The 144,179-nt window shown below is 39.8% G+C and overlaps 1 protein-coding gene across 5 annotated transcripts; it reads left to right on the forward strand.

The window, feature by feature from the left end:
• The first annotated feature begins 12,889 nt into the window (after nucleotides 1-12,889).
• Nucleotides 12,890-74,525, forward strand: TENT4A (terminal nucleotidyltransferase 4A). Of its 5 annotated transcripts, none has more exons than XM_082043920.1 (12): nucleotides 12,938-15,258; nucleotides 26,478-26,601; nucleotides 28,063-28,109; nucleotides 28,986-29,106; nucleotides 30,720-30,827; nucleotides 31,558-31,686; nucleotides 32,742-32,955; nucleotides 40,326-40,452; nucleotides 48,287-48,387; nucleotides 48,649-48,821; nucleotides 60,517-60,675; nucleotides 72,288-74,525. In XM_082043920.1, exons 1-12 carry the CDS (start codon nucleotides 14,441-14,443, stop codon nucleotides 72,462-72,464), a joined length of 2,298 nt encoding a protein of 765 aa, XP_081900046.1. In that variant the 5' UTR covers nucleotides 12,938-14,440; the 3' UTR covers nucleotides 72,465-74,525. The 5 variants fall into 5 exon arrangements, with proteins under 5 accessions (XP_081900047.1, XP_081900046.1, XP_081900045.1 ...); XM_082043919.1 differs by having other exon boundaries at nucleotides 12,939-15,258; nucleotides 72,285-74,525; XM_082043921.1 differs by lacking the exon at nucleotides 31,558-31,686 and having other exon boundaries at nucleotides 12,890-15,258; nucleotides 72,285-74,525.
• The last annotated feature ends 69,654 nt before the right edge of the window (nucleotides 74,526-144,179 follow it).

Consider the following 144,179-nt stretch of genomic DNA (forward strand, 5'->3'; position numbering starts at 1 on the left):
TAATTATGTAAAACAAAGTACGTAACTGAGGTGTTCTACACTTATAGCTAGAACAAAGATTAACAGAAGCAAAGGCTACTCATTTGGGTTTGTCTTCTTGGTGAACTTTTTATTTGGAATAACTGTAGCACCTGCTGTTTCAACTATTTTAATTGTGGTTCAGCAGCATATTTGAGGAATGAGTGCAAATGACTTCTCATATGAACTTGTATTCTTTCAGCAGGCAAGAAATCCTGAGTGCCTACCACAGTGTTTTTACAGCCTATTTAGGAAAAACACCTCTAACAAAAACCTGTTTGTTAATTTAAGTAATAATTTTAGTATGAGAATGTCCAAGCCTGTTCTATGCTGCCAAGTTTTACCAATAACTGCACTTGTCAGGGCAGCCTTTCATGCATACATCAGTCAGGTTTGTGAGGAAAACAGACCTCTGGGTAAAATTGCACCACTTTTTGCAGTGATGCAATGTATCTGTCAGCATGTATGTGCCCATATAACCACACAAAACACATGTGAACAAACATCTATGGAAATTCCTGCTGTGAAACAGCTGAAGGGATAAATCTAAAACACGGTTTGCATCCGAGAGGGTTGCACAACTACAACTTGCTGTTGAGCTTCTTAAAATTGTCTTGTAGATCTCCTGCTTGATTCCCACATTTGTTTTGAAAGCAAAACCAATACCTTATGTTTTGCTGTTTACCTGTGGATGGCAGATGCATGAAGTTATTTCTTCACAGAGGTGGAAGAATACCTATATTATGATTGGTACAGTATTTGATGTAATGCTTTTCCAGAGATGATGTGTTACCAGTGTGCTACCAAGAGCCTTGCAGTAATGTTGTTCGTCCCTGCTCCCTCATATTTGCAGGTTTGTTTCTTCTTGTTTGGTTTTGGTTTGTTTGTTTTTTTAGGAAATGCCTATTTACTTGTCCAGTTTCTGAGAGAGCACAGGTTACTGGGTCTGAAGAGGGAGAAATAGGGAAGCCATGTGTTCCTGCTGCTCTAGGAGGGCATGCTCCATTTCTCTTGGGCTATTGAAAGGGAAAAACAGTACAAACCTGGATATATGCGTCTACCAGAAAAGAAAGAGCTATGTGATCATATCCATGAACTGGAATATGTTGAGTAGCACTGTCAAGACTAAATAAAGGCTTATCTAACCTGAGCTAGCAGAAACTAGCCCAGGTACCCACTATTATTGTGTTGGGATCCAACCTTTTAAATTTGTATTAGTGTACAGTTTGAGAGGCTTCTAGCTACGCCCCCGCCCCTGTGTTGTGTTTGCTGCAGGAGCCCAAGAACCAGGTGCTATGCAGGGCCAGGATTTTGCTAATATGCAGGCGGCCCTGGGAGGAAACCTGTGAGAAAGAAGCTCAGTGCACTAATGTAGACTTGCAGGATTTTAATGTTTTGCGAGGGTAAATATGATTCCTCTTTTATTCTCAGCCTGCCTCTTTGGAAAATGGTGACGGTATTGAAGCAGGAGAAGTGACTTGAAAGTCCCCAGTAGTGTTTTAGAAGTGGTCAAGTGTAAAAACAGTCATTAACATATACTAACATCAGTAATCAAAAATAAAAATAGTCTTCAGGGTGCTTTAAATAAGCTTTGCAAATTTTTAGGCCTCAGAAACAAACCCTAATAGATTAAGCACAATATTTAGCATAAAAATACACTATGTGATCATTATTGATAGAATTAATACAAGGAAAAGTAGTTTAGGGATGGTGTTAAAGTTTTTAACTATTGTTGTCTGGGAGCCAATGACTTTTCTGAGTGCTCTGCCCACAGGTGTGAGGCAGCTGGGAAGAGGGCATGGATGGGGCAGGGCTTGACTGCCATCCAGACCTATCAATAAGAATACTCCATGCCATTAGTGTAATGCTTCATATTTAGGGAGAGTTGGGATCTTATGGCTAACGATGGAGTTGGGACGGACAGGAACAGTAGATCTGTTCCAGCTCTGCTTTGTTTTGGGGGAGTTCTGTTTGAGAGTTTCTTAAGTTCAGCCTTTTTACCATCCTCCCATTTTGCAGAGGCCTCTAGGCCTTTCTGCCTTTTTTTCCTCTTTTCTCTCTCCAGGATCAGCTGTTTGGGACCGGGTGCTGCTGTCTGGGACCGGCTACTCGGTGTGGACGGAGTTTGTGAGGAATAATCTTTCATTTTATATTTTATTTCCATTTTATAGTAGTAGTATATTAGTGTTATTTTATTAAACTGTGTTTATCTTAATCCATAAGTTTCTCCTTTCCCTTTCAATTCTCTCCTCTATACAGGGGTTGGGAGGGGAGTGAGTGAGCAGCTATCACGGTTTTGTTGCTAGCTCAGGTTAAACCACGACAGACACCCAGTATGCCCAACAATTGCCCCTGTATCCCGGTCTCCCTAGTCACTGGCACCTGGACATATGATCCCCTGAGTCTGCAGCCCTGTTGCAGTTGCTGGTACAGACCCTCTTTGCTCACAGCCATGCACACACACACACAGAGGCATAGTATGGATCCACTATTAACTGTGCTTAGACATGGTAGGCGTGCTTAGACATGGTGGGCATCCAGCAAGCAGCCCTGCATCCTCACTCTCTACATCTGTCAGCACTTGAGCATGCAAAAAACTCTGAGGTCCACAGCTCCACTCGAACTGCTGGCGTATTTAGTCTATCTCTGCTCAGATTCTCTCTAAAAACCTTAAATAAAAAACAAACAAAAAAACCCACAAACAAACAACAAAAAAAAAAACAAACAAAAAACCAAAACAAAACAAAACCAAAAAAAAAAAAAACCCACCACAACCAACCAACCAAAAACAACCCCCCCACAAAACCCCAATTATTCAATGGTTTATTCATTTAACATTGTTCTGCACATAATGAATTCATAGACTATCTCATGAACTGATCATAAGAGGGGTTACTGGATACCAGATACCTGAAAATCATTCACTGTGCTTGGTCATCTCTAACACTTCTTCTGTTTCTTGACTAATGAGATCTAACTTCTAGAACATATTTTTTGCCCTGAATTAATTTCCTTTTAGCAAAATATATTTCCCTTAGCAATCTGAAATGGTGGCATAAATGCAAAATCTACAACCATTTGCACAAACAGAATTACTGCTAGATGTTCACACAAGGAATTTAACTTTTCTGTCCGCTTCCCAAAAGTGAAGTACTCACATATAAAAATAACTGTGATGCAAACTGGCCCATGTATGTGCAGGTTGAGCATCCATAGAAAGCAAAGCAAGACTGGCCAGCTAGAAAAAGCAAGCTTCTGTAAGTCACATGATTCTGTATTAGTGTGCCATTACTATTCTCATTAGTACGGCAATATTAGTCCCTATCTGGAAAATAACTATGAAGAAAAGATTGCTTGCTGAAGCAAAATTTTACCTTTTTTAAAAACGTTGTTGTTGTTTTGTTTGTTTTTAAATAACATCAAGATTCTTTAGCATAGAAACAATTATGTTCGTGCTAGTGAATTTTAGGCAAAGCACTGTATACAGGAGAAGCAGAAAGGGAAATGCTGGTCCTGATCAGAAGCAGAGTTTGGCCCCACATTTATTATCAATTTGCAATTAAATATGTTCTAAAGTACGTGAGTGTAGCATAATATGTAGGAGAAAAATACAAAATTCAAGGCACAGCTCTATTATTTATAGAGATTGTTTTCCATAACACCATATTTTTCAGCCTAGGGAAGTATGCCTCCATGGGCATTTTGAATGGCAGTCTTTGAATGGGCTTTCATTTTAAGGAAATCAGTTTTCTTAAAGGCTCTCCAGTAAGCATTTGGAATGGATATTAGTGAAGCCTCCAGGTAATTTTGGTCTGCGCGAATGAGGTCTCTTACCTCTGTTAACCTCCTCATAGATGCCTTAAGAAAAATGTACTTCCTTCTCCAGCAGAAAGGCCAGCTGTTTGGCAGCAAGGCTGGGTACTCTGCCAGAGCTCTACTTGATCTAGAAGACATCTTATCTTTCCTAATGTATACCATAAATATTTTGTTCTAGCAGATTTGATTTGAAACTTCATTGGGTGATTGGTGAGATCTGCTCTGAGACATCACAGACCATTTCTTCTTCCTTTTGGGTAACTGCAGAGGTAATTTATCTGAGAATATGACCCTAAAAGTCAGGCTAAGTAGCACATTATGCACCCTAACCTGTCCCAAACAAGGGGGACAAACTGAAGAAGTCCTGGAGAAGTCCCAGCTGATGTCCATGCACTGCAAAGAACTGATGGTGAGGCTCTTTCTCACATCTCAAGGGAGACAGAGGAAGTTGTCAAGTGCTATATGGTTCTAGTGTTGAGCTCAGGAGGATTTGGTGCAAGGAAGCTGGAGTGCTGATAGAAGCCTGGGGGAGAGGCATCTCAATACTGTGCTGCTGGTCCCTGGGCCTGACTTTAGCTCCTTCACAGCCCAAATATGTGTGCTGACAGATGAGTCAGTGCTCTGCCAGTTTTCCTGCTCCCCTGGACAACACCCACATCTGTGCACTCCACCTCCTTTGTTCTCCTTATTCGCAGTCCAGGTCTTTCTCTATATCAGATTAAATGTTCAGTCATACCCTACTGAATCACACTTTCCTCATCCTTGTTCCTATTCTCATTCTAAAGGACTTGCTACACCATATTATTCTTGCCTGTCAGTCACTATCTAATCTATCCTACGGCTGCTGCACATTAATGTTACCTAAAAACCCTGCCAAAATATCTTGCTCTCCTTTGATCTTCTGTATTCCTCTGCTCACTTATCTATGGGCCAATGTGAATATGGCTTGGGTCAGCACTTCTATACTGGCATCAAGCTGCTTCTCTTCTGGAAATCTCCTTCCTGAGATGTCCAAGTGATTTAGTTGTGGCTCAAGAACAGTTAAAAATAATAGCTTTGAAGGTGGGTTGCAGGACATGGACATACTTAAGGAGAGGGAGGTGCATTGCAACAGAGTGCAGTTTCTATTTAAAGAGTGAATGTGTATAGGTATGTGCATGTGCTGCCTATAGATGAGAGGCAGTGGGCAGAATGAACCAATGAAAGATACTTAGGCAGCTGACCACGCAAGAGAAATTAGGTTCTAGAATATTGTACAAGACCAAATATGGCTTTGGTCTAGCTAGGAAGCTAATAAAACTGAGCTATATCTTTCACTGTGATAGTCTTTGCTCACACTTGATGTAACTTTTCCTTAATTCTATCCGCAGTTGTTCTGCTATGCATAAATGATTCTCCCAGGTTTAGTATAGAAGCAACTGGCACCCTATCTGGTGCCATGTTAACGTGGCAGATGAGGGCTCCAGGGCACATCCTCACTAAGCAAATTTTACATCAGCCCTCTTACAGCTTGTCCCATATGTCTTAGCACTTTTTTATCCTGTTCTTTTTTTTTTTTTTTTTTTTTTGTAGTACCTTGCTCTCCTCAGCAGAGAGCTTACATTCAACACATCTGAAGGAAAGCATTTTTATTGTAATATTGTTCCTAGGAGGAACAATTCATTATGTATAGATTCTTTTCCTTTAAGCAGAAAAGGTCTAGCCCAATATACTTTTTCCTTCAATTTTAGAGCACGTTGCAACCACGCTGTGAGCTGGGATCCCTTCCCCTTCCCAGGATTCACACAGCAGGCTCTGTATGCCCTCAGCTGTCCTCTACACAATAGCCTGGAGAATGACAATGTAAAGATGATCCTGGGACCTCCTAGATTGCAAACATGAGCAAGGGAAGAATCCTGACTGGTTCATTCCCCAAAACTTTCATGACATTCTTTTTAATGTGTTCTCTCAACCTGTCATTCAAAAGCAAATGATCCTCCTTACAAAAGCGACTCTCTGCAGGGTTCTGCATTAACCAGGACAGGTAGGCAGACCTTCTGATTTCACACAACTCTTCAGATCCCACTTAGGAAAATACTTTCAAGAGCTTTATAGATATTTAACATAAACTTCACTTGTTTATGATCTCTCTCACATATTATTTTCTACACCTAAAATTATTCTTAAACCCCTCTCTGTGCTTGTTATCACAATTTAATTTCCATGTCTAAATAAGCCTTTGAAGAAAGAAAGTATGTAAGATTTAATTCTCTTCAATTAGGTGTTAGTGCTGGAAATATGTTATCTCTTAAGAAATATATAAAATATATTTCTTAAAATATAAAAAAGTCTTCAAGACAGAAATTTCTAACCTCTGAGTTAAAAAACAAACTTTCCAAAATCTATATCCTTCCAAATTTTGTCTAGATGAGGAAGGCAAACAAAATAGAACACAAGAACAATCTGAAAATTTGCATACACCATTCTTGAAATGGAACAATTAAATAATTATTTGTTTCGTCACGGAAAACTGTAAATAATGCTATGTTAAGTATTTAATTGCTTTGTCATAGTCCAAGACAACTATTCATCATAAAGTAGCATTTTGAAAGTAATTCCTATCAGAGCCCTAAATATATCAATGGAAATAGAATGCAGGTGTATCAAGGTGACACATTTGTATTGCTCCTGTTGTGGTACTGCACATCTATACAACATACACAGTGAGGAAGGGTCTCCAAGACAGAGTTCCTCAAGAAGGGTTGACACACACCCAGTGTTGTGAGGCAAGAGTGATGCCTGGCTGTCCATGCAACCTCTGCCCCACAAGCTGCCACCCTGACCACAAGTGCGACTGAATGGCTTGTGAACCACCTCGCATGCTTTATCCATTTACCACCCGGCTGTCTTATGGAGGCAGCTAGAAAAGGATTTTTATGTGTATGAACATGCCTGGCTGGAAGCTGCAGCTGTTCAGCTCTTGATTTATGGTCTGTTCAGCTTCTCTGATGTAGGCCTGGCAACCCTCGTGAGAGTGGGGGAGGATGGAGTGGGAAGAGGAGGCAGCTGTTTGTTGACAGCTGTTCCAGCCTCTGCACTTTAATTGGCTCTGAATATGCCTCAACACCCTACATTTGGCTGACAATCAGTGCTTATCAGAAGAGGATGATGAACCACGAAGGAGCCAAGTAAAAGATTTGAGGAGGAAAAGATTACATGATTTTGGCCTGTTCAGGGTTACTTGCGCCAGGCCTTCCTGGATGTGAGATAGAAGCCATTGCGGAGAAGGGAAAAGCCCATGTTTCCAGAGGAGGGATTACTAGTATGCCTTAAATCATACCTTGTAAGAATCAGAAACTCCTGTTCTGCTTTTCCACTTGTCTCCCCATTGTGATCAGCTCCGCTTGTGAGAGGAAAACTCCACCTCTGCTTTTCTGTCCAGGAATGTATTTGCTGAGGGGGCGGGGGGGGGAAAGTGATGAGAGTGCATCTAAGGAAATTTTCTCCCTTTTACTCCCCAACACTGTGTCCTGGTGACCAGCACACTCTGAAGGTCACTTGTTAGAGATGTATCTCCTTGGCTAGACAGCCTTTCTCTCATGACCCCACGGAATGACAGAATCACAGAATGTTAGGGATTGGAAGGGACCTCGAAAGATCATCTAGTCTAATCCCCCTGCTGGAGTGGGAACACTTAGATGAGGCTACACAGGAAGGCATCCAGGTGGTAAGTGTTGAGGGCTGCCGTGTCTGCAGTGACCATGACATGGTGGAGTTCAGGATGTCATGTGGCAGGAACAGAATACTGAGCAGAATTGCAACCCTGGACTTCAGTAGGGCCCCCTTTGGCCTTTTCAAGCAATTGCTAGGGGAAATCCCATGGGTAAGGTTGCTTGAAGGTAAAGGGACTCAAGATTGCTTAGCATTCAAGGACTGCTTCTTCCAAGCTGAAGATCAGAGCATCCCAACACGTAGGAAGTCAAGAAAGGGAGCCAGGAACCTGCGTGGCTAAACAGGGAACTGCTGTGTAAGCCCAAGTGAAAGTGGAGAGTTTATAGATCATGGAAGGAGGGGCTGGCCACTTGGGAAGAATATAAGGCTGTTGTCAGAGGATGTAGGGGGGCAACTAGGAGAGCTAAGGCCTCTTTAGAATTAAACCTGGTGAGAGGGGTCAAGGGCAACAGAAAGAGCTTCTTCAAATACATGGCAGATAAAACTAACACCAGAGGCAATGTAGGCCCACTGATGCATGAGGTGGGTGCCCTGGTGACAGAAGATACAGAGAAGGCAGAGTTACTGAATGACTTCTTTGCCTCTGTCTACTCTGCTGGAAGCTGTCCTGAGGAGCCCCTACTGCTGAGGCCCCAGAGGAAGGCAGGACAATGGAGGAGTTTGCCTTAGTTGATGAAGACTGGGTTAGGGAGCAATTAGGCAATCTGGACATCCATAAATCCATGGGTCCAGATGGGATGCACCCGTGGGTGCTGAGGGAGCTGGCTGAGGTCATTGATAGATCACTCTCCATCATCTTTGCTAAGTTGTGGGAAATGGAAGAGGTGCTTGAGGACTGGAGGAAAGCAAATGTCACTCCAGTCTTCAAAAAGGGCAAGAAGGAGGACCCGGGTAGCTATAGACCGGTCAGCCTCACCTCTGTCCCTGAAAAGGTGAATGGAACAACTTATCCTTGACATCCTCTCAAGGCATATCAAGGATAAGAGGGTCATTAGGGGCAATCAACATGGCTTCACCAAGGGAAAGTCGTGCTTGACCAACCTCATAGCCTTTTATGAGGACATAACCAGGTGGATAGATGATGATAAAGCAGTGGATTTGGTCTATCTTGACTTCAGTAAAGCATTTGACACAGTCTTCCACAGCATCTTCACAGCTAAACTGAGGAAGTGTGGTTTGGATGATCGGGTAGTGAGGCGAACTGGGAACTGGCTGAAGGGAAGAAGCCAAAGAGTTGTGGTCAATGGGGCAGAGTCTAGTTGGAGACCTGTATCTAGTGGAGTCCCTCAAGGGTCAGTACTGGGACCAGTACTATTCAATATATTCATCTACGACTTGGATGAGGGAATAGGGTGCACTATCAGCAAGTTTGCTGATGACACCAAGCTGAGAGGAGTGGCTGGCACACGAGAAGGCTGTGCTGCCATCCAGAGAGACATGGACAGGCTGGAGAGTTGGGCGGGGAAAAAAATAATGAAATATAACAAGGGCAAGTGTAGAGTCTTGCATCTGGGCAATAACAACCCGAGGTTCCAGTATAAGTTGGGGAAGGACCTGTTAGAGAGCAGTGTAGGGGGAAGGGACCTGGGGGTCCTGGTGGACAGCAGGATGACCATGAGCCAGCACTGTGACCTTGTGGCCAGGAAGGCCAATGGCACCCAGCTCAAGGCCAGATTTTTCTTTTTTCAGTTCTTTCCTCTTCCTGTCTTCAGCAGATACATAACTGATCAAAAATACTACTGAACCCTGCTCTCTGTGTCTTCTCCATCCATCCATCCATCCATCCATCCATCCATCCATCCATCCGGACACAAAGGCTATGAAGGAGATCAGAGCTGGGGACTGTGAAGGAGGTGATGTATCAGATGCTTGCAGCGAGACTGTGGATGACCAGAATGAAGGTCATATGGGACAAAATCCTGGAGATGTCCTGGAGAGTGTGAACTGCTGGAGAACCTCTTGGTTGCCTCTCAGCCACAGCATTGACCTGGTGGAATAACACCCATAGCAACTCCCAGCTTCAGAGAGCAGAGCTAAGATTGCATCACACGGGTATGCTCTATTTGCATGTCATCATTTCCAGGGCTTTAAACTGAGCCATATTAAAGGCACGAGACACTATCTGCTTTTACCTGCATTGATGAGTATAGAGGGTTCATTAAAAAAAAAAAAAAAATTAATAGCAAACATTGGGCAACACTGCCCTGAGCACTTAGGTACTCAATTCAATTGCCATTATTTACCAAAACATATGAACTATTCACGGATTTGGAATTGCAGTCATCAGGACATCAAAGTCATCAACTACAAGGTTACCAAAGACTTAAGCACTGCCACTCTTGCAAAATGGAAAATGTATTTAGCTGAAGCTGAAATTGAAATATAATCTTAATCCAAGAGAGAGCTGCTGTTGTATTTTTCTGTTGCATTAAGAAGATTAATTTGGCAGAAGTTAAGCCCCCTTGCGATCCAGCTAATCACTGGGGCAGCTTAGGTGCAGCTGGGCTGAACCCCTGAGTGGTGCCCAATTACACCAAATAACCTCAAGTCGGCACTATAAGTCTGATCGTGCTTAACAGCTGGTGTAACGTTCAATTCATACTGATTTATGGATTCACTGATAGTTCTGAGACAGTTGTGACCACTGAATTTATGTGCTTGCACAGATTCACAAATAGTATAACATATACTGTAAGTCTGAGTGCATCCAATAAGAAAATCTCACAGCTAGATCCACAAATAATGAGATTTATTAAAGCAACAGGTACAACTTCTTTTAGATGTTGTTGATAAATACAATGTCTGCAAAAAAACACTTTAGTTGCAAAATACACTTTAGTTGAAAACAAATATTAGTTTCAAGAAATAAGTATTGGTATCAAATATATATAAATTCTAAGATGACTGTATAGCGCTGTTAATGTGATTACAAATGCAAGCTTGAAGTCTAAGTGTCCCAGGCAAAACCCGGCATAACTAAGTGCACAAATCTTACCCAAGAGTGTCCTCCTGAGGGCAGGGAAGATAAGACTCAGCCCATCAACTGGTCCCAGAACTCTTATTATGCTGCTCCCTTGACTCCTCAGTGATGGGGTCTTTCTCCCATCCTTCCTCTATTATTTTTTACTACTTCCTACATTCAGGTGGAGCTTGAGTGACTCTTGTCATACATACCTTTATTGCTGATTGGTTTAAAACTCTCACTTTGATTTTTAAGGTAAAAACTCAACTGAGCTTGCTCAGAGGGGCTTCGTGGGTGTGATGGGGGTGGGTATCCTTTGAGACGGAGGTGTGTTTTGTTATTGTAATGAGATTATAATGAGCAAAGTTCATCCATCAAACAAATTTCTGGCTCAGTAACTAGCACTTTGGACAGAAATGAACACTCATCCTTTTTAATTGACAGCAGCTACACCTTACCTTTAAAATTGGCAGCGGTTATACCATCTGGTTCCTGTACTTGCCTTGTTATACAGGGCCTGGCCACGCTATCTTCATACCACTCCACTTCCCTATTCATCTTAATTGCCAGTACACTGAGCTCCCCCATGCACAACCATCCAAGAGAACAGGCCAGGTAGGGGTGGGGGTGAAACCATATAGAGCAGATTTCTTCCCCACCACACTGCCTTATATGCTAAAGATATGGATATAGCTTTATGCTGAGCAAGTGTATCCTTGATAATTAGTTTCAGTAATTTGCCCCCTCACTAATTATTCCACAGTTTTCTGTGACAAGCAGCTAGATTAAAACACTTTATAAAAGATTAATTAAATGACCTCAGAAGTAATGAGGCTACATTTCTAGTCATTAGTTCTATAACTTCAAAGTTAAATACTATCTTAAAGAAACTGAAGTCACGAAAAAGAGCAGATATAAGGACATCATGTTACTGGCATAAGACAGGCAATGCTAGCATGAGGCATTTTAATATGACATTAATTATCTGAATCAAGCATTTGAACTTCACCACAGCAAACAAGGCATTGTGTCTCCTGAGGTTATGATCTTCTCAGTGTTTGAGTTCTCACAAGTTCACCAGTGTGAAAGAAGCTCTTCTGAAAATAATAATAATAAAAAAAAAATTCTGATCATCAAAACTGCATTTGACCTTCAAACCTTCTGAATCTTACCTTCATTGAATAGTTTCATTCAGTAAACGACAAAAGAATTAAAATCAACCAGTCTTTTTAAAAAAATAATCCTTGCAAAGGAAATTCTTTCTTTAAGAAGACAGGATTAGAAACATGCTTTATTTAGTGGAGATACTAGAAACAGAGAGTAAGAGCTGATGTTAAAGATGACAATCTTTCTTGTCCCTGTGCCGCATCAGGCCACTGGCTGTTATTATTCTGTCTACAGGAACAGAGTTTAAGTCAGTGAGAGGCAACCCCTTCTGAGAAGATTGTAGCTACTTCAGGAGACAGCCTGGCCCCTTCCAAGACAGTGCTGGGATTGACAAGAGCCTCAGAAACACTGTCTCTCTCCTCAATCAAAAGCTGCTTTTGAGTTATTGCTTCTTATAGAGCAGTGGTCTCTACCAGCTAGACCTCAATATGAAGCTGGAGATAATTTTAGCACAGTGGAAAATCAGGCCCTCCCAAAAGCACTGACTTTAAAAGATGGAAGCAGGACAGAGTGGGAAATAATGAAAACAACTAATGAAACTGCAGAGCTTGGAATTGCCTCTGTGAGATTGGTCCTTGTGTCTTCTTTTTTTTTTTTTTTTTTCCGCTTCTCAAAACACTGATGTGTACTTATATATTAAAATTGTTAAGTCAGTGGCTTGAATATGTGAACTTCACCCATTGTGTGCAAAGTCAGAACACAGAACTAAAAAAGATTGAAATCTGGGCTCTATGGCTTCCTCAGCATTCTCAGTACTTCAAACTGAATCTACAAAGTAACCACTCTAACCACAAGCATACCACGCTGGCTAGGCTTGCGGAAATACTCTGTTTGCTGAACCTGAGCCACTGCAGAGACAAGAATGCAAAGTATTCAGGGCTAGAAGAAGAAAGAGACAGTATAATTCTGTGGTTTACTTCTTGTAGCATTTATATTAGAAGAACAGAGTTGAGGGACCCATTTATTTGTCTCCATTCAAATTCAATTAAAACCAAACCAAACCAAAAATATCCAAAATCCTTCGGGAAGATGAACTATAAAACCAAGAACTGCTATCCGTAACTCAAGTGGCTGAAATCTGTGCTGAAGAGGCATATACCTGGTTGACCACACCAGTTAGGAGGGCATTTTGGTTTCATCAGATGGAAATTCTGGTGAATATGGTTTTATATGAGACAAGATTAACAGCTCTTTCATGTGGTCTGGTTTTAGTTTATTGTGTACTTTTATGTGTAGTTTGGCTGTTATTCCTGGAAACAGATCTGTTTCTTAACAAAAGCAAATGGATTACTTGCTCTTTCTAAATCACTTCCAACAATAAACATTAGAAATCAGTTTATCTTGTTCTGAAGCCTAAAAGTATAGTAAGAAAATACAGCTGTATCAAATACAACTGTCCTCTGCTAACAAATGAGTATTGTTCTCTCATCCTCTCTTCACCCCTTTCTTAGTACCAGTTCTGATGACGAAGCTCCTTCAAAATGAACTGCTGAAAACGATCATTTTTCTTCCTAGTGCAGTTTTCTGATGAATTAATAAAGTAAATTGGCTCACTGATCCATATCAGGTCTGGTGCAAAGGAGCAGAGAGAAAGGGAATAACAGGATTACAGAGAGCGGGACCACTCCTTTCCTCCTCACTTGTGGCAGTAAATTGTTAGATCACCCAGGGCATACCAGACAACTGCACTGGCGGGCTGTTGTAACTGGGATTCCCTGATAGAATTTGTCATCGTGCATCTACACCGTTCTCCTTGCTGTGCTGCAGCCAGGTAAGGGCTGTGTCCGACTGACTGGTGATTCGAGGACCACTGGAGACTCTGGGAGTACCCGAGGGAGAGGACACTTGATCCCTAGGCAGGCTGAAGCTGCTCAAGGAGAAGGCCAAATCACGGGATTAGAAAGAGAACAGCTATGAGCATCACTCCGGAAGGCTGGCTGTTAAAGCAGATCTTTACATGACGGCAGAAACACAGTTTATCTGCATTCGATCCCAGCCCACCGTGATGACGGCACATGAAACCCAGCAGATTCAAACTCAGTAAAAACCTGAGTATCCAGCAAAAACACACTACTTCACGGTACTTTCTTGGCGCTAGAAACAGAGGTAGCAGAGCCTTCCCTTGCTCATCAACCGCATCCTTCTGCCTGTGCACCCCGGGCACCCTCCTTCCTGCGGGGGACCAGCACAGCCCTGCTCAACCCCCGCACGAGTTTGAGGGCTTCCGAACCTTTCCGAGGGTTTCCGAACGCTTCCGAACCCTCCCGACGCCCGCCAGGCGCGCATGCGCCGAAGCGAGAGAAAGCCTTTCCGACGTCCTTCTCCCTCCCGCTTCCCACCGGCCTCGGCGGGCCCGGCCCCGCCCCCCGGGGCGGCTAGCGCGCATGTGCGGTTGCCAGGGCGGCCGTCTCCAGTGGAGGTTTAAAATCTGCGGGGCATGCGCAGTGCCGGTTCTGGCCCTGGCGAGGGGGACGCCACATTGGAACGGCGAGGGGAGCTCTTCGGGCAGCGCCGGGCCGGGTACAGTTTGCGCCGCCTCCGCTCCTCCCGAGCCGCGCTCGCCTGGCCTCGCCCGGCTCTGCCCCCCGCCTGCGGCCGCCCTCCCTCCTTCCCTCCTCCCCGCGACACATGCTGCTGCTCCCGGCCCGCGTCTAGCGCCGCTGCCGGGCCCGGCGCGCTGAGGCGAGGGAGTGCGCGGCTGGCGGTGAGCGGGCGGCGGCGCGGCGCTCTGGCCGGGCCGTGAGGGTTGGAAGCGGGCGGGCGTGGATGGATCCCCGCGTGGCCTGGATCCAGCCCGAGCAGAAAGGCCCCGCGAATGCGCTGTGGATGCAGATCTGGGAGACCTCGCAGGGTGTGGGGGGCCGGGGCGGCGCCAGCTTCCCGCACTACCTCTGCCTTAACTCCCCGGCGCTGGACTCCGCCGCCTCCCCGCCCCGCGGCCACAGCTGCGTGCGGCTCGGGGCGCCCGGCGGCAGCGCCTGCTGCTCCTCTTCCTCGCCGCCCTCGCCTTCGCCGTCCCCTCCGGCCCTGCTGACCGGACTGGTTCCCGCTGCCAGCGCCGGCCCCGCGGCGCTAAACGGCGGCGAGGGAGGGCGGCGGCTGCAGAAATCGCCTTCCGTGTCGTCCTCGTCCTCCTGCTCGTCGGTGGAGTCCGGCACCGAGAGCCCCGGCTTCTCCTCCTCGGGATCGTGCGGAGGCGGCGGCTCCTCCTCTTCCTCCTGCGGCCCCCGGGCGGCGGCGGTGGCTCCTCCCGGGCTGCTGGGCAGCGGGGCCGGACCCGGGGAGTTTTTTAACTTCCACGAGAACAAAGTGAACAGCGGTGTGAACGGGCACCACCAGCCCGCGCACCTGGCGCGCAGCCCCCACCCGCCGCCGCCGGCGTCTCCCCAGCAGCACCAGTACCACCCGGGCCGGAGGAAACGAGAGAATAAAGCCAGCACCTATGGGATGAATTACCTGCTCTCCGGCAGCCGGGGCGTCGCCGTCAACAACTCCCCCCACCAGCAGCGGCAGCAGCCTCAGCCAGCACTGCAGAGCCCCGGCACACCCTGGAAGACCAGGAAATACAGCCCGGGCGTGCAGGGGTGAGCAGCCGGGGCCTCTGGGGCTGCTGCAGCCCGAGAGGAAAGGGGGACCTCGGCAGCCTCTCCTGTGGCCACCCTCCGGGCATGGAGGCGGGTGGGTTGGGGTCACACTGACTCCTTTGGAGCCCGCTGTGGCAGCAAGGTTGATGATACGGGATGGCGGAGCACAAAACCGTGTTCTTTTGTAAATCACCTTGGTCTGTTCCAGCTGGGTGGCTCCTGGCCAAAGCAGTGATGCAGGCCGGGCTTGGGAACCCATAGATACAGGGAGGTAGGCATTGCTTTGTGGTAGGTTGAGACTCAAAGATGTCAGGCCACCTACAGTAGTTAAAGCAGAGATGGATGGGGGATGCCTCTCAGCTTTCTAAGGGTCAATTCAAATTGTAAGGGGAAAGTGGAAGGCTTCAGAAGAGCTCAAAGACAACTGTTGCACTGATTTTTAAATGCCTCTGTTTAGGCTGTAGCAGACTGTTTACTTTGGAGAGTGTTAAGAACATCAGTTGAAAGGGAAGTGCCCAGTTCTCTCTGAAATAAGCGCGAAAGTCGATGTGGTCTCAGAACATTTTTGAGGGAAATGTTCTCTCTCTAGAGTAGAGAGAGCCAGCCAATATCTTAACTGAAATCTTGGCTTTCTAAAGAGAGCACTAATATGAAGCTTATCGTATTCTGTGCTCATAACCTTCTCATATAAATGTATAGTTAGTAATGCTGAGTATTCAGTTTAGTCTGACAAGCATGTAGAAGGGACCAAACTTGAACAAAGCACCTCTGGAGTGCTCCATGAGATTTCTATATTTCAGCTGTTATATTATACTTGATCAAGGGGAAACATTGCTTTCTAATGGTAAAGTTACTTTATTAATGGAAAAAGTGCTAGCTGCATTGACTGATCATAGCAGATTTCTGATGTCATTTCAAAAATAGTTTCTTGGAACTCCTAAAATCCAAGACCTTTGGATGCCCATGGAGTAAAGGCACTGCATATTTGTAGAAGGAAATAGATAAAGATAACAGGGTACGCTTTCACAGCTGGAGAAATTTGAGAGATTTAACTTAAGGACTTGTCTTTTCTTTCTGTTTTGGGTGGTACTGTCAGGCGCTGAGTGCATTAAAGTTATGCAGAAGTATTAAAATATGTTTTTAAAGTTCTGTTTTTGCAAACTGTAGCCTCTCCTGGGGAAGACAAGACTTGTGACTACTGCTTTTTAATTCCAAACTGACACTGAAAATGAAAATTGCTTACAGGAAGCTAAGATTTGGATGTTTAAGAGGTGTCATAAGCTTTCAGTCCTGTATTAATAAGATGTGTGTCTCAAATTCCAATGTTACTTTAAAAATAGCCTGAATTTGGTTTATTTCTATAGAGAAGCAGCAGAACACTGAATTAATATTTTAATTTATGTATGTAAGACAAGTCAGTGTCACTGAGGTAGATCTCCAGGCAGGTGGGTGAGGGAGTTGCCTGAGGTCACCCAGCAGGTCTTTGGCAAACCTGGAATCGAATCCAGGCAATGCAGCTTCTGTCCTCTGGTTGTTAGGTAGCACCACCTATACCAGTCACATACCCTTATCTTGCATCTTCTGCCCATTTGTTTTCTGTTGGCTTTCATTTGATAAAGATTAGGCCACTTTTCAGGTATGTGTTTATAGAGACTCTGTTTAGCCAAGCTTCAGTTGTGCTATTCAGTTCCATAATACAAGTTATTTTGGTGATGAGTTAATGACAAGTGATTTGAAAGCAGAAGCTGTGTTTCCTGATCTTCTGTTAAGAATTTCTATTACTACAGTGAGACTTGATGCTAGGGGTGAGACACCGGTAACTACAGCATGTGTGATTTCATAATTCCAGACTCTCTTATGATTAATTTATCATATCATTGTGTCACATAACTGTAGAAATGTCATAGCTTTCCTTAGAGTGGCAGGGAGCTAGTGCTGAAAGAGAGCATGGAAGTTGAGACCATAGATGTAAATATGAGAAGCAGTTTCTGCCTTAAACTTTGAATTCTGTTACCCAAGGTGAATATTGGGTGAGCGTGTATTCTAAAACAATTTTCTTTTTGGTGTTAGAATCTTTTATTAAGTGCTTACATGATTGGAATAACAAAAATATTGTTATTAGTGGAGCCACTTTAGGTATCTACTGCAGTAATTTCTGACTACTGGTGAGTTTCACTTCATTTTCCTGTAGCCAGGCTGGTGTATTATTTGCCTCCTCAAATAAAAATACACTGAAAAGACTTGGATGGGAACAGATCCCTACAGAAGTTTCTTCTGGATCCTTTACATTCCTGATTTGTTGCCTGGTATTACTTGGCACTGTCAGCCCAGTCCTGAAGCATCACTTCCATAACTGTGATGTTTGAGTGGCAGAGCGTCCTCAGTGGTGTCAAACTGGTGTGTGCAACTGTCAAAGAAAGTGATCCTTACAACTGACAATTGCAGTCTGCTTTGGACATAGATTATGGGAAGAAGGATTTGATCATTGTGATGCTCTTGTGCTCATTTTATGCATGAATGTTAGAGCTTACTCTGTCATGAAAACTGTTCTCTGCGGAATGTTTTTCTGTAACGCGCTGAAATTTCTAAGTGATATGCAGTAGCTCACAGTGTTACTGTAGTGTCTTTTGGTAGCTGACTAAAGGGTAACCTCTGACTTTTCCCAGGCTGCAGTAGTACTTTTGATGAAGTGCCTGCATGCTTTGAAATAGTACTGTACTGTCCTCGCTTTCTTGTTCAGAGCTGGAGATGGTCTGTAGCAGTGCAAGTTGTCACCATTTTTTGAAATGGATCATAGTCAGTGGCTTTGTGATGGTAGATACGGTGACGTTTGGAGTGCTTTATGTTGTAAAGGTAGTGATTTGCTCTGTTTTATGTACAGCATTCCTTTGTTTCCAGTGGATTCACACGTATTGCTTTTACCACCTTCTGACAGTAGCGTGCCCATCTTTGTGTTGTAAAGGAAATTCTCCCTCTCATAAAATGCAAGTGTGAATAGCCATTTTTGATTAGATTTCATCCTAAATCTATGCTTTTGGATGCTCTAGATTGACCTGTGTTATCTTTTCCCAGATTTTTGGAAAGTAAGGAGTGAGGAGAATGAAGCCATATTTATTCCAGTGCCTCAACAAAGTAATTAATATAGCAGCAGTGTAAATTCTTAAATGTTTTAGGTATAGGTTAGGAGTATAGCACAGTGGAGATGACAGAATGATTGATTACAGATATGATGCAGGTAAGTGTCCTTTAATATCATAAGGTTAGCTCAAACTGTTGTGACTCTGCAGAACTACATGTAGTTTCTTGCTACTGTAAAGGATTCTCTTACATGGTTTTAAACGACATCTAGAATCTTAGGATCTGTCTTATTTGTACATCAAAGTAGTAACTTCTGTTTCTGTAAAGTCAGTATTTTAAATATGTCTGACTAATTTAAGCATCCAGAGAGTTTAAAAGTGCTGGAGTTTTATTTCAAAATATGGCATCCAGTTATTCTAAACTTTTCATAAAAACTCTACTGCTAGGTTTGCATTGTCTGAGTATGTAGCTAACAGGGCACTTTCTCTTAAGACGTAGTGAATAGCTTATGAGGAGTAAGCATCTCTTGATAATTACACGAAACTTCTGTTGTAGAGCAGAAGAGTGCAAACACCTCCACATGTGATTAGGCTGATGGAGGATTCAGGCCAGCATTGTTTGGTGACCATAGCAGATTCATCTGGGGAGAGTTCACATAAGCAAGATAAGCTCATGACGATGCTTCCCCAGAAGACTTACCTCAGTGTTTGCCAGTTTGCAGCTGAAGGATACTGTGTACCAAAAGTGATGTCCAGAGATTCATTTCTGTAGCTACTCAGATGTGGTGGTGTTACAGTATATTAAGTCTATATTAGGTTTTGCTTGTTTCTTCAGCTGTATACTGAAGTGTTTCTAATTCCAGTGCTATTGTAATTTTTTTTTTTTTTTTGCATTCGTGCTATATTGCTGAACTTGGACCAAGATAAATTCCATTATTAAGTTTTATTCAATGCACAATTAAAAGTGCCTTGCATTCAAGAACTTCCATAGCACTGGTTCCATGTTTGTCAACTGTTGCTGCTTCTTATGCTGCTGTCAGAGCTGGACAATGCAAATCACTGTGAAGGGATGCCACACTGTCAGCCCGTTTTGCAAATTTGATTTTCATGTACTTCGGCTGAGTTGAAAAAACGCAGACTTTGGAAACTCTCTGAAACCTTTACTGTCTGCACTGAGGTGTCCAACACTTGAAAAGGCTTTAAGGGATTCCCAAGGGTGGTATTCTAACTCCTTCCTGTACTTAATGATGCTGTCTCGCTCTAATACCTTGTGATAAAGAATCAACACATTGGGCTATCCTTCATCTGTTAGATCATTACTGTCTGTTACCTGCAATGTTATGTGGATACCTGTAGTGAAGTTCTTAATGCAAGAGGCAGGCAATGCTGGCAATGTACACTCCATTCTTGTTTCATCTGGCTTTAGAATCAGGGCAGAATGAGGCAGTTATATACTGTAGTACACAAGGAAGAGGGCAGGAGTAGTTGCCTGTTAGTGATAGTAAATATCCAGAGAGAGACTTGAGACAGCATCAGGATGTGGTTGAACAGTTTGTTTTCATGCCTAAAGGTTGGTACGCAGCAGAGTTCAAGGGAAGCTGCTGGAGGGATTATCAAAAGAACAGAGCATCTCTTTTTTGTGGTTGACTAAGTTGACTAAAGTAGGTAAAGCTCAAAAGCTCTTTGTGAAGTGGATGTCTAGCATGGATTTAGAGACTGATGCTTTCACTAATGGAATGAAAGAAATATTTTGGCAGCAGTAGACCTGGAAGAGAGCATAGTACTAGAGGTCAGAAAGGCTGAGCTACAGTACTAAAACACGAGAAAGCTTTGCATGACAGCTGCTCACATCTGTGTGTGAAGGAGAATGGGACATGTTTGGAGCAGTTTAATCTTGGCATCAGCTTCATGATGCTTTTCACACTTGTTAGGCTTTGGCAGTAGAAATAATTAACACTAAGAACATAAACAGCTGTACCGGGTGAGACCATTAGAGGTCAATGCCAAATGTTGGGAGAAGAATATATCAACATGAGCCTGTGGTGATATTTCCTGCAGTGATCTTTCAGATTTCAATGATTGATGGTTCTTGGACTGCCCGGGGCTACAGGCAGTGTATTGCTAAGCTTATTGTGGACTTGATATATGAATTTGTCTCATCTTGAGCTGGTATGAACTTCTGGGATCAGCAGTGTCCTGTGGCAAGGCGTTCCTCAGTTAAGCTATGCATTATGTAAAGATCCTTTTTTTTTTTCCTGTCCTGAGGCTGTCACTAAGGTTGTAGTTACTGCCAGCCACAGGTCTATGCATTAATGACAAAGTCCGTGTGTACTCTCTGCAGCTGACCTGAAAGAGAGAAGAGTTGAATCAGCTGTCAGCTGTCTGTTTTCTAGTCTATTCCTTCCATTGAAGCCGTTTTCTGCCTCTAGATCTTTATCACCTCTGTATACTTTAACGTTCTGTTGTATCTTCAGGACTCAGATAAACCAGACCCGTGTGTCATAGTGTCACAGTATTCCTACATTTTGGGCTGTCTTGTTCTATCTTGTACTTTCTTTCCTGATTACTAATGGGGGACAGACCTTTTAGCAGAATTCTTATAGCACCTCCTTGAATCTTTGTAAAGATAAAATCTTCTTTTGTGCCTCTTGTGCTTACATTTATCTTATTTCAAATTCTGCGTGCTACTCCATTGTGCAGTCTGTATTTTAATGTCCATCTGCAGTTCTTGAGCTGGCTTATACTGGGTAGCCTCACAGTCTCAGACTTTTCTGCTTTCTTATTTGTCACCTTGCCACATCACTTGAAAGGATGCTGACTAGCATAGGGCACTTTGGGGCTTCAGTGGTGACTTCCCTTTAATGTGGAATCTAAGAGTTCCAGCTGCTTGTTTTCTGTTGAAAACTTCTTTATCTACATGAAGGTCTTTTTTTCTTATCCCATGTCAGCTTAGTTTCTTTTTAAGTCTTCATAAGGACATGTGGGACCATTATCAAATGCTGCTTGGAAATCCAAGTAGATAACAGGATTTCCTTTGTGGTTCACTGATTCTTGCGAATAATTCCTAATAGTTTTCTTTAAGACATTACTTCTGTTTACAAAAGCTATGTTGACATCTTGATATAGCGATAACTGTTCATGTGTTGCATTGATTCTACTTTTGACTAGTTTGACTATTATGAATGTCAAAACTAATGCTGCTTAATGTTCTTCTGATACAAATGCAGTATCAAGTGAGTGCTGTTTTTGGCAGATACCAAATTACCAGGAATAGATTTTGCTGTGAAGTATTTTCTACTAAAAAGCTGGTGTGGGACAACTTCTCCCTGCAGGGATCAGGGCAACCTCTGGGGGATTAAAAAAAACAAACCCCAAAAAAACCCCACACAAAAACCCCACAAAAAAACAACAAACCCCAACACTAGCTTCTGTACTTGTCATGCATTGTAATCACTTAACTTCCTCTGTTCTGATCACTTAATTCGCTTAACAGAAGCAGGTTTTGGGGCTCCTGAGCTAGTTTATCCGTTTTCAGGCATAGGTTTGCATCTCGTTAAGTTGTTCCTCTTAATCCTTTTTGATATCCTTAATCTTCCAATCCTCTTTTCCTGCTTCGTATGTGACTTCAGGGTTTCTGAAGATGACATCTGATGGAATCCTGTGACAAAGTAGTAGCAGCTCTTTTTTCCCTAATATCTGGTTAGATGCAGTACTTAAATCCAGAAAAGGCTTTTTTACCTTTTGTTGCCTTGCAGAGATATTGACTTTGAATGGGTAGGGTTTGCTGCTAGTAGTACTTTGATGGATGCATTTTGAATTAGACTCTGCTGCTTGAGATTGTCAGGAGTTGTTTCTCTTAAATGTTTCAGTGGCTAACCTGGTGTAATGCATACCTGATCTACATGGGCATAATTAGTCTCTCATCACTATGTGTTTCTGCTGTTGCAACCTTTCTGACTTGTCTGGGATGTTAATCGCTTTCTATCTTTGGGCATTTGGAGAAGAATAGTATTAAGACAGGAATTTCAGTGTTTAGCGGTTCTATTTGTTGTCATAGCGAGCTTGCTGATTCAGTTCCAAGGTTTAACATATGGTATGCTCCTTCACTGATGCAACAAAATAGTTGTGTGATGTTTTCTTGGTGTTGCGGTGAAGTCCAGTAGCCTAAGTCGGGAGTAATGTACAGCTGTTCAGAAGCTTATGTAGTGGATCTATTTTGCCTTCTATTAACTTGGAGATATAGATCGATTTATTTTCTAGATTTTTATAATGTAGCTTTTTCAAAGAACATCCAGCCATTAAGAAAGGAATTGTTTGAGTTTTATTGGATTGACAGACTTTGCAAAAATGGATTGATTTTGGCTTCTTTTTCTCTTCCAAAGTGCAACAGATTCTGTTAGTTAAACCTGGAACTTTGTAGTGTAAATTAATCCAATTAGTTTCTCGAGTGTGTGAACCATCAAGTGCTCCTAAGAGATACAGAATTTAATCTAGAAGAAGCTAAATCTAAAATTAGGACTGACTCTGACTTGCAAGAGTGTGGGACAAAGAGAAAGCTTAGAGAGGAAATAGGAACAATACAATCTCTTTTGGAAAAGGTACAATATATTTTATTAACTACTCTCTTTGTTCCGTGAATGAGAAAAAATAGTACTTTTTTTCCTTCATTTTCTCCTTAGTAGTTAGCTTGCAAAGTCATCTTGATTCCTATATGAGTTTAGTATTTAGTATTCCTATATGAGTACCTACCTGTTAAACATTTCGCAGCTCTGATTCATAAGTTCTATATAGTTGAGATATTTTTTTTTTTATTCTGCCAGTCTTTGAATTTGCTGCCTTCCGTACAGTTACAGTGACAAAGATACTTGTCTGAATTATGTAGTAATATGGGACCGATTTGCTGCAGCAGTACAGTCTGTGAATGTAGCGCTATGTTTTGTAGTTTCTCTCATCTCTAAGCCTAGAACATTGTATTGGGGCATAGAGCACTCTTACCTCTGTGTTACTGGGAGTGAGAAGAGTTGGCATACAAAAGCGAAGGCACCTGAAGGGTGTTGTGGCTGAGGTGGAAAGGAAAGAATTCTAAGTTAATCTGCTCTTCTTGGTCATATTAATAGTTCTGTTTTTGCTACTTTTGCAGATGTCTTAATCTTAGATCATATTGGAAAAAGTCTATCTCAGAATATACTATTACTTTCAAACATATATATATATGTTCTGCTTTCCTTTATTTCACTAAACTGTGTTGCTGAGTTTTAAACTGTTACACTGATTTCAGCTGCTGAATGTGTGTGTTTGTTGTTGTGTGAGATTTCACCTGCATTTCCCTGGTAATGCAGTTGTGCTTGGCAGTGGCTGGAGGTGAAGGGTGAAGTTCAACAGATCTCAGAAATACGCACAGTGGCTCCTGAGCCTTTCACCATTTAACCTTGAGACCGCAAAGTCCTCAGGCATGTTTCAGACTTCACATTTCATTGAAATAACGTATGCTATTATTTGTAACCTTTATTTCAACAAAGCATCTGTTGAAATGCAGCGTATGCCTTCCCAATCCTTTAGCTCCTTTTCTTACTTGCCATTAGTGTTACACCCGCGTGCTTTAACTGGGGCATCTATTCTTTCCTTTTATAAACATTCTTGGCTGATGTGTTAGACTTTTCAGTTAGAAAAATATTCTTTACTTACTAGAACGAGTATGTTTTAAAAAAGAATCAGTTGTTTTGCATAAATCATGCCATCATGTTTCAGTCTGTTCCTTTAGAATAAATGAATGTGTTTAGCAGTGTAGACATGATGTTGAAAAGAAACAGGATGTTTACTTGAAGGAACAAAGTCTCTGTGGCTTTTCATTCACTTTCTAGTTTGTTGATGCTGTTTGAGAGTTTAATTTCACTGCATTGGAGTTAACCCTTGAGGCAACAAGTCGATGTTATGTATAATGATAGTTGTAGATACAGTAAATGATGAGTAAAGTAAATGTTCTCTTTTCTTAGAAACCTGCCTTTAAGGAAAAATATTAGAAAAGTCTGAGGATGTCTCCTGAATATTATATTAACCTGAAGACTAGAAGTGTGTCTGCCTTTCCTAAAACAGTAAAAGGGATACATTTTGGTAAACAAAAGGTGTCAGTTCTGTTGCATAGTTCAGCCTGTGAGCAGCAGATGTTTACTCTGCTTAGCAGTAATAGCATTAGTGAATGCTAGGTTTGTCCAGGCTGTGAAAATTAGCAAGCTCAATAGCATAGCAAGTACAAGTAGCCTCTCTTTTGCATCCTTGTGTTCTAATCTTTTCCACCTTGTGTTAAGAATACAGTGATCTGAATCTCACCAACAAGTTTTGTTCTGAGTGTTTCTGTAAATGTTGTGAAACTGCCTTGTGAAAAAAGTCAATTAAAATATTTATCTTTGATAGGAAGGTAGTACAATAGGCACCTTAAAATATGATAGAACATTTATGCTACGTGCATAGATGCTGCTCGAGGCCAAATTCTTCAAGAAGACAGAAGGAGATTGAGAAAATTGACTCATGCTGTATGTTGAAGGAAGTTACATTAAAAAAAAAAAAGTTAAGATGTTACTTATATGTGCTGCAAATTGAAATTCTGTTCCTAATGACTAGGATACTGTCACAGTCCTGACTCAAGAGGTAACAAGTGCTTACGAAGATCATAGAGTTGGTGGATAGAGACAAGTGGATATGAATTGAGAACCTGTGAAGTGTTATGTTTGGAGATGAACTTCCAGTAATAACTCTGTGCACCCCCCCCCCCCACCCCCCCCCCCAAGAAAACATCAGATGAAATCATTAACAGGCAGCACTTTAAGGCACTTATTTATTCTGATGTGTACTTAAGTTCTCATAGAATGCTGTGAATGACAAAAGCATAAATGGACTAAAAAGACCTGGAAAAATGAGTGGAAGAAAAGTCCTTTGAGTTAATAGAGTTAATACACATTATGGTTGGAATCTGCCTATTGCCAGTTTTTATAAACAAGACAATGGGAAGTCTTCAGTGTGGCCCCACTGCTGTTACGTATATTCACATGTCATCTTTGAGAAGGAAAAAACAAAGCATACTTTGTAGAAACAAAATAAAGTAGCAGCATGTTAGTTTGTACCTTCTTTCTTGCTCTGAAGTTTTGAAATCAAGTAGATTCATCAACAAATTGAAAAGTTTGGTGATAAGCATACTGCATAGTTAAATGTTCAGTTGTGGATCCAGGCCCACTTTAAGATAAGAAAAAGGGCAAACAGTAATTGTAAATACGTATGCTTTTTGGAAGTATCTTAGTACTTTTCTGATAAAATTTCTTTGTGAATAGAAAGGAATCCTGACACTTTAAAACTGCGCATATGGTCTGTTGGAAGCTATCTGTTAGAGTGGGAATTCTCTAACGTCTCAGGGAAGAGGTAAGAGGTAAGAGTTTTACTAGAGATGTATAAAATTTTCCTTTCGGAAGGCTAAGTGTGTTAACAAAGGATTGAACCCTTTCTATTATTTTTTTTTTTTTTTCGGATTTCACTACACTGCTGAGTTGATGTGTTTCTTGAAGTAGAGAGAAATCTTAGAAATGTGTCAGCATCAAAAAAAAGTTTTTGTAAAACATCACAGCAGTAGTTGTTATTGTCCTGTTTAAGAAATTGAGTGTTTTTGTTTGGCATGGCTTGATGCTTTTCCATTGAAAGCAAACACAACATGAACTTGAAAACTCAAATTTGGATCATTGTGTAGTTTTTAAGACTATGCTTTTTTTTTTAAAGAAAATAATCTTTAGGAATCAGGAATTGAATTTGACCTTCATTAGTGAGCCAGTAAGAAGGTTAGTAAATGTCTACTAGTGTTTGCATCCTGTGTCTCTTGACACCTTGGCATTTAGGTAATGTGTTGAGGTGTAGGTGTTGTTGAGATTACTGTGAGGTGCTGCCATGAAAGTCAAGGATGAATATATATGCCCTGAACACCAGATCCCAAACCCTCCAGTTTCCCATCTGAAAGCCTAATTCTTCTTGCATTCACCTTTTTTGAAAATATTGCTGTTTTTGGTTAGATGATGATATTGAATAAAGCCTATCGCCCATTTTTGTTGAAATTTATTGTAATAGTTACATCGTCATTATAACTGATGCTACTTTCTCATTTAGACTACATGAAGAAATAATTGACTTCTATGACTTCATGTCCCCTCGTCCTGAAGAAGCAGCTATGAGAAGAGAAGTGGTGAAAAGAATAGAAACGGTCATCAAAGATCTTTGGCCTACAGCTGATGTGAGTGTTAACTCAGGTGTTGATTTGCTTCTCTAGTAGATTGTAGAGCTAGATTCACTTAACCTTGCTACTATCTTTCTGTGTTTTTAGAAGTGAACAGATAAGACTTCAGTTTTAAGGATCTTAATATTACAGTTCTAGCAGTACTTGGCAGTTTATTTTAAAAAGAGGAAGATATTTGAAACCTAGATTCCAAGTTATTGAAGGCTACTGGTAATTTTTATGTTGAGAACCAGGGATGTGAAGAACTGTAACTTCATTTTGAATATTGAAGTGAGACTGACTACCTATGTATCCATTTCTGCAAGGCATCCTGAGTGTGTGGGTATTTGTAAAAACAAGTATTTTCCAAAAGAACAGTTAAAAACCCCAGATTTTTTTTTTTTTGACTCTTCAGAAATTTGAGATTTAGAGAATTACTTTAGCCCTGCTTTAGTGGGAAGATTGGACTTGACTTCCTGAGATATCTTGCAACCAAAGTTCTTGTATTTTCAAACCCTTTATTTTGCAAAAAGTAAGTTTCCTCCAAACAAAAAAACATCCAAAAGGAATTTTCTGTAAGCTGCATCTGTAGCATCACCTTTTCTTATTACCAGATAGTAGTGTTGTTGTGAACAAGCAGAAAAACATTTCAGAACAATGTGTTTTCATAGCTTTCCGTGACAGAGTGAGGGCTGTAGCCACAGTACTGAGCTGTAGACACTGTGAAGCTCATCAGCTTTGCCCTCACTTGCAATTTTCCTTAGTAATAACATTTTTCTAGTTTGTGGGAACAAGTAGAAGCACTGAAATGGCCCAGTGTTGCCCAGCCTTTTCTTTTCATAAGTCACTTCAGAGAAGTGAACATTAATATTTTGCTCTGCTGTATCAGAGGGGAAAGAATGTCTAAATTCTCTAAATTGGAAGCATACTTAAAATATTTGATGTGGAGTATGAATGTCTCTTCAGCATACTTTCTTTTCCATGCATGAACACCTACCACAATTTCATAGTCATTCTTACAGTAAAATTTGGAATATTCATGTTTATCTGAATTACATATTTAGATGCACTTGCTGTTTTTTAAACCTAACCATTTGGAAAAATGTTTTCCTTAAACTCTTTAAATTTCAGTAAAGCTGTCCTATGAGGAAAGAAGGGAGAAGGAAGGAAATTTATAACAGCTTATACTCCTGTCAAACTGGAAATAAATAGTGAAAAGGATTTGTTTCAAAAGTTTACACTCTGCTGCTAGCAGGATTGGTAGTCACTTCATGTTAAAATTATTTCCTCAAAAGTTACATCTGTAAGAGAAAGTGTATTTGTACAAGCTTAACAGAGTATGTAGTAAAGTACGTTCAATAACTCTTTTACTGGGCTGTATCCTTAATGAGTCCAGAAAAACTCTTAAGTCTCTTGGAAGTGAAATGAAGTGAGCATTCATAATTACAAGATAATTCACTGGTGTGGGTTTTTTTTCAGGTCCAGATATTTGGCAGCTTTAGTACAGGGCTTTATCTTCCAACTAGGTAAGTGGTAATTTACTTTTATGTTAAAGCTTGTCTTATTTTAGAGTAATGGTAAATTTTAAAGGGGAATTTAGACTGAAACGTGTAAACCCATCAAACTTAGAGTAAAATTTTTGCCTAATGTCCCATGTGACAAAGTGAAGAGCCTTTGAACTTAGAGATTTGAGATAAGTATTTGATATATCATTGTACTGTGCTAGGTACTTACTGGTCCTTTGGTGAATTACCTTTTCTTCCTTATGTCTGGGATTAGTCTTTGGCTCTTCGTTTTCAAGCTATAGTGAAACTGAATGTTTAGTATTTCCTGTGTGTAAAGGTAGTGTTTTGTTAAATAAAGTGGATTACTGAGACTGTGTCATTGATCACTGAGTTACTGTGCAAAGTCAGTGGAGTCATCACAGCTGTATGTTCCCATTTTTTGGAGAGCAAATTGTCTTATTTAATTCAGTGATTTATGTTGCTTAATGGTTCAATAGATGAATGTGGAAAATCTGTGTAGCTGTGTCTTACAGCAATTAAATTTTCAGTAGGAAAACATTGCAGTTTTCATTTCTATGAATAACAATCACTGATTAAAATAGTTTGGAATACTAACATGCCTGTCAACATGGGTAGAGGAGGGATAGGATTAGGCTGTGGAAGTTAGAGGAGAGGGAGCAAGGAAGGTAAAATGGAGAGGAGCTCAAATCATCAGAAAACTGGAACCAAGAAACTAGAATACTACTTTTGGTTCCTGAAGTGCACTAGACCATCTCTTAACATTGCTAAAGGAAGCTTATTGGGAACCTAGATAAAGGTTGCACAGTAGTCACCCTGGAGGGATGGTAGAGTATGTTTTAGACATAATGAATCTCATTCTGTGTTCTTTTTGTCCAGTGATATTGATCTAGTTGTTTTTGGGAAATGGGAACGGCCCCCTTTACAGCTGCTAGAGCAAGCACTAAGAAAACACAATGTGGCTGAGCCATATTCCATTAAAGTACTTGATAAAGCTACGGTAAGTAGTAGTCTTTACAATACGGAACTGAAAAGCTTTCAGACCCCTTAAGATGTGATGTTAGTGATAAATGTAATTCTTAACTCATAAAGCAAATGATGTTGTCTTAAGCACGTTTTGCTCCATCTGTGTAAGATTTGTAGAATGTGTGTGTACTTAGCAATAGGACACAGTTCTTTAAATGGACAATGGTATGTCTGTGTACTGTATTTGCGGGAAGGCCGTATTTTATGCGTATGTTGTCAATAAAGAACTGAAAGTCAGTATTTGTATAATATCTAGAAAAATAAGTTAACAATTTGTATAGCGTTTTTCTCCTGATCTTTGGGAAGATTTTGTTCAGGCAGGGGCCAGTTGCTAGACTGGTCTTGCTTGAAACCCCGATTTTTCAGGTTGTCTTGTTTCTGATGGCATAGGAAAGCGTTCCAAACTGAACATTTTTTTTTTCCTTCTAAAATACACTACTGAAAAGCTTTATTTCATTTGTGAAACTGATGTGTAGTATCTCTTGCATCTGTCTTGTAAGCCTAACAGATCAATTTGAATATGCAAAAAACTGAAAGTATGAGAATTTTATATTACTGAGCAAGTGGTGTTTTCTCCAGGAGACTAAGCAGAGTATTTCAAACTTCTGTTAGTAAGCTGTTATGTTTTAAGGTCTCTGAAATAAGGTCACTCTTTTAGGTCAGAAGATCCCTCTTGCTTCTGTTGGAGTAGTAGTACATAACAGTAGGTCTGGTAATCATAGGTTTACCTGAGAATGAGTGGAATTTTTAGAATCAGTGATACCACTTACGTATGTTAAATGGCCCTAGGCTAGACTTACCAATTTTACTAGCTATTATTATTTTATTCCCTCTGCAGTAGGTATAGAATGATGCTATACTTCTGCTCTTTTTTTTGTTTTCAATCTCAGATTAAAAATGCAAGAAGTTCAATTTAATCTAAACTTCCCCTGGTTACATTTATTTATGATTGTAAGACCATTTTGTAGGATGCTACCTTCAAGTTGGTGGTATGAGGCTGAACTACATATTCAGTAGTTTTATAATAATTTATTGCTGCCCGAGGAGGAAGTACTGCTACTCCTGCTTTGCTTTTACCCCTTCTGGCTTTTGTTTGACTCTGCAGGGAATCAGTTCAGCTTGATAAACCAACAGACCGTGCTTTATTTTCTTCTGCTAGGCTAGTCTTCTGTCAGTTTAGCAAGTGGCTGGTGCAGTGCTGGGTCAGAGGAATGCAGTTCCCACAGGTTATGAGGGCAGAATGTCTCCTACTAACAGCAGTGAGTCAGTAAATGAAGTAAATTTAGTTTTCTTACAAAACAATGATATTGCAGCTATAAAGGTAGTTATCTAATATCTATGGGAGAGTACTTAAGTGATCATAAGTTAATGTGAACATAACTGCCTGGGTTTTTAATTACTTCACTAAAAAGCATTTGCTTGTCAGTAAAGTTAGCATTATTATCTTTTCTCAAAATCATGTTTTCTTGTCTTGATAGTTGCATTCATTTGGACTGATAATATTCATGTGTTTTAAGTGAGTAAGCTGAAGAATAGCACCAGTATTGCATTTCTGTTATTCATAAAATGTTGTGTTAATCTTTTCAGGTACCAATAATAAAACTTACTGACCAGGAGACAGAAGTGAAAGTTGACATCAGTTTTAATGTAGAAACTGGTGTGAAGGCAGCTCGATTTATCAAGGAATATATGAAGGTATCAGCTGTATTATGTGTGTTATGCCATCTACTAAGGATGTGCTAGATGCTTAGCTAACTTCTTTTGGTATAGGCTAAGACTTCTGAAGATTTATTGCTGAAGACTATTTTCATTAATACTAACTAAATGTGGATATTTTAATTGATTTTCTACTGCTATTTATTCAGTGTTGCCTTTGAGTGTTAGGTGTTTGTGTGGATAAACCTGTGCAGTGGAAGGACTTCTACAGTAATTTCTAGAACTGCAGATAGGTACTACACTTCTAAAGCAAGTCTGTTCAAGTTTTGCTTACCTTGAATTTAAGTGATGTTTGATTATGAACAGTATCTTGCTAAACAGTGTCTAAAACCAATTCTTCTGTGGCTGTATACTTAAAATCAAGTTTACTGTTTATGCTCTGTGGTAAAAATACTGTTTAGATGGAAAGCTTTGACCATAATGAGTGACACTGGCATTCAAAGAAAGATATAAAAATCTTCCTGTTTAGGGGAAAGAAATAAATTTGATATGTAACCTGTTTGATCAAGGGAGAGCTAAGTCTTCTCATCTGTTTCTAGAATTACAAAAAAAAAATGCATGTTTCAGTTCTTCTTGTGGAAACACTGTATAGCACACTACTGGATAACATTTTTGTATTGGAAGGTGAATCTTGTGTTGAGATTGTGTAGTTCTTTCTTTGTTTTGGAATGTCTGTGTGGTCATTGATAAGACTTATTTTGCTTTGCAGAAATATTCTTTGCTGCCTTACTTGATTTTAGTATTAAAACAGTTCCTCCTTCAGAGGGACTTGAATGAAGTTTTTACTGGTGGAATTAGTTCTTACAGCCTAATTTTAATGGCAATTAGTTTCCTGCAGGTAAGTGTGTTCTTATTTATTTCTGCGTTCATTAAAATATTTTGGTTTCTGTACTTATTCCCTGTTATGTGCTGTTTCTTTAGACTTCCCTGGCAATGTCCAGCTTTATTGTTATGGCTCTATGTGTTCGGTCATCGGCAGCTTCTGTAGACCTCTCAGACCTCTAACAACTGTTCACTGTATGAACTGAAACAGCAGCAAGAGCCTTATAAGCGTTGTAGAGGCTGGGCATTGCTTTCTATACCAGGGCTTGTGATATGGATTATGCTGCCTTCCTGGGCAGCGTGTTCCAGTACCTGTGTCATTTTACTGGTGTTTTGTAAATCTGTCAGGATGCTGTTTAAGTCTGTTGCTTCCTAGACTTACTGATACTGAATGTGCAAAGTTGTTGATTTCAGTGTTCGTTAAAATTATGAAAAATAGTCAACTTGTTTTTTAATTATGTGTAGGTTTTCACATACTTAAAACTGGTGGATATTGTAGGTAACTGATGAAATATCTAATGAGTTACAACTTCTTCCAATATATTTTCGTGACAGTAAGCTTTTTATGAGTATGATGAGGTACAATGTGTGTCTCAGCAGCTCTGATGATGGAAGAACCTACATATCCTGTTGCTGCTAAAGAATGATTTATATAATATAGGGAGATTGAGGAAAAAAAACACTATTTCATTTGGGGTAAATAGATTCCCCCTCTGCTTCTGAAAACATTAAGACTGATGGATTTTCTGTGAAAAAAACAGGTATTGCTCTGTTACTAAGCTGTAATGTAGTATACAGTACTTTTTTATTGCTTTTGGCTTAGGGAAAGGAATTTACTAATCCTCAAAAAGCTGGAAGAGGAGGGAAGAAAGAATTCTTTGGCTTCCAGATACTGCTGAAGTGCTGCCCCCCTTGGTTGTGTGAAAGTAGTTTAAGTACATGAATAATTAATGACTCAGTTCGGACTTGAGTTAAGAGATTATACTCAGCTGTTTAAATGAGAGCTTTTTGTTGCACTTTGTTATGGTCTGCAATTAATTTTTAATAATTAACAACTGTTCTGTGTCACAGCTGCATCCAAGAATTGATGCCAGAAGAGCTGATGAAAACCTTGGAATGCTTCTGATAGAATTTTTTGAACTCTATGGAAGGAATTTTAACTACTTGAAAACTGGTATTAGAATAAAGAATGGAGGTGCCTATATTGCCAAAGAAGAAATCATGAAAGTCATGACTAATGGATACAGACCATCCATGTTGTGTATTGAAGATCCTCTCCTGCCTGGTAAGATTGTACACTTCCTGCAATATTCCAGAGCTCTGGCTCAACTTGTGCTCTCAGAGCTTACATTAGTGTCCCTAAAGCTTGTTAAATGAGTTAAGAAGCTGCACTGAAAGGAGACTTTGCTGGTGTTGAGGTACAGTTACAGAGATGGGCTAAGGGATAAGGACCTGAAGTCTCACGAGATTCATAGCCTTAGTAAATTGGCTTGCATGTTAACAGTGCAGATACATAATGCATTGGAAAGTCAGAACTGTGTGGAGTGTCCAAGAGGATTCTCTAGTAGTGAAAGAAAGAGGTCCAGGAAATCCTGGAAGGGGGTTTGTTAGTAAGAACAGTTCTCCATTGTTCATTGTGAGAGACTGACAATGGAGGGTGCAGCTTTTCCTGCCACAGTCTGTGGTGCTGTACTCCAGATAAATGACACCATATGGAAAAGAAATGCCCCAGATGAGGAACCTGTCCTGCAGTGCGATGCAGTAGGCCTGCACAGAAGGAGGGGTTTATATCCATGAACATGTAGCAAGGGAGTAGTATGGTGTTGCTGTGAAGAGTCTGATGTGCATAATGGGCTTCTGTGCTGCACAGGGACCTGTGGAGAAGGCCAGTTTTAGTTGTATGTACTTTTGAAAGTAAGTCTTTTTTTTTCCTTTAAGATTTATTTTTGATTCAGTAACCTTCAAAGTAGTCAAGATTAAGTTTGGCTGAGCTCCTGAAAAAAATGTTCAACTGCTAGTACTCAGTTTGGATTCTACTTAGACTGTCACAAATAGCTGAAATTCAAAAACAGCTTATTAACCAAATCAATTTTCAGTTAATTTAGACTTCAGCATTATTATTACTGGAATGTAATTGGCATTCAAACTCCATACTGTCATGTCTCGTGGGTAGACTGCTTATGTAGAGCACTTCTAAAGCAAATACCATGGATCAGGAGCTGAAGTCTGGCACCTTTCTAAATACTGAATATGCTGAATGTTGATAGTTCTCTAAAACAGGTTGCAAGCCAAGATACTGGTGATCTGTTTGTAGCTCTGAGTTTGTGTCCATCATGACTCTTGCACTTGGCCAGGCATAGGTGTGATTTTGCAGAACTTTCATTGTTTGATTGAGATTTTCTTCAGGAGCTGTGTACTCACTTGCTTGAAGACCTATTTGTGTAGCAGCATGAGCCACGTTTCTTTAGAGTCAAAAACTTCTACTGTCCTTCAGTTCTGTTCCTGTCTGCTGAGGACTGAAAGAGAAGAAATTATGTATGCTGCACAATGTTTTAGTCATGGCTAATAGTTCAGCTTGGGAATTTTTTCTTCTCTTTGACTCTTCAGAGAAGAAAGAAAAATAAATTGCAAGTGTGGTAGAGGCTCTGAACCATTCCTTGTAGCAGAAGACTTGCAGAAGCAAAGAATTGTAATTTAGAAGAAAGATATCTAGTTATATGGTATCCAAGAGTTGGTAAGAACTAAATTTTAGATGAGTTCCTATGGGCTGAGGTAATTCTTACAGGAGAGAAAGTGTTTTGGCAAGGGAAATAAAAGCTGACAATAACTTGAATTTATCTGACCATTGTGTCCCTTAGGGATGTTTTCTGGCAGCTACCACAGAGCTTTAGAACTTGCCTGATGGAACTAGGAGGAAAATTATATAGAACATATAGGATGGCTCTTTGAATTAGATCTCGTGTATACAGCCTCCTTAGATCTAGACTTAATCACATATTCCTACAGTATCTAAAAGTACCTGTTAGGTGCATGTGGATGATATCTAGAATTGTGTTAATGAGTTTAGTTCTGTTACTGCTTGTGTCCCACTACAAAAAACTTTTCCAAGGGTTCAGGTCCTTGCCCAGTTGACAAGTCATCTCTGCTTGATAATTTTGGGGTCGTATCCATTCAGTGTCTCACTCCATGTGAGGGTCAGTGCTGGTACTGTGGAGATGATGGGAACAAGTATTTAGGAAAAGAGTGGACACGGACGTTTTTTTCATTTAAGTGAGCATAAGCTGCTGTAGAGTTTTTCCCTCAAATCTGTTGATGCACTACACACACAGGTTTTTAATCTTTTTTAGTGATGCTTTTAAAGCTTGATCACAGCTTTCTCTAAAGTTCTGGTTAAGCCCTGGAAGAAGACTTCAGATGATGACTTCTTAATCCAGAAATCAGAAAAAAAAATGCAGGGGTGAAAAAAAGTCTTTCAGCTTCTCTGGATTATACAAGTATTGTGAATGTCCCTCCTGTGAGCATAAGCACTAGTTCAGCAGTAGGACGTTGAAAGGTGTATTTGTAAGAATAGCTTTAGACAGCCTTATAAGGGTGAGAATTAAGTTCCATGGGATTAGTTCCTTTAAGTTTCTTCAGTGGGAAGTGGTGATGTCTGGTTAACAGAGAAATGATGTCAATTCTACCTGCTCAGTACATTCTGTTAGTTCCTAGGTTTGAAAGGAACAGGCATCAACCTGTTGTGTTGCTGTTTTGGTTGGGTGGGTTTTGGTCAGATTCTCCTGGGTGCTGTAGGGTTTCCTCTGAGATTCTTGAAGACCTATTACTGGGCACGAAAAGATTATAATTTCTGTGGTTTGGGAACCAAGATTCCAACAAAGCTGTTGAGAGTCTTACACTTAAAGTGGGAAATGTGTTGAAATCAGGATTTGAGATGTCAGAGTAATCTAGCTGGTGATGCATTTTAAAGTGGTAGTTTTTACTTGATCTTCATATGTAGCCTAAGATTCTTCATCTTGAGTTTGTGTCCTAGAACAGGGTAATGAGGTGAAAATCTTTCCCTTAGCATTGTCCAAAGAAGGAAGTTTCTATAAACATGTTGTGACTGCCACCATTTCAGTCTCTCTAAGCAGTTGTAATTTCTTTGTGTAAAAACTGAAAATATTCTTTTATGAGAACTGCAAAGCCAGGCACTCATAAGTCTGTTCACAGGAACGTGTTGGAGTAGGGTAGATGATTTCACCCTAAAAGAGGATTGTGCAGAGTTGGTCTATCAGTATCCTGTCTTGGAAGACATGACTGTGGTTGCAAGTGATGAATCTTTAATCTGAGGCTGTAAAAAAAGAAAAAACAAACAACAACAACAAAGAAAAAAACTAACAAAAAAAAAAAACCAACAACTTGGCATTTATTTGGCAGTTTTCTAGGGAAATCTTATTTTACGCCTTTGTGAATCAGGTGATTATTAAAGGTCCTTCAGTCATCTCTGATGCTCAGAACAGGAATGATTTTGGTCTTGTTTCAGGTTGGCAGTGGCAAGAGTAGATAAATTGCAGTTTAAGACCTAGAGTTCCACCTGTGCTACTCCCTTTATGAAAAAGGTTGTTCTTCATTCTGAATTGCTATGGGCATTAACAAAAGTTCTAAACTTTAAAGTCAACGTGTTTTCTCTGAAGAGAGACTCTAACTTACAGGACTAATTACGCTTCATGTCTCTTGCTTCTGCATCTTGATAGGTCACAAATACAGGAAGCCATAAGATTTGAGATTGACAACAGCTGTTGGGTTCATTTATTCTAGTCTTAGTGGCTACCCAAAGTTACTTACTGAAGCTTTTCAATATTTGCTGTTTGTCATTAGAACCTGCACATATATATATATATATATATATGTGTGTGTGTGTGTATGAAATATATGTATATACACAAATATATTGAAGTTAGCATCTGAAATAACTCCTTTAATGCTGAATGTTGTGAAAAGGTACTTACTACGTAATAGCTTAACATAAATGGATCTGTTTCAGTCCTAGCTCATAGTATTATCTTTTCTATGCCATGTTCTTAAAACTGCTTCAGGTAATAGAAGGCCACCTGATGGAGTGGTAATACTTAACAAGGGATGGAAATCTTAGACATACTCCTTTAGGCACAAAGGGTTTGTAAGAAGGAATGAGGATTGAATTGTACATGAAATAACACATCATTATCCACTAGTGTAGATTTGAGGTTGAAATCTCTATGATTTTTTTAAAGAGTGAGAGCATTTTCATGTGCTTTAACTGATCAGTCTGTGGATTGTGACAAAAAAGGGATGCTCAGGTATGTAAGGTGTGATCTGCTAGTGAGGACAATCTCTCAGAAGAAAATATTCAGTGCAAATGTGTTATCTTCTGGCTTCTTTAATATGTTGATTTCTGGATTGGGTAGGGCCACCTCTATACAGCCTTGACTGGTACAGTTCACAGTAGTTCACATAATAGCTTTGGCTTCCATACCTGCTTTTCAGCTTCAGCACAAGCCAGAAACTCTGCAGCCTGTATAATTGAACAAGACTGTTTATTCAGATGTTTTTATGAACTAATTGCAGGTGCAGAATGAGGCAATCCAGGAACCTAGGCATGCAGTGGCATGAGGTATCCTGCCTCTGTTCTCAAATCTGCTTCAATCAAGACTCAAAACACAACTTCGTTGGTGGTTTAAACTAAACTGCCTGAGTTTCCCGTAAGTGGATTAGGGAAGGCTTATGATTTCTTTTGCTGGCACAAAGGTGCAGGTTGCAACAACTGACAAGAAGAGTAACTAACAGTTTGTAGCAGCAGTGTCTTCATTTTAGAATCATAAAATCATTTTGGTTGGAAGAGACCCTAAGGATCATCAAGTCCGATCATAACCTAACTCTAGCACTAAACCCACGTCCCTAAGAACCTCATCTAAACACCTTTTAAACACCTCCAGGGGTGGTGACTCCACCACTTCCCTGGGCACTTCCCTTTTTCCTGATACCCAATCTAAGCCTCCCCCGGTGCACTTAAGGCCATTTCCTCTTGTCCTATCACTTGCTAATTGGGAGAAGAGACCAACACCCTCCATGCTACAACCTCCTTTCAGGTAGTTGTAGACAGCAATAAGGTCTCCCCTCAGCCTCCTTTTTTCCAGGCTAAACAGCCCCAGTTCCCTCAGTTGCTCCTCATCAGACTTCTGCTCCAGGCCCCTCACCAACTTCTTTGCCTCTTCTACATTCTCTCTAGTACCTCAATGTCCTTCTTATGATGAGGTGCCCAAAACTGAACACAGGACTCAAGGTGTGGCCTCACCAGCACCGAGTATAGTGGCACAATGACTTCTCTAGTCCTGCTGGCCACACTATTCCTGATACAAGCCAGGATGCTGTTGGCCTTTTTGGCCACCTGGGCACACTGCTGGCTCGTATTCAGCCACTGTCAATCGATACTCCCAGATCCCTCTCTGTCAGGCAGCTTTCCAGCTGCTCTTCCTGTAGTGCTGCCTGGGGTTGTTTGGTGTAACTCCGTGCAGGATGCATGTCAAATGTTAATTGTCTTAGCACCAGGTTAAACTGAATTATTGCAGTTTGATTGTGTATTCTTAATTCCTGCTATGTGAATTTACAGAATCATAGAATCATTTAGGTTGCAAAAGACCCTTAAGATCATCAAGTCAGACTGTAGGTGGACTCAAATTTAGTGTTAGGAGCAATTGTGTCTATTTAGCTACTTGTATATTCCATTTCTGTGTTGCTTCTCAATTTCTTTTGTGCATATGTTTAGCATGTCATTATGTGGGAGGTGGCATTGTTGCAGGAACAATGTGTCCTGCCCCTGGAAAAACCTGTAGTGAAGTAGTCTTTGCTTTTCTAGTAGAATTAACATTTTAATGTTTTGATTTCTTGACCACTGAAATAAACTTGGTCTCTATTCAGCTGCCTTTGGACTAAGTCCTTTGTGAAGTCCTCTGCTGTGTAGTGTAGTGTAGCTCTGAGCTTGGCTGCAATGTGTTTCTTCATGGATTCTCTGTCCTAGGCCCACACTGGTCTCTGCTTCAGGATAGAGTTCAGTTGCAAATATGACATTTAGAGAGGCTTCTGGAGTTTTGAGCCTAGTAGCTGTTGGGTACTGCAGCAGTCAGAACAAGACAGTCAGTTACTTCAGTCAACAGGAAGTATTTCTGGATCAGCTTTTGTTTGACCATATAAATGACTGAAGAAATTATGTCTTTCCAAAATGCTTTTATGTCCCCAATCTGTTTTCATTGATTATGCTTTCCTGTTAGAGTAACATTATGATTGGAGAATCCTGAAGGACTAAAATGTGGTGTTAAGTAGTAAAGTCAAGGCTGTTTTTTCCCCCTGCATGGCAAACCTCAGCATGTTTCACAGAAACACAGAATGTTAGGGATTGGAAGGGACCTCAAAAGATCATCTAGTCCAATCCCCCTGCTGGAGCAGGAACATCTAGATCATGTTTGTCTGTAATTACTTGCTGGACAAAATAGTTCAGCAAGTGAACGGTTCCTCTGAAGTCAAATTCAGCCTCATTAGATTCAGTCCTCCAAAAGAGAGATTCTGTCCTTTACTCATTGATTTTCAAAGCAGGTTTTTCATTAAAACCTGTTCATGGGCCCTGATCTGATTTTCAAGCTTAAAATAAACATGTTCAGTGCTTTATTCCATTGCAGTGTTCTCACAGCATTTCAAACATCATTCTGAAGGAGGAAACATTTTACTGTAAGCAGCTTTCTACCCACTCAAGATATAGTCTGTATTTCAGACAGTCAGTTTCAAGGAAGTTTTCTTTGTGTTTCTTAAATTGTGTGGAGACAGTGAACCTTTGGTGTCTGGTGCCAAATATATCTATATAAAAAAAAAACAAATGCCAAGTGTTTCTTCTTGCCTAGTACTAGCAAGATCTCTCTAGATGTCAAATGAGAGACCAATACTTGTACATTGTCACCAATATACAGAAGCTTTAGTGTGTTCTTAACATCCACAGTTCCTCACACATGGCACTGGATTTTAAGGAGTTCTGCTGTAAGTGTCACTCAGAGTGACATTTAGAGAGGGGCAGTCAAGAAGTGCAAGCAGCTTGATCAAAAAGTAATGCTGTACCAACTCCTGGAATCCTCTGTAATAGATTCTGACCAACCGGTTTATCCCATGGAAATAAATAGTCTGTATGAGCTGGTTTATTAATCTATAGTTTTGATATGGTTAAGTGGGAGTTGATGTAAGTATACCTGGCCCTATGAAGATAATGTGGTTGCACAAGTGGAGTTTTAAGCTGAATTTGGCCTGCAGAAACACTACTGGTAAGTGAGACATGCTTTAAGCTTGGTAGGTTCCCTCTTAAAAGACAGCTGTGTAAGAGCTTTAAGCTCATCTTTGTTCTTTGTTTCTTTCAGGCACTGGAACATTGGTATTTTAAAAGTGGTAATCTGAATGCATAATGTGAAGTGTCATTCTTAAGGTTAGCTTCTTTTACTGAGATAGGCACACTTAGTTGTTCCTGATATGAGTAGGATGGGCTAACCAGTTTAAACAGAGTTAAGCTGTATTGTTAAGGCTTCTGAGCTTTTAGTATTAATAATTTTCTGGTAACTGATATGAAAATAAGATGATCTGATGACTGTCACATTATTTCAGGAAACGACGTTGGCAGAAGTTCTTACGGTGCCATGCAAGTGAAACAAGTTTTTGATTATGCCTACATTGTTCTTAGCCATGCAGTATCACCACTTGCAAGATCATACCCAAATAGAGATTCTGAGAGGTAATTAGTCTACTTTTTGAATATCCATTTGTCTGTGTAATCAATTAGGAATGTCTGAGTCTAAATCAATAACAGGAATGTTGTTATTTATTGTTTAACTGTGGCTGTATTGAAATCTGCCCAGAAATTTAGGCTGCCCACTGGTATGAGTGTAATGCCTCAATGTGCAGTGTTGAAATGAAGACAGCATGACAGAACACAGGATGAGTCCAATGTGAGGTTCACTTAGTGCAGAAGGGAGCCAGAAGATAATTGGTCTTTCCTCAAACATTCTGCTTAAAGTGTTTCAAAGGAAGGTCTGCTGGTTTATTGCTTGGTATGATGTATGTCTGCACTATGGCAGAAAGAAATGTGTGTGATGAAATTGCTTGTGTAGACACAAAATCAGGCAACAAGGCTAGAAATTTCCCTAGTTCTTCAATACGTGCTCTCCACGTGAGCTGTTTGAGAAGGTTTGATATGTAATTAAGCTATTAAAAGAATCACTTAGGTATGACCACAATGTCAGAACTGCCTTTAAAAGTAGCATACTTCTAGACATGCCATTTTTAATACAGTTCTTAATGTCTTTCATAGAAAAACTGTACAATGAGTACTTTCTCAGCTCTCACCTTTGCAAGTTGTCTGTTTTTTTGGAAGGGAGAGGAGAAAGAAAATGAAGACATATCAGCCATGTTGCATCTTCATTCATATATCTGCTCTGGCATCTGTTATTCTAACCCTCAGTACAAATTTGGGCTAGATCAGTGACATTTCTTCCCTGAGACTTCCCTAGAATCTCAGAGGCTTTGACCTCCCTGGGGGATGACTGTATATAACAACTGACATAAACTATGTAGATAAAATCCCAAACTCTAGTTAAGCTGCTAACTTCCAGCATTGATGTCATTGGAAGGTGAAATAGTTTTCCTATAGTAAGTTTATCACAAAGTGGATGCAGTCTTTCATTTGTGGATTTAAAACTGACTGTATTTTAATAGTGCCTGTGGATCTCTAGGTTTTCTGTGGTATTTAATGCACAAAGGTTGAGACTGCACTTGTGCTTGTAATGGAGATATAGGAAGAATGGTAGTGTTTCAAACTGACATTGAGACTGCTGTTTTAAGATGGATTAAAGATGTATCTGTTAAATGCATACTGGCTGACAATTCTTGTTGCTGAGAAAAACTTCATTCTTATATAAGAATAGACAGAACAACTTATGGATTCCTGAAGTGTTCCTTCTGTCTTGGGTCCTGGCCTTCATTAACTTCTCTATAGTTCTCCAAAGGATATAGTGATTCTCTTATGAGGTACCTGTATTCATTACAGACATCAAAAAGTATATTTGTAAATGCATTTAATGGAAGCCTCAGGTGTCATCAGTATGTGCACTTCACATGTACAGTTCTTACTGTATTTGGGAAAGTGTTTTAATTTTGTTGTGACTTCAAACTTGGGGAGAAGGCCCAGCAGCAGTGTTCAGGTGTCTCACATCTGACCTGTCTGTCTGCTGGTTTTGGGCTGTCTGTGCCAGTGATGTTTAAATCTCAGAATTCATCATGCCAGTGGCTTGCCATTCTGTCAAAGGTGTCATGAGAGGAACAGCATTCAGTAAAATCTTGTATGCAGGTAGTTCCCCCAGCACCAGGCTTGTCAATGCCAAAACACCTGTAGGTATATGATGAACTGTTTGGTAACACGTTTGTTGCAGAACCTCAAAAGCAGTCCATGCTCAGTCTCATTTTTAGTTAAACCTGATGTACTTGAGCAATCCAAGTGTATTTTAGATCCTTTTTCCACCCATTAGGCAGAGCGGTCTGGGCTGTGTATACAGACTTTTCAAGTGGTCTGACTTCTAAAGCCTTGTTCATCCAGGAGCCCTTTGTCCTGATCATTTTTTGTTTCTTTTTGCTAGGCTTGTTAGTGGTAGGTTAAACTAATCAACGAGCTCCCTCTAAGAATGGTGAGTAACTATATGACATTCTCCTAGAAGGATCAACAGAGACTAAATGAAGAGTATTTGAAAGGGAAGTAACTTGCAGGAGGCCCAACTCGCCAGGCTGACTTGAATTAATTCAGTTTTGTCATAATCGGGGCTAGCTTTCCCAGAAGTGGAACTGTTTGTTCTTGAACTACATGATGGGTTTGAATTCGTAGCAGTTCTTTCCAGGGAAAATTTCTGTTTACAGAGTCCCATTTTGTATGTGGCAATCTCAGTAGATTTCAAATCTTTCTGGGTGATCATCGTTACTGCTCTTTTTCAGGGTCAGTCCAATTCAGAGGAACACAAGTCTAAGTTAATTTAAGGCTTTCTACCCAAGCTGCTGCTTCTCATGTTCTCACTCTGGGGGGAAAAGAAAAGTCAGATTTTGGTCCTTCAGTATAGGTCTTGTTCTTGTTCTGTAGTAACAAGTCCTACAGAATGATGAGTAGATTCAAATCACTCTTACCAGCATCTTCATTCAAGCTTCCAAATACAATGTCTGGAGTGCAGTGGGAGCTGAAAGCTATCTTCTGCCTGAGTGGGAGCAGTAATCAGTCCTCAAGGTAGTTCTTACAGCTGCAGAAATTACCTTAACACAGTTTTGTCCCTAGTCTTTCTCATCCAGACTTTTTGAAGAACTCAAACCTCAGGAGAGGTTGAAAGACAATACAGTAGATTTTGTTAGGAAAACCCTTCCTCCAAAGAATGTTTGCTCTAATAGAAGAATGAGACTGATACGTTTTGAATCTGTGCAAGTTGTATGCAAGGTCAGGTTTGGTGTTGTGAGTTCAGCCAAGGTGACTGAAAATCACAATTGATTTCTTAATATTTGGGCCCGTAGGGACATGAGTCTAGCTGTAAAATATAGTTATGGACAGGATAGCTTCTACTTAAGGGTCAGTGTCAGTATGTGCTTTGAACAGCTTTAGTATGGTCTTAGTCCATAGCCTGCCTCTAGGAAAATGCATGTCAGTTTAAGTGAGCTAACTAAAGAAGTCTGTAAGGAGTGATATTTTCATAGAATCATTTTGGTTAGAAAAGACATTTAAGATTGAGCCCAACCATTAATCTAACACTGCCAAGTCCACCTCTAAGCCATGTCCCTAAACAACACATCTGCATGTCTTTTAAACACCTCCTGAGATAGAGCATGAGTGAAGTATGGCAAATAAATAGGATATTGTTTAATAAAAGGCAGTTCTAGCATTTGACCAAGTTGATCATACTTTTCACTGATGTACCCTGGTCTTGAAATACAAGAATCATAGAATCATTTCATTTGGAAAATACCTTTAAGATTGAGTCCCACTGTTATAACCCTTTCCGTGAATAAAGTTTTCCAAATATCCAATCTAAACCTCCCCTGGTGCAACTTGAGGCCATTTCCTCTCATCCTGTCACTTGCTACTTGGGAGACGAGACCAACACCTTCCATGCTACAACCTCTTTTCAGGTAGTTGTAGACAGCAATAAGGTCTCCCCTCAGCCTCCTTTTCTCCAGGCTAAACAGCCCCAGTTCCTTCAGTGGCTCCTTGTAGAACTTGTTCTCTAGACCTTTCACCAGCTTTGTTGCTCTTCATTGAACACAAAGTTTCAAGCTGGAACCTTAGCAGATGTCTGACAGCAAGCTCTTGCTTGTTGATTCATGTTCTTTGAAATAGTGGATTATCTGTTATTACCCTGTCCATGATCTCTATGTTAAGGTGCAGTTTCACATTATACCTTGTCTAGCCTAACTATCTGGGGGCTATTGCCTATCAGCTGCCCCCTTTTTTTTTTTTTTTACCTTCTCAGTCTATATGTTCCTGACTCTTGCCTTGGATTAGACCTAGCAATCCTGAGGTCAGAAGGTGAGTCAGATTAACTCTCTGGTCTGACTGAAAACAAATACATCAACACTTCTGTCATGTCAAGAAGTTGATCCAGCTTGTGGCTGTGTGAGAGTTCATGTTTTGGGGAAGATGGTGAGAGTGGTATTGTACCATTTGACAGCAGTAAGTTATGCTGATCTGGATGTGACAAAGATGCAACCTTAGGTTGATACATTTGTCTGTAGATCAGGATGTTGGCTTACATGTTGGCCTGTCGCATGGTTCAGATACCAATATGTGTTCAGATGGCATCTCCAAACAGTAATGTAGCCACATTTGAGTGGCAGACAAGGTCATATGAGATGAGGAATAGAAGACTAGTTCTGCTGTGATGTACCTATCTGGTATAACTAAACTTTTGAAACCTTTCTTTGGTTCTTAGAGTTGCAGGTTGGTAACAGATTCCTCCTGATTGGCGCCAGACACGTGGTGCAGGTGGATGAGGAAAAGAGAGTGTCATGCCAACAGGCCAGAGTTAAGAGTTTGAGGAAACCTTGGCAGGGCTGGAGTTGTTGCTTACAGGTGTTAATTGTCAAAACAACAATAGTTCAGGCCATATGTAAAGTGATTTTTCCATCTCTGTGCTGGAAGGATGTTTGGTGTCTTCCTAGTGTATGGTTCAGCTGATCTAACTGCTGGCAGGTCTGTATGTTAGATTTGGGTTGCCCCTGGTTGGCCAAGGTAGTCCTGGGAGTTCTGGGATCTGTCAAAGGGAATGTTAAATTTACCTGCTAGATCTGCTGGCACAGAAAAAAGATGTGCTGTCTGAACCAGTCTTTACTTCATATCTCAAATGGTGGATGGCTGTCACTAGAATGCATGAGGTATCAGCAATATCAGCTTTTCCTACACAGCATATTTGTCTGGATAAAGGGTTTTGATTTTTTTTTTTTTTCTTTTATCCTCGTGCTCAGGCAGATCCTTCTCAGGTGTTCCTTAGTCTGCTTTTAGATTATATTGCCCTTTTAATACCAGGGGCATATTTTGTAAGTTCACTTAAGGCCTACTGAACAGTTATTGACTGTTCTTTCACAGACTTGATGTTTATTTCCTGTTCTCGTACTCACTTGTTCATGTGAATCTTGGCTGGAGCTTTAGATATTTGGTTTTACTGCATCTTCTGTCAGCAATCTGAGCCTTTTAAGAGTGATCTTAAGATTTATTTACACCATAGTTGTGCTATAATAACAGCTAAAAAGTGTTTCTGAACTTGAAGGTTTGCAGGGTGTAAAAAGAGGAGTTTCTAAGTTCTTACCATAAAATAAACTAGGTATGTAAATAGCTTATTCCTGGTTTTACTGGTTGATAAGAGAAAAACCTTAAAGGGACATCTTCCATAGGAAAGCTGTCTAATTTTATTAACCAGTTAACTGTGTTATTTCCATGTCTTCCAAACAAGTATCTTTGTGAAACTGTGGGAGTGTCTCATATCTGTAGAAGTTCTGGCTTCAGCCAAAAAAAAAAAAGAAAATCAGAAGTGTGGAATTTCCTCATACTAAGGGTGGGGCAGATTAATAAATTTCAGTGTTCCTGAGCCTTTTCAGTGTTGAAAGCAGATACAAGCACAATTTTTAAAATGTTTATTTTTGAAAAATTGATCTTTGACCCTGTGGATGTGCTTTAGTCCCATACATATGAAAAGGTTTTTTTTGAGAGAAGTTTCTAGTTTGATCACACTTGCTTCCTTTTTCTTTGATGCTTCATTAAGTATATGGCAGCATAAGCTTAATCACCTTTCAGTTTCTGATGTCTTGAATGTTTTTAATTTTGGTGTATGAGCAGTGTAGCATGGATCTGCTTTTTCACTTCTGACCAGATAACTTAGTGAATTTCTTGGTTTTTTTCCTGCATTTCTACCAAAAATGGAAGTTTGGGCTTTTGATCTGTGTTCTCTGTGGAAGGAGATGGTAAGAAGTTGCCAGGTTCTGTATGTGCAGCTCTGCAATAATTGTCGGTGTAGCAGTAGTTTCACCCTTTACATCTATTTGCTAGCAAGCATTTTTGGTATATCAGTGACCCAGGCTAATAAAAATACCATCCTATAGAATTCATTTTCCTTCTGGTATATGAATGCATGACTTGATTTGCTTTTGGGAAAGTACTCCAAGAAGCTTCAGACTGTCTTGCCACCTCTTCTGTAAGAGCTTGTGTTACTCAGTCCATGTTCACTTGCTGGTTCTAAGACCACAGGTATAGTTGTGAAATGTGTAGGTTATCTTGGAGTAAAAGCTCAAACTGTTCTGAGGGCATCTCAGATGGAACTTTTTAGCAGCAAGATGTCTTTCTCTGTCCCAGTGATGAGGAGACTCAGCATGAGTGTGTGTGAGTCCCGCACTGGCGCCGCTGTCTTGGAAATTGCAGCTTCACGGCCACAGCTGCTGCTCTGCAGTATCGGCCATCCCTGTCTTCATTCTGTCTCCTCTGGCTTAACTTCCTTTTTGAGATTGAGACACTAGAACTGCATTGGATATCTAAAATGCCTTTATGTCATGAGAGTGTATGTTGATGAAATACTATCCTCTGCTTTATTTTTTCCTTTCTTAGTGTGCTCTACTGAACTATTGAACTGTGGTTTCCAAAGAATTACCTATTATAACCCAGATCTTTAATTGCTGAGTGTATCAGTCATGCCTTTAATTCTGCACATAAAATTCAAGATTTTGTTTTCCAACATGCATAATTTTATCTACATTACATAAATAGAATGGTGTATGACATTCATTCTGTCCATGAGGCCCTTTTGCAGCTATTTGACTTATTACTTAGATTATATTATTTGGTTCAATGTTTGCTTAAAATGCTGGACTGCCTTTTTCAGTACTAACACACATCTTTACAGCACTAACTGACATGTCTTTAAAGCTGGAAGACATGGTATTTGGTCTTGCATGAAATAGTAATCCCTAAGCCAGTAGGAGAATTATTGCTCCTTTTGAAAGTGTTACTATGAAATGACCTAATAAAGGTATTCTAAATACATTTCAACTATGTATGTCCTACCTTCTCATTATACATCTAAACCAAAAGAACATTCTGGTTCAGGTACAATGTACCTTTATGATGTGAAATACAAAGTAAGCTTTGTTGTAACTGTTAAAGATTTTCAAAACTAAAATAACATTATCTTCTCCAAGATGGTAACTTTTCACAGCTTGCTTTTTTACAGTAGTCAGTCCTTTATCTTGAGCATGGAGTTTATACTTAGTGTTTCAGCCACTAGTCCCTGATGAAAGGAAAGCTTGAAAGTTTAGCTCTCAAACAAAAACAAAACTCCTGCTCAAAAAAGCACAACTCAAATAGCTGAATATTGGGAAGGCATGTTGGAAAAATATTGCTTTGTGCTTGTTGATAACTGGGCACTGTTCAGCAGGACCAGGTAGGCTTTTTCTCTGAACCAGTTACTGTTACGAATTTTCTTAAAGTCTAAGTTATTCTGGTTTTGGAGCCAGGCTTTATTTTTTTCTACTACCTCACGATCCATGGTACTTCCTTTATAGTTGTGGGGATCTTATACCTTTTAAGTTGTATTATAAATTTGTAAGCAAGGATTAGTGAAGGTCTCTGTCTTCAGCATGAAAGTCAGCTGGGAGGTTGGGATATTAATGTCTTCAGTGCATTCTAATCCAGATTCTTTGGAAAAAAATATTTTCTGTGTAGAGAAATGCAAGAACCTGTGAATTGCTTTTATCAAGTACACTGATAACTGCATGTACAGTCTTGATACATAAGATGCACTCCATTTAGAAATATAGAGTAAAAATCTTACTGTTTGTCAGTGTTTGCATGTTAGTGTGGCAGAAGATAAGTAATACACTAATTTTAAAATTGTGATGCTTCAGTGGATTAAATGATGTGCTAAGGAAATGAAAGTTCAAAAGGATTCTTTGGGTAGGGATATCTTGAACTGACTTTTAGCATAATTTGATTGCTTGTTGAAATGCTTGCAAATATGTAACCAACAATCTTTGTTTAATACTTAATTGAAAAATTTTTTTAGCACATTAGGTAGAATCATCAAAGTGACCCAAGAAGTGATTGACTACAGGGCCTGGATTAAAAAGAAGTGGGGGAGCAAAATTAATTTATCACCTGAGCTTGGTAGGTATAGCAGGAATCTTTGAAAACAGCTTAAATTTTTTTTTTCTTGAATTTGATGTCATTCAAAATACTCATACCTTGAAATTACTCATTGTCAGATATGTAGGAAAAAAAGTGGAATTTGTAACTTTCTAACCCAAGATGAGTTTTCTCTGAGCCTGTTTTTCAATTAGCTTGTTAAACTGCAGCTCTTCTTAGACTTCAAGACCCATGGGTTTGTATTCTGTGCTCTCAAATGATACTTATGTTTTCTGTTAACAGATAATAGGTTGAAAATAAGAGACCAGATAGCTCCGTGCAATGGGGAACAGCAGCAGAACAGAGACTCTGAAACATCATACAACCAGCACTTGGCTTTGTCATTGGCTAGTACACAACAGCTATCCTCTGGCTCATCCGCCTCTTCGGTATCATCACTCTCCGGCAGTGACATTGTAAGCTTTTTCTTTTAATGGGTTAAGCTAATAAGAAGCAGAGTTTATCATACACTTCAGAGCCTCAACTGATGCAACAGTTAATGTGATAGTATTCCTAAGCTGCTACAGCAAATTAATAACCTCCCTGCTCAGTAAAGTTACTGAAATCAAATATTTTTTGTGAAATTAAATCGGTCTTAATTCCATCCTAAATCTTTGATACTCTTTGTGGTAGTAGTTAAATGTAAGAAAACATAAAAACCCAAGTTATTAGTAGCTAATTAAGTAGAAGAGTAGAAATGTATCTTCATAAATCTTTTCATCAAGCAAGATCTCCCATTGTCAAATTCTGGTCCATTTTCCCCACACCTCAGATTGAACATGAGCATCATATAGTGCTGTGAAGGTAAATAATATTCCTTACTGTTTTCAACCAGGCAGTCACTTAATTTTTTAATGGTAACAGGGCCCTCATATGTAAACTCTTGCTGTGTTAGCTTTTGTTTTTGAAAGTTCAGTTCAAAAGTAAATGCTGGGCTTTATTGTAACTTTCTGGAAGAGACAGCTGTAGTCTCTTTAGATATGTTTCAAGACTCTTAAGATTGTATAAGGTGTTTTTGTTTCAATATGGAGTTAGATCAACATAGAATTGGGCAGGGCAGATTATGAAGCACAAAATTGTATTGCATGGCATGAGTTGCTCTTTGTAAATCTATTGAAGCATTCTATGCTAGATAGAGGTATCGACTGGAACAAGATGTAATATCCAGTTAACTATGATAGTGAGTAATTGGATGATGCCAAGAGACACACGAGTACCTGTTTCTTGACTGCTTTGAAAAGCTAGTCAAATGTGGAATTAAAGGTTGGGAATTGTGTTGAATAAAAAAATTAATAACTTTTGAGGGAAAAAGGCATTATTTATATGTTCTGGTTACTTTCTGTAATTCCTTTACACTACTGAATTTTCTGTGTTGAATTGTCTTGACTCCACCTCCAGTAAACTGGGTAAATGCTTTAGTTGCACCATCTGGCTAATGGAAAAAGAACATCATGATGCTTGCCAGTGATACTACTAGCCATGCTCCTGGTTTGAGTATGTCAGTGAGCAAGATGGTTGTAATAAGTTTAATGAGAAAATGTGGTGTTTGCTTAATATTATTCACTCTCAATGTAATGGGTGGTAAGTGGTTATGATCTCACCTTAGTCCCTTTTTGCCTGACATTGATGATGAAACCTCATTTCTGATGCCAGAAAAATAAATGGAAAGTGAAAAGGAATCTCTCAAAAAGACAGAACTGCAATCAGTTTGGGCATCCACAAAGTATATGTAAATGCTACCCTTTTTAACAAAATAAAAAGCCTTATGCCCATGTGCTTATGACAAACCCTAGTTTAAGGCCTGGTCATTTATTGGTGTTATGTCCTTAGTAGGCTGCCATCATGTTATCTTAATTTGGAATGGAATGGTGGGTTTCTGACAAATAATGGCTGTGTTCATCCTATTCATGCTTGGCTATATGAGGATGAGCAGGTTCTGGTTGAGCAGTCCTGAGCTGCACGTGGTTCAGGAAGAGAAGCCTATTCTGCCAGAGTCAGAGGCTGTCCATGGCGTGACTTGGCATAATACTGTGTCCAGGTTCCAGCAAAGGAACATCTAGCACTTGTGACAACTGGTAATTTGTGCCAAAACTTCTGGTGCAGTAGACTTTAGTATCAGCTTCAGAGCAAGGGAATACGAATACGGTGTGTCTCGTCGCTGTAGAGTTCTATGTAGTATTAGCTCTGATCTTGTGGAGGGGTTGTTCTTCAGGAATGCTGTGTTTGTTTAGCATTAAATCTTTTGAACTTATTTGATACTGAAGATTGGAAGCATGATATAGATTATAAAGAAAATGCAGATGGAGAGATCCTATATTGACAGTTTGCTGGTCTTTTCCCAGTAATTAAGGTTTTATTTTAATAGCAAAATAGTCATCCGTACAATGTCACTGTTAAGCACAAGGTCTGTGTCAAGACTGTTTCTGGACATGTATTTTGTATGACTGCAGGATATCTTTTGCTGTATATCAATCACAAGATCTTAGTTATGATATATTGATAGTGTATTTGCTTTTCAATTTACTGCTAATGTTTCACTGGTAATAGTGATCAGCTACACCTTGACCTTTCTGAGATTTGCCTACTAATATAGTAGAAGTCAACTTACATATGTGGAGGAAGAGGAGTTAGGTTTGGCAACTTGTCACTTTACTTGGTCATATCGCCCCTTGCTGAACTTCAGCTTCTGTTGGAGGTTAAATATTCGAGCTGTCCACTCTAGCACAGAAGTAGCTATATTCTTAAGTCATCACATCACTGTACACCGACCATAGTTCTCAGGGCCTACTTTATAGTTGTCAGTATGTCCTAGAAGCAATATTGACAGTATATATAAAGTATGCAAGCATTATCAAAGCAGTGCAGTGTTGCTCATGCAGCTCCTTGGATTTTTATTAAATCCTATAGTTTAATAGCTGGTTGTAACAGTAGTTAGTTTAGTTGGTTGTAATACAGCACGCTGTACGTTTTTTGAAGATTTATGTCCTTGAAGTTCTGGCAGCATTACAGATTTTAGCTTATATTGTGTAAATATGACTCAGCATCTGCATATGCAAGGCTTCTGGTGTCTTGGAGTTATGGGCACTTCAGAGACAACAATGGATATAGATTTGTTGCAGCAGCAGGAGGACAGGTGTCAGAATAGAACACCAAGAAGGAGCAGGTTTTTCTGGAGACCAGAGTGGCATAAACCAGAGCTAACGTTTAGAAATCAGCCTTTCAGCTTTTGTACGTACTCAGAAAAATGGAAGTGTAGGGATATAAAAGCTTAAAGTTACTACTCTGAGTTCTTTCTATTCCTGCTACTGCTTTCCTTTGGGGACCATACCGATGATAACCTTTTGAAGATGAGCACTTGTGTACTGCTGAGGAACAGAGAACTGCTTCCATCAAGAAGGGCCTTCTCTTTTCCCATGTATTTTAGATTTATATGCTTTTCCTCAGTATACCACATCAAATTCGAGGGTGATTGCTTTCATCTCTGCAAGTCCAGGACTAGCTTTCAGGGGAGCACACTTCTGGACCACTGTCAGTACAACCCAAAGCTAAGAACCGAATCTAATGATATTAAAGCATAATTAGTACAAAAATATCCTTTTATGGATTTTTCCAAGGCAAGAAAGCTATTTACAAAATGCCTTAATGTTAGCACTACCTGGCTGATGACATTCTGGTTGTACTGTCTTTCATAAGAGTTGTAAGAAACTGCGAAATCTTAGTTGCAAAAGAAAGCTTTTGGGACCAGTAAATTTTGGATCAAAGACTGCTGTCTTCTGGTATCACTGTTACTATTAGTGAGGCAGCTGTTCAGTTTATAGGTTTATCTTACCGAACATGTCAGTACAAAGCTCTGATTCTCTCACCGGCGCTTCAAATGTAGTTCCTTGCAAAATACTGAGTGCTAAAATTGCTGCCCTGCTACCTCAGCTCTGTGAAGATACATAATTATTAGTGATCAGGTGCAAACTGAGGCACACATGGAAATAAACCTGTGGATGCAAGAAATCCGATCATCAGAACGTATTTGACTGTGCATATGTTTTTCTGGATTCTCTTAATTATCAAACTGATCTATGTATTAAGTCTTTTCTCAGTTAAATATTCTTCTATGCGGGCATTTAAAATACCATATGCTGCCCTGACAGAGAGGCAGGTAAGTTGCAAAATATCTTTGCTATCAAGGACAGTGCAAAGTGAGTTTTTACTCTATGGGAGCAAGAGTCAAACTGTTCCACAATAGAAAAATAAGCATTAGGAAATCTCATTTCAACCTTCACACTGACTTAAGTGGTTGTTATGAGAATCTGAAACCAGATGAAATGAGCTATGTTTGCCCCTAGCTCTCTGCTTGTTCTAGCTAGTTGCAGATATCAGTCTGAGAACCTAAGCAGTGACCAATTCCTCTTGAAAATGCCTTTTTTCCTGGGTGCTTTTATGTTCTGGACCTCTACTCTGTAACTGACCTGGTTTCCTTGTTGCTTAAGCATTGTGGAGAGCTGCTTTTTATTAGCTCAGGAAGTCCTAGAGTAGCACTGGAGAATATCTACTGTCTGATCAACAGTCTCTGCCAAGTAAAAAAATAATCCTAGGTATGATTTTGCAGTCTCATTTTGGTCTGGTATAATTCCTGGTGCTAAGTGTGTTCCACAGTTTTGATGCTGTTATGCCAAATAAAGCGTAGCATTTTTGGTGGCACTGATACCTGCATATCAGTAACAGATATAATGGCTTACAGGAGAGTTTTAAAGGTCTTTCTTGTGACCTAATGGATATGTAATCTCATATCTACTCCAGCACAGAATCTCAAAGTTGTCTGTTAGATGTTTGGATCTAAGAAATTTTGTTTACCTTATCTCAGTGTTTCTGGTGATAATGTTCTTTGGGCTTCTACAGCAAGATTTTGTGAAGAGTTCTGACTTCTCAAGACCATGCAGTCCTGTCAGGGTGGCTGAAGTTTCAGTAAAGGTGCCTGTATAGCCTGGTTTGAGGGAGAATGCAATCCTTGCCTCTATTTAATTTTTTAGCATTTACAGTATGTCCTTTCAGACTGTTATTGAAATTTTAGTTGTAGCCATTGCCATTCAGGCTTTGTAACAACCTTTCATCAGAATTGCCAGTGCTTGATCTGCCCACCATTCTGCCCCCATCAGAAAAGGGGAGATGCTGAGCAAGACCTTCGGTGTTGGATGAAACGTGTCTTTTCACTGACTTCAAATATTACATACTCAGTATTTTGATCGGATGCTTACATTGTGAGAGCAGTATATAAATATGACTGATAAGACTTATTATTCCTGTTATTCTGCTGAATGCGTACAAGATCCACAGTCACTTTGAAACAGTTACTTGCTCTGCAGTTAATTGTGGCTTAGTACTTGAACTCGAAATCTTAATGAAGTTGTCACCATCTCCCCTTCCTTCCTATTAGTCAAAGACTGTGATTTCAGCATATTAGCAGGAACTGTTGTACTTCCCTATTCACAGAGAGAGGTGATAAAGTATATGATATGTCTTGTCCTGATAAATGTTGCTTTTTAAAAAGCAATTAAATTTGCAGGTGTAAGACATGTGCTTATCTGCAGTAGGAGGGACAGACACTTCAGAATAGTTACTGTAACAGCTCTTGTAGTCTTGTTAAATCTGTCTTAACGACTCTGATTAATTTCTAGATTTCCCATTGAAATTGTGTGTGTAGGGAGACGGGGCATTAAGGAGGTGGCCCAACAACATTCTCAGTCTGAGAGCTACACAGATTTTTCTCCCTTCTTTCTACATGCCTGAATATTCTCATGTCCTCATCAGAGTAGCAATTCAAATACGTGTAGTATCTTTTTGTAGAGGAATGCAGATTATTTCTTAGTCTTTTCCCCTTCCTGAACAAATAGAGGCAAGTGGTCTAAAAAGTAGCCCTCTTAATCTATAGTGTTTAAAGAAAGCTATAAATGCTGACTTGCAGCCAGCTTGTCTCCAAATAAAGCAGTGTGCAACCCTGAGCACGCAGACACAGACAACCTGATGCTGCAAGAGAAAAGCGTCTGATTGACGTTTGATTTGGGGCATTTGCGTTTAAGCCCCAAATCCTTTAAAACCTCTAGTCTTTTCTCCTGTTCTTGCTGTGCAGATTACTGATAGTTTCTGTGATCTAGAGGGGGACAAATTTTTCTGGTACTACTTTTGCCTGTTTTCCTCTTTCACCATGGAGTCCCATTTTTGCTTTTTTAACCCATATTTGACCATGTGCTGTTTTATACTGTTTCATGCTGTCCTTCAGTTCTTCTGTCTCAGTTGTTTGAGTTGTTTTGTCTATATCCACTTGAAGTAAGAACAAATTTCTGCAAAGCTGTAGGAGGCACATTTTTGAACATAAAAATAAAAACTAATTTTATTTATCAACAATTTATTCTAAGCAGCAAAGCATACAGAAGGAGAGGTGTAAATCAGCAAGTAAAACTGGCTGTTAATGCTGAGATGTCAGTGAAGTAAGGAGACAAACTCAGACTACTTTCTGATGCTAAATGCTAGTAGTATTCTTGTAATATGTTAATATGCTCTTCCCTGAAAAAAATAACCAGAGGTAGTTAAGCCATTTTAGGATTGAAGAAAACATACTAGGATATAAATATTTAATTTAGGTTTTATGTTCAGCTTGAATAATGAGTCCTACAGTGTAGTGCTTAACTTGAAAAACACTAACTTGAAATATTAATATACTGTTAACAATACAGACCAGCTGAAAGCCTGTGAAATGAAAGTATTAGGGGTAACAAAGGAGATTTGAAATGACACACCTCTGGGACCTGTTTTTATTTAAGATGATTTATCTGAAATACAGTGAGTATTGAATAAACATTGAATAAGCCCACAGTCAGGTCTGGCAGGGTATAATGAGGTGAGGTTAAGGGGGGTACTGTGCTTGCATTTAATCTTGATGGATACTGATTAGATTACATTTTTAGTTGTCTTTCTGTAAAATGAACACTAATGTTTTGAAGGACTCATATTTTTCAGTCTGCTTGTGTATACTGTATCTTTTCTTTCACTTTTCCTCTCCTGTAAGCACCATGACCAAGACGTTTTCCTTTTGTCTTGCAGTTGACCCAAAGGCAGAAAAATCAACTATCTTACTTGAGACTGTTTAGTAATGTTTATAGGCTGCCAAGTGGAAATGTTGCAACTGTATTGATCCAACTTCTCTTACCCTGTGACCTCCCATAGAAATAGAAATTTTGCTCATCTCAATTCTACTTTCTTTACACTATAGTAAAAGTTATGGCTCCACCTACCAAAAAGGGAAATGGCACAAGCTGATGTGGAAGAAATGAGGCGGGGGCGTATAGTCCATGAAATCACATTGAGAGCATGTTACTTTATCAAGCAAAGTTAGACTGGGGCTAAAACCACTGAAGTGCGAGCATGCATTGAGGTTCTGCTTCTGCACATGGTCCTAAACTATGAAATATCCGAAGTTTTCTGGTGCTGCTTTATGTTCCAAGGGATGTGGTTTTATGCTTAGTATTACTAAGATAATGCACTAGTTAGATGTTCTTGCTACAGATGTTTCTGTTCACTGTCCACTGCTGCTTTTCTGCATTGGTGTTCACCTAATCCTGTGGTGAACTGATTCAGAAGGTGAAGCTAGGATAAAGAGGGTTACTGCTTCTGTGGTACACCTCCATGAATTGGCTCCTAATAATGTCAAATGCTAATGCAGGTATAATGGGGAAGGACAGAATGGGAAAAGAGCCAAAAAGAGTAAGACTGGCAGCATTTATCTGTGAATTCACTGCAATTGTAAGAAACAAGACTAGAACATGAAAGAAAATCTGTAAAGTGTTAACTCTAAACACCATTTTTCTCACCATTTTCAGTTCTTTGCTATCAAACATGGAACACAATTTTTACTGAAGTGGTCATTGTTCTCTCACAGCTTCCAGCTCCTGAATGTTGTGGGAAAGAGAAAAAATAAATGTTTCATTAGTGGGAGAAGTTGGCAGAATGGAAACAATAAGAACCTTTTTGCAAAGACCTCTGTTCATTCTTGAGGGGTTGGGTAGTGGGGTGTAAGAACCCAGATCTGTCACATTAGCAAGAAATTTGCATTCTGTTGTTTAAGTTTTGATTTCTGAATACTGACTTCTAGGATATTTGGAGTCTTTTAGCACTGGTCCAACACTTTAACAGACTGGGATTGAGAATTAATCTTCTTAGGCCATTGCAGCTTTTTTCTAAAAAAAATATTGTCTTGGAAATTGAAAGCTCTAAAGTGGTAGCTATTGTCAGTCATTTAAAACTTTTCAACTGACTAAATGAAACAAAGCAGAAGGCACCACTTTTTCAGGCATTTAAAATGGTGGAAAGGAAGTTTGAGTATAATTGAGTGCCTGTGAAATTCATGGAAAGTGAGCTACCGTCTTGGTCAGTGAATGTACCAGTACAATTCACCTTGTATCTTAAGCCTTGAGTTATTAATGGAATGAAAATAAGCTCTTATGGCCAGACCTAGTTACAAAGGAGCTTCTGGTGAGTAAGTATTCTGTTGCTGATGAAGTCCTGGGACTTTTTATAACAGGAGATGCACTTTGCAGAAGCATGAAGGATTTTTTTTTTTTTGTTCTCTTCCGATGTCAGGAAGAGAAGTTTGCTTCAGGTCTTCATCTTTCATATGGCTGCAGTGTTTTCACTGTTTTTTTCTAGACAGAAGGCCAGGGGATCCCATTTCTCAAGTAAAATTTATAGTTAGATGGCAGTGTATCAATAACACTTGAGTTTCTAGGTCTCTTCCATACCTTGTCATCTTTCCAACATTAAGGTAAATTAGAGAGTCCTCAGTAATCAAGGCTATGAATAGTAGAAATCTTCCTTCCAGGAACTAAGTTCTTACTCATGAGTTTGAAACTTGTTTAAAGAGTGTGTTTTAAAATGGAAACTTCCCTTATCCTAAACCTGTATCTGGCAGTGTCTCTTTGTTTCCAAAAGCATCTCTTTGGGGGATATTTTCCTTGTAGGACGAGTGACTGTGGCATTCATAGTAATAGTAGTAGTCCAGAGATCAGGAACTTATCTTGGCTCTTAGTGCAATCATTGTAGCTTTATCCCTAGATTATTTGGTAAACTCAATTGAGGGATCTTACCCCTTTATTTCACATTAATCTTTTTACAATGTGACCTCTGTAGCCCATTCTCTAGTAGAGGTCACAGCTTTTGTCTTCCAGACGTGGGTCTAAAGTGTCAAAATGTTACCTGTATGCTTTTACTTACTCGTAGGTCTTCTGAGCTTCCATAATGCTTCCAGTTTGCACATTACACTTGAGAATCCTGTCCAGAAGACCAAATAAGATGTAATCTCTCAGTGTAGACAGTGCTCGTGGAAAATCAGTTTTGTTCACATTAAGCTCAATTTTTTTGGTTAACCTTTCAGTTTGAATAAGAAATGTAATGTTCTTCACAAAAGGATTTTGATGCTGATGAGAAGTCAGCATATCAACTCCATATCAGCATATCAACTCCAACCTGTTAACAATCCAGGATCACCTCGGAACAGAAATACAATCTACGTGTATGAGACGTGTATCAGTAAATAAGAAGAACATACCTATTACAAAATTAAAGCAACATAAGCTCCCTTGTGTTGAAATGTATCTAATCTCAGTTAAACCATATGACTCCCTTTTCCATCTGCTGCTGCTTCCATACTGGAGTTAACTTCTTGTTGCACAAAACCCCTTAAAAAATGTTATAAATGGGAAGTGTCCCATCTGGGTTAGGTATGTGGATCTTCAAGGGGTCTGATTCTATCTAAGCAGAAGAGAAAGGGGAGATTCCTTGAGTGTCGGGCCTAAAACTATTCTTTGGTCAGGTTTATGACGGTTGCTTTGCAGAAGATAACGCATTGATTTGGATGGACAGTAAGATCCTCTTTTCCCTCTCATCTCCCTGCTCGTGGTTATTCATGAGCATGCTTAGAAGTTGTCTGTTTCAAACATGACTGCCATCTCTTTATTTTCCCCTCTTTTTTTATAAGCTTTTTAATAATTCCATGACCAAGAGTGTCTAAAGGAACTTCAGCTTAGAAATCCAAGTTCTTGTGCCTGTACCTGACTACCACCTATTTAGTTAAGAATGTATCAGCTTCATCTTTGTAGAGACCTTACCCTGTTCCTGTGGCTAATACTGTAGGATTGGGCAAAGGAGAAAAATGCCATCTTATCTAGGCAGTCAGCTTTGCGTGTGCATACAGCTAAGCTTATTTTTTTATGTGTTACAGCATGTAGTCACCCATTGTGAAAATATTTATTAAATGGTAAACATCTGATCTCATAAATAAGACTTAAGTTTTTGCAGATTCATGTTACCAATCTGATCTGTCTCTAGTGAATTCATGATGCAAATATCTGAAACTGCTTCAGAAAAGCATGCTGTAACTGTTACCCCTAGTTCACTTAGTAGGAGAGCAGCTCCTTTCTTTCTAGAACTTATTTTTTAGTAAGTGCAACTTTATATGGACCAGTAAAAGAGTGATTGTTCTAACAGCTGACAGTTTTATTGAGGACTCTTTCTCCTGTGGGTATTCACTTCAGCTGGGATCCAAGTTGCGCTTTCTAGTAGTTCATTGCTTAGGCTGGTCAGTATTCATAACTGTCAGTCTCTCTTAAATGGCCTTCTCCTTTCTCCAAAAAAAGCTTTAAACTATTTTCTTGTTTCTGTTCTTGAAAATGTTTTCCTAGATAGTCTATTCTCTAACTGAAGAATTTAATTTGGAAAGCAAGGCCATGTGAGGACAAGTATTAGTGCTGGAAGTCTATTTAAAGTTTGCTTAGTTTAAGTGGAGAGTCTTTGCTTCCAGGTAATTAATCTTCAGAGAAAGAGCAGCAGAATATTTCAGTAATTACTTTAACAGTAAAGATCCCTGATGATCTGAGCTAGTAATGTCTTTTAATATGGTAACTCTGAACTACTAATTAGCCAAGCCCCATCTCTTGCTATACTTTGCACCAGATAGATGGGAATGGAAAAAAACATCAGTGGTTTGGGATAAAGAATAGATTTTTCCATTTTTTCAAGTTTGTAACTCTTTAAAGTTAAGAGTGAGGTAAAAAGCAGCAGTAAAATGTAGGGACAGCTACTTATCTGTTGCCATTGTGTTATGACCGAAAAATAAGTTTTACAAGATCTGTGTTCAAAGTTGTTTCAAAAAGCTGTAGCTTGTTTTTCGACTTTCTCAACTTATAAAATAACCTGTTTAAGAATTGAGGAAGGCAATTGGGTGTTTTCAGACTTCAGTCATTCCTATAAACCACTGCATCTGTGCTTGCTGCCCTGCTTGGGGTCTGCTAGGTGCTGCAGGGCCTCAGTGTTTTAACATCACCAGTATGACTGCTTACAGTGCATCTGTAATTGCTGGTGGTCAGACTGGAAGGAGGAGGAATAGTAATCAGTAATATCAGTTCCATTACTGTATATTTTTCTGTAAATGTACATCCGTCTTGCTTTCCCTGAGGAATTATCGCTCAGATTTCTGGTGGGAAGTGAGAACAGCAGAGCTCCCAGCTAGCAGTGAAGTGGGTGACTGGCAGACCGTCTCCTTGTTTCTTGGTACGTGGAGCCCTAACTTTGCTGTTTCTGGTTAGAATGGGAGAAGACTATAACAATTACAGTGAGTGACTTTGCTATACAGATAAGTACAATCCAGAACACTGTCCAGATTCTGTCATGATACCTAAAATTCTAACCCTTGTATCACTAACAGTGCTGCTGTTCTTGTTCTTTCTTTTTTTTTTTTTTTTTTTTTTTCTCCCCAACCATAGTTCCCATCTTTTAATTCAAATTTGATAGAGATATAACTTTGACTTTAGATTGTGCTGTCTGGAATGATCTGTGATTTCCATAGACCTGTTGACGTTGTCTCCTTGATGCGAGTTCAATTAAACTTTTGCTAGATGTGTAAAATAAATATGGTGCTGGCTTGTATTTTATTTTTTACCACTGAAAAAAACATTAAATTTTAGAGTATTCACATGAGTTGATATTTGGGTGCTTTTTCACATGCATAGCCTGTATATACTGTACTTTCTGTAAAGTTGCTTTTCTTTTCCCCTTTTTCTCTGCCAAAAGGATTCTGATACACCACCTTGCACAGCTCCTAATGTTTACCAGTTCAGTCTGCAAGCACCGACTCAGCTTATGGCCAGTTTACCACCCGCATTGCCTATGCCAAGTGGTAAACCCCAATCTGCGCCTACGAGAACCTTGATAATGGCCGCCAGTAATCAGGTATGAGCCAACTAAATGGAGCGACTTCTTCACGAGACAGTGATCTAAACGGAAGTGTAGATCATTTGCGCTGTGCTATCACTCTAAAAACCTCTGAAGATAGCATGGGCTAAGTACTTATCTGCCATGTCAGAAGTGTGGGGAGAAGAATGGGTGGGAAAGGGTTCAGTGTTTGAGATGCATCTCTGAATATAAGAGCCCTTCCACAACACAGTGCCAAGGGAGGGTGTCAGATGTCTGACTCCTTAAGGTGTTGCTTGAGACTCCTGGTGCCTAACCACTGGGATATTTGCAGATCTTTAGGCTATTTAACTTTATGTTCTTAAAATAGAAACCTCATGTAGGTGGTGTATCTGTAAGCTAGGTTTTGAATCTGAAGAAATAGTACTGACCTGTCTAGGCTTGTTTAGTTGTCTTGGTTTTGAATTATTAGAGCAGATGAATAATACGTTTTAAAGATAGAGAACAGAAAATTAATTATGAGCATGTGTACAAGAACTTTAACCAGAATATTAAATGCATTCTTAAATGTGCTGGGAGGTGAACGTGCAGGGAGAATGTATGTTACTCAACTAGCCTGAAGTATTTTAGCTCAGTTATCCATTACATACTACAAGGGGAAGAAAAATCATCAGTTTTTCTTACAGCCTCAGTGCCTCTGTGTGTACAAAAATATTACCTAAGTCTTGATCATTGAAACTATTAATCGAAACAGCTACCTCACATGAGCTTTAATGCAAGTTGTGAGTTGTAGGTTGCCTATGATAAGAAAATAACGAGCTGGTTCATTTGAATCCTAGTTTTGGTCAGGTTCTTGTAGTGTTTTCCTTCTTCTCTCAGTGCTTCTATCACAATTCTTGGGAATCTAGGGCCAGGATATTTTCAACTTAATGACCTTGTCTTTTTTATTTGATTCAGCACTTCCTTGACTCCTTGGTCATCACACGGTATATCTGTTTCAGTTTCTACTTTGAGACTGCTCAAGCATTTTGCAGAATCATGGAATAGCTGAGGTTGGAAGGGGCCTCTTGAAGTCACCTCGTCCAACCCTCCTGCCCAAAACAGGGTCAGCTACAGCAGGTTGCTCAAAGCCTTGTCCAGTTAGGGCTTTGAGTATCTCCAAGGATGGAGACTCCCCGGTTGCTCTGGGCAACTTGTTCCAGTAAAAAAAAGTTTCTTCTTAAATTTCAGTTGTGTTTTCTGCATTTCAGCTCGTGCCTGTTGCTTCTTGTCCTTTTACTGGGCACCAGTGAGGAGAGCCTGGCTCCATCTTCTTTACACCCCCGCATTAGTTAGACCCATCTATAAGGTCCTTCCCGAGCACTCTCTTCTTGAGATGAAATAGTTCTAGCTCCATCATCATTTCCTTGTAAGACAAAAGTTTTAGTCTCTTACTTCATGGACCTTCACTGGACTCACTCCCGTATGTCTGTGTCTCTCTATTAATGGGGTTCACAGGCCTGGGCCCAGTGCTCCATGTGTGGCCTCACCAGTGCTGAGTAAAGGGGAAATCACCTCCCTTGATGTACTAGAGCAGGGGTGTCAAACTCATTTTCACTGGGGGCCACATCAGTGTCATGGTTGCCTTCAAAAGGGCCGAATGTAGTTTTAGGAGTGTATAAATATAGGAGTAGTTACCCCTGTACTAGAGATACTCTCCCTAACGTAGCCCAGTATGCTGTTTGCCTTCCTTGATGCAAGAGCATGTTGCTGGCTCATGTTCAACTTGTCTCCTGGGCACTCCTGGTCATTTTATGCCAAGCTGCCTTCCAGAGTGCCCAGTGTATAGTGGTAGATGGGATTATTCCTTCCCAAGGGCAGAGTTTAGCATTTAACTTTTTCAAACTTCATGAGATTCCTGTCAAGCCATTTGCCCAACCTGGTGAGGTCCCTCGTTATGACAGCACAACCATCTTATCATCAGCCACTCCTTCCAATTTAGTATCATCTGCAGCCATGCTGAGGGTCACTCTCTCCCATCATCCAGGTCATTAACAAAGATGTTAACTAGTGTTGGCCCTAGTATCAGCTCTTGGGATATACTGCTAGTTGCTGACCTCCAGCTGGACTTTGGACTGCTTATCAAAATACTTTGAGCCTGGCATGTAAGGGGAATACTTTTCAGCTTGTGAGTTTGACTTACATGTCTAGAGATGGTAACTGCCACTTACTACAGAATAAAAAAAAAAAAATAGTGCTTTAAATGTTGAAACTTTTGGATGAATAATAAAATTTCATCTGGACAGCATTTTTGGTGTTCAGTAGTATCAGTACTGAGTTAGAGGGTGTTTATAGCTTGATGCCCAAATTCTTCATCTTTACTACACGAGTGCTCATTTTAGGCACTTCACTGAAATGTTTCTCACCCTCTTTTTCGTTTAGATCAGGCTACTTTCTTTTTGCATACTGCAGGTGTTCCAATAGTTCTTCACAGGTGGGTTAAGATAGAAGGGGCACCATCTTTTAAAGTTGTTATTACATGCTCTTCGCAGCTACCTCTGCAATCCTCAGTCCTCTACCAAGCCCCACTTGCATTTCAGGGGATGACTTGTTTAAATCTTCTAAGTGATTACACAGATTCCTCCCTGCCTTTTCCCCTTTTACCTGTACTCCCCTACTGCTGAATCTTGCCTAGGCAAAACCAGCTTATCAGCACAGGAGATGTTTTCTGTTAGTGAGAAGGTAATAGAATATCATATAGCTATTGTAGTATTTGCAGTTGAGTATTCACATGTTAGTGTATGATCTGAAACCTTTGAAGTTTGTTCAAAATAAAACTGGAGAAGTATTTTAAGTTAAACATCAGTGAAAGTACAAACTTATTATTTCACTTAATAACTCTGCTTGTCTGAAGACGTACCCTGAAGCTTAACTTAATCAGAATTACAAAAAAAAAGAACCAGTTCTGAGGCATGCATTTTTTGGTACATAAAAACCAAGTTGGCATCCAGAGTTTTTGCCTCAGTTGTGAAGAGGCAGTGTGTTGCATGAATTTTGGATCCTTGTTGGAATTTTGAATCTTGGAAAACAACTGCTTTGTAGCACTTTTTCTGGCTTTGTTACTTGGCTGTCCTTTCCAATCCTTGTTAAGTGTTCTTTTAGTAGTTTTGTGCAATACTTATATGTTTAAAATTGAGAATTCTTCTGTGGCTTTTGCTTTACAAAGATGGGCCATTGAGAGTCACGTTAAATCAGAGGAATTTCTTGCTACCTACAGTTCAGAAATAGGATGATGGTTTTTCTGTGTTGAATTTACCAAAAGCTTATGTATTGTGAAGTAGAAATGTTCTTTATGGGTAAGGATTATGACCAAGTCAGAAGTGGGAAATGAAATAATTCTACCCAGAATACTGTAAATGCCTCCTTTTCATTTCCAGCTTTCTGGAGTGTGACAGAGCTAGATTAGGTTGATGGTTTTCTTTCTGCAGTTGGTGTAACTTAAGACTGTGCCAGTTTATATCTTTTAATGACACATTTTGCTAGCTCAGAGGGCTCCTATTCCGATAGACCTGAACATTTGCAAGCCTTTTACTTAGCAGCAAGAGTTTTTCATATTCAAAGCGTCTTTGATTTGTCTGCAGGGTGTCTTCAGCCTTTTCCCTGGCAACTTTCTCTGCCTCAGTTTGGCTTGGAAGCTGTACCTGGGTGTCCAGCACTACCCTCAAAAGCAGGAGGTGCCAGTGTGAAGAGCACTTAACTGTATTTTGAACAACTTGAAGCCTTCTAGGCAAATTTTTTGCCATTAGAGCTTCCTAATACTGTCTGTCTTTGAAACAGCTTTGGTTTGATTACGGATTCTATTTACATACTGCATAAATAATTGGAGAATTTCCAGATAGTTCAGGGTCTAATTAAGCTCCTGATACAGGTCTGCATGCTTTTCAGGATCATCATCATGTTTCCAAGGTAATCAATCTTCTACTTTGCTGACAGGCAGCTTGAAATTTCACTTGGGAGAGCAGAACAGTTTATAAAGCAGTGTTGCCTACTGGTATAAGCAGAAAAACAGATATTGGCATGTGTGTCCAGATGAATGGAGCAGGCAGAAATTGCTTAGTGACTTCCCATGGAGAAAAAAAGGACTGCTTTTCATGTTGTTATTTTGGGATGAAATAAGTTTGGTTTGTTCTTGGATTGGTGGTCACTTAGTCACCACCGAATACAGAAGAAAATTCATGTTGCTTAGGTCAGAAGAACTCTTTTATTTTTTAAGTTGCATTTTTTTTTTTTCCTAAAAGAGTGATCTTTTGATTCAAAAGTATCTAAAGCCAGTAAGCACCAGTCCATCTGCCATGCTGTCTTCCAGTGTGTCTAAGAAAACCTCTTTAGATGAGTGGTATCTGATCGTGAATACGTTCATTGAAAATTTCATAGCAGCATTCACTGGCTCAGTTGTGAAACACAGGGAACAACTAGGAAATGAAACCTTAATGCCAGTGCAGAAACACCACAGTATAAATAACTCTTAGAAGAACTTGTTCAAGTAGTTTGGTTTTCAGATTCTTTTGTGTTCAGCTATACAAGACCATACACTTAAACTTTATAAACTGCTTGTTTATATTGCTTTACAGGCACTTCACTGGCTAAAATACATTTCTTCAGAATTCGCAAGAGCTGATGGTATTGCTTTGTCTCACTAGTATTGCTGGTACTGCTGGTATCTCTGGAATGATTCCTAAAAAGTTAGCAACATCGAAAACAAAACCAATGTTGCTCAGGTGCTTGAGTGAAAAATGTACAGGGTGTTTCAAAAAGATGGACTAAATTTCAAAGCAGTTGTGGGGTCACCATCCTGCAAGTGACTGAGGCCGGGGCTGTTTGTGTGAGGCATCTGGCTGTGATCGGTTGGAGCTCTGTGGTAAGAGTTTCATTCATGAGCAGTTTGTGGCTGCGGAGATGTAGTGATTTAAAATTGGATCGATGGTTTTGAAACACCCCGTGCTTCTTTTACATGAGTGCAATCAGTTAAGTGTTGTTCACTTTGATGAAAGATATATATTTGTAAATATACATCATCATTCATGTCAAGGCTGAACTCTAGTCCACTTTACTAAATATTTCTGAAGAATGCAGGTGTCATCAGCTGGTCAGATGTACAGATATGCTAAATTCTCTTAGTATAGTGTGGTGCTTCAAAATTTTTAGTATGTTAACTACAATTTAGAAGTGGACTGAGTTTCTTCAATCACATTATTAAGCTGTTTAGGTACCAAAGATTTCTTCAGTCAACCAAATGTCATTTATGTTTCATTTAGAGCTCTCTCAGCGTGGAATACTTGTTCAATGTTTATGTATTTTTCTTAGGTAAAGGAAGGAGAATGCAACTGGAAGCAGTTTTGTTTCTAAATGTCAGACTCCTATCTTCTGTGTGTGACAGAACATTGGGGTTTTATTTTTATTTAAAACATGCAAAATTAGGAAAAGATGATGATGTTATATTGCCATTCCTAAAGAATGGAGAGAAGGAAAAACTGCTGCTGAGTTTCAGAGGCTTTTCAGCTGAAAACAGTACTCAAGATGCTTTTCATCTTAGACTGTCCTATACTTATATGGACAGTCCTTATGTGGTGATATCCCTTTATGTAGGGAAACTCACTGTTTGACTAGACCTGGATAACCTAATCTGACTGTTTACAACAGAAGGCTGGATTAAATGATATCTAGAGGCCTCCATATAAACATCCAGCCTCCATGTAGACATCCAGGTCTCTGTATAAACATCCAGCGCAGGTGTTCATATGATTCTATGAAAGTCTCTGGCCACCTTGGTGGTTGCTTCCTGAGTACTTTTTGAGTTGCAGGAGAGACACAAAGTCTAAATAGTATTTTCTAGGAACATAACTAAACCCACCATATATAAAATATAGACTTATGGAGATGTAGAGGTTATACCTGATATTTGTTTGCGTAGTACACCTTTATCTTCCGATGCCACTGTAATCAGATTGTTGCTCCCAAACTGAGATGGATTTGACTACTCACATATCCATTTCCTCTACTGACTTTTTCTCATGTACTATATTGCTATCAGCTCATCATTTGGAAAGTAGTTTGGGTCTGCTCACTGTAATAATACCTTTTGTTCCAAATAAAAAGGTGATAAATCTCATTGATGTAAGATTTCTCTTTAAGGTGTATAATTGTCAGCTTTATACCAGAAAAGTGTTCTCCTTAATGACAAGTATGCAGATAACGCTTCATGGCCTGTGTCACAACAGTAGCAAAGTTGCAGTGTGAGTTCTGTCTTCTGGCAGTGTTGTTTTGACTCTCATTTTTGAAACTTGACTGGTGACAAGATCAAAAAGGGTATTTATTTCATGTGTCAGATTCTATTTTCAAAATATGCTCAGCTTATGACAGTTGTCTGTACTGTCAGTCACTCATTCTGGAGACTAGGCCTCTGATCTCTCAAATACCAATTTCTTTGAACTGGTCATACTAATAGTTGCTAGAGGTGAAGAGAACCAAAAGCTTCCCTTTGTTAAAGGCTACTGGCAGAGCTACCACACAAAGTAAGATGAGATATGAAGGACCAATATAACCTGCTCCCTTGTGGCTTTGAGTCTTTCAGTTCTCTAGTGTTAGAAGATAAGAAACCTCTAAAAAAGCTTTCTTGCTTTTGAGCCCTTTCTGGTATCTGTGTTGATTTTTTTTTTCTTTGCTACTCTTGCAGCTGGTTGCATAAATGTTGTTCTTTCCTCTTAATGGGAGCAGAAGAAGATTTTAGCTCATTTTATAAAATCTGTTTAGGGCTCAAGATCTTCTTGTAGCTGAAAGTAACCAGTAGCTCCAAACAAGAGGCCCAAAATGAGGGAAAGTGTTTTTGATATTTGCAGTGCTTTGGGCCTTTTTTTCCTTGGATGGCCAGCTCTAAACAACTTGAGTAGGAACTCATTTTGGTTTTGCTGTACTTCAGCTTAGAAATCTAAACCACTTACAAATCTTACCAGGTTAAGAGTGTGCCCAGGTAACTTGTGCAAATATCTTATAGAATCCTACTAGCTAATTTAAAGTAATGAGGCTAGCCTGAACGATTGCCTAATACTTGGTTTATTGCTTGTGCAATAATGGCCAAAATGTCGGTTAGGTCATTGCCCATTGTTTCTCTGCAAAACAGTGAATTTTTTTCCTAAAGAACTAGAAGTTAAATTTCACTTACATGCCAGATGCATTTTTAAGTGTATTTCCAGATGTCCCTATGCTCAGAAAGTGGGAAAGTGAACCTAAAATCTTTAGAAACCAGTTCTTTATGGGTTGGCTTTTTTTGCTACAAGCCAAAAATAGAGAATTCGGAAATAAGGTGAGGAATTGAAAACAATTTTATGAAGTATTTTGAGGATGTATATTAAATTAAGGGAATACTTAAAATGTTAATGTTCTTCTGAATATTACTCTGTAATAATTCATGTGGAATATTTTGAAGTGTATGAGTTTGATAACAATTCTGATCAACTTCATACTAGATTCAGTCATGGCCATTAATCCTGTAGTCTTAACAACAAAATAGTAAATATGTGTTCTTTCTAAACCGCCTTTTCTAAACTTTGTCTTTAGCTGGTCCTTACCAAATATTTTTGAGTTCTGTTTGTATAATCTCTTCAAAGTTCAGAGTACTGATACTTAATTTTCATCACTAACACTTCTGCTTTTTTCTCCTTACTTTAGACATGCTAGCAGGCAAAAAGCAAGCAAACACTAAAACAATTCAGACACGTTGTTTACATTTAGATTTCTGCTCTGTTATGTTACTTGTGTTACTTCAAAGTGTGGGTGATTTATTTTTGGCAATAAATTTTCTTTTTGAATAATGACAGTTTTTGAATGTCAGCAATTTTGTATAGTACATTTTCTTGTATTTAAGAATAAAAGCTTGGTTTCCATAGCAAATAATTATTTGGTATTTCAGTTTCCACCAGATTTATATAGTTTGGGGTAAAGGACAGGAACATCCTTTTCTTAAATTTCTGCTAAAACATCTGGCAGCTTTTTAAACCTACTATGTGATACAGAATTCTCCCCCTTCCCTCATGCCCAGACTTGTCTTAAATGCAGTTTTTTAGTTTTCTCTCCAGATCTAGTGGCTTTATTTGCAGAGGATCAAATTCAACAGACTTGCCAAAAACAAACCAACAAAAACAAACAAGAAAACAAACCAAAACAAAACCCAAAACAAACAATCCACAAGACCAGTTCCATCATTCAGTTGTTGAATCAATAACTTTATGGTGGGAGAGGAGATTCTTCTATCAAGAGAAATAGATCTAAAGAAGGTCAAAATATCTAAACCACAAGTTTGTCTATTTTATTACAGATGAAGGGCTTTCTTTTCTGATTATCTGATCTCTATCTAGTCATCATCTGCTTACAAACATGCCATTTCTCAGTGATTATGGGAGTCCTGAGCATGCAAATATCCAGAAGTGTGTGGACAAGAGAAAGCTGCTTGATAACCTCTTGTGGTTTCCAAAAGATGTGATTTTACCAAAGATCTGAAAGAAACTAAGTGAAAGATGTGTGTCCTCTGGTAAATTATTAACTAGTTAGATGATGAGAAAAAAAACCCTCAATTTTTGTAGTAAATGGAATTTACAAGGAAAACTCTGCAGAAGTTTGTGCTGGGCCTCAAGCTGCCTCACATCTGAAAGGCAATGGATGAAGTGTGGTGAAGTTTCCTTGTGTTGATAAGCTCCTTAAGGGCCAACTGAAAAGGGCTGTAGAAGGACCTGGCAAGGCAAGCGGGAGAGAAAGTAGTTTAAACTTCGTGGAGAGCGGTAGGTCCTGGGCTGACGAGTTCTTGCAAACATGAGATCTTCATGTTTTTGCAGAAAACTACTTTGATAATGCTTTCTTGATTTCCTACAGAGAACTGAGCGTCAAACCGGATTTCAGGTGTTATTAGGAATAAAGAGCAGAAATGAGATTATGTAAAAGTTAACGTATGCCCCACATCATGAACAGGGAGTACAAGTTTACCTCATATATGGGAAGAAAGTTATAATGCAAGTGGAAGAAGAATAGGGAAGGATGGTAAGAGTGGTCAGACAGGTGGAATTGCTTCTGTGTGAATAATGAATGGTTCTTTAAGCTGGAGAAGAAAATAAAGTAGTATGTGATCTAGGTCTGTGTAGTCATTGGAAAAGTATACGGAAAAGGGAGCAGAATGAAAAGGAATTATTCCACAAACTGAAAAATCATCAAATAATAGGTTCAAGGTAAACATGATGCTCATTTAAGCTGTGAAATGCCATAACACAGCATGTAGGATGCTAAAAGCTTATGGTTTCAAAAATCTTAACAGACTAGTGAACAATATCTTGTTGAGATCTAGTAAATATAAAGGCATCATCTCTGACTTAAGAGGTGCCTGGGTCAGCTTGTGTAAGCACCTGCTCTCAGCTAATGAGTCATAAGGCAGATGGATTCAGATTCTGCTCTGATAGTTTGACAATCTTTACCTTGCTAGCCTAAAGAACAATGCAAAATGCTTCATGACAAGCTAGAGGTCACTTTCTGGCTAGCTTATTGATAATTCTTTGGAAATTTAATTACCTTTTGAACAGATCAGAGATATGATGACTTTTAGGATACAGGTAGACAGGCTTAATTGTCGTACTTGCTGTGGTGCTTGTCTGACCTTGTGGTTACCTGCCTTCCTGCCCTCAGTAATTTTTTTGCTACATCCTCCAGTTAAGGATGAAGTTGCCAGATTTTTCACATTTCCAGCTGAAAAGGATAGGCTTGCTGAGTCTTTGTATGCTCCTTGGCCAGAGTTTTGTTCCAGTTGTACAGTAGGAAAATGAAAGTTTTTGATTGTGGTTTTTTTTCAGCATGTAGTTGAGGGTAACTGTAATGACTGGCTGTTTTTAGTATTTTGACTGTTGGAGGATCATTTTTAGTATTTTGAATTAATGTAGATGCTTAATTGTCTGCTTATTTGAGAGCTAGATGTACACTTACTGAACTAGAAAGCTTTGCTGCACAAGAATGTGACAAGATGGTCAAGATGTTTACTTGAAGAACCACTTGCCAAGAATATAAAACATACTCTGATTCTTTTTTTTTAGTTTCATGTTGACTTTCATAAATAGCTTCTGGTAGATGTTTTGCAACATACGTCAATAAATAAGATTTGAGCAGTTCTGTATCTTAATGAGGGATTCTCAGCTTCCCTTTTTATGTTTCATCCTTGAATATTTTACCATTGTTAGTCTGAGGACAGCATTTGGCATGTCTGTCTTGGAAGTCTAGAAGTTGCATGTTGAAGGTTGATTAGATTGCTGTAGGACACACTTTACAAATTAAAAAAGAGTTTAAGGATTTTTGTATCACCCTGCAGCTAACTTTAATTATTCCTCAATACTGGTCTTCACCAGTTTGTTTTTGTGTATGCTCAGTGTCTCTTCTAATTAATTTGACAGTAGAATGTCGCTTATGGAGTTATGTCTTCAATAACCTGGTTTTGTGCACACAATTGTAATGATGGTGTTCTCATATTTCTCATATTTCTTTCTACTCCAAGCCTGTTTGGAAATACAGGTTACTAAAGCAGCTGCAGATATTCTATATTCTAAGCAGCTAGCTCAAATGTTAGCTTTGTGGTGTTCCTGTGTAAGCACTTAGGACAGACAAAATTATTTAGTAGCTTTTGATAGAGGCAGTCAGTTGTTCATCTTAAAGATATTGCTGTCAGACATCAAAAAAGTTTGTATGCATTGAAGTTATCAGTATTTGGGAAGTGTGTTTCAATTTCATCTTTGAAACTCTTGTACCTATTTTAAGTACACACACATTAAACCAACATACTATATGCTGTGAAGTGATAGGAATGCCTGTAGTACCTTATGGTGTGGTGCATTTACTCAAGATGCCACTAAACATTTTTGGCAGTTTCCAAGTTAAGACATTCTTCCAAATAAAGTGTCATGCTGTGTTCATAGAATCATAGAATACCACACTGGAAGGGACCACAAGGATCATCTGGTCCAACCTTTCTTGGCAAAAGCATGGTCAGTTCCTGATGGCTTACTTGTTTTGCCTTGGTCTGGATGTGACTTATGGTCTTAAGAGCTGTCCAGCCCCCTGATCAGACCAATAGGATTTGCAAGCTCCATACAAGCCGTAGCTAGTTTACCTGTAGGTGAGTGAGATTATGGGCAGAGCAGACTTGTGCTATGTATTTATCAGCTCATATGAACACACTCTTATATCAGTCCATGATGTTTCTGAAAGTCTTATTGAGTATCTCGCTTGGTCACGCTCTTGCTAACACCCTCTAAAATAGACACGACTGTCACAATTAGTATTTAATGTGGAAGGTCTTTGTTTTTAATAAGGGTGATGCATAGTGAGTATAATTCGTAGAGGTCCAAGGGTTTTAAGGAGGCTTTGAAATCGACACCATTTCATTTGCAGGACAATCAAAGAACACTTTTTAAACTGTTAGTGCCACTGGTCTTGCGCAGCTACAGTTAGACAAGCATGAAAAGACCAGTTGCTTCAAGCCATGTTCTGTGGGAATGACTTGTACGTTAAGGAAATACCACGGGTAACATGTGCTTTGTTTCAGCTGTTTATGTGCCTAAACTGAGTGCTTATCTTGTGTTTTCTAGCAGCACAGTGGAATGAAGTTCTCCATGAAAGGAACTCATAACCAAGGCAACGGCTATAGCCCTGTCAGCAGTGGAGGCATGAGGCAACCGGTTGGTAACCGAGGACACCACCAGTACAATCGGAATATATGGAGAAGAAAAAAACACAGAGACAGTTTGCCTATTAGTCTGAGCAGATAATGGCGGATGCCAAAATGACCTTCCCTGTTCAGACAAACTGAGCGAGTGCCACTCGACTTGAGGGATGGAGACCAGCGTCCAGCACATCGTTTTATTGGTGTTGCCAAATATCTGCAGCTGACTTCTTTGCATGTTTTTTGTGTGGTGGTTCAGTCCATCTTCAAGAAGTAGTTGTGCTTATCTGTGAAGCCTTATTAAAACGTGGAAGTTTGTTTTCTGCCTTCCCACAATGGTTCATACAGTGCCGAAGCAGCTCTGACAATGGAACTGTGAGGACATTCTAAAAATGCTGTGGCTTTTTTGCTGTGGCTGCATCTGTTCCCTTGTGGGTTCTGTTTTCTTTTGTTTTAGAAGTGAAGGAAACTTCAGCCCCCTGGAATTTTTTTCTTTGCAGCAAATTAAGTTGGGAATTCATAAAAGTAAATTTGCTGCTCTCCTGTTTTTGTTTCAAAGTTCAGAATTTTTTGCTCTGTAAATATTGGAAGTATAATTTGTGCAATAACTCAGAATTTTTAATTTAACTTCATATTGTCACATAAGTTATATTTAATGGGAAGAGGTTTTTTAATTTACAGATCCTTTCCCAGGTTGCATTATCTAAGTTGGGTTCATAGTTTTGGCAGGTTGTCTGAGCAGTGTTACAAACATGACATTTGGTAATATTTGAGGCTTCTTGATTCACAATGAAAGTGTGATTTGGCTTATGGTTTTAAGAAGGTATTAAGCTCCAAAGCATTTTGACCCTGTGTTTTTTAGCTCATTGTCTGGCCTCTATCAGTTATCTTGCTCTGACCAATGAGTTTTAATTTTATTCCTTTAACTAGACAACAAATCCAGAATTTGTAGTACCGGAAGTAAAACTTTTGAAAGGAGGGGGGAAAATGGTGTTTCAAGTCCTGATGTGAAATTAAAAAGCTGTGAGCTACACGCTTTGATGCATTTTAGTAATGTAACCTGTTAATGTTTGGGTTCAAACAACATTATTAAATAGAGGTACCCGGCTTAAGGAATGTGGAGAAAGGAAATATGTTGATTCCATTAAGGAATCTGTATAGCAGTATGCATTAGTTCTGTTAAGAGCAAATATATAAAAAGTACTTCAGCTGCTCTGAGCATTACGAGAAGTATCTTTTGATGTATTGCAGGAGAGCACAGCCCAGTGTTGTACACAGTATGAGTGGCTGGCACTTAATTTACAGATGCATACAGGTATACTATGCAAGTGTGTATTGCCATGACAAACACTGTCTTTAACTTTTTGAAAAATGTACATCCTGCCTAACCCTGAGTTTTTAAAGCACCACAGTTGTCCTGGGAGTAGGTCACATCTCACGCCCTCTGACTGCCCATTTATTTTTAATGAGAGTTCTTAAGCTATACAGAAAACTACAGATCAGTCATGCTAACCCACTAGCAGAGAAGGTTGAAGAATCCTGTTAACAGGACATCTATACTGTGTACAGATATAGAAGGTTTTAAAACTGATATCTGAATATTAAAATGAGGTGTCGAGCATGAAGCTTTTTAATATGCTGTATGCATTTGAAGCAGAAGTAGTTCATGTTATTACCGAATCTGTCAAACACAAACAGGTCCTTGAGGGGAGAGAGGGCAACATTCCAAAGTAGAGTAGCGCATATCTGTTTGCAGAAAGTTTGTCTTAATGCTCCAGACTCATCACAATTAAAAAAAAGTTTTAAAAATTGTGAGCTGATTCATAAATAATATCTAAGGGCTGTTACATGAGCCTGTACTGCTTAGTCTTCACACACTAGCAATATTGAGCATAACTACATTAAAGAGCCTTCAAAGGCTTTAGTTGGTGTCTTATACTAGAGTCCATTTTAAAGCAAAACTCATTCGAAAAGTGGTATCATGTAACACTTCAGTCATGGTGAACCAAATAAATTGGCCTGGCTATCACTGTGGTTATGTGCTACAGGTTTAAAAAAAATCATGTTTAAATTTTTTGTGTGGACAACTATGTGGAAGCTAAAATTGACATATTTTTATGTAAAGTTTTCTATTCTTTGATTTTTAATAAACTTTGGAGACCAGTCACTCTTCTGTATCTTTTAATGGGAGACTTAAGGTCAAGTACTATTTCACATATTATCCCATTGTTTGACGTACGCTTTAGGATCTGCTTTAAATTGTTGATGCCAGACGCCTTCAGAAGGAGCTCGGAAGGTGGGTGGACGCCCTCTGCAAACATTTGTCGTGTGTTTATAAAGGGAGTAATGAACACTACAGTTGCTGTCATAGTTGTGGGTTTGATCTCTTGATAATACGAGAGAGTGAAGGAGTTAGAGGTAGTTCCCAACAATATTCTTAAAAGAGGAGATTGGTTTTAGCTGATCCCTTGGGATAACTTAACTTTCCATGTAATATTTCAGTCCCTCCCTGTAGTTTCTAACTTCCTCTCAAAATCTTTGTCCAGTCTTTAGCCTCCTCAAAGCCTGGACTTACCCTGTCTTTTTTTGTTGATTTCCGTTCACCCTCTGAGAGGACGCTGTCATGTCACTAATTTACTTGAATTCAAAATTTCAGAATTGAGTCTTTGGAAGGAATTTGTGTAAATCTGTGAACTTCAACAAAGAGAACTGAAGTATTTGTAGTAGTAATGCAGAGCTAGGGATTCAGAACCAGAGAGGCCTGTGGTACTTGGTCAGACTTTATTCTTCTCCTGTGGATACTCATTAAGAAGTAACGGGAAAGGAAAATAACAAGCACTTGGTAACAGGTGGGATAATGTTTTTTGTCAAGGTCAGTTGGCTGGTGGGACACGGCTGACAGAGGGATATATAATTTCTGCAGACATTTTACATTTAGTGCAGCAGTGCTGGTCTTGGAACTTCAGTTTTCCTGGGCTTCACCTTTTCCTGTCCAGATGGTGACTTTGCTTTATTCTTCCCACAGATTCTGCCAAACCATTTATGCTTGTTAGTAGTTTAATGGACAGGGAGTCTCATTTTGTTCCTTTGAACCCTTGTTCTCTGATAATAATATCAGATGTCCACGGATCTGTTTCCCAGCCCTACTGACTATTTTGTACACTGTTCACAGGCAAAATTAGTCATGGACTTTAGATGTGGAAGGGAGAGACTGCAAATGGAATGGATGAACGGGACCCACAGCGAGAACTCAGTTGCTATCTGTTGCCATTTCCAGGAGATGTCAATGCTGGTGTCACATGGGACTTTTCCTGTAACTTCATCCCCCACGTGTGCTGGGGCAGGGTGAGAAGGCAGAGGTGTGACTGCTGGTACAGTGTTGCTGGTTCAGCAGCATTTCTTTCCACAGGAACAGCTGTGGGACAGGATCTTGAACAGGTATAGTAGCAGTCAGAGAGCGGTGTTGGAATACAGTGTACCTTCAAGCAATGTGAGCTCTTTATCAATGGTGGGCAAAAATAAAAGCTTAAGTTGTGAATGCTAACAGGCAACAGATGACTGGGTGTATATGTGTAGGGGGCTAATTTGCCAACTTCTGAGCTCTCAAGCACAACAAGCCCGCTGCTTGCTGTCTGCTGCTGATACAGGCTGGTTGTAAATTTAGTTAAAATCATAGTTTGTGTCCTGAATTCTCTGATTAAGAGACATGAGGCAGAGGCATGTGTTAGGTCGCTGATTGTGTTTTGTACTTCTGCATGTAGACTGTTTTGATTTGGGCTTGGAGTGTTCTGGAACGTACATGTGGTGCCAAAAAGGATTTTTGGAAGTGGCCTTAGAAGCAAGTAAAGATCCTGCCTGGAGAAAAGATCCTGGAGATAAGGAACATGGAAAAAAACAGCGGGGGATGCCAGGGATGTTGACTGATACTGCCTTGGACTGGTATCTGAGTAGCTGTGTAGCATGAAGGGATGTGGTTTTCTGCCTGACCTTGCCACACCAGCAGCAAGGCAACCTGCCGGGAAGGGAGCTCACACCCTCACAAATGTAGGGCTTTGAGAGAGTGAACAGATGCGTGTGTGAAATAATCAACCCGAATTAAAGTTCTAGTCTTGTTGGTTTGTAAATAAACCCCAGTATTCAGACCCAGTGCAGGTGGTTGTTTAATTCAGTTGTAACAAAAAAAGTATCAGAATGACAGTACTGACCATTTACTGAACCTCAGGTTCAGTTCACAGTCAGAAGACTGCTGTAGCTGACCTTTCCCCACGTTTTCTTCATATGACTTTAGGCTTTCTTTTCAACCTGGATGTTAAACTCTTGTATTAAGTTTGGTTTGTTTTTTTTTTTTTACTTCCTTCCAAGACTGCATAAGTTCCAGTCCTGGAAGTGCCTTGCTTGTTCTGGATGACAGAAATCCTTCATTGGTTCTTAGCAAAAGATCACTTAAAGAAACCCAATGACAGCTGGTGTTTGCAAGAGATCTATTGAACAAAATGTTTTTGACTTTTTAACTAGGAGATAGAATCACAGAATCATCTAGGTTGGAAAAGAGCTTTATGATCATCAAGTCCAGCTGTTAACCTAACACTGCCAAGTCTACAACATCTACATGTCTTTTAAACACCTTCAGGGATGGTGACTCAACCACTTCCCTGGACAGCCTGTTTCAGTGTTTGACAACGGCTTCAGTGAAGACTTTTTTCCTAATATCCAATCAAAACCTGCCGTGATGCAAACTGAGGCCATTTCCTCTCGTCCTATCACTTGCTACCTGGGAGAAGAGACTGACACCCTCCATGCTACAACCTCCTTTCTGGCAGTTGTAGACAGTGATAAGGTCTCCCCTCAGCCTCCTTTTCTCCAGGCTGAACAGCCCCAGTTCCTCAGCTGCTCCTCATCAGACTTGTGCTCCGGGCCCCTCACCAGCTTCATCACCCTCCTCTGAATTCTCTCCATCACTTCAATGTCTTTCTTATAGTGAGGAGCCCAAAACTGAACACAGGACTTGAGGTGCAGCTTCACCTGTGCCGAGTACAAGGGGACGATCACTTCTCTAGTCCTGCTGGCCACACTATTCCTGATACAAGCCAGGATGCTGTTGGCCTTTTTGGCCACCTGGGCACACTGCTGGCTCATGTTCAGATGGCTGTTGATCAACACCCCCAGATCCCTGTCTGCCAGGCAGCTTGCCAGCCACTCTTCCCCCAGCCTGTAGCGCTACCTGGGGTTGTGCAGGACCTGGCACTTGGCCTTGTTGAACCTCATACAAACAGATCAGCTGTGCATTTCTGTTAAATAATGGTCACAGGCTATGGTTGTGTTTCAGTGAAAGAATGGTAGGGATGCCTCTTACAGAACATCTTTGTACCTGAAATGTGCAAAATTGCTGCTTAAAGGTCTGGTCACATTTCTTCTCAGTTTTATGCTACTGCAAAAATTTTGGGACAGGCTGTTGTCTCTGGGAGAGCAGCCTTTCCTTTTCAAATCAATTAGGGATTCACCAACCATTTGCTTTTTTTTTATAAACCTTTTTTTTTTTTTTTTTAATTTAGTGATTGTTGCCTGACATAAAAAGAAAAGTATTACTGATACACATCTTTGTACTTGAGATCAGGAAAAATTCCTGTGGCACTGCTAATGGCCTTTGTGCCACTGCCTCTCATGCAGGATTGTGGGTGGAAAGGGCATCCCCAGCTACGTTGTCCCTGCCCACCCATGTGTCGTGTGTTCCTGCTCTGAGTTCTTAGCTGTGCAGTGAGCTGTTTCCTGCTTCAGTAACTTACAGGATTTGAACAGTAGGTTGATTTACTGTCTTAGTAAAAAATCGGTTTCAAATAAATGCTTCAGTGTCTCATTTTTAAACCTAGAACAAGCATAGTTTGGGAGCTTCCATTACATGATTTTCTGCTAATTACCACTTTACATCAGTAAAAACTTTGGCACTGATCTTCTTAGGGAAGTTCTGTTGAGAAAATCTGTGCAAGAAGATTTCTTGTTTCTTGCTCCTCCTTTCCAGAGAGAAAAAGCTGAATCTTCTGATGGGCTCCGTCCTCTCCTTCAGGATTACTGTTGGGGGCATCTGGCTAATTTGAGGAGCCAACAGGGGTATGTGACATCTCACCCTTGTCAAGAGTTGCCTGTCCAGGTGGTAACAGACAACCTGAGTAACCTCTTACTGTATAGTCATGGGTGAGATCATGAAACCATCTCTGTTTTCTCAGGGAAATTTCTTAGGAGACAGAGGAACAGAAAATAAGGTTAATCTTTTAGTCATTCATATACATGTGTGCAGTCTTCTGTGGATGAGCAGAGCAGAGCTGCGGTTCTCGGCTACATGAGCAAGGTTTGTTCTGCTGCCCTTACAAAGACCTCAGGGGCAGCAAAGTCAGCCCAGTAGAGCTGTTTGTCCCTCACATCAAGAGCAAATGCCGCCACTTCTGTCCAAGAGCAGGTCTGTGCAACAAGTTTTCTGATTAGTTCCTGACATAGCAGTCAACCGAAATGTCTTCCCGCTCCTCTGTTAAGAAGGAACGGTCAAGGGGCGTAAGGTTGTGCGAGTTACATGCACCGCGTGGATGTGTTAGAAATTCTGAGCAATTAAGCGCTGAATACAACTGCTTGAAATGGTTGAAAGGCTGTGAAATTTCCATCTTTTGAAACCTTACCAAGACAAGACTCCAAGCAACCCAGTCTAAATTAAAAGTCAGTCCTACTAGACTAGGAGATTGGGCCATGTGACCTCTGTAGGACTCTTCCTAATCTTCATTTTTCTATGATATCACAAAAAAGAATAACTATTTTTTGATTTATCTGTATCTCTGTTAGGTTTATGAAGTGTCTTAATGTTGGGCAGGAGTTGTTAATTTTTTTTTTTTTTTGCTTTGTCCTGCACTTGAGAAAATATATCTGCAAATTCTAGGACCAACAGGTTGAAACAGGTGAGAACACACTGGGTTCTGAAGTTAATAATACCCAGAAATGCATAGTCCCCACACATATATTATGGATCAAAAAGTAAATCAATAAATCTTCCTGACTAAAATGAATTTTTGTGAGTGTATTCTCTGTATTATTATTATTATTATTATTATTATTATTATTATTATTATTATTATTGATAAACATAATTTTGCCTCTTCTGATTTCAGTCAACTTGTATTTTAATGGTAACATAATGCAGATGTGCAGGACTAGTGGTTTGTGAAGGACATCAGCAAAATACTCCAAAATGCGAAGTTCTTCACCTTTTCTTCCTGATGAGAGTTGCATAGATTCATCATGGAAGCTTTTGATAATTAAAATCTGCTTGTTTGGATTTATTCTACAGCACAGGAGTAGGCAGATTACTTACATTAACACTGCCTGACAGGTAGTAAAACAGCACTGATGGAGCTGAAAGCATCGTGACAAGGCTTATTGAAGGTAAGATTTGGAAGCTGCTATTAGCCTGAGTTGTACCTAAATAACTCTAGATCACATTTGTCTAGATCAGAGCTGTCAATTTCCACCAAAGAAATCAGAGAGAGAAAAATGTTCATCAGGACTGGGTATATAGAAAAGGAAATTTCCACAAAGAAAAAGGAAGCAAAATCTAAGAGCTTAATGATCTTAACTTGAAATACAAAATAGCCATCCCACCAGAATGGGAACTGAGACATGCCAAGCTGCAGATCTGCTAATAAGGACTTAAACACACCAGGAAAGTCCCTCTAATGCTGGTATGTTGTATGGAGAAAAGAGCTCCAGGATCTCAAAGATACTCGTATTGCTAAGAAATAGCAAAAGTCATTATTTGGACAACTCATATCAGTATTGCATCTTTATTTCTGTGAGAAAGCAGAATAGGGCTAATTAGAAACAGGCAAAATACGACACTCATTTATCAAATGTTTTGTAATGCCTAACCCAGTGTTACTATTAAAAAAACCCACCACCACCACCAAAACAACAAACAAAACCCCACAAACCCCCCCCTTTTTTCAAATTCTTCTGTAAAGCATATGTTGTGGTTCAGTGCCACATGGTGAACGAATGTTACCTTCCACTTAACCAGAATGGAATCAATAGATGGCGCTGAGTGCAAATTTTTGGGCCAGGGTGGTGCGTATCATTGAAGATTAACCTTGCAAACAGATTGTTTTGGCTGTGTTTGCTAATGATTGTGACACAAGAACTGCCATGCACCAGCTCAATCTGCTGTTGTGACAAATGTGGGAAGCGTGGCCAATGCACGGTGTTAGAGTTTTGTAGTACTGAATATTAGACATGGGATGACACACAAAGCACAAGGCTAGAAATTAAGAATCTATAGCTGCTTCCAAACAGTGAAAGCTTATGTCTTAGAAATGCTAAAGAAGAAAGAGACCTGGGCATATTTGTTGACAGTATGAGTGAATTCACCAAACTGTGTCATAAAGTTGATATGTGAACCTAACACATATTAAATGAAATATTCCCAGTAGTGTTAATTATTTTCTTTAATTACAAGTCCAGAGTTTTACTGGTTAAATTACATGTGACTTTCATCATTTCAGGAAAATAAAAAAGGACAAAAAGAAAAGTGTAATCCTCTTTTTATTTTCCCTTTTTTTTTTTTTTCTTTATTCAGTTGTGACCGGAGCTGCAGGCACAGGTTTAAAGAATCTTCTGACACTTAAGGATCTACTTCCTCTGGAGACTGATCAAAGCTCAAGTTAGTTTTTATGATGTCATGACAAAATGATGGGTAGTACTAGGGATGACAGATACCATTACCCAGCTTTTTGTATCAGTTTGCACCATTCTTGTATTGGCAAACTCTGGATCTTTGGCTTTGATGTAGGAATGACTTGCTTCCTGGGGATGCTGAACATACTGGCTGATTGTTGTTTCATATCTATGTATGACAAGTAGAAGATCTGACTGGGTGTAATCAGTCTAGGGAATGTGGAATGACTGTGGTAGCCAGCCCTCCTTCCTCAGTTTTGGTGGAGAAATGCCTGTGGTTTTACTCTGGGTTTCCTGACAGATCCTTTTGGAAGATCTGGAAGAAAAAGGCATGCAATAGCTCAGACTCCTCCAATAATCCTGAGCACTTCAGTGTATAAAATAGGAATTTGATGACACCCTTTGACCTAGCCTGGCATCCGGGACATAGCTCAGTCCCTGGTAACTCTTGCTTTCCATTCCTGTTCATTGACCTACTGATATTGATAGATCCAAACTCAAATGTGTGGGAGCGGAGGGGTGGAGAGGAATGTAATCCTGTAGGCACGAAAGCTATTTAAGTTCTCATTGCATGGCTCTTGCCTATGAAAAAAAGGCTGGTTTGTCAACAAGAGGGGTAATCCCATAGGGAAGGAGAGATCTACCACAGCATTGTTGTGTCTAAATGGAATAAATTTCTCTGTCCCCTCCCCAAGCCCCTCTCCCATCTGCTCATACAGTCAGGTCTTAGTGACCTGAAAGAATTTTCTTCTCTATTTTAGTGTATTTGCTTTAACTTAGCATGGATAATCTAGACTGTCCCAAAGAGGAGAAACATCACCATTATGCTGATTTCACCTGTTACTTGCTCTTCAATATTCTTAATACCAATGTTCATAGAATTATGCAGGATATAGTTGTTGTTTGTTTGTTTGTTTGTTTTTTCCCCTGTATACTCCCTGTGACTCTAAGTTTGATGCTTAAAAAAGATCTGTCATGAACATGCCCTTAGATAGAGTCAAGGTTCAGGACTAAGTGACAGATCTGACCTTATCGAATCTTTATCTGTGCTAGTTCCCTACTTTCAATCCTTTCAAGTGTCTGATGTAGCTTTCTCTAAAGAACAATTTGGATTAGGAAAATAATTTATTAGTTTATTTTCTCAGAGTAGATGCTTCCAGGCCAGAGGAATTTTTGAAATCCTCTTGATATCAAGGAGATGTTCATGGCGCTAAGCCTTGGTCCCAATATTGTACCTAGAGCAGAGAGGATGTTTGGACCAATTGTGCAATTGTTGTTCAAGGTGATGGGGCACATTAGATCATGTCTGTGACACGGTCATGCGGAAATCATAAGAGGTACTTTAGTGATCAGAGCATGTTTCACCATGGCATAAGCCACAGTGTATAGTGGCATTTTGCAGAGAAGCACCAAGATTCTTATTTGCTTGGAAGGCTTGGACATGGCTGGACAGACCCTCAACATGCAGGATGCTGCCTGGAATATCCAAGGGTGTAAACAGTCATGTTAACCGAGCCTCGAAGAAATAAAAGACTGATAAACACTTATCAAAATGATCTACCTGTTCATTCACCTCACAGCTATCTTCCCTTTTTCCTCATAGCCCTTTATTTTTTGCAGGAACTGAAAACCTCTGTTTTCTGGCTCTCATGGACTCCTGAGAGAGGACTGTGGGGGAGGGTGGATGGAGAGGCATCAGAAATTGTGAGGACTATAATCCTCTAGGCATGAATGCTATTTAAATTACCAAAGCAAAACATGCTATTCATTGTGTATTTAAATATCAGAGACCCTTCTGATACACATGAGGTAGAAAGAGCTCAGCAGGATCTTTCTGAAGATGTGCTATGAAAAGGATTATGGTGAACATGAATTAATTTTTCAGCATTGTTTAAGCAGATTGATGTCAGTAGTTACTTCAAAATGAGCTGTTCTTTTTTCTTTCTAGGTAAACATTGAATCTAGATAAAAGAACTTGTTTCCTGGGCATTTTGCAGAGATTTTATTATTTTACCCATAGATTACTGGAAGTGAATGTTGCTCATCTAGCAAAAAGACTTTAAATTGACTCGAGTATAGAATTTTTTTTTTTTGTTTTTACTAATCTCCTTATAGGATTTTACAAGATTTTCTGCTGTTAATAAGGTAAATGAAATTCGCTAAATTCAATTTGCCGTGGCTGCAGGGAGGGTGCGCTCTTGCACCACTCTCATGTTCCACCGCTAAATAAACAGCTCACCCGCTTCTGGTGAGGAGGAGGTGTTGCCTTGATTGAAAAACCTTTCCCGAGGCACAGGGCAGCTTTAAATGTAATTTCATTTCGTTTTATACGGGTAATACTCAGAACGCTTTATTTGTATGAAGTAATGGATCACTGACCAAGGTGGTTGTTTTTCTATCAAAACTGTACCTGGGAAACCCTACCTTGGATTTGTGCTGTCCTGCTGTACCACTGGCATAACGCTTCGTACGTCCAGATGTTAAATTGTTGTTTCCTTCTTAGGGATCTTTCAGTCCCTTAACTACGCAAATCCATCTCAGGTGCAGGAGCTCCTAATTGTTTTAGTGTGCAGAAGAGATTTTTTTATTCCCAGGTCCTCTTGGGAATGGAATTAGGATGCTGACAGGTTTTCTCTCCCTAGCCTGAAATGGCCACGTTATTTTTTTTTTTTTTTTTACCTCTTCAAGTTTAAGATGAAAATACAGTATAGTCAGCATGGATGTGTTAATATAAGACAGTCTTGAAAATATCTCCAGGCATCATTCAGATTAGGGATTCTTTGTTTTGTGCAAACAGGTACTAATGTTGCTAGTTTTATCCAGCTTTAGTTCAGCGGTAAATTTACCATTAACATTATTTTCTAAAGGTTAAAGAGTTGATAGAGCGAAATCTTTAGTCAGTAACATATCAGCAATCATTGTGGCAAATGAGTTTGTGTTCACTAAATGTGCATGGAGAAGAATAAATGGCAATAGGACTTCTAACACAGAGCAAAGGTGTGTGCAAGCCAGAACTTACTCTGATTATTCTGTGCAGTCCAGGCTGTATGCAGGGAGTCTGTATTATTATCAGTTTAAGAGTTAACTTTGTGCTTTTAAAGAGAAATGAGAATTGCAAGTGAAACAGCGTGAAATCAGTAGGCCTTATATTTAAAGAGGCTCTTATGTTTAATTAAAGAACTTACAAAGACAACTCTATCAGTTCACAAGGTTATCTATCTTCTCCTGCCCCAGAATTATAATTACTTCACTCTGGGTTTGGGTGTTGGTTTTATGTTTGGGTTCACACCCCCCAACCCTCAAGTTTTTCTTTCCTGTCTTCCTCCCCACTTCTTCCTGGAAGTTACTGGAGATGATGCTAATGTTTGCTTCTTATCTTGTACCTTTTTGCTGAGGTACTGCCCCCATTTTAGACTAACATTCAGTAAAAGCATCTAAGGCTTTCATTGTCTTGTGTTTATATTGTTACTGAGAAATGTGTGGTTTTACAAAGCTTCTTGGCTCTGCTGTCAGAAGTAAGCATTTGCTCTACTGTAGTGGAAGGGTCTTGAATTTTCTTCCAAAATGAGATCTTTCCTAGAGCTCGTTTCTCCCTCCAGCTGCTTCCTAGGCTGTATAATGAGTAGTCCTTCAGAAAAAACAAACCCAACATGGTTTGTCACTACTGTGTATCAAACCTTTTGTGTTTTGCCAAACTTTTGTCTGCTGGAGGTTCACCAAGTGTTTTAGATTTGTGGTTTGGTATTATATGTCTGACTGTGCATTCAATATATGTTTATAAAAGCTTTCAGCAATGCAGCCTAGTCCATATGCAGGTTTTTGGTTTTGTGTTTTTCTTTTTTTCCCACATAAGTTGCTTCTACATAGCTCTCAGTAATTACATGCATTCATCAACTCAGATTCACTTAAGAATCTGAGCCGTCTATTCAAAGTATGGCCATATTTGGAGAGGCCAAGAGTAATGTCCTGTTTAGTTTCTATATAAATCATATTGTTTACATATAAGGCTACATAAAATACAGAGATTAGGACTTTTTTACCTTTGGCAAACGATAAGTGAAGATGGATATGACAAAATACTAGGCAAAGGAACAGTTGCTAGTTTCTCCTACTAACGGTTGAACAGCATCAAACAAATCGCGTAGGTGCAGGTTAAAAGGGAGCAATTTTTGTAACTCTTGGTTTAACTGCAGAATTCCTTCCTGAAAAGTTTTGTATGTGAGATCTTATCTGAGTTTGAAAAACAGTTGGGAAAATCTCAAAAAAAAAAAAAAAAAAAAAGAAGAAGAAACCCTTTCAGGGATATTGAATACGAGATAACACCTCTGGATACCACAACCAGAGCTGCAAAGGGATTGGTTTGGAAAGGGGAGCTGTGTGGTCCAGATGGAGGCATCTCCCTCCAACTGCATCTCTTTCCATCCCCGTCAGAGGCAGAGAGGCAGGCAGCCGCTTCTAGAGCTGTGGCTGCTTCAGGGTGAGGTAAGCTGTCTCCAGAGAAGCTGAGAGTGGTTTGTGCAGAGGAGGGAAGGGACACAAGAGTAAAGGAGTTTCTGCAAAGGAAAGGATCTGGGAAAAAAAAAACCAAAACATAATAAGATTAAATTAAGGAAAATTGCATTAAAAGGTACTGGCGATACTGGCTCCTCCAACTACGCAGCAGAGTGAAGAGTGGTAAAGGACTTTAAAGTGAGGAGAAAATGAAGAGTAAGATAATTGCAGACAGGTACTGGAAAGGAGGGGGAGTGGAGGGAGAGATCAGAGGGACTTGTGGTGGGCGAGGAAAAAGAGGAAGAATAACATGAGAAAGTTTGCAGCCACTTACAAGGCCTTAATACTTTGTCCACTGTGCCCCACTGCACCACTTACCCACATACCACATAATTCCACATGGTACCAGAGCATCCAGTTATTGTGGCCTTTTCTGCCATCTGCCACTTCTCTGATTTATCTCAGCCTGTCACTGCTACTGCTCCATTGTGTGGTCGATGCTGTTCCTGGTACGGCTCTGCTCCTACCCACATGCAGGATTCAGGCCAGTGAGGTCTGTGGTAAATATTAGTAAGGCTAATGTACTTATGTATACATGAAAACAAGCTTTCCCTAATGTGTAGAAGCCTCTTTTGTATGTAATCTGTACCTTATTTTTTCACTGTTGCGCTAGTTATTTTAATCTCACCAAATTTCTGGATGGTACTTGTCGGGTCTACCGTCTGCTTTGGATTACTGGCAGTTCTGGTTGGGCACAGAATAGGGCAGCCTGAGAGCTCTTGTTTTGTGTGTGGGAATCTCTCAGTTGTGCTTTTGAACATTCGTTCTTTTTTTAAACTAAATCTGTCCTTTCTATGTATTTACTTCATAGTGCACAGTGTTTACTAGAGTTATGCATGCTCTTAATCCCTATACTTAATAATGGATAACACTAAACCGTTTTCCTTACTGAAAGGAAGGTAATTATTCCACTTTTACTCCACAATTACTCCACTTATATGGGACTTTGGGAGATGAAATCTAGATGACTTTTATTACTTCATTATAAAAACATTCATTATGCCCTCATATGGAAAGAAAAAAAAGATCAGGTAGACTGTGTAATGCATCAGGGTAATTCTTTTCTCTTCACCTGCAATCCAGTATTTCTTTATTTTCCGTGAGGATGCTTCCTCTGCTGATACACGTCACAATACCACCATGGAATTAACTGATTTACAGCAGCTAAGAAACTGCTCTCGAGAATTTTCACATAATGCAGGATTTAATGTTTGTAAAATCTCTTGAGAAGTGTAAAACACTGAAATAATTAATAAGTGCTTATAAAAGTCTGGGAGGGTGATATTAAGGTCAAATGTCAGCATCTTCAGTGGCTGATAAATGGAGTGTGTATGTAGAAGATGAATTCTGCAACTTTCCCTCCTCAAGTGTGCTGCTGTGATTCAGTGCCCTCTACCAAGCTGTGAACGCTCATGTGACTTAGAGTAACTCAGTCATCTTCCTGATATTTACCCCTTTCAAGCCGGATAGCAGCTGGCCAACAGAGTCAAGTCTTCTAATAGAAGACATGTAGACGGACAGCTATAAAATGGAATTGCATAAGCTTCTTTTTCTTAGGAAGCCTACCTAAAAATATGGTCTTCTAGACATATTCATTAGCCTTGCATCCCACTGAACTACAGTTTTTCATTTGTGACAGATATCAAGATTTGGAAGCAGAGAACATTTTGATTAAATTTATCTCCTTTGTTGCCGCAGGTACATTCTGTGTATTCTTAGAATGTAAATCCTGCTGCTAATTAAGTTGTTCACTATTTGAGATGGTAGTCTTAAAAAAATACAGCTCACCTCAGGGAGTCCCAGAAAGTAAAACATCCATGCACAGGCTTGTGATTTACCAGGAATAACTACTGTATACCCTTTCAGTGGAAACAATTGAAACTATTTTCATTTTTTTATAAATTCTTTTCAGTTTGCAAAAAAAAGGAAAACAATTACCATTCTGAAAAAGTCACATATTGATGATTTAGATTGAGCTGAACAATGCAGAATAAAATTGTTCAAGCTGATCTCTGTTTGCTTCGTACTCCATTTTAACTACAAAGAGGAGAACAATGAATAGATACAATATCCATGCAGAAGCAACATGCTCAAAGGGCTACGGCAAATACAAATCTTACATAATGAGTTTGATTGAATTTTGTATCTGCAGAAGACAAAACCTGGTAGAAGCAGGCTGGTTTATGAGCAGCAGAACTAATGAATTTCAATCTGTTCTGGTTTTATTTTTTCTGTCTCCCACCCTCGATCCCAGTGCCTTATGTGTCTCCTGTGATACCTCCCCTGGGCAGAAGCCTGTAATTAACCTGGAGCTTTGCTGCTGACCACGGCCGTATGGATGGCACCCCCTCTGAGCTGTGACTGTGGTTTGATGTCAAGATGGTCACGTACTCATGCTTCCCCTTCACCTAGCTGCAGATTTGGGGGAGGATGTAGAAAGTGGGTTATCTCTGGGATTGTGCAGCATGTGCCCTGTAAGGAGTGGCTGAGGAACTGGGGTTGGCTCAGCATGGAGGAGAGAAATATTCAGGGGGAGCTGGCAGCAGGAGGTTATCAAGAGGGTAGAGCCAAGCTCTTCACAGTGGTGCCTGGTGGGACAATGAGGGCCAGAAGGTATAAATTGAAACATGAGGGGAGAAATTTGTTAACTGTGATGACAGTCATACAGTGGATCAGGGTACCCAGGGAGGTTGTATAGTCTCCATCATTAGAAAGTCTCAAGACCAGGTTGGATAAAACCCTGAGTAATATTTTGCTGACCTTGCTTTGAGCAGGATGTTGTGTTAGATGACCTCCTGAGTCTGAAGTCCCATCCACTGTGAGCTATTCTCTGATCCTATCTTTCTGTTCAATTCGGTTGACCTCATAAGATAGTTGCCTGAAATATACAGGGAACTGCATAAACAGGAGATTTCATTTGCACCATTGCCCCTCCTGCTCCCTTAAAAAAAAGCTTCATTTTGCTTACTTAAAAATAGGTACAAATTTTGTTTCCATCACAGCAAGCTGGTAGTACTTCCTACACCACATTCTGCATGCACAGCAGATCAAGGGAAGTGAGGAAAACCCTCCTGTTAAAAAGAGACCACTGTGCAAGATGAACTGGAGTAAGCTGTTCATGCTTTGGTATTTCAGTTTCTCTTGCAAGGGGTTTCAAGGGACTTAAGCATCTCTGTTCCCACCTATTTAACAGTTAATAATATTTATTAATATAATTTGTCTTTAGTTTCTTAATCCTACTATCTATAAAATAGCTATTGGTTTAAAGCTTAATCCTCTTATGATAATTCATTCTCTTAGTAGGAGTGTTTACCATCTGACATCTTACAGACCCTTTTTTCTCCTACATCCATTCTCGAAAATGTTTCCCAAATCATGAAAGGAAGCAATCAGTCCAGATAATCAGGAATACCATGCTCTGCCATGTTTCTTGCCTATTTGCTTCACTTAAATGTGGGAAAATCCTGGGAGTCTGATTTTAGCTTTCTCCTTGAGATCATCTTTTTGTATATGAGTCTGCTACACTGTCTTAAGCATTCTGAGATGCGCTGGCTGTTGTATCCCCTTTCTGTGCACCACTGTGACTGTTTTATACCCTGATATGGTTATTCTGGATGTAAAACAGTTGATGGGTCTTTATTTTTTTAAATCAGGACTGTTCTGAAGACAGCTTGTTACATACGTGATGTGATCGAAATATTTCTTTTGCATCATTCTTTTCCCTTGAGCCACCATGTGAAGTCAAGATCTTAAAGAGGTTCAGAAAATGACTGACGTTTTGCTATTGATAAAAACCCTGTACTGCAACGTTAGATAAGACTGAGAGAAAAGCAGCCAAACAAGGAAGATTATTAGTTTGAACACCGTGTGGGCATCGAAGGGGTTTCAGGGAAAAGAGGTTTTGTTTTTTTGAGGTTTAGGCTAGACAAAAGGTTTTTGTGTAACAAGTGGAAAATTCATGTTTTAGGTTTGACTTAGCTGAGAGAATATGCTGAAAGGCCAGTTTTAACTTCTCATAGTATAATTAAATAGCCAGAATATTGACAGGAGGTACTGAATGGCTGAAAAATATACTTTCTGAAAGGAACATTAATTGATAAACAAGAAGCTAATTAAATATTATCAGTACCCTTCAGAGCTGGCTTTTTAAAGGCTAACAGGGATGGAGAGAAACAAAAGACTATTTCAGGCAATATCAGCAAGGAGGAGGATATTTTTTTTCCCCAATTTGTTTATTAGTTATTAATTTCATGTGTGTGATAAATTGTTACTACTCATACCTCTGCCCTAGCATTTAGATCATAGTAGACATGTATTTTCCTTTCAAGGGCACAGTTTTCTCTAATACCAGAATGAGATGGCATATGTGACATCAGGTTGATACCACAGGGCACTGGTCTTTCCAGCATGGGCTGGAGCAACTACCCCAGGAACATCAGAGGTCTCTGCTCAGGGGCAGCTCCAGAGGAGGCTGCTGCTCTCCAGCTCTGGAGCTGCAGGGAGCGCCTGGTGCTGCTGGCTGAGCCTGTGACACAGGGAGGTGATGTCCTTACCCGCAGGAGGTCTGTTAGCAAGTTAAGAAGCTGTGGGAGGAGGGTGGCATGCAGAGCAGCACAAGGGATGACGAGAAACAGGTTGGCTGGATCTGAACAGGACCCAGTCACGGCAGAAATGAGAGCCTGAACTCAGCTGTATGCAGGAACGGCTGAACTCATCAGGGTAGTAAATGGAGGCTCCTGTGGTCGTGAAGGCTGGAGGCTTGTGAATTCAGGCAGCAGGAGTGCAGTTCCTTCTCCAGCTGCAGATCTGCACCTACACAGTAAGTCCTGTGCCTTGGTAGCCGGTGAGAAGCTGGACACCAGGTATACGGTTGGACTCGATGATCTTAAAGGTCTTTTCCAACCAAATGGTTCTATGATTTCATGAGAGGTGGCCAAGCCTGAACATGTGACAGCACCAAGAGGAAGTGACCTGTGGTAAGAGTGGGAAACTCCCTCCTGCAGGAAACAGCAGCCTCCACTTGCGACCTCACTTGCTGTCTAGGGAGGTTTGCTGCCTGCTGGGGACTTGGATCCAGGATGTTGCAGAAAGACTGCCAAGGACAGCTCTCGTGCTATGTCCTCTGCTGCTTTTCCATGTGGGCATCTGGGGAGACCTCACGTGACTGCATGTCTCTGGTGTTCAGGGTCAAGTATATGCAGACCCAGGTGGTTTTCTCCTCAAACCAGGCAATGACAAGGAAAGGCTTGAGGGAGGATTGGATGGATACTACATTTCCTCTTGTTGAACTTCATCAGAGGTTCCTGTCAGCCCATTTCTCCAGCCTGTCAATGTCCCTATGGATGGCAGCATGACTCTCTGGCATATCAGCCACTTCTCCCAGTTTTGGGTCATATGCAAACTTCTTGACGGAACATTCTGCCCCATCAGCCAGATCATTAATTACTCAATTTCCTGATGTTATGCTCAGCTTTTCCCTGCTCCTTTGGATCCTACTATCTGTGATTTCATTCTGGTGGTGGTGGTGGGTGTTATGGTGAGGTGTCAGCACCTGGTGTTCTTTGTCAGGAGAAATATGATGTTGATAATTTTGTCTTCCTCCTTCTAAGATCTGCTCGGGGTTGTTTTTGTATCTTTCCTAAAACACTTTTACACCTTTTCTCTTTCTTCATTTGTCTCCAGCTCCATGTTTCATCAAAATTTACTCTAGATAGTGTCTTTTACATATTACTGTTAATAAATGTATTCTTGTTCTGCTATCTTACCAGGCCTATATCTCTCTATACTTTTTATTATGTTAGAGGCATAAGTACCTCATTCTACATAGAATAATTTACTTCTATTGATATCTATGTAAAGCTGTGGTTGTACAATACAAAGATAATTGCAAGTAACACAAATTAATCATAAACCTGGTAACCAAGTAAACTAGTTTAGAACAAGCAAATAAAGCAGACTTGCAGGCAGGTCAGGAAAAGCTGAGACAGAACAAGTCTGAGAAGCTTCAGGTCTTGTTCCTTTTCAACTCAGTACCAAGCTCACAACCTGTCACTAAGCCGCAGCAAAACCGTATTACAGGGCTATGTAGTCAAACTATTAATGATCTAATTCCAGATTTTCTAGATTTGTATCAGTACATTGAGTTTTAGTTTTATTCAGATCTGTTATTCCTCCCATGTGAATTATGCATAAGAAACAGGAGTTCCTAAGTATAGTAGCTTGTTGGCTTCTAACATCATCATGTATTAGATGCTGCACTATTTCTATCACAATAAACCAGCCTGTTCAGGTTAAAGGCCATGATGTCAAGCTCCAGGAAACACCATCTATAGCATGAGCTCTTTAAGAAGCAAACGCCAAAGTTCTTGGGCTGTAGCAGTACTTTTTGTACTTAGACTGTGTAAACACCCTGAAGTGCTTTTGAGCCTATTCTTCACTGCAGGCTGAAGAATATCTCACCCATGTATATTGAGGGAAGCTTTTTGCCTTACTGCTTTTGAGAACATGGTTTGGTAGTGCTCTTAATGTTCAAATTGCTTGCGTTATCTCTTTTTGCCCTTGTTTTACACCAAGGTAAGATGAGTGCAGGTGAGCTATCTAGTGTTTGCATTTTAATCACCTTTCAGATTATCTGTACTTTTTAGCCACTGCGTATTTGCTCTTCATTTTGTCTACAGGAAGAACTATTCCCGCAGGTATTCTTCAAAAGGCTTTGAATGTTTCAGTATCACGTCATTCAATTATTTTTCATTAAAGACCTAACCTTCGGGATACTCTGCTGGGAAGGTCTGAGACTGCCTGCTGCACCTAGTTGCGGACCTGAATAAAAATCTGCCAGTTCAGAGCAAGAATGAGGCTTGCTAGGAATAGAAAATCATCACTAGCAGTTGTTTAAGATGCAGTTTTAATATGAATTTAGATGCAGCTGCCTATAAATAGAATATAACTTTGAATATAAAGGTAGTTAAATAGTTTTAAAAACACAAATAGAAGACTCCAGCTTCTGAGAGTTTTCTTTAGTATGGCTCTTTCATTTCCAGCTTCACAAAGGTCATTCTTAGGTGTTTAAATGATTTTATTTTCAACTTCACAGTAATTTACAAATAGGGAAACAGCCATACAATATACTTGTGGTCCTATGCAAACTGTGATTGCTGCTGCCCAATGGAACTTGCAAACAGCTTCTGGGTGGCCAGATCAGTCTGGCTGTATTGCAAGCATGAACTTACTAAGTCCCATTTGAAAGTATTTGAAGTTTTTGATCCTACTCTTCTCAGAATCCCATTTCAGAACATGATTGTGCCAATGGTCTAGATATTCTCTCTTCATTTCAAATAGATATTTATTCATGGCTCATTAAGAGTCATTTGTTCTCATGCATAATTGTTCATTTCCTTCCCTGATTTTAACTCAAATATCTGCTATTATGTGTATAGGTATACATGCTAGACTAATTTTTGCCTTTTAGAGGGAGATTGCTTGGAACCAAACACCAAATACTTTCTTGCAGTTTCTCTTAAGACAGCCTTTCCACTCTTTCCATCTCTCAGGTAGGCCTTATCCACATGCCTTCTAAGATTCATCTTTCTTGATTATAGATCATCAAGCTTGGATCTGCTACTGAGATGATGGCTCACATGAGCAGTTTTACATCTACTGGGAATAGCTCTGCTGATGGATTTTTGATTATTTTGTTTTTTAATTTTGGGTTTTTTTACTGTAGCACACTAGCAATCTGTGTAGGCATACCTGAGCAAAGTGTCCCACAAAGTGTCCCAGAACCGCCTACAGGAAGAAAAGCTAACGTGGCACTGGCTCTCTGGTTATAAAACCAGAATAGTTCTGCCTGCCTTAGGGTACAGCGATGTGAACTGATAATGTTGAAAGCAAAGATTTAACTACTATTTCTTCATAGTGTTGGTAACAGCAAAGTGTTGGTAACAGCAAAGTGTTGGTAACAAAGTTCTTCCAAAATCTCCTTCTACTTTTCATCTGTTGCAACAAGGTGTTGAGAAGAGAGGCCAAATTTCTGAAATATTTTTATTTTCCACTTCTGCTTCCAAAAAGTTTCTTGGTTCAGTGTTTATGACTATGATATTTCCCTTTTCATATATTATCAGGGTTCTATTTTAAATCTTGCTTGGCATGTTTTTGTACAGAATCTGTCAATCTTATGCCATTATATACAGTATATAGCTATACTCTGGAAAAACAGACCTGAAATATATTATGCAAAATGCCAGTTAGAGGAAAATTTGCCTCCAAACTCTTATTTAGAAAAAACATGTGACTTGAACTGCGCTGTTAAACTGGTTTATTTCAAAGCATTGCTTTTCTTTCAACAGATCTGATTTTATAATAAAATATGTGTGGATCTGGGTAATCCCTCACAACAAATTTTCTCTTTTCGGGTTCTTTCATCACATCCATCACAGTGGTACCTGTGGCTGCCCGGAATTCCAAAACCTGCAACCTTTGAGGCACTTAGATTTACCAGAGTAGCAAAAGAAATTAACCTCTTGGGTTTTTTAGATTCAGTAATTTCTGAAAAGCAGCTGTCTGGTTATTAGTTTTCTTCCTGCATTAGCACCTGCAATATTCATATGATGTTGGGATTATTGAGAGTTTCTGTAAGGGGAGAAAGTTAGATATGAAAGTATATGGAGGCTCCTGACAGAGAAATTTTACAATTATTTAAAAAAATGAGCATGTTAATATTTAATAAACTAATAGGAATTACTTGCTAAGAAATTAATAATGAATAATTAAATTAATAAGTAATTATTTAATATTATTCAATACTTGAATATTAAACCTTTAAAATACATACTGGGTTTATCTGCATATTGTTATCATTTTATATGTATGTATGCATACATACACATATCTGTATAGTTTTAGTCATTGTATCACACCACAAAGTGATCCCTGACCCTTTACTGGAGGCCGGCTTCTGTTAAAATGATTTGGATCTACCCCCAGTGCTCCCCACTATGAATGATGGGCCTTGTTCATATGGTGCAGTGCTTACAGAGACCCTTGGCTCAGTATGTGCCCTACAGATTTTGCATGTATTATACTCACGTGCCACACTGACATGCAGCACGTGTTGTCCTCAGCATTTGTCCACCTCTCTTTGCAACACCCTGCAGTTCCTTACTGTGTCTGTTACATCAGCTGTTGCTGCTGTTGGTGCTTCTGAAATGCTGTGTTTGCTGCTTGTGTTTGAATAGTCTCTTCATAATGTGAGAAATATTGGTGGCCCAGCCTCATCAGCAGACTGATTTATATCCTGTGGGACCTGGTCCATCAGAGTATGGATAAATAAGTAGAACAGATCAGTATCTTTGGACAAAGTCCCTCATCAGACCTTTCAAGGAAAATAGCTATGTCATAGGACAGAAGGCCTGTGCATCAATAAATAATTGGTTTTAAAAGGTAAGAAATAGAGAGTTAGGTCTGGCTGAAGAGAGACATCACCATTGTATCTAGAAGGACTAACATTGCTCACCAGAAAAGGAGCAATGGGTTAAGAAAACTACTGATACTGCAAAGTCACTCACAGTAGTAAGGTTTAGAACTGGCTATGAAGAGTAGACGGACATTTCCAAGTCACTCAGTCTTGTAATAAACTTATCCAGACTAAATTAAACAGAGGTAACTGTAAAATTATGCATTTTGGAGGAAGATATGCATAGCTTCAGTTGTAAAATGATAGAATTGGAGGTAATCTGTGCAACTCAGGGGCAAGATGGTGGGGTTATGCTGAATGATTCCATGAAGACATTGGCTCAGTGCCAGTAATGGTTCAAATAACAGACCAAATGTGATTTTTTAGGAAAAAATATGCCATTGTTCCATTGTATAAATCCATTCACCTACCATGTAATTTTACAGCCTAGCAAAGACATACATACGGGTCTACAAATCTGTTTGGTGCTCTACATACAGAAGCCAGAGACATAAACTACTAAAGCTAGCAGGAAACCCATTAAAAAAAAACCCAAAAGAAAATAAAGGGGAAAAAAAAAAAGGTTGCACGACATTTATATTTACAGATTCATGGTCAAGTCTTGAAGATCTGCAGAGTTTGTGCTGTGAGCAACTTCTGCTCTCTCCATTTTTGCTGCTGTTTTCCTTCATTGCTTGCTTTTCTAGCTGCACCTGCTTCTTGCTCTGCTCACTGCTCCAGCTGATACTGCAGTTTTCCTAACAGTTACTTGTTATTTCAGCTCCTAATTGGAGGGTCTGCAGTACTGCAGAAAGGAGATGCTTCAACATATATTATTTTGTCTCTAAATAACAAGAGAGATCTATCTCAGTCTTAACTACTGCACAACAATCTGTGACTACTTTGCAGTTTCCAGCAGATTTCTAAACCAATCTGCTGCCCTTTTGTTAGGCTGTAATTTCAGTAACCTTGAGTCAGAAACCATTGCCCTAGGATGACTTCTACTCCTGGCATGCTTAGGTGTAACTATTTCCAATTTTGTATTGCTCTTTTACAGAGCATGCGTGAAGAGGACTACTTGGAGGAGAACTCCAGGCAGGATGGCCTACAAAAGCTGGTATGAGCTGTCTCTGACCTGGGGGAGCAGAGTGGTGTCGCAGTGATTACCTGTCCAAAGCAGATTGCAGGAAAGGGTGGGGTTCTGGCAGTTCACAGAATCACAGAATGGTTGGGGTTGGAAGGGACCTCTGGAGATCATCTAGTCCAACCCACCTGCTAAAGCAGCTTCACCCAGAGCAGATCACACAGGAATGTGTCCAGGAGGGTCTTGAATGTCTCCAGAGAAGGAGACTCCACAGCCTCCCTGGGCAGCCTGTTCCAGTGCTCTGGCACCCTCAAAGTAAAGAAGTTTCTTCTCGTATTCAGATGGAACCTCCTGTGTTTCAGTCTGTGCCTGTTGCCCCTTATCCTGTCACTGGGCACCACTGAAAGGAGTCTGGTCCCATCCTCTTGACACCCACCCTTGAGGTATTTATAAACATTAAGATCCCCTCTCAGCCTTCTCTTCTCCAGGCTGAACAGACCCAGCTCTCTCAGTCTCTCCTCATAAAAAAGATGCTCCAGACCCCTAATCATCTTCATAGCCTGTGGCTGGACTCTCCCCAGTAATTCCTTGTCCTTCTTAAACTGGGGAGCCCAGAACAGGACACAGTACTCCAGATGTGCCCACACCAGGGCACAGCAGAGGGGCAGGATAACCTCCCTCGAAGGAAGTTCTCTGCTGTGTTTTTCCAGCCAGTGTCTATATACACATGAGGAAGTAAGCAGTATTCATTGCATCCCAAGGTAAGTTCTGCAGCTGCCTTTGTCCCCTGCCTCAGGTTACTGTCACCCCCACAGTGACCCGCTCAGACTGGATGGTTACTGGAGAGCAACTGGGAATTTTCTAGAGTTGGGTGTGGAGCAGAAGGGGGAAAGAGCACCGGATTTCTGATTCACCTCTGTCACCTCCATACATGCAGATGTCCATGTGAAATAGTGCACTCTGTTGACTTTTGTGCAAACAGCCTGCACCTTTTACAAGGCTGAGGGTGATTTGGCATTATAAATCTCTCTCCTTCCCTTCTTTCTTCGGAGGCTTGGGAGATCTTCAGACAGACAGCTACAAGGACCTGTACCTACTTCCTTTGAGTAGTGATGCTGGTATCTTCGAGTTTGCTTCTAGAGGATGATGTCAAAGGTATGAGTTCCATGTGTCTGTGTGAGAGGAGGTGGGTGGAGACAGACTTGCTGCAAAAGCATTGGAAAGGACAGTTCTGTCATCCTCTGTGCTTCCTGGGCAGAATAGACCGTGGGGTGGACTTTGATGTACCGGCACCATCTTCCCATGTACATGCAGTGTCCTGCATAAGAAAGCCCTGGTATCAAATGAGACCTCTGGGTGATGCACTATGAGTAACAAACAGTAATACACAGAAAAGCAAAGAGGTTCCTGGAGGCAGACCATACATACAGCAGAGAGGTTCTAACCGTGGTTTGCTCATGCGTCAGTAGTTCTGTCAATTTATTTCTGGGATAAGCTACTAATAAATATTTGTCTATTTAGGAATGTTCAGCTTGGCAAATGATGATAGTTGTAAAATGGAGACTCTTGAATTGCTGACCAGAGAAAGCCCAAATAGCAGGTAGATTAAATAATTATCAAGACTGAAGGTGCATTAAAATAGACACAAATCATATTTGCCATCATGAAGGTTATTCATTAGCAGGTGATATACCAATCATCTTTTCTTTTCCTCCTAAAATTCAATATATATAGATCATTTACAGTTATATTTAGGGAAATAAGAAAGGAAATTACAACATCATTATGATTTCTCTATGGATTGTTTGTCAAAAGACTGCAAAGCTGGTAAAAATACCTGTAGTGAATTGGAACCAGACCCCAAACTAAACCTGAAGTTTTACGTGAATGTAAAGTAGAAATGAACTCGCTCCTCCTTTATCACAATTCAGGAGAAATCAAAGTGGAGGAGTTAAAACTTAGAATATGTTTCCATTACTGTTCCATTTGCTGTTTTGTGTACCTCTCAAATAATTTATTATAGCTAGTATAACTTTATTAACTATTAGGTTGAAGTGTTCTAACTGTTCAGCTCACAAGCAGAAAATGCTCAGAAATAGACTTAGCCTACCTTTATTATTTGCACACAAGGGACAAATTATTCCTTACACCTGATGAAAAAGCTGTGGTTCATTTTGAAGACAATGTTTAACAGCGTCTACACTGACACTGTATCCCTAAATTTCCTGAGGGATTCTGAATGTATGCTATTAGCTATGAAGATGACATAGATGGAAGAGATTATATATAATAAGTTGGAGCAAAATAAGACTTGAATGGTCAGCTGAGAGATTGTACTTTTAAATTCAGATGGAGATGAAAAACTGTGCAGTAATAAACTTTTAAAATAGCAAGGGAATGAGAAACTGTACTACTCCATTTTAAAATAGAATGTTCCACTTCTTATTAAGGACCATGATGACCTTTTGTTTTCACTCCTCAGTGAGGAAAGATGACTAGGAACAATATGAAAAGAAGCTATTCATTTATTTCATTCACTCTCCAGCATACATGCCAGGCATCCATGTACCCACAACTAATTTTCATGACTACAGGTGACTCAAATTCCATTTGTCTTGAAAAGCTGGAGAAAAATATTAACCAGAGTTAAGCTTACATATAAGTAACTATTTATTAGCAAGTTAACAAGAGATTTGTCTAGTTTTATGCTGTAATTTCTTGTTTCTGCAGACATTCTAACTTAAAGCTTTATACAAACTGAAAATCTACAGAACTGGCGACATATAAAACTTTAGGATTTAACAGTTTATCCTGGGATTTTTAATTATGCATCCTGAAGGACTTCTCTTATAACAAGCCAGAACTCAGTGGTATGAGGCATTTTTGCATGTTTGATTAAGTGTCCTGCTGAATTCCGGATTCACTGAACACAGGAAACTCAAGTGTTGCCAGAATCAAACATTACAAATTCTTAACATCACAGTCACTTCCTATAAAAGCCTGTGCCCTCAAGAAACAGCTCCAGTGATTACATCCTCATCCTCATGGCGGTAAAAAGAAGAAAATCTGACAATGAACCATATTGTGCTAACAATTGGTAAAATTCTAGTGGTCCTTCCAGCGGGCACAAGTAACAAGAAAGGTTGAGTTCAATTATTGAAGATATACCCTTCTTAAAGATAAATGAGAAAAGCTGTAAACCAGGAGAACTGAATTCCATCATACAGGCTTCCATCATGACTAACAACCCTGGCAAAACCAAGGGAACTTCAGTGGGAGGGCAATGCATCTTCACCAGAAGATGATGCATCTGGGCAAGCCAGCAGTGAGTAAATGGACAATATCAAGGCAATCATTATGGCCTCATTGCCTTACCTGATTACACACTCAGAACTTCCACTCTGCTCACCGTGGATCCAAAATACAGCGCACATGCATCTTTCCATTACCTGTTTGTCACTGAATAAAGAAGCCCTACCAAGGTCCCTCAGCTAGTCCAGGGGTCTGTACAACAGCATCCTGAATAGTCCTATTATTAGGTAACTACTTGAACTTGACTTTGACCAGTTCCACCTTAGCCTACTGCCACTGCTGCTAAGCCACCTTCACTTTCTACACTGTGGCTGTCACTCCACTGTTTGTGCCTCCAAAGGGGAATCTGAGATATATGGGATCCAGTAAATAAACCTTTGTTCCAAACCAGAAAATTTTGTGTAGCTTTGTCAAGGTCCTCTAGACCTATATGAGAGAATGAGAGTCCAGAAGGTCCCTTGGTCTGGACAGATCTGTCTGCTTGCTGCCCAAAAAGGTTAATAGCAGGTTTTGCACTCAGAGTCAAAACTCATATTTTAACAAAAAAAAAGCCCTGAAATGCATTTTAACTTAAGTAAGGCTTGACCGACTCAGTCCCCTTGCTAACCCTCTCTCCTTCATCAGATGCTGGTTTACCTGAAGTCCTCAAGAAGCCTCGAGCTGCTTCTCTGCCTCACCAGTATCAGTTTCTGCAGTGAGATCCTCACTGTTTGGGACCTCAGCCACAGCCAGATATTAGTGGACATAATGTTTTACAACCAAATACTTATAATGGAAGAGGATATTTTGTTCTAGTAACATCCCCAACCAGCACAGTGTCTGCTGTTGTGTGCTGTGCTGATGGCTGCCTGGTCCTCCCCACTGAGGGGGCTGCACTGCACTGCCTAGAGGGGTGGGTTAGGGTGAGCACTGAGTGCTCATGTGGTCCTCAGCTTGATTTGCTAATCTGGAAACTGAGCCACACTGTCTGTACAAAGAAAACATTATTCTGTTAGAGCAGACCAAACATAATTTTTTACTAATTTGAGTGTAACTAGTCTAACAACCTGAAATTTCTGTCTGACAGGTACACCTACAAGCAGTAGTTCGACTGGATTTCTGTCATCACATTATAGCTGGTACACCTTTCTGAACATCTTATTAAAATATTATACAAAGAGTTTAAAGTGACAGCAGTTGCACAGTGGTGCAACTGAAATGCTCTGTAACACAACAAACAATAATTTATAACAATAAAAAGATCAAATTGAGTACAAGGTGTTCACAAATGCACACGTTCTCATTGCTTCCGTCTGCAAGATAAAAAGAGCTATGAAATTGTCTTGAGCCCTGTTCCTGTTTTTATGAACACAAGATTTAGACTGAGACTCATATTTATCTCCTCTTGTGATAGGATTTGAACTCTTCCTAGTCTTTCGATGATGCAGGTTCCCATGGTATGTGGTGCAGTCACATAGCTGCTGTGCAGTGCCTCTATTGGGATCAGGATTGTATCTGCTCTGGTTTACACTAGGTAGTAATTAAAAGTGGATTCACTAGTATTGTAACCAGTGACTGGGGAGGAGGTGAGTGGGAGTGATATTTACCCCACCCAGAAAGGAAGGAGAGCTCTCTTCTCCTTTAACTGAGGGGACCAAGGGAATTGCTATGGTCCACAAAATCCACCCAACCATGAATTCGGAGATTTAGAACTTTTAGCCTCATGCCTCTGGTCTCCTTAATAGCATTCAGAGCATCACATGGCATCATTTCAGGTACAGGGAGTTTTAAAACAGATGAAAAATTCATTATGCATTTTGTAATTTGATGCCTGGATTTTGCATGAGCTTCTTGGTTTTCAAACATTATTCTGCAATTCCTTCTTCCTAGTTGGAAGTTATATTCCCTGGTAATCTTCTCTCTTGTTATTTGTGACAAGAGTGCAGCCAGTCTAAGGCATAAACAACATGGACAGGCTCAGAGAATTTGGGAGGGTGGAATCTGGTATTAGAGGGCAGAGGTGATACAAGTGGAGGAAGAAATAGAAGTGATCAAAGACAACAAATGAGTGAGATGTCCAAGCCCAGATGGCTCTTTACACCAGATTGGCAAAACACATCCAGTTTCTCTAGTCAAAATCTATAAAACTTTATATGTAGCCTTACCTCTTGTGGCCTCTGATGCCATGTAAAGAATTTGTGCATGACTGGGTCGACTGAAAGCAGCCTTCAGGGAAGAATTAAGTTCATAGTTTCAGATTCTTGGGTGCCTTTGCTTCTCTGCCACCAGCTTCTCATGGAAAAGATTAGGAGGAGACTTTATTAGATCAATATGTCAACTACAGTGTGCTAGAAAAGGAAAAATAGATGTTTAAAGGGATAAAAGTCACCCAATTCACTTGGCAAAGAGTGTATTCCAAAGGCAATCACACATTGTGATGATTTTCAACATAGGCAGGTAGGAAAGATGAAGAAACAAATAAGCCATTAAAAATATTTTTCAATTTTAACTAATGATGCAAAGTCATAGACTGAAAGAATCATCTATGGCTTATGCATTTTTCACAGCATACATCTACAGAGGAAAGAGAAGGGATAACATAGATGAAAAATGTGAACAGACTTGAAATACCTGAAGAAGTACTCACAATATATTGACAGTGATGAACTAGGAGAGAAATTGTTCAATGCCATCTTAGTAGCAAACTGTTTTGGAAAACTAAACCTTTTTGGCTAAGAATGGGATTGCTTAACAGAACAAAATGCAATCAAAAATATACAGGATTATAATCAAGACAAAGGTTAATTTCTTTGCTGATTTTTGTATATTTTGCTCTGCAAAAGTATCTCTAAAAAAGGAAAGAAAATATCTGGATTTTTTAAACTGTACAGAATAACAAATTGCCTTTAGATCATGCAGTCTATCTTGATAGATCATTTTTGTTATTCATGCATTGGTGCATTGCTCCTGCACTTGTTAGTATCTCATGAATGGATATTCCCTATCTATTTCATTTAGTTTGTCAGTACTAATAAATCACAGTGGGTTTGTTTATATGTCCCTGAAGTAAGACAAATAACTTAGCCTTACTGCACATAGCCCCAGGCTTCCTCATGGGTGACATGTATGCCTGGAAAAAAAAGGCAGAAGCAATGGTTGTTTTTTCATGATCCAGTCATTGTCTGTGCAGCTCTAAAGAATGGAAAATTAATACTTCAGTTTTCAAGCAATTTGAACTGAGCTGCTAAAAATTACCTCCAGCCTCCAATCTGGTGCCTCATTGCAAAGATTTCACAAATCAGTATATATAACCTTTTCTAAAAAGAGACAAGCTTGAAGTACAAGGGAAGTAGAACCACTCAATAACAGCTTTCGGCTTCTAAAGAGTTGTGGTCAAAAATCATTGAATTAAAACAAGGCAATTTTGTGGTAACTCTAGCATCATAAAAAGATTCTGCCCGTATTTAGGGCAGAACTGAATAATTTTGAAGATGATTTTAAATAGCTCACTTGCTAAAATGTGCATGTTTGAGAGACCTAGACATAACAAAAGATTTGTTTAGAATATTTTTTTTTTTTCTGAAAATGTTACCTACAACTGAAGAGAATATGGAGCTTTCCTCATGACAAGATCTGACCTCTTGGGTGTTCAAGGCCTTGAGAGCGTCAATAAGCTTTAATGGCCCTCATCAGCCTCACATGGGGACTCCATTCGCCTCTTATGCCAATGGGCCTAGAGCCTCACTGAAGCTTAAGCTCAAGTCTTTAGACCTTTCATGAGCTATGTTGTGGGCATAATGGTCTCCAGTACCTCTTTGGGACAGACCTTGGACATATGCAGTAAGGAACATTATTTCCACTCCTGCTTCTGGTCCTGTCTCATCCCAGTTTTAAGTGGACCCCCAAAACCAACTGATTGCTTTGCTTTGTCTGGGCCTGTTGATAGAGCCCATTACTAGCATCCTCCCAGCTGACTGTGTGCAGATTCTGCAGGACTGTGTCCACTGGTGAGGACGCCACTTGGGCTGCGGTCACCGTCAGCTCCTGGCTTGTCCCCTGTCACTGGGCAGTGCCACTCTTGCTGCTCCCTGGCACTGCTTTGGGATAACTGAAATATACATCATCCTTTGTCTCTTTCAGAGATGGACCCTCATAAAGCCCCTCTGCTTTCCAGGATGAGTTCCCACCTTGCAGGCTTGTGGCATGGTGTCAAGAGGATGACCTCTAAAAGATACTCTCTAAAAGATGTTCCACTGTGCCAGTCCTAATGTGGTTACTGACAGAAAGAGCAGTCATTTGATTGTTTAATTGGCGATTCATATGTTAACTGGAACTGTGTTCTGTGCCCCTCGGTGGTGTCAACCCACTACATTTAAATGCAGTTTGGAACAGAGCTGGAGATCTCCCCTTCCATGTACTATATTCATGAGGTTACAGAGACCTTCTTATGCTCTTCTTTGCCCTGCAGAGCAGAAACAGAGTTGGGAGCAGGAGTGCAGTGCTGGCCACCTGAGAATACCCTGAATCATGGTGGTTAGTTGGCTTTTTGGCAAAGGCAAACTCCTAAAACAAGGCGCTCTGTCAGTGGGAGTGACTGCCCTGGCTCTGATGGATAAAAAGGGGATACAGCGCTCCATTCTCCCTGCCTCTGAATTTTACCTGAAACCTAACACTGCTGGTTTGCTTTCAGAATAGTTTCTTTATGTATCTGTAGGGGATAAATGGAGCATGGGATACTCATATAGATGGAAACAAAGTTGCCACCGGTTTGGAGGCAAGGTCCTCTTAAGGTTTGAAATCTCATTAAAAATAGTTTTCCAGGGTAGCAAAGTGTTCGCAGTGGCATCCCAGGGATCAGTACTAGACCAGGGTTTATCAAGCATCTTCATGGAAATGAAGGCTTGGAAATGGTAGTGCAGAGTGAAATTTCCAAGACTGCAAATTATATATTTGGGTATTGATGGGAAGGAACTCCAGAAGGACCTCATAAGCTGGAGTGAATGGTTATTCATGCCATTTTGTCCAGGGAATTGAAAGTGGAAAGGGGCACACGGACAACACAACCCCCTCTATAAGACAGGGAGTTCCATCAGCTGCATCAGTCTCTGGTTGTACCTGGTGACACTGGCCTTGTGGAGGAGGAATTTGGTCCTAGGAATCCAGTTCCTGCAGTGGCACAAGACAATAGTGTGATTTTAGGATGAAGAGCACTGAATGCAGAACTTTTGGATGTGAAGTGCCCTCCTTCAAGGCTTTCTCCAGGGAACTGGAGTCTGCTGCCCCATTCCAGCAGACCACTCCCAGTAGCCCCTTTGATGCCAAAGCAGCTACCTTTTGTCTAGTCTCTCACTGCCCCTGACTCTTCCCAGCTACTGGGGAACCAGTTTAAAGCAACCAAGTTAATGGGGGACTGGATTGCAGTGCTCAGGGGCAGTATGAAAACTGGAGGACAGATTATTAGTGATTTTCTACCTCCTGCTGGGGCAAATTAAAACCAGCACACTAGCAGGTCTGGGCCACAGCTGATGCCATGGTATGGCACCACGTGAAGCTTCAGATAATTTTTGATAACAGAATGAAGTGTATCTGTCTTTGATATATGCTGCTTAGGCATCCCAGGTATGCTTTTTATTAGAAGCATCTTCTGGATACAGTATCCAAGATGACAAAAGCCCTAGTGAAGATGATGTTGGAGAGATCTGCTGTTTTTGCTGTCCCAATTATCAGTAGGTTACAGGCCAGAATAACACTCCAGTGGGCATTAGTGGGGTTTCTCTACATGCTTTTGGTGTGAAACGTGGACCTTTTCTAGCATCAGATGCTTGGTGTTATTGGGCAACCTGTGCAGAAACACAGTACATGCCTTTGGGGGGTTGTGGAGAGCTGCCATGTCCTCAAATGGCAGTCTCCCATGGCAACCATAGCAGACAAAGCAGCAGCTGCTGGTGATTATGACTGAAAAGGAACCAGCTACTTTACAGACCAGAATGCTGCCTCCTGAGAAATGGTAATGCACCAGCTGTAAAGATGCTCAGGTCCTTGTCTTCCTAACCAGATTGACATGGCTGCCCATGGCGGAACATTCCAGCCAGGTCTTTCCTTGCTAGAGCACATAAAACACCACTAAAGCACCAGAACTGGTGTTTTGTATCTTGACCATACAACAAATATTCACGATCATGCTCCTGGAAGCAACTTCTCTGGCTGATCTATAGAGGTACTCCAACCCAGTGGTGGAACTACCATGGCAAATAACCTCCTTCTCTGTGTTCTCATACCCAGAGGGGACCCATCTCATAGCTTCAGCACAGTCCCAAGGCAGCCTTGGGCAGAAACCTCAGCAGCTTTTGCCTATTCCTTCCTTGTGCAGGTCTGTCAAATCCCAGCTGCCCTCTAGCTCCCTTGCTCTACTTTTCAGCCAGCCCTTTCTGGGCTCAGAGGTCTCTCCATATGACTCTCGCATGCTGTGTGGGGAGGTTTGCATGGGTAGTGTGACACAGACTCTTTTCAGTTCCTCATACAGGCCAGGGCTCAGGATCTGCGTAACGAAACACAGAGGTACAGCAGCCTCATTGGGTGCTTGATCCACCCCTCTCCCCTTAGATCAGGGGTGTCAAACTCATTTTCACCTGGGTCACATCAGCCTCGCGGTTGCCTTCAAAGGGACGAATGTAATTTTAGGACTGTATAAATGTAGGAGTAATTAAAATTACATTTGTCCCTTTGAAGGCAACCGTGAGGCTGATGTGGCCTCCGGTGAAAATGAGTTTGACACCCCTACCTTAGATGAAGCAGAGAAGCACCTTCTCACAACACAGGTTGCCTGTGTCCTCTTGCTGTTTCGCTTGAGGCATTGTATGAAACAAGAGGGAACTCATCTTTATTTGCTACTCTGATTAAAAATCTAATCAAAATACCACAGAATATTATTAGTCCAGTTACAATATTGCTTGCAATTTCAGTAATGCTTATGCTTGAAATGAACACAGGAAAGTTTCATTAATAATAGTACCCTTGAATGGTTAGGACTGGACAGGAGAAAGAGTGTTTTCACCATGAGGACAAAATTCAGTGAAAGAGGTAGCCTGGAGAGGCTGTGCAGTCTCTGTCCTTGGAGGTTTTTGTAACCAGAGGTTTTGTGACCTTGGAGGTTTTGGAGACCATAAGAAACCCAAGGCAATGCAGACTGATCTCACTTTGTCCCCACTTTGAGCAGGAGATTGGACTGCATGATCACCTGTCTTCCCTTCAAACCTGGATCATCCTCTAATGATGAGACAGGTGGCACTCACAGGATGCTCCTTATGATACCCAGATGGAGCTCAGGTACTATGTTGCAGTGAGCGCTGCAATGTTTTTATGGGAGTGGGTCAAAAGGACCCTTACCAACTACAGAGACAAAACCAGTCCCTGCACCAGGGGCAGCATCACTGCATGCAGTAAGAAGTTGGGTTCCCACAGGCTGGGCAGCAGTTTTGCAAGATTGACCTATATGTAATCTAAGTAATGGGGACAGTAGAATCAGTTTTGATGGTAGTCTCACAGCAGCGACAGATCTGACAGACCCAGAACTCTTTGAGTGGTACGAAGGTTTTACCTGAACAGTGGGGGTGGTCCATGAATTGGAAAGGCATGCTGATATTTCTCTGTTTGAGGATCTGCTGTGTGTTAATATATGCCATCATCTTCTGTGAAAGGAAAAATGGTGGTGGGCTCTCATAATTGTCAAATGACAATTTCTAGTATCCCAGGGCCCATTTCCTCCTTTTACACAATGAGCATTAGTCTTGGCTTGTCAAGAAGGTGTTTGGGTCAATAAATTTTCATGAGGTATGTCATTCAATATACAAACATGTTTAAGCCTGTTAATTTCGATATTACTCCTAGCTCTACTTGCCGTGCACCTGTGAGGATAACATGGGCACAAGAATAAGGTGCCCTGAGTCGTGCATGCAAGTCCCCAGCCTCGGCATCCATTTCACAGGATCTTTAGAGATTTTTAACTCATGAAACTAAGCAGCCTTTCCGAAACACTGCAATCCTAGGCCTAGGAGTGTTGTTCATCCTCCCCTCCTTTTTTAACACCGTTGAAAAATCCAAATTATATAAGCTATTCCTCAGCATTAATATTATGTGTGACAGGCAACAGCAACGGCTGGGTGCTTCCTCAGGGAGGATGAGCTGAGCAAGGTAAAAGTCGGCAGGGCTGGTGCCTTGCTGTCCATATCACAGTCCTGCACTACCTGAGCAAGACAAGCAGGGCATCCTTCGAGATGGCAGCCAGGTTGAACTGAGAGTCCAGATCACAAGGCTGCTCTGGTCCAGGGTTCAAGTTGAACGAGTCAGGTCTGTGGTTAAGCCAGGAAGCCAATCTGCAGGTCACGGTCAGGTTTGGTGAGGGTAACCAGGATCAGATACAGATCATTGTCTGATGAGAAAAAGCAGTTCTTAGAATGGCACAAAGCAATGAAGGAGAAAATTTTTTTGGCCTTCAAGAACTGACTTATCTCCAATAAGACTTGAAACTTTTGAGAGACTGGAGGGGACAGGCCATGGCAACGATCATCTCCCAAACTGTGACAATGATGATGATGAAAATGTGTGAGCGGACTGTGCTATGAGAAGTGACACTGGCCTCTGCACGTTCATGTTCCTCAAGTCTAACATTGCAGTCATAGACTAAAATACTTAAAGCTAAAGTGCATAGGGAGATTTCAAAATGGAAGTTGAGAAGAAAGGCATTCAGTGAGGTTACTGTGGTCTTTCTCGTTTCAAGTGACTTGTGTCTACATTGCTACCAATGAGCCTGTATGAAAAATGAACTTAGTCTCATGCAAAACTTGAGAACCCAATACGACTTATATATTATCAGTTAATAGGCTCCCATATTCCCCCAGATTTTTCCTAAATTGCTGTCCCAAACTCATTTAATGCAATTTATGATGGCTTCTGCACTTACCTCTGAGCTTGTTTTTTATAGGGCATTGACCATCACATTGCTGCAGGCCAGCATGAAATTACATCTCCGTTTGATTTTAATGGAAATCCCCTGTGAACTCAATGTTCCAAAAACATAAACTCACTTGCTCCACAGGCCTTTCATTCAGAGTGTCTAAAAATACAAGTGCTCTCTCTTGTGCCTTGTGCTTGCTGTCTCCAAACAATTCCATCTCCAAACAACAACTATCATATGCAGATACCATAAGAAGTGGAGCTTGGTTTTGGTTGGTACTTAGCCTTAACATTTTTTATTTTTCTTTCATGATTTGTGTGCAGTTTAGGGTAACTGTAGTGGACCTGCCCAGAAGACTATTGTGCACCAAGAAGGTAGTGATCCACATAACAGTTGACCTGAGCAGGCACAAGCCTGTGTTGTGATTAACAGATATAGGCAAGGTTAATAAGACAGGTCCGAGGCCAAGCCAGGAAAACCAAACAACACACCAGGAACAGAGCTAGAGAGAGGTACACCTAACACATAGCTCAGGTAAGGACTAAGGGCCCAGGTCTGAGCTTAAATGGAGCCCGTGGGCCATGGGCATGAGTGAGGCCTCAGGTGAAGCTGGTCAGGGTGGTTAGGGACTATTAGCATTCTCAGGTTCTTGACAAATTCTTGGCATGGCATTGAACTAATCAGGAGGAAATGTTTGATCTGCAAAAAGAGATGAGTTGCTGTTGCTAGCAAGTTGTAAAATTTTTGAGGGGCACTTGCAGACCACAGAAAAAGGAGGCTATGGTGTTGTCCTGCCACATGTTCTGCAAGTAAGAAGGTGATGGAAATGGAAAGGTCACTGTGTCACTGTATAATGATAAACCTTTCAGTAAACCACACTGGTCTGTGGTTTATGTCCTCTTGCTGGTTTATGTTTCTTAAACCTAACACGGTGACACTCTTCCATCCAGGTGATGGTCAGAGGAAAAAGCAATATTCCACTCTATGCAATGGCTTATGTACATGGTCAAAAAGGAAAATATCCAAATCTGTCATGAATTACAAAGCAGGAGATATAGAGTGGGAGCCTAACATCTTGGATGACTCCACAGTCAACAACAGGGTGCTGACAGCTTTTGAATTTAACAGGTGCTTTTCCCATAGCTGTATCAAGTGCTACCATGGAAATTACTGAACCCCTTCTGGCAGGGGGAGGCCACCTTTAGGCACTTGTGTTATACAACTCAGCAAAGGATGGACCACCTGAAGAGAGCAGGTGTTAATGTCGGCTGCTAACGTGGGCTGCTGTGACAAGGCCAGATGAGAGCTTGTGCAGTTCTCAGCCAGGAGCAAACACTGCCGGTCCCCCTGGAGGTACACTTTTGGGCAGCAGGACGTATGCCTTTTGTCTGTATGATGAAGCAGCCCCTGATGAGAAGATACATTACTACGATTTTGATAAACCTCATCACTTCATCAACAAAACAATTGTGTCTTGGAGATTCCAAAGTTATTTCTGAGAGCTCTGACACCCTGATGGCATACTTTGAGTTGGTAAAAGCAAACACTACTTCTACCAGTGGGAGAGAACCAGATGAGTTGTATAGCTACCGCTTTTCTCTGACTTATGCTGTGTCCTCCTGTCATTTTGTTAATAAGGATGTGGCCCCCATTACATGGAAGCATGTCGAAGGAGGAATGACCCTGGTATGCAGCACTAATACTTGTTTTGTAATATTATAACTTGTTTTGCCCCTGCATGCATATATCTAGAGCTTTATGACCTCTTAGGTGCCTTTCAATGTCACTGATTTTATCACAACACAGATTTTCTGAGATTTTCATGATTTGTTCATGGGGCCAGAATAACCCCCAGCCCGCTGTCTGTTCAGGTGACCAGACAAGTGAGCTGCTGCTACACAAACACATTACTGACTTTGCATCATCAGGACTCGAATCCTATGGCTACCTGCAGTGTCTATGAAAGTTAAAGGCATCACTCTAAATGAAACAAACAAAACCCATCAATTTTGAGTTGCTGAGGGACCCTGTATTGGACTATGGCATAATTTCAGACACCCCAAATTATTGTTATTGTGCATGAGGGGTAGCAGCTGTTGCTCTGGCCTGTAAGTCAGTCTCCCAACATAACTGATGGAAAACAGAGGCTGGCGAGGCTCACAGCTTCACTGGCACTGAGGTTGCACTTCCCAGCTTTCATAGTTTTGCACGAAAGGAACAGCAGATTGTTCAGATCTCTCTAATCTTTTCCATTTCTGGCTATGAAAAAGTCCATAGGTGCAGACTGCCATGGTGGAAAGTGGAGGCACCTCCACAAACAGGCTTCTCTAAATGCTAGTTTGTGCTGGGGACACTGCAAAAAATCCAGCTTTAAATTGCCATATTATTCTAGGCAACCTTAAATGTAAGCCATTCCTTTAAAAATATATCTCCTTTTCTAGCAGTAGAAGAGGCTATATATATATATATATATTTTTTTTTTTTTTTTTCTTTCTCCTGGTCTTTCAATTTCTTTTGCACCATTTGGCCTGGGTTGTTCTTTTCCTTCTTCTTCCCAGCCAGACTGCTGTCTGGTGCCTCCTGTCCTCATCTTTTTAAAGGGCAGTCACATTTTGTCCCTCTGCCAGGGGTCATGAAAACTCTTTCTTTTAAAGATTTTTCTTTGAATGTACAGAAGCCAATAAGCCACAGGTCCTCCTTGATTTGCTAATCTTCCCGATTTGCCCAGCATGACCTTGGACTTGTGTCCAAACACATTTTTTTCAATGTCTTGAGTGATACTTTCAACATGCGACTTAACAATTTCCAAGCCCCTCTTCAAAAGTTGTCTGGCCTTTCTACAGCTGAAGTATATATATACACATAGAATATGTACATAGAATCTACAGCAGGCTAGAGAGTACACCACTTATGCCTGTGCCATACATAGGAGGCATGCTATGAGTGTGTATAACCCTTCTCAAACCTCTCTTTTCTTTCAGATACCCTTACATGGTCTCTCTTTTCGAGAAAAGTTGCAGATTATTAATTTAAATTTAATTTAAATTTTTAAATTTCAACTACCACAAAGATTAAAGATTTTACTTCTGCAGGCTCTGTGGCTGTGATAGTTCTGTGGCAGCTATGGTTATAGCTCCTTATAAGCCCTGATAATATATCAAAGTAGCAAAAAGTGTTGTGGGCTATAAAAAATCTCCACATCTTAGTTTTGAGTGTCCTGTTAAAGTGCTCTATGATGGATGCTTTTACTTCATTAATAGTAACAAAGCAGTGAATGTTATACAGCTTTAAAAGCTTTTTTGAAGATTGGTTTAGAAGATCTTTTCCCAGACAATCTGCAACTTCTGAGGTGGTGTGCCCTTGGTAAAAATGGTTTTAAAATTCTCCCCAGCTATTGTGCAGTGGCCTGCCTAATATACCTGTCACCATGAAGGTGCACTGAACACCATCCTTGTGTTTGGAAAACAGTTGCACATCCACCAATGCCTTTGTCTCTGCCACAATTAGCTTGTTCATTTCAAAGAGCTTTCTTGCTTCCTTACATAAGCTTTAAGCATCTTGGATTGCTAGCCACACTGCCACTTGGCTTTTGTTTGGACTGGGGATTTGCTCTTTAGCTACTTCAAATAGGTGACTTATACCCCCAAATTTCCCATTTTCCCAAGAGCATAGTGTTTTCTAACAGGAGCTGTGGCATAGACATGTCTACCAACTCACCACTAATACACACATTAAGAAATGAAACACTGGAAAATCTGCTTAACTCGTACACAGAGAAATTTTATTAACTGGTTATGAGGAGCAATGGTTGCTGGTCAGGCTTCTCCAGCTCCAGCACTAGATGAAGTCTCTCCTATATGTTCCTCATCATCTTTTCCTATTAGGGATCTTGTAGTAGAGTTTATAATGGTTATTACGAGAAGACATCAGAGTTCCTCCCATTTAATGAAGCTGATTTACAAAGAAGTAGCTGTAGTAGGATGGACTTTTCTTCTCTGCCTTTTTTGTTTGGGATGAGTATTATTACTTCTGTGTCTGAAAAGGTACCTTCACAGGGGTCTGTGGAGTCTGTATGCTGTGCTGTGACATCTACACTGACTCACAGGAAAATTAGTTGTTGATTTTGGGGAAAGGAAAAAGTAACATATTCCCTAGCTACAAATCACAGCAGAGAATGTGGTCCTTAAGTTACTCTCCCACGAGGGGAGTTAAACACATGACTGAAAGTCCAATACCTTCTTTCTTTTCAGATTCCAGCACAGTCAAAATTAATCTGAGGGTTTCATAGTTGATATTGCAGTTGAATGCATACTATGCTGTACTGAATGTCGTGTTATGCTCTATTCATGCCACGTTATGTGATAATTCTTAATCCTACTCATGTTATCCCATTTGTTCTCCCAAGCTAGTATCCTAATGACTTGGATAATGAAATATTTAAATCCTATTTTGGCTCACAAAATGTTTTAAAGCATGACATCACAAAGGAATGGAGCCAACCAAAATCTGAATTCTGTGTTTTAGTTTAGTAAATTTATGAATAACTGTGCTTTTAATTTAGATCATTAACATGTAAGCAAACCATATTTATTTTGTCAGATTGTTTGTGATTAGAATTAAAAACTTTGCAAGCTGCAGGGTGAAAGCGCTTATAACACTAGGTATATTTTTGAGTCTGGCATTCAGAAAGAGCTTTTTAGCCAAGCCAAGTGTTTCATTCCCTTCTCTTACGTTTTCTGACTGACACAATCTCAGTCACTACAGAATAATGAAAACAGCCTTTGACTGAAAAATCTGATTGTTCAAATGAAAAATGAGATTCTTTTTTTTTCATCTACCAGCTGTCATATTAAACTCAGTTAAGATCAAGACTGAGACAACATTGCTACAGTTCTGTATTTGCTTTTTAGTGATCATTCTTTACAGTTTAGCATATGGACAAAAGGCCCAACATATCTGTAAATGGAATGTTACTTAACTTCACTTTTTTTGCCTTGAGTGGCTTGTCTAAGTCTGTAGTGGAGCAGTGAAAATGTGCACTGATTCCTGACAACATACTTTGTCCATTCTGGGAAGAAATACAAAGGTCCAGTCTGAGAGTTTATAATTTCATGATCTTTCATGGGCATTCAATTAGCATGTCTTTCATAATGCAGTCACACAAGAAGAAGAACTACAATGATAATATTGGGATTTTTATTCAAATTCATTTTAATTTCACATTAATTTTGTTATGAATTGGTATTATAGACACTTAGGAATTATTTCACTTCTGTACAAAATATTGCTTATTGAAATGAAGTACCCGTAAGCAATATGTATGCAGTCTTTCAATGTATAAAACAGGCTTATAAGAAAGATGGATAGAGATGGAGAGAGACTTTTTATTAAGGCCTGGTAAGGACAAGGGGAAGTGCTTTTAAACTGGAAGAGGGTAGATTTAGATTGGACATAAAGAATAAATTCTTTACAATAAGGGTAGTGCGACAGTGGAACAGGCTGCCCGAGAAGCTGTGGATGCCTCGTGATCGGAAGTGTACAAGTTCAGGTTGGATGGGGCTTTCAGTAACCTGGTCTAGTGAAAGATGTCACTGCACATGGTGTGGGGGAAGGAGTAACCATAACAGTGCCACTCTATTTGGCTCTGTGCCGGTTACTGTGCTATGATCTTTGTCTCCCTGTTAGGCTGCATGCTCTTTGATTTACATAGCCATGTACCATCTTTATCCAAGGCTGAAGCAAATAAAGTCAGATCCTTCACTTCATGCCTTAGAAATAATTTGGTGAAAATAGTATATGGTGACCGGTATTCCTGAATTCCATATCCTCTATATCTTGCTTCTTAATCATACCACTGACTCAAACCAGAAGACACTTTCCTCCTAGAGCTGACAATACTTTTGTAAGCAAAAGTAGCGTGTCCTATTGCTGTTCACAAAGAGACAACAACTGGCATATTAACAGATACCTTCATAAATATTGTATAGTCTTCCAAATCTAAGCATGAATACAAATATTCACTGTATAAGCAAGCTGATCTCTATGTCTCCTCCAATTTTTGCCATTTCCTAGTCTTCTGTTTGAAAAGTTCCAGTCATTTCAACCTGTGGCCTCTTGCTGCTTGTCCACCTGGGCACCAGTCATACAGCCAGAGAAGACATGAGCAGGTCAGGGATGAGGGAAAGGAAAATGTACCCTTAGGTGGGAATCCTCAGTCCTTCTGATCAATAGGAAGGACTCAGGTAAGAGAAAACATATCTGGTACAGCAGAACCTAGAATCATGTCATAATGGAGATTAGAAGGGACCTCCAAAGTCATTTAATCCAATGTCTGCCTTAAAGCAGGCCTGATTTGATCAGGCTTCTCAGAGACTTGTTTAGTCAGGTTTTAAAAATCTCCAGAGTTCAAGATTCCACAACCTCACTGAGCAGCCTGTTCCTGTAATAGACCACTCTCATGGCTAAAAAAAAGAAAAAAAAAAAAAGAAATCCTTGTATCTAACACAATTTTTTTATGATCTTGTGTCTGTTGACTCTCATCTTACCACTGTATACGTCTGATTAGAGTCTAACTGTCTTCTCTCTATCCTGTGACTGAGTAGTCATAGACAACAATAAGGTCTCTCTTTAGCTTTTTCTTCTTGAGCCTGAACAGGCCCGGTTCTCTCAAATCTCTTTGAATGTTGTATGCTCCAGCTGCTTCACCATCTTTGTAGCCCTCCATTGGACTTAGCTAGTCTGTACAAATCTCTTTTGTAATGAAGAGCCCAAAACTAGACACAGCACTTCTCATGTGGTGTCACAAATCCTGAGTAGAAGGGAAGGGTAACTTCCCTGGTCCTGCTGGTTACATTCTTGCTAATACAGCCCAGGATGCGATTGGCCTTTGTTGTAAGAGTGCATTGGTAGCTTAGATTCAACTTGTCCGCCAGGACCATGAGATCGTTTCTGGTAATATGATTCCTTGATACCTGTCCCTCAGCTTGTACTGTCACAGGGGTGGATTGCCTGACGTCATTAGAAAGTTTTGTTTTCTTTGATCATGGCATATCATTCAATGAATATGAAGTTCTACTAGGAGAAAATGGTATGCATCTGATAATAGGGAGAACATCCACATGAACGGACTTACTAATGTCACCAGGACAGGGACCTCAATTCAGAGGCAAGTGAGGAAGTGGTGCATATGGCGGAGGTAGCATATGGGAGAAGGTTACAGAGAGGACTTTTCACATTGCTGTTCAAAAGGAAGGGCATTCAAAGGCATATCTCTAATGTCTGGACATTAATCCACAGTGAGCTACATGCAAGAATTGTTGAATGTGCATTCACAGCCACAGAGCTCCTTCAACACCAGAGCAGTGCATAAACACATAACTAGTAACAGGATTTTTCATTCTCTACTAAGTTAATTTCTTCATGAGGGAAATCAGCAGATATGTAGACATTTTGCCTGCCTCACAGTTGTTACTGCTGTGATCATTTTCTCCAAAATTATTTTGTTGGGTGGGCATAAGTATCACATTGGGAAGAAGAGACCTCTCTCTGCAGCCTTTTCAGCCTGATACATTGCCATCAGATGACTCCAAGTGATGATACCTTATACCTCTTGAGAATTTACATAAGTTCTTTGTGTGCAAAAACAAATAGAAGGTAAGATTCCCTCCTAAGATTTCTCTCCTGTTTTCCAGTTCTTTTTGTTTTCCCACATCTCTCTCCCAAACTGACATTTGCTTCAGCAAATTTCTGTAACATATTCCACACTTTTTGTCAGCAGGATTACCTTTACCACTGGGGGCTTAAGAGGGAAAGAGCGTTATTAACATTTAGTAGACTTCATTGACTTATATCCCCTTTACTTGATTATATCATGCTCTAAACCTATATTTCTCTTGAACTGTGCACATATTTTCTGCTGGGAATATAGAAATTTTATTGCAACAGAAGACTTTCTGCTTTCTAAGAAAGCACCCTTGCACCGATGAAAAACAAAACTGTGTTGACAAATGCACATATTTATTTTCACAGGCAAGTGGAATAGTTGCTTATTTTTTGTGACCTGCTAAAATTCTAGTAAAGTAAAAACTGAAACTAAGTTTTAATGGCAGAAATCTGAGCGAGTAAAATACCATGCAAAAAAAAAAAATTTCCTTTCCAATAAATCTGTTCCTCTTTTATCTTATTTAGCCAGCATGAAAAAAGATTGTGATGTACTTGAACGTCAGTTAATGAATTTTTAAAAAGAAATTAAGCTTTTTGAAACTAAAGAATGTGAGTCAGTAGAGTACATTTAATCATGTACTGACTCAATCATCTTCAGTAGTCATTTTTGCTTGATGAAGACTTGCAGGGCTTGGTTATTTAAGTAATGTATTGTTGTATTCTATGTAGGGCTTCATGTCACTATGAACCAACAAAATGTTGATGTATTACTGATACATTTCACCTCCTATTCACAATGATTACAACTCGATACTTTCTCCTTGTCTGAGACTTTAGCATGGCAGAAACAAGACTGATTAAGGTCCGGCTTTGATGAAGTTGAAATGTTTCTTACTATAAAATATCAGTAGTAAATCAAAGCAAGCAGGGACTATTCCCTACAAAAGCATATGAAATGTCTCAAGTATTTTTTGATTTATTAAACTGCAGTAGTAGCTAGAACACAAAAGACACTTATGGGTCTCTTAGTTCTCTCTGTGAGGGATAACCAGAATATTCAGTGTGTGCAGAAGTTGTCCAATGTTAAAATGGCTAGACATGGGTCAAAGACATTTTGACTGAAATGTAGATGTACTTTAGAACAGGATTTTGGCTTCAGGTACACAGATAAAGTGAGCAAGCATTTCAAGTCCACAAAAAATATAATTATCTGTCTGCAGATTTTATGTGCTTCTTTCTGTTAATAGCTTCCTTTTCTTTGAAAAAAACCATTAAGAGCAGTGGCTGTATACGTGATTTTCCATTATTAGTACTGTCTCTTGAAGCTGTAAAACCCAAAGCCATTGCACAATTTCATTGCAATATGTAACACTTCCCGCAATTTTTGATCCCAACAATTCTACTAGGAATAAATGTCATGGATATCCTTTAGCAGTTAAATTTGAATCCCAGCCTAGCAACTGGTAGACCTGGGGAGATGGAGCAGTAACAGTCTCCCTTCTTTAGCTAATCTGACCCTTGCTTCAAAAATGTGAAGGCTTTGTTTCTAAACTCATACTTGGATCTATTCTCCTGGTTACTCTGAGTTGCCTAAGACAGGACAGTGAAGAACATATTGGCTTAAGGTGAAGAAGCCAGGAATTAGTACACTTTAATTTCCATGTAAGAAAAACAAGCTTAGCATCTGAGCTGGTCAGTGATTGAACGTATTTCTTGTACTGGCTATACCAAGGACATTCACTAGATTTTGACGTGAATTTTCTAACTAACTCCTTCAGATGTTTCTGCCCTCCCCATCAGTATTGCCACAAATATATCTCTATTTGCCCTGATATTATGGTTAATTTAGTGACTAAAATGGTTTTGTCTTCTTCATCTGAGGCAATCTATTTGCTACAATATTTTTTTACCATCTCCCCATTCCTCAGTAGTGTCTTCATTAATTTAAGTGAATAAGAATAGGAAATTAGCACACGGAGAACTGAAACACAGCTGCCCATATTATCTTCTATCCATATAGATCCATGTGAAGTACCTGCTGCCTCGTGGTGGCAATGATTGCTTCGAGAATGCAGTTATAGCTGTTTGACCCTACCTAGAGACTCGAAGATCCTATGTCAAGAAGTGTTGATTGTGTGTTAAATCTAGGCAAGATTTTAGAGGGTTCTACAGAAAATTAACCTCTTAAGAGAATGGATCCCTCCCTAAAATTATATGAAGGAGGTTTGTGTAACAGAATATATAGGATAGGAATTGTCCCAATATTAGTAAGAAATCTGTTCACTTAAGGAAACGTGTTGGGAGTTTCTTCTCTATTTCTCTCAGAAAAGGCAAGTTCATCATCATTGAATTTTTCTAGCCACTATACAGCCAGAAGCAGTGTTCTTTTGTTCACACAGGCTCATGTGTACAGCTGTGTATTGATGAAGTTTGGCTGATCTGTATGTCGTAAGAATTATTTGTGTCAACAGTGCTTTTTCTTAAATAAATACATCATTATTTCTGAAATATCCAGCAGTTCTACAACTATATTTGGAGTTCAGCTGTTTGTGAAGTTGTGAACTGAATTGCTTCTATTTTATGTTTAGAAATGTTAATTTAAGTCTTCTGTTAATAGGGCAATCATTCTGAGAGCAAAGCCTTTAATATAGTGCCTTTATTATATTCTAATGTTTTTTTCCGAAGTTGTTATTAGCCTAAGGAACATATTGGTACATCTACATGATAAGCTATACACAATTTTAAAATAGACATTGGGGACACCCGGGTAAGTTCGAGTGAGGAAATCAGTGTGAGTTCAAAAAACCCAGTAATGTTATTTTAATTATTGCCCAAATGATTGTTCTAGTAACTAGCATTCTGTTTGTTGGTTTGTAAACAGATACGAGCCTGCACACCTGGCTTCAAACCTCCCCCTACAGTTCTTATGAATGTGCCATCTATTACAGCTAGCTACAACCTGCTCACAATGATGTCACCAGTGAAAGCCATCACAGTGAAATGGCCTTTCTAAGTGCCTTATCTGTTCTAGCACTCTCCCACCAAAAGAGGCTGTTTTCTCCCTGAGAGGCGAATCCTACTGAATTGCCATCCACACTTACCATCTCCATATGGTTGTAACTGACAGAAGGGCAATAGAGAACCAAAATCTTATTTTAGGTGATGCAGTGAACAGATACCACACATTTTATTTATTAAAGACAGTAGGTGTGTAGAAAACCCTTCTACATATCTTCAAGAGATATCATAAAATATGTGGAGAGTTGCCATGGGTAATTTTTCTCCAGTGAAGAGCTAACGGACTCAAATGAGAGCTTGAGGAGAAAATTTTTTTGAAATTACAAGTTTTAAAATACTTCTTTTAAATATTTCATCAGTGCTTCAGAAATTTAAGTAAAAATAGGGTAAATCTACAGAGTCCTCATGTTTCCACAGTGTTCAATTATCAGTGTTTTTCTCCTGAAGTTCATATGCAGGGGACATTTATGGAGCAAATGAAAATATGAGCAAGCGTATCTGCACTAATTCTCACCTACCTAATGCAAGAAATGAGAGTACTGAAGAGATTATAGGTTGTAGCTCACATGGCCTAGTGCAAACCCACCTTCATGAGCAGTTCAAGCTGGTACTAGGCTGGCACCTGAAACATCTGCAATATAGAATCCTTTTAAGTGCCTTATCTGTTCTAGCACTCTCCAACTGTTCAGCTAACTTTTAGGAAGAATAAAAAACAAGCTAAAGTTGGGATAAAATATCAGAACAATAATCTCTTAAACTACTGCAGTGAGGTCTTGTCTGCCAGAATGACATTTCTGTCACTACTCTTACTCAAGCTAGAAAGAATGTACTTTATGTACACCTATCTACAATACAAGTGTATGTTTCTTGATAGTCTTGTCACATCTACAAGTTGCATGCTGGGATTAAAATTTAACTGTTAAGGGGTACCAATGTAGAACAATTTTTATTTTTCCTACTAAGCCACTTGGTTGCTTTTCATAATTTATTCTGAGTAGAAGCTGATGCAGTCACAGCAGTCTCTGGATTAATTTAATATACTTCAGACTCTCTTGCTATCTCAAAAACCCCAAACTTCTTTGGTTAAAAGATTTACAGTTCATTAGGCAGAAATGGAAAAGAAAGAACCAGAAAAGTTCATGTTCCAAAAAGTACTCTTCTGTATGTCTCAATATATGTTCATATTTTATTTTCTAGCATGTAATGTTAGAAATGTCAGTGTTAACTTTAAACCCAAGTATATTGTGGAAGGTCTTATAGCAAAGTTTTCTTGTTTCCAGTTTTTTTCATAGTATAATACGAGATGAAGAAAATTCTACTTTTCAACATCAGTTATATCTTATTCATATTTGAGTCACATATCAGAAGGGAGTTTTGATATTATACTCAAGGACAAAATCACAATAATTATTCCTTAGAGATGATGAGGATCCAAAGGTAATGTCATAACTACATTGTACTGTTCTAGAAATAGGTCACATCTTCAACTGTGCTATTGAAGAAAAAAAAAAGGTGAGAAAGAAAAAATATTCCTTCCCATTTTCAGTTTTCAGACATGTTTTAGGAGCAGACAGCAGTGGATATATTGAAAAATGCATACTTATGCATAATGTTTTATACCAAGGACTTCTCCACTTATAAAAGCATATAAATGTCTTTCACTGAGCCATGGATAACTGCTACTTCATATGTTTTTATTGTATCATGTCTGAACCCTTGTGAAAATCAGAAATCATTTTTTATGATTATCACAAATTTTGATCACTGATTTCATGTCAAAATGTTGTATCACACCATATGTCTCTGTTCTGTACTCTGAAGAGCCAGTTCTCTTAATTTTGCTGAAAGCGAGGCAGTTACACTTAGATATGAGAAGAATGAAAGACCTGTCAATTGGCCGTTGAATCTAGTAGTGGTATTTCTAAATCTTTACTTTTAAGATGAGATTTGAGTTATAAGTTCATTAACATTATTAATGTGAGATGAAGCAACATGCATCTGCACGCATGTGTGTATTTTATACATCTTCACTAACAACGTTTTTTGACATTTTCATGGGAAGAAGAGAAGGGTGAGCAGATCCTGATTTTCTGGTAACAGAGGAAAGGGCTAGCTAGTACCTTCTTACTTTTCTAGTCTAATACACCACTAACTTTTAGATGATAAGAGGATTAGAGAGGAATAGGAAAAACAGAATGAGACCCTATAAATAGATCAGAGAATATTTTGTGCCAACAGCTGCTAGTAATAAAAATGTGTAAGTTTAAATAGAGCTGGAGCACTTTTATTGCCATGTGAGATTACAGAACACACACGTTGATATATAAATTTATATTTATATGTATTTATATGTATATAAAACATACATAAATATGCACAAATACTTGTCTCAGGGCCTGAGATCAAGTAAAGGGAACAGTTTTCTACCTATTCTAGAGCTGTATGGAATTGTTGGAGGGACTTCTGATCAGTAAGGATCATTTGTCTGTGCAGAACCAGTCACTGGGATGAGTGCAGCATGGTTTGTCCTCTGTAATGTGATTGACATGTTTCCATGATGATTTCTTTCTTTTCAGTCCTCCCTTGCCTTTATGAATTCCCAGACACCCACAACTATAGAAAACAGTTAACATACAAAAAGCCTATGCCCTCATCTTCATGTCCAGAAGGCAGATCACTATATAAGTGTGACTGTTTAGAGCAGGGCAGTAATAAATGAAGTGACAGATGCTCTCTATTAACCCCTGCCCTCCACACCAGGGAAAGGGAAAAGGAGGAAAAGGAAGAGCGACTTAGGAGTTCCAAAATTAAAACAACTTTACTAATAATGCTGATAATAAGAGAAATAATGCAAAATATACAAAGCCAATATTGGGTCCCCCGGATGATCACAGATTTGTGTGCTATGGGGACTTGTGTTGTGCCAACATCTGCAGGGCAGACACCAGAAAGTCCTAGACTGGAGTAAGCAGTAGATGGCAACTGGAATCAGGAACGCATGGACTGAAATTGGATCAGGATCACAGGCAGGACAATGGGCAGGCTCCTCTTTAGAAGCTGGTCATGGATGAAGAGAGTGACACCTCATGGTGCCTTGGTTTTAGACTGAGTATGACATTTATGGCATGGAATACCTTAGTGTTCAACTTTTGTCACCTGTTCTGTCCTCTTCTCCCTGCAAGTACAACCCTTTTAGGACCCCTTACTTGTGGAACATATGAGGTCTAACAGCGAACTTGGCTGCTATAGAAAGAAATTAAACATGGGTCTTTTCCGCGTACGTTTTTTACTGTTAGCTCAGTAAAGCTACACACATCAGGCATTGTCAGTTCTGGAGTGGACACTGTCTGAAAAACATGCAAACAACTTCATAAAAATGCAGTTAACCTAGAAAAACTTGACAACTTGTCATGTTTTAACCAAAACTAGGACAATAAGATTGCTGCTGCTAGGCATCTTGAAAGCATAAAGAAGTTGAATGAATGAATGTATGTATTACTCTTTGACCAGAAAGATTTCATCTGCAATGAAAAAGGTCTGAAGAAGATGGGAAGACAATAAGACTTACAAATAGTGGAAGACAATAGTCTGTCCTAAAGGGACTGGAGGCTTGCAGCTAGCTAGTACTTTTGGCTACCTGCATCTTGCATGCTATCAGGATATAGAATCTTAACTGCATAACTTAAACATCCAGTGCTGATGGTTTCTTGGGAAATCAAGAAAACATCTTGGTTATTCTATAAAAACATGAGACTTGGAAGATTTGAAATGATCTACCATTCTGAGGAGTTTGCTAAGGGAAGGGGGAGATCCTTAGTCTCAACTTTTGGGCTAACTGGAGCCCAGGAATGCTTAGTGAATCACCAGAAGAGAAATTTGCTGCTGGATTTATCTTCACAGAAGGGAATGTTAAGTATAGACACAGAAAAACAACAGAGAGTATCTTGTGGAAACTGTCTTTAAGAGGTTCGTTCTTGTAGGAACTGAAGCAGAAGAAAGGGAAGACTTGCTTTTTAGGGAGTATCAAGATGGGAAAAGCTAGGTTATGTTATAAAAAGTTCGTCTTCACATACAAAAAGGTATACATAGGAACAGTGGTGGTGATGGAGAACCCAAATAATACCCTTCCAGACTAGCCCTGGGCTCACCACATGTGAGTAAGTCCCATCTCCACAAACATGAAGGAGCACAGATGCAACATGCTATTGACAGATGCAGCAAGCTATTGACAAGCTGTGGTGAGTTGACTCCAGACAACAGCCAAACTCCCACCCAGCCGCTCACTCACTTCCCCCACTCAGCAGGATGGGGAAATAACATTAAACCACCTTTCCTCTCCCCTTCCCCAGGGTCAGTTTCACTCCTTCAGTCCCAACTCCTCTACCCTCACCCTGAGTAGCACAGAAGGGAATGAGGCTATTTCTCACAGAAGATGCCGCTGCAGCCTCATTCCTGCAAAAATCTTGACACCTACACCCGATATACAGGCCAACAGCCAGTCAGGAAAACTGAGCCCCTGTCCCAGCTCCTCCCAGGGCTGTCACAGGAGTCCACTCTGCTCTATGGTCTGGGGGTGACAACGGTCACCATGAGGCAAATTTCCCGAATTTCCTTTTGCAAAGATGTCCCATGTGCTATAATAGGATTATTTACCAAACCATTAGATGACTGTGAGGGAAAATCCTGGGACAATTTAAGTAACTGAATTGTGAACAATCTAGGTTATTGTCAAAACTGAGATGTAAATTGGCTCTTGTGGGTGGAATTGTTATATTTGAATAAAATGTAGACTTAAAGGCACATATTCAGGGTCTTTCAAAAGCAGGTAGTCTACCACAAATGGAAACCTAAACTGTCACAGCCAAGAAGCAGAGACCTGAGAGAAACAAGAAAGACTGGGTTCTCTACAGTCTTCTCTGTGGAATCCAGTTACAATGGGAAATAAACATCTGCAAAGCAATTTTCTCATCTTACAGAAATAATGTCAACCTTTATGGAGTCAAGTAGCAGGGGTCTGATTTGTACAGAAAAAGCAAGGAGCCTTTGGGAGGTACAAAGTGTATAAATTTTAGCCTCACCATTCTATGAAGGATTTGATGCTTCCAGCCGTCTCCTACCTTCTCTGTCCCTATATCCACTCCTGAACCAAGCTTAACACTGTAAACGGTGCAGGTTGTGTACTTGTCAATACTGTCACTAGTGGTCCAGTGGGTGGTCCAGAAATCTTGTCCTCTCCTTATCCCCACTGTGTGCATGATAGGTCATCCTTTGCATCCAGTCCAGGGTAAATGAAACAGCATCTGGAGGAAGAAAGCCAAGTATGGAACAAAAAAATAAATTAACTGAGTTTATATCCAGTTGTGTAGACATGACTTTCCTTTATCCAAGCTAATTGCTCTATGGGAAGAATTCTTGCATGCTGAGAAACCCTTGAAAAAATTCCCAGCACATCTGCCATGACAACCCAGGTCTCCTGAGCTGCAGAGCAAACCTCTCACTATTGTGCCTTCTGTTCTATTGGCTGCAAAACAGTGAGGTAGCACAATCAGAGAGGGTTAACCTGTGGACATGAAGAGACTCGGTCTTCAACTGTGAAAATCTTGATGATTTGCAGTTTAAGTGGGAGTCCAAGTGCACGGGTGACAGAAAACAGCATGACAGCAGGAAGAGAGGCAGCTGGAAGATAAGAATGCAGGAACAGGACTGGAAGTTTCTCTAGGGGCTGTTCAGATCCCGTTTGTACCTGAGCTTCCCACTGCAGCTGACCCGGGTACTGGCCAAGGGAGTAGGATTTCCTCAGTAGTGCAAATTGTAGGAAGAACAGATATCTCTCTCTGATACGTAGGTACCCATATGATAAACATTCAGACCACATTTTTAATACCTACAGACCATACCTTCTGTAGTTAGGAAAGACATGCATACCATTTTTTCCTGCCTAATACTGTCAACAGAAGGTTGAGATAGGTGGGGTCTGATTGAATGCAGCTGAATGTTTCCTTGGGACTTTTAAGACCTGGAAAACAAAGTAGAGGTCTTAGATTAATTCCTGGTGATGGTCCCACCTGTAAGCAGAGAGGGCAGAAGCTGTTTTAGTCTCTAAATCATATTCTAAAGGAGCTCAGATGCAGCCATGATGCTTGCTTTTCCAGTTTCCTGCTGTGAAAATACATTAAAAGGAACTAAAAATACACCTTCTATTACTGCTTTTTCATGCAATTAGATGGTGTACTTACTACAGGGATGTTATTTACCTGTCAGGCTAAAGACAAGTTAAAGTTTGTAATAGGAAGTCCTGGAGACATTCACTCTACTTCTCTGAACTCCATGTGATAGTGTTTAGGGTCTTCCGAATTCAGTGTGACAATGTTGCATAATTAAGATTGACAAGCGGAAACTTAAAATTGTGATTTATTTTTTTTTTAATAGTGACATCTAATTACTAAATAACAGAAACAAAGTACTGGCAATATCATTGGTTATTTGTATTTAAAACCAAAATAGAAAACATACTAAAAAGGAATACTTGGAGAAGCTGCCCTGTCCTCTCATAGTTTCTTCAGACATTAGCAGTCTAAAAAAAGTTTATTTTTCCCCAGTTATATAATTAGAGGAATTCGTACATTTGCATTTAGGAAAGCAGTCACTTTCAAAGCCATTTTACGTAAAAAAGCCATTTCCAAATCATGCTGTTCTTCTAAGTATGCTAGAGCATAAAGTGTAATTAGAATTCTTGCCTTAGAATTTAGTGGGAAATGTTTTAGAATAATTCAACTCTCCTTAAAGCATGAGTCACCAGCTGGCTGAGGGCCTGAAGAGCCACATCCCAGTCCTCTATCCCTTTGTTAATTGGGATGCTTGTGCATAAACTTCCCATTAGGAAAAAAAAAGACACGTTTTGCTGGTGGTGTTCCCACATATTTGCAGGGAGATGCTGAGAATTTGTTACCATCTCTGCTTCTAGACTCCCATTCCCATTACAAGAAGGACCAGTTGAAGGAGAGCTTGTCTCTGCTCCTGATCTTTGCCGTTGGAGGAAGCACTGGGAAACTCAAAGAGGGACCTTCTGTCTTGGCAATCGGGAGGAAGATCAGCAGGCAAAGTCCTTTCAGCCCAGCACTGATGCGAGATAGGTACAGATCTGATCTGTGGCTCATGGAGCATGTGCTGTTTGCTCAATATGTAAAACAGAGAAGGGTTGGACCATACCCAGTGAAGGTCACATCTTTAGACAATTTTGTCTCCTTTGAATGTACGTGAACTTCCAATTTCTCATTTCCAAAGTATAATAATGTGAATGTAATTGGGCAGCCTCAAGAGCCAAAAAAGCCTTCTTGTTACACATGTAGTGACCACAGTTAACTCTTTCATCTGCTGAAGTACTAAAGCTTTTAAAAGAAATGCTTAAGAAGGGATTTTTCTTTTGGCTTTTAAAAAATTATTATTATTATTTTCAAGCTGAAGGAAATTTTATCGCATCTGTCTTAGAAATGTCTGCAGTACATGACCTAAAAATTAACAAGGTAACAGTCAATTGCAGCAAGTGCACAAGTGAGAGAATTCAAGCTCAAACAGCTTAAGATTCACAAAACTGTAGCTAATGCAAAACAAGTTTTATAACAAAAAAAAATAGTCTATCTTAACTATATGCTAAGTATTGATTTTATTGCTTATTTACGGGCATGAAAAATTTTACTCAGCCTGCCCCCACTTAAAAGAAATCATTAGTGGAAGCATTCGATATGCAATGTGGGAGTCACAACTTCTACGGGAACTCTAATTTTTAATTGTGCTGTTCGGACAATTGTGCTGTGGACTCCAGAGAACCTCTCATACTGATTTTAAATCAGATTCAAAGTGGTCTTTGCCAGGCAGTCTAAACTCATTTGGAGCACTGTTATACATCAGAGAATGAACTGTTTAATACCAGCCTCCTCTTCTCCACATCCTTGATTCATGGTAACATGGCCATTCAAAATATAGCAAGCAGGAGCATATTTCATACATTTCAGTCAGGGATGCCCAGCCACAAACTCCAGATTTCTTTGAAGCATTTTCTAACCTCAGTGCAACTTTCTGTGCAGCTTTCAATTGACTGCAGTACTGCAATTTATCACCCAAGCAATGTCCTGTAGGAGAACCACAAAAGCATCATGTTTTAGCTATTTTGTAATGACATTTTAGTTCTCTCAAAAAAGAGAAGTTATTCAGCAATTTCATGAAGTGGAACACTCACTAACCAACTGTATGGCACATTTTGTATCAAAGATATACAATCCTCATGTTGCTCTTTAGCTCTGACAAAATGCTTCTTGCACTATTAAAGTTGAGTTCTGCTGAATGTTTATTTATTTAAAATACTCTGTGACCATTATCTGTAACTGACTGAACATGGTTTAATAGTGTTTTAACAGACAGTATAAACAGAGGCTGCAGGATAAATAGAAGGGAAGCATGCTGTGGAAAGATAATGGAATCTATATGTGCATTCAGTATTTCTGTCTTATTCAGCTGTTAGTTTTATTATCTTTACTATCAGATTCTGTCTTTTTATGTTATTTCTCACCCTGAACATTACCTATTTTTAAAGTATTCTGCCATTCAGTGAGTAACTTAGATTGACTTTACAGCATAAGACAAGTTACCAACTGCTTCTGGCAACTGATCGTATTCTTATTCATTAAAATCTTAATGCCTGCAATATATACTAATCACAGGATTACTTTTGCTTTTGAATCAGTCTAGCAAGCTTAATGCCATTGAGGATTTTGCCTCTTGTCAGATTAAATTTTACAGGTTATTGTGCTAGAAGGATTGGAGTTTCTGAGCAGAGTTACTGGTGAAATCCTGATCTTCTTACGGTCAGCTGGAGTTTCCCCTAAGCTTAGCTGACATTCAGCTTTCTATGAGGAGTTTCTCATTTTTAGGGCATGGTTCTAAGTTGAAAGTTCTTGAACATTTCAAATCTCATGTTGACCCTTTCAATAAATCATGAGCCAGATTGGACTTTTGTGGGCACTAAGAAAAGGAGAAGCATTAGGAGTGAGGACATGGAAGCCTCTCCATACTAAAAACTCCTCTTCAATCATTCCCTTCCAAAGAAAATTCTGAATCACTTGTGCCAAAAAATTTGACACTAACCATTGCAAAACTCCACCAAGAAGGCCACTTTCTATTGGCCTTTCATGTTAGCCTCCAAGCCAAGACTGGATGTTGTCCTGACCTTACAGCACAAGATATCTTTAGCAGGAAACATCATATAAGATATAGGTGCTCAGACACACTTGTCTTTGGCAGCTATCTTTCCTCAGCTACCACTTCTAGAGCTCAAGAAGCCTCTTATCCTGTTTTTGGACTGGAGCTGAGGCAGAGCTGCCTTTGGAAGATGGTCCAAAACGGGACAGCAAAGGCCTTTTCTCTGATGTATGTTTGTCAGGGTTACAATAAAACAACTACCTCAACTACCTCAGGTCCTCTGACCTCAGGTGACTGCAAGGAAAAGATTTATTTGCATCCCTGTCAGTAACTCTAGGCGTAGCATTTAGTATACAATAAAGTAGCCGGCTGCATAGGACAACACTTAGAGATAATGGTTAGAGACCTGTAACATATGACTTTAGGAAGCATGTGATGTTGAAAGGCTCTGACAAAGTTGAGACTGATGGATGATCTAATTGTTCCCAGCATCTCATTGACCAGTTACAAAGATGATGGAGAACTTCATGTTAGTGCCAGATACTAAAAGAAGGAAATAACCTAGAAATACCATGTGAGGGCTTTGCAGTTTGCCCAGCAGCTGGGACGCTGCTCTAACACCACCAGCATGCCAGGCTGAAGCCTTGTACAGTCAGAACTGATGACTCAGTTGATTTATACCATGGCATGCCACGATGCCTTTACAGTGGACTGGGAGATTTTGCAAAGAGAGGTCAGTGCCAGCACTGCCTTCTACTTTAGCCAGCACCCTGGAAGAGTTTGAGACCCTGTCTCCAAAATTCTCTAAATGGAAAGAAAGGCAGCAGCCTTGATACGACGTCTTTTCTGAGCAGTGTCTTATCCATGGCGTGTGGCAGGGATGACAAGCACCAGAAGAAAGGTAGCATGTGTTAAATGCAGTGACCCCTCCTGAGGAGCCTACCTGACCAGGGCTGACTTACACTGCATTTCTGGTGTGTGTTACCAGACCAGCGTGCAAAGTACTTGGCTTAGGGGCAGGATGGCTTTGTATGCATCAGATGGTATTACTGCTTCTGCACAGATTCATAGAATTGCTTTGGTTGGAAAAGACCTTTAAGATCATTGAGTCCAACCATTAATCTAGCACTATCAAGTCCACCTCTAAACCATGTCCCTAAGAACCACATCTACGTGTCTTTTAGTAGAGCCTTCTGTTCATCACTGTTGAGGTGAAACTCACTCCCAACCTGCCTGTGGCTGTGTAGTCTCCCTGATGCAGGTCCTGTGTGATCCAAATCTTGCTCTTCTCTGTGATTCAGAGGTTTCCTTCTTTGTGGGCACCCTCTGCAGGGATGGTGAGCTTCCTGTACAAGCTGTACCTGCAACTTGCCTGTGATACAGAGTCTTGGCAAAAATGAGTTACCTGTGGGATGGAAATATCCTGGGGGCACGAGATTATGCTAATGATGTCACATTGCCTTTGGGGTGTGTACTGGAGAACAGGGCTGGTTTAGCATTAAACACTTAAAAGTGAAAGTCAGGGCCACAACCTAATGACTGAAGACACCCCAGAAGGCACTGACAGGGCCAAGCAGACGCAGCATTTCAAGAGAGCAACCTCACAAGGCTCACAAACGTACCTCAAGGCCAAATATTCTGTTGCTGATTGGGGAATTTAGCCTTGTATGTATTGCCTGGCATGAATAAAGCATGACTTAGCAAACATGTAGTGCTAGTGTTTGGCTTCCTCTTTAAGCACTTAAGCCAATTGTTTATATACACTATGAACATGCTCAAAATCACTCTGCATCTATTGTCTGATTCTTTGTAGATCCATTCCTAGCCAAGTCATCTACATTTCTGCTGGTGGGCCTGGGCACAAATGCCTTAAGGCTTAAACTGTTCCACAATTAATCATCTGCTTGGTGGCCTTGACATGCCTGAGGGAGAATTCCCAAAGGCTGTTTCTCCTACATGATCTGCCAGTGGAGCCTATCGCTGTGACATGATGAAAGATGATGCCACACCAAATGAAGCTGGCACATTACGATATGATATCACTGGACGTCAAGAACTGATGTGTGAACGGAGGGTAAGGTCCTTTCGGTATATTACTTGAGGCAAGTGGGGCACCCCCCCTCAAGAGTAAAATAAACCCACGACAGCCAGTGACTTGGTAATTGTTCAAATATTTGAGTGAAATTCCTGCTCTGAACCTCTTGCACGTTTCAGTTTTGACAGTTCAACAGCTATAATGTTCCATTTGCATGCTGCTTTATGTGCTTCAGTCCTGTTAAGTCGAAATGGTTTGCTATGCATGTTTTATCATGAACATTTCCTGTGTTGGTACGTGTTTTCTTTTTCACACTTCATTATATATTTCTGTTTCCATTTTCCATTCTGCATCTCAGCTATTGTATCTCCTTTGGCATTTCATATGCCATGCTGCATTAACATTTCAATTGTTCTTTTTGCTTGTCATTATGAATGTTTGTTATCACAAATAATTTTATTTCTGATTTCACATCTCGTTACTGATTTTCCAGACCCTCATTGTGGATTTCAGTGTTCATGTTACACCATACACTGGGGGGTTTTCTACCTGTCAAACACTGATTTTTTGCAACCTGCTATGGGTACTTTTCTCTGCAGTTCATTATGCATTTAATCTTTCATAATTCAGTCTGCATTTTCCCTACTGCATCACGATTCACTACTTAACTTTGCCTCTTATTTTATTTTTCCTCTTTCATCTTAAAGGTGCATTTCCGGTTTTGCCTATCATTACTCTTTCAGATTTTGTATTTCATGGCTTATTAAAATTTTTCAACTTACTCTGTATTTTTAATGTAAAATCCTATTATGAGTTTTCCTTTTCACATCTCATTACCCACTTTTTTGACTCCGCATCTCAATATGTATGCTTTTTTACACCTCATTTCCACTTTCCAGTTTCAGGTTTTGCTCTGTGTGTTCATTTTTTATTTTACTGCTTGGTTTTACTTCAGTGTCTCATTATGTACTTTTAGATCTAATTTGTAATTTCATGTATCAACCCTTATTAGTCAATTTCCTTTTTGCTGCCCATTACAGGCTATGCACAGCAGCCTGAGCATGAGCTTTCAGATTTCCCCAGGTGTTTTCCTTTTCTCACATTTTCATTTAACTTGCTAAATCTTATGATGTTTCATGTAGTTCTACTAGCATCTTATCATAATTTTTCAAAGCTGTAGTGTTTTTTTTTTAATTTTAATTTTAATTTTTTTTACACCTGAGTAAACAGTCTTTCTTTTACACCTCAATAAACATATTATTTTAATATCTAATCACTAATTTGTTTGGTATCATACTACAAATTTCATTTTTGTAGCTCGTAGTAGGTTTTAATTTACAGAAAGCATAATGAACTTCCATTTTTGCATTTTTTGAAACTTGGGGATTGTGATGCCTCTTAACACACATTTTCATTTCTGCAAATCCTCGCACGTTTCATTTTCAGATTGTGTATCATTTTCTGTGTTTTCTTTTTCACAGCTATTTCTGCATGCAATTATGCAGCTTCATTTATTTCTAATGACATGTTTCAGATTTTGTAGCTCATGACACACTTCCGATTTTGAATCCTCTCATGCTTTTTTTATTTCTTTATTTAAGCATTTTTGTTTTTGCATTTCCTTACAAATTTCTCCTTTTTGTCTCTCACCAAGTTTAAGTTATTCTTTGAAGTTTTCCTTAGAAGTTTTCCTGAATGAATAATCTGGTTTGATTTTTTAACTTTTACATTACCTCTTTTCGTGTATAACATCACCCATTTTTGATTTTTGCACCTCTTTTTTTTACTGTTTACATCTGTTCTGCATTTCATTATGCAGCTGCATTATTCATAGCTTGTTCCTGATTTGTCTTTAAAACGTTGTTACATATTTCCATTTTACATGTCCTTATGTATTGCTTATGTTGCATTTTTCCACTTATGAGTACTTGTTTGTGTTTTTGAGCAATTTCATATATATCAGATGTGATCTTTACTCATTTTATCACCTGTTTCTCTATCATCTCATTGTATTTTTTCTTTTCTTTTCTTCTTTCTTTTCTTTTCTTTTCTTTTCTTTTCTTTTCTTTTCTTTTCTTTTCTTTTCTTTTCTTTTCTTTTCTTTTCTTTTCTTTTCTTTTCTTTTCTTTTCTTTTCTTTTCTTTTCTTTTCTTTTCTTTTCTTTTCTTTTCTTTTCTTTTCTTTTCTTTTCTTTTCTTTTCTTTCCTTTTCTTTCCTTTTCTTTCCTTTTCTTTCCTTTTCTTTCCTTTTCTTTCCTTTTCTTTCCTTTTCTTTCCTTTTCTTTCCTTTCCTTTCCTTTTCTTTTCTTTTCTTTCTTCTTCCTTTCCTTTCCTTTCCTTTCCTTTCCTTTCCTTTCCTTTCCTTTCCTTTCCTTTCCTTTCCTTTCCTTTCCTTTCCTTTCCTTTCCTTTCCTTTCCTTTCCTTTCCTTTCCTTTCCTTTCCTTTCCTTTCCTTTCCTTTCCTTTCCTTTCCTTTCCCTTCCTTTCCTTTCCCTTCCTTTCCTTTCCCTTCCTTTCCTTTCCCTTCCTTTCCTTCCTTTCCTTTCCTTTCCTTTCCTTTCCTTTCCTTCCTTTCCTTTCCTTTCCTTTCCTTTCCTTCCTTTCCTTTCCTTTCCTTTCCTTTCCTTTCCTTTCCTTTCCTTTCCTTTCCTTTCCTTTCCTTTCCTTTCCTTTCCTTTCCTTTCCTTTCCTTTCCTTTCCTTTCCTTTCCTTTCCTTTCCTTTCCTTTCCTTTCCTTTCCTTTCCTTTCCTTTCCTTTCCTTTCCTTTCCTTTCCTTTCCTTTCCTTTCCTTTCCTTTCCTTTCCTTTCCTTTCCCTTTCCTTTCCTTCTTTTTTCCTTTTCTTTTCCTTTTCTTTTCCTTTTCTCTCTTCTCTTCTCTTCTCTTCTCTTCTCTTCTCTTCTCTTCTCTTCTCTTCTCTTCTCTTCTCTTCTCTTCTCTTCTCTTCTCTTCTCTTCTCTTCTCTTCTCTTCTCTTCTCTTCTCTTCTCTTCTCTTCTTCTCCTCTTCTCCTCTTCTCCTCTTCTCCTCTTCTCCTCTTCTCCTCTTCTCCTCTTCTCCTCTTCTCCTCTTCTCCTCTTCTCCTCTTCTCCTCTTCTCCTCTTCTCCTCTTCTCCTCTTCTCCTCTTCTCCTCTTCTCCTCTTCTCCTCTTCTTCTCCTCTTCTCCTCTTCTCCTCTTCTCCTCTTCTCCTCTTCTCCTCTTCTCCTCTTCTCCTCTTCTCCTCTTCTCCTCTTCTCCTCTTTTCTATATATTCCTAATGGAGGTTGTTTCTTTACAATTGCTTAAGTCTTGAACTGCACATCTTGCTATGCTTTTCTTTTCACCTCTCATTGGTAAGTTTCAGTCTTTTTTTATTTTCCCAAAAATCAGTATGCATTTTCATTGCTAACACATGGTCTTTTCCCTGTGACTTAACACCTATTTTAACTTTTCTATCATATGCACTCATCCCCTGGCATGTATTCTTACATCTCTTATTTGCCTCTTGCCACTATGTTGCACTATTTCATGTTTACTTTCAAAGCAGGTGTACTTTTTTTTTTCACTTTCACCTCTTATTTAATCTTTTACTTCTGTCACCTTACTTTGAATATTCTTCGAATATTCTTTTCCCCGGGCAGTGATGTTTTCTTTTTTTATGTAACATTATGTATATTTTTATTTGCATTTCCTTGTGATGGCACTTTTTTATTTATTACATATCAGTCTGTGATGTTTCTTCATTTCTTCTACTTTTTCCTCTTAGCTACTTGCATTTAATTATGATTTTTCCATTTCATCTTGCCTTTTTCTACTCACCTATGATTTTTAAAGGTTTTACTTTTCACTTTTACACACATTTGTTTTTATATATTACCTTTTATTCTGTATCTCCTCAGAAAATATTTTTTCTCTTCTGCATGTCATTGCTTTTTTGCTTCCCATTGAATGTATTCCTTTCTGCAGAACAGTAGGTTTTGTTGGCATATCTCCTACACCTCCCCCTCCCCCTTTTCACATAGTGCCGAACTTGCCTGTCTCTCATCATATCTCCCTTTCTGCCCCTCACTATGCAAGTTTTTTTCACACACCACTACACATCTGGTTTCACATCTCATCATTCATTTTAATTCCCTTCTTTCTCAGAAAAAATTTAAGTAGCTGATCGCTCAGAGGTATTTATTTTGATTTTGTGTACAACATCTTAATACTGAAACCAAAGTGTACTTCCTCTCATGGTTTACTCTGTCCTTCATTTTTTCTAGTTCCTACTTGTGTATGTAAAAAACCCCAATAAATTGATACTTCTTTCTTTTCTTCCTACAGGAAGACTAAGTGCTTTTGGTTCACAGAAAAAGCCAAGAGGAAATACAACAGAAAATAGATATGTCAGCACTGAAAATACATTGCAGACTCTATGGGAATACATAAAGTTGAAGATGAATGTATGCTTAAAGGCATAATTAAGAACTTTTTCTCAGGTTTGTTCATTAAAATCATACATATTTTGAAATGCTGATTGCATTAGCAAGCACTCTCCATTTTCATAATCAGATTTACTCTATGAAAATCAGATTAGGCAGGTTCTCTGCTCTTCCCAGCTTACCTTGGGGGAGGGGAAAAAAAGTAAGAGAAATTTGGTTCTTCGGCTAGCTCCATGGCTCCAGTAATACAGATTAGGTGAATGGTGATGGAGGTTATGAGGTTGCTACCCCTGATTGACTAAGCAGCATCTGAAAAACCATAGAAATGCTGTTTGGAGGAAACCTCTGTGGGTTTCCAGTTCAGCATCCCAACAAAGCTCTGAGGGCTCTGCCTAGCCTCCTGGCCATGGCCAGCTCCTCCTGGAGCCTCCTCCTGCCCTGCAAATGGCCCTGGAGCCCCATTTCAAGGTGAGCCTGGGGCTGTGCTGTAAGAGTGCTGATCTACAGCCACAACCCTACCCATCTGGACCCTGACCTGCAGCCTGCTTGAACCTGAATCTTCTTCACTACTACAGACCTACCTGGACTCTTGGCAGAACCTGACTGTCCCCCTCGGCGTACCCTGCTTGCCCTGCTGGGACACTGTGGCACTGGGAGCTGGTGGGACCCTGCCCTGTTAGCTGCAGAGAACCGCTTGGCTCATTGTTGCTTGACCTCCTCCACGACAACACTATGTTGACCCAGCCTGTGTTTTGCTAAGCCACATACTGAAAGCCTCCAACTGTGCACAATCTACTTCTCCCTGGACAACCTGTTCTGGTGCTGCACTGCCCTCCTGCCAAAGCCCCCAAACTGCTGAATGCAGCTATTGTTATTCGTTATATTGCTTGACATTATAGTGAAATGTTTTTTTCTCTTGACTTTGTAGTTGCCTCTTCAAACAGTGTAGGCAGTGATCATGTGGTCCCCCCCATCTATTTTCCAAATCCTCCTCAGCTAGAGAGGGGAAGCGAACAAGACCATTGGTGCTGCCTGTGCTTATGTGTGGGCTGAGTGTGTCTGTGTTCATCGGTACAGCTGGATGTGCACATATATATGTATGTGTGTGTGCGTGTGTGTTGTGCATGTTCTTGTGGTCAGTGTGTGCTCAGCCTTGCTACTGAGTGGCCCTGGAGGCAGCAGCATTTCTCTCCTGGGTTATTGGATTTGGCAAGTCTCAACAGTCTTAACCACATCCCCAGATCAGTGTCCTCTACAGGTTTGCTGAAGGTGGACTCCGTCACATCCAGGCCACTGACGAAAATGTTGAACCACATGGGCACCAGTATGAATCTCTGCTTCAGTCATTGCCATCTTCCAACTAGATGTTTGTCATGACCTGAGTGTATTAGTCCAGAAAATTTTAAGCCCATCTAACAGTTGTCTTGTCCATTACACTCATTCTCAGTTTCCTAACGAGAATGCTGTGGGAGGAAGTACCTAAAGTAAAGGTTATGTCATGCCCACCTCTGTCCTTAAGTTTTGTGTCCTTTTCCGTTTCCTTTTTCATCTGTCTCCAAGTCATATCTCAGGAAAGAAAGAAAAATTCTCTAATCCCTAGATTCCCTATGGTGGGAAATCCAGAGATGTTAATATTAAATTTTTATCACAATAATTATTATTTCCACATCTGATATGACCTGCTACAAGCTGTAACAGGTGAGAGACACATACAATCTGGCTCTCTGTATCTACTATAAGGGGTCAGAAAGCTGGAAAGTAGTTGTAGCTCAGTTCTGGCAACAAGGGACTTGGCAGTGTTGTAGGATAAACAGGCTAATGGGGAATCAGTTCCCTTGAATCCATACTAGTTTGATCCCACCTCACTGAAACTGTTTGCAGCAGTTTGATTAAGGACCGTGTCTTCTTACAATTTTCTATTTTATCAGTGCTATTAGTTGCCTAAATATTGTCTTAGAGTGCACTTATCTGTAAAATTATTTTTTACAGGAGAGGAAACAAAATATGTCACTCACAAATAAACTTGCTCATTTAAGATAATTGATATTTGAAGCTGAAAAGTGAAACAACTATGAAACAACTGAACAGTTACTCTAATCAATCAGTGCCCTTAAAATGAAGATCTATTGTTTTCAATTGCGAGACAAGTATCTCAGCACAGGACTGATTTTCTTGCTTCATTTCATGGGCAAGTAGACTAAATGAGTCCATTCAAGAAACAAAAACTGTAAAACAACATAAGCACAATACAGTAAAGACTTTTAGATCGGGATAAATGTGGGTCCAGTACTTACTCAACATTCATCCTTTTTGCATCATTCTTGAAATTCTTCCTAGAGAACATGACAAACCTCTAAATATTATTTCTGTATCTGTCCTTAATTTCCACATTTCTGAATGCTCAAGAGCATTCATGTTACTTGCTTACATGTCACTGTTAAAATTAAAACTTAAAATCCCCAACCATTATACCAGTTTAAAGACATATTAATAAATGAGATTATTAGGGAAATTTTTGTGCTCGAATACTTTCTATATTGATATCATCTTCCCTAATGACAGTTCATTTACTTTCAGATTGTGCTAGGAAATTTGTATTTGCCCGGACGGCAGTCTCCTGGGAATCTGGAAGGCACTTGCTTTGCTGCTGCACATAATTTAGTTCCTGTCTGGCACCTGTAGCACTGATGTGTAACTTGAATATGTCTGTGGCTGCTTATTGCATTCACATTTGTTCTGAGTGAAAGCAGGCAAGAAAAAGCACAGTAACTTTGATCAAGCTCTGACCTCTTTTGAACAGACATGCAAGGTCAACATCCTGTGTGTCATATATTCCTTTTGTACTTCCTTGTAAGCCCTTAAACAAGTGAACTATATAAAGAACATATGGAACTGGCAGTTCCATTGTGCCTTTCAGTATATCAAATAAGACTATTATTTTCTATTTTCCTTCACTATTTGTGAGAAATGAGGTGCCTACACTTGTTATCTGACAGATTTTCATGGGCAAGAACAATAATCAAGGGATTCTTCTACTGAAGATTCATATTCTGGATCCCTGGCAGTCTGGGTTCTGGTGTTGAATGCTGGACTAATATTCCTTGATTGCCAAAGGTTTAAGTCAGCTGATGACTTTTACATATGTATGCAAGACAGCTGGAAGTATTTTTGAAATTCAAGGTCAGACTAAGCTGGTATAGTCTGGGAGCAGTGCCTGAAATCATGCACTGCATTGGGCTATTTCCCAGTGTAAGTGTATTTGGGAAATATTAGGGCAGTATTCAAGACAGGAGATCTGACAATCCAGCTGCATCCCCTATGCATGTAAAAAAAAAACAACAACAAGCAAAAATAAAACCAAATTGTTGCTTTTTGTTATAAACATGATGGTTTAAAGATATCATCAGGATAAGGCCTGTTGTTTCACATGTATAAAAAAGATGAGCTCTGAGCTGACTGTTACCACTTACTTGGGAGTGAGAATTTGTGGTTACAAAAGATGCTTCCGTGCATATGTCATCTTGGTGCTCTGAGGTTACTGAAAAACAAATGGAACAATATGAAAGGGGGAGGCTCAGTCCTTCAGCTGCTCTTGGTCAGGAGAAGTAGGATACTGGAATCAGCACCAAGATCTATTTTAGGTTTGACTCAGTGTAGCTATCCTTATATTGATGATTCTGTCACATTGCAGTATTAGTGGTGTACTGTTGACAAACTTTTGTTTGGTTGCAACAGATTTCTTGCACATTCTAGGTCCCTTTGCTGTATTTTGTACATTGGAAATTTACTTTGGGATTTAGCAAGTTTGGGAGGCTTATTAGAGGTCAGCAGCAAGGTTTCATAAATGCTCTAGGGAAGGGCTTTCATGTTCACAAATCTGCCTAATGTTTCTGGCTGTGTCACTTGCTCTAGTACACAAAGTGGTCAGAATTCAAAGGACTGAGTAGCCAGGACTGAGCAAAAGTCCTTGGTCCAACATTGTTGACATGAATCATTCACAAAAGTTGAACATGATACAAAATTCCACATACATTTTCCAAACAAATAAGCAGCTCACCTCCGGAAGTTTTAGTTTTTCTTGTTCTACTTTTTCTCTATTGAAAACACTTTACTCATCATCTGCCTGCTGAAAATGAAATTACAAATGCAATTATTATCTGCTCCCAAAAACATTTACTCCATGGCTGGACATGAGATCACTGATGACAAGTAAATCATTGGTCTTTTTCAGTGAACTTGCATATAAAATTGTCCTAGGGTAATCAGAAAATTGGCAGTTCTTGCCATCATAAACTTTCCAGAGAAGTGTTTGAGTGCATACCTTTCTTTGTAAGTTCTCCATACCGACAATGATTTTCCAGAGTAGAATACCATGCAAAACGAAATGAATTGAATGCATACACCAAGAAAAAGACCTGAACGTATTTTATGTAAATGCAATAAAAAATCCACAGTACTAGTTTACAAATCTAGTAGAGTATAACAGTAGTAGTGAGCTGTCTCCTGACAAATTAGAGCTAGAAAATAATCCATTTAATGAACGGGTTTCCTTAAGGTATTCAGGCAGATGAGTGGGTCATAGCCTGAGATTTAGCTAAGTGATCAGACCATGAGAAACTACAGGACGTGACATAATGAATAATACAGCATGAAGCTCACGAATGTTACAGGTAGTGCCCTGAGGAAGGGCCGGATTTCACAAGTGGTTACAAGTGAGTTATGTGAGAGGTGGTCAGACTTCAGTGACAATTGGAAAAGAGTAATGTGGATCTTTAGGTGAGTACAATCCTGCCAGATCCCCAGTATCTGGGTAACCATATCATTAAAATCATGTAAGGCCTAAATGATGTCGATAACAACATCAGAAATACAAAATTTGGGTACATGTGTGACAAAACAGGGATGATTAGGAGAAACTAACTAGAGATGAATTAGGGTGAAGAAACAGAGGGTTCCAGGTGAATGGGGAGACTAAAAGTATGGGGAATCAAAGAGAAGGTGGGGATGAAATTTCATATGTTAAGAAGGCTTATAAAGTGTAATCTGCTTTCCTACCTAGGCAAGGGAAAAACTCCAGTTAATCATTTCATGTGAGATTCATGTAGGAATAGATTATGTCCCAAGAGTAAGTTAGTGTTTAATCTAGCAAGCCTAAATTCTGCCCATCACAGTAGTTAAACCCTTGATTTGACCCCAGAGGAGGAACTTCTGATGATTTTCAGTTACCTTTCTTTCTGTCAAGTCATGTGTGGTAGTTCATCACTTTAATACCAAAAATGAGAGAGACACCTCCCCACATACACTTATTCCAGTGATATAAATATCACACCTTCAATTCTGTTTTTAGTCTATTCAGAAAAATACCACAACCTGCAATCTAGTTCAGATGGGATTAAAGAGTCTTGTTGACTTTATCCTATTGGATCTATTCTCTATTGCTCAAAACAAGTCTCATCACACTCAAGAGAGGGCTTGAGCAAGGGACCCAGGGCTCTTATCTAGGAAATAACATAGTATGGTTTGGGATGTCGTTTTCAGAGAGATGCTCTTTTTACTGTGTCACTGTGCTGATACAGTGCAGGGAGTGAGGCAGGGATGCAAAGGGAAGACCGGGGTTGGAGTGAAAATTCGGGGAAAACATGGTAGAGAGCTTTAAGTAACAGGTTGGTGGATATTTTATGACCATCCTATGGTTTCTAAATGTTGGCCTCGGGTATCTATATGTTCTTTTATTTCCATTTTAAAAAGTTTTTGAGAGTTCTTTCCTCCATCCAGTCAGTCAGTTACTCTTATCTTTACAGATAATGTTATTTTAAGTATGGTATAGCATTTTCTTGAGTGCTTCAAGGTACAGAGAATAGAAGCAGAGTAATTTAATTTGGAAGAGACCTTTGGATATCATCTAGGCCAACCTACTGCTCCAAGAAGGGCTAACTTCAAAACAAGATATGGGATACTCCTTAAAGTATCTTCTGTAATTTGTTTAGACATTAAAAACAGATAATTTTAATTTCTTGCTTCTAGGCACTCTGTGCTATTTGAATGCAAAGTGGTATTTTAGTATTAAATTTGTGCCCAAAGGCCCACCTTTCAGCTGCTGTTGTGCTGAAGGGATGCCTAGTCAAATCAAGTGTGGATAGGGAGCTGAGCATTCAGGCTAGAGTGACATGCAACCACTCTAGATTGCCATTGCCTACAAAGCTGAGCTGTCTCACTGATGAAGATGAGTAGGAGACTGGAGCATGTGATGTATGTAGAGAGGCTGGGGGAGCTGGGTTCATAAGTTTGGGGAAAAGAGGGTTGGAGGGGGAGGGAGGAACCTCACTGAAGTCTGTCTTTACTGAAGTGAGTGACAGAGAAGATGGGCTCAGACTCATCCTGGGAAATATCCAAACTTGTAGATTTCTGAAATGTGATGAGAAAAGGCATGCTATGACATGGAAGTTAGTTCTGCTTGAAGGAGGTGACTGAACTAGATGACCTTCTGAGGTCTCAACGTAAAGTGTTCTAAACTTCTTTGAATAGCATCTTGTGAACAGAAGGTATATGGTAACTTATCACATAGTATCTCACAGACCTACTTAAGAATTTTCCGTGGCATTGGCCAAATGAAATGGGAAGAAACTGTGATAAACTGTATAACTGTACATATATATATATACATATATATATTTATATATATTAAAAAATGTAATAAAATTTTAATGGTCCACTGTTCATTTTATCTGATAAGAACAAGGTTACCTGTCAAACCGACTGCCTGTTGACTAGATTTGCAGCTGTTGTGAGTTCTAAACAATTACACAAAATAAGCGCTCATATAAATTTAAGAAAATGATAAATTCTTCCATCAGCTTTAACCAGCTATATTCTGTAAGGATTGAGGCACAAAAAACTGTGTGACTCAATAATGTCAAAGTGTGGATTGGAGCCTTTTCTATGCCTGAAGCACACTCCAGTTTCATACAACACGTTTTCATATAGTGCTCAAAATCTCCTTCAAAGCCTTACAAAAGTAAATGACTTCCCTCCCTGACTCCTGGTTATCTTCAAAAGTCTAATCTGGAATTTCTTGATGACTATAAGAAGATTTGATGTGACTGATGCATCTCTCAGGGAAGAGTATTTTGCCTTTCAGCTCACTAAAGAGTACTGTGATCCAAAGAGAACTTGATTGCAAGTCATTTTTGAGACCTAATGTTGTTTTCTTATGTAGCTCTTTCCCAAGACCAAACAAAACTATGTTTTCCTCAGGCTTGAAAATTAAAGCGAAAATGCCCACATTTGAAGCAAGACAAGGAGTCATCTGTGACTGTAAGACAAATAATTTAATGCAACTTTTTGTCAGATCCAGTCCAGCAGTTTCAAGGCAGGTGACAAGTTTGAGGTCAAATGAGGTAGTCAGTCCACAGCTCAGGCACAGCACCCAGGTCCATGGCCAGGCACAGGCATGTTATGATACAGCTGGAGACAAGCAAACCTGCAGCATAGATCAGACTAACAGGGACTAATAGCCCAGGATGGAGCTCAAACAGGGCTGGGTCCATGAGCAGAAGGGATGGATGGATCCCATGGGTGAGGTTGACCAAGGCCTCCTAGTGCCCTCAGGACACTGACACATCTTGGAGCAGTCAAGAACTATCACTAACATTATATGATCAGAAGATAATGGGATTTTGGACCCTGAAGTTGATTATCTCTGAGTCCACTGTGAGCCTTAGAGTTTTATTACATGTTTCCCATGGTCATCCTACCTCTCAGTGCACAGCTTACAAGGAGATAATTTAGGCAAGTGTCTCTTGATTACATTTTTTTTTCTCCTTATTTTTCAATGAGACCTTGTTTACAATCACCATTCAGAACTCACTCTGATGAAAAAAAACCACAAATATTTTCTTTACAAACTATTGTCTGAAACTCATCACAGTATTATAAACATGCATGATACATTACTGTTGTATCTTCACAGTACAACTGAAGGGAAGAAAACTCTCATAGACTCAGAGAAACTGCAGTATTCATTTCATTTCAAGCTGCAAGCACTTGGTACAGTTGCAAGTCAGAAAAATGAGTTTAATTCAGGCAATACAGTCTCAGTTAAGGAATTCAAGAATGGAGGAACATAAATGAGTTATTATCTTTGGTTAACTTCATTTACTAATTTAATGAGCATCTTTACAGGAACACTGAAGAAGTAAGGCTGCATACCAACTCTACTAATTAGCATTTCATTTCCTTGATTGGGAGACCAATACAGCCTCACATGGCCTCCTGGTTTGATCACACCATACCTTCAAACTCTAGCAGTTCCACTGCTTCTGTTATCATACTACCCTGTTTCATCCACAAGGCAGATACACCTAATGTGCTGAATTATATATTTAAGAGAAAGAAAAGAGGATTTTTGCAGTGAATATTGACATCCATGTTTCTGAACTTTTTGTGTTTGAGTCTATTCATAACATTTCCTTTGTATGACATTTGTATGCCTTTCTTGTCTTTTTAACAATCACAGAGCCCATCACAGAGAGAATGGTCACAGAGTTCATCATAAGTAGATATCTTGCACACCTGTTTGTCACTCAAGATAATGGAAAGACTAACATCAACAGCTGGTGTTATATTCTATTTAAATCAGCCCTCATGCCACAGATGTTTGTTGACAGCAGAGGAACAAAAAAACTTGAGGATTATAGGAACAGTTAGCTTTTCCAGAGTGGAAAATCTTTCCTGATTGCCACAGGCTGTCATTCCATCACAGTTTCTTTTCCAGTCTGTGCTCCTCTTTCTTGTACACGTTTTTCTGTCTTAGCTCCCCAAGGGAAGTAAATGAGAAGTACTGTTGCATTGTAAGTCTTAGGGAAGACATTGTGTTTGAGGAGTCAGTGATCTTGAGCAAGCCCTGACAGCCATCCTGGGCCTTGTGCTTGATATACCCATATGTTTGCACAAGTGACTGCTACATAACCCCAGGTATATAGCAACAGAAGGCAACTCACTGGAAGGCTCTGCATATGTATTGATCCTGGATACAGTCCCTAGATATGTTTACCTAGGCATGCTCAGGTGGGCATAAAGAAAGAGATCTATCAAAACAAGATGGGTGATTCTCTTTGCCAGTGAGAGCCAGAAAGAACCCTGAACCCCTCCCAGCATAGAGCAACTGTGCAGCCAAATGAGGAGGAGAGGAGTTAGCAGTTACTTTATGAAATATATAAATAACTCATATTGTTTACACTAAGGACTTTGATGGGATGTGTCATTTAAGACTTTGAGGGGTAGAGCACCTTCTGTGATATGTAGTTGTTAAACTGTACAGTGAAGGAATTGTGAGAAACATATCTGTTGTCATACCACTCCCCCATGACACTTCCCATCTTTTTCATTACTGAAGAGGAATAGCTCCAAGACTTTGTGGGGAGGTGGTATCATACACCACTTCACAGAGAAAGCATTTCAGCATTTGCTTCTAC

The sequence above is a fragment of the Streptopelia decaocto genome, assembly GCF_964273445.1.
Source record: "Streptopelia decaocto genome assembly, chromosome: 2".
Classification (NCBI taxonomy): Eukaryota; Metazoa; Chordata; class Aves; order Columbiformes; family Columbidae; genus Streptopelia; species Streptopelia decaocto.

Excerpts from the sequence above, each read along its gene's own strand:
- TENT4A (XM_082043919.1), top strand. The coding sequence starts at position 14,441 with ATGGATCCCCGCGTGGCCTGGATCCAGCCCGAGCAGAAAGGCCCCGCG. Across the intron at positions 48,822-60,516 it reads CACTCTCCGGCAGTGACATT|GATTCTGATACACCACCTTG; the intron begins GTAAGCTTTTTC and ends CTCTGCCAAAAG. Across the intron at positions 60,676-72,284 it reads TAATGGCCGCCAGTAATCAG|CAGCACAGTGGAATGAAGTT; the intron begins GTATGAGCCAAC and ends TGTGTTTTCTAG.